Source organism: Anopheles nili, chromosome 2 (assembly GCF_943737925.1).
Source record: "Anopheles nili chromosome 2, idAnoNiliSN_F5_01, whole genome shotgun sequence".
Taxonomy (NCBI): domain Eukaryota; kingdom Metazoa; phylum Arthropoda; class Insecta; order Diptera; family Culicidae; genus Anopheles; species Anopheles nili.
Genome location: NC_071291.1, coordinates 19,869,059 through 19,990,564, shown reverse-complemented (window position 1 = coordinate 19,990,564; position 121,506 = coordinate 19,869,059). Strand labels below are relative to the sequence as shown.

General features: G+C 45.3%; 4 protein-coding genes across 4 annotated transcripts; 3 read left to right on the top strand and 1 right to left on the bottom strand.

The window, feature by feature from the left end:
• The first annotated feature begins 4,580 nt into the window (after positions 1–4,580).
• On the top strand, positions 4,581–6,908 carry LOC128731524 (uncharacterized). The gene is made up of 4 exons (XM_053824653.1): positions 4,581–4,647; positions 5,671–6,452; positions 6,498–6,680; positions 6,753–6,908. Exons 1-4 carry the CDS (start codon positions 4,581–4,583, stop codon positions 6,906–6,908), a joined length of 1,188 nt encoding a protein of 395 aa, XP_053680628.1.
• Positions 6,909–9,390: 2,482 nt separating this feature from the next.
• On the bottom strand, positions 9,391–21,076 carry LOC128731514 (uncharacterized). The gene is given in 6 exon segments (XM_053824642.1): positions 9,391–10,111; positions 10,666–11,814; positions 11,875–12,102; positions 12,697–12,952; positions 12,985–13,609; positions 21,020–21,076. Coding segments are annotated over 6 exon segments (3,036 nt in total).
• Positions 21,077–21,923: 847 nt separating this feature from the next.
• LOC128720401 (uncharacterized) lies at positions 21,924–68,034 on the top strand. Its single transcript, XM_053814069.1, has 5 exons — positions 21,924–22,803; positions 48,071–48,174; positions 64,938–65,694; positions 65,734–66,234; positions 67,877–68,034. The coding sequence occupies exons 1-5, from the start codon at positions 21,924–21,926 to the stop codon at positions 68,032–68,034; spliced, it is 2,400 nt and encodes a 799-aa protein (XP_053670044.1).
• A 7,105-nt stretch (positions 68,035–75,139) lies between these two features.
• On the top strand, positions 75,140–117,424 carry LOC128730316 (calcium uptake protein 2, mitochondrial). Its single transcript, XM_053823356.1, has 11 exons — positions 75,140–75,352; positions 110,779–110,917; positions 111,285–111,395; positions 112,623–112,670; positions 112,734–112,816; positions 113,675–113,737; positions 114,556–114,738; positions 116,084–116,161; positions 116,242–116,478; positions 116,560–116,728; positions 116,791–117,424. The coding sequence occupies exons 1-11, from the start codon at positions 75,140–75,142 to the stop codon at positions 117,135–117,137; spliced, it is 1,671 nt and encodes a 556-aa protein (XP_053679331.1). The 3' UTR covers positions 117,138–117,424.
• The last annotated feature ends 4,082 nt before the right edge of the window (positions 117,425–121,506 follow it).

Below are 121,506 nucleotides of genomic sequence, written 5' to 3'. Positions count from 1 at the left end.
GTTCACCGTCCTTCGACGCGTGTCTCACATGTTTGTTTCTTCATTGCCATCACATCCTGCTTGCGCGTAAAATGTCGCACCTTTTGTATCAACGAAACGCCTACACGCCAGTTCGCCTACGGTAGTTGAATCCTGTAGTAGCGTGAGTCCCGTTTTGTGTGAATGTATCGGCCCTTTCAGCGTGTCGATCGAGTAGATAGAATAGATTCCGTAGGATGAATGGCAGCGGTCGCAAGGGATGGCTTATTCTTAGAATGGACGCACTCGTGCTTGAGCTGGAAGGATTAAGGAATCAAGGATCGTGTAAATAGGATAGGAAATAATTAGAGTGATTGCACCGGGCAAGACTGCTGTGAAGTGGCCGGATGTTACTGATGGTGGGCATCGTGAGTCAGTATATCAGATCGAGTGTGAGAGTGGAGCACGGAAAGGACACATTTTTTTTCATGCTGGAGCATATTTTTTGCACTGAAAGTACACGGAAAGCTTCGCGTGTGTATGTGAAAACAGACACCAGAAGTATATTCCGTTTGTCGCTGTTATTAGTTGTTTGACGGAGGGAACATTTCAAAAATTCATTCGCTGCTGGTTTGAGAAGGAAAGAGGAAGAAATAGAGAGAAACAGAGTGAGAGAAAGAAAGAAAAAGAATAGCCCCAAGACGGATAAGACAACAATAACGTATTTGATCGCAAAAAGAAGCTCTTAAGTTATTTAACTAGTGCCAAAGGATGCATAAACCAACCGTTTTTAGGGTACTTTGAATATCATTTGTATTGATTTATACTGTCACGTGATAGATGCTTTTATTTTTTTTATTACATTTACATCGTTCCTGTGAACGTGTGGGCCTTTTTGCTGCTCTGTTTTATTATATTCTCGTAAGATGTGCACACGTATACACCTGATATTTAGTAGATAAGCCTTGTTAAATTGCACCAAAGATGCTCTATCCCAAATACATGTCTTTTGGCAAAGAAACAGAGAGAGAGAAAGAGGATGGAAAAGAAAAGAAAAGAAATGAAAGAATTGTCAGAAAAGAGAGTACTAGATTAAAGGAAAACTGCATCCATCAACGCACTTGCACGAGCTTTCCCGTCCGAAATGAGACTGGGTTAAAACTAAATAGAAACAAATCACAAATGTCTTCGTTTAATTTGTTTGTTTTTTCTTTCTACCGTATTTAGCTATGTTGAAAGTGGCTAGGATTTGTGTTTGTTATGCTTACGTTTAGCACTTGCCTTTACGGGAACGAGTGTGGGTCAGTGTTTGCAACGATAGTGAATGGAAAGGGCGAAAATGCGAATTTCCGTCGAGGTGCAGGAAGTAAAATAAGTGCTGAAGCAACCCCTCCCCCAAGAGCCGACTCGTGCATCCACGAAATGCATCCGGCAGCAGGAATTAATTAGATAAGATGTTTGTATCACGCACAAGCAAACAAGCGGTAGAACAACTTACAAAAGAAGAAATAAACATCTAAAACTGAATAAAAACGCTGACTTGGATGCACAATATCCATGAGTGGGCAGCATAGCAGACACTAGAGCAGCATTAGGCGAAATAGAAGTAGAGCAAACAGACCTAGTTGAGCAGCGCATAAAGAAAGTAGCAGTAGTGAGTGTAGTGGAGAGATTTTTTTCATTTGTCTAGCCACAACATGTCTGGTCTGAAGCAGAATAGGAGTTGTAGAAATTAACAAAATCACATACACACACACTAAAGGAAGGGAAAAGAGAAAAATAATAGCTTTAGTTCCGAAGGTTAGTAATAAATAATAGATGAGTTTTTAAGGCTCAACAATAAGAGAGGCGAAGAATACGCGAGATGGCTCAAACAATAGAACGGGTCGGATGTAACCAAACTTTGCGATTGTGTGTGTGTGTCGTGAACACGAAGAACAACAAGCAGAAACCAGAAAATAGAACAACAAAAACATGCTAGGCGTAAAACCAAAAAAACCACATTAAAACAATGAAACCAATGCTGATCGAAGCGCAAAACAATTAAACATCTTACCCAAGGAATATATGCATGCAAAACATACAAGAGCAAATGAAAAACATAACATACATAAACCCAAGTATATATGGAAGAATATATATACAAAAAATTATATATATATACATATATTTAGAGTATTGCATTCACGACGAATGGGTATCAGTTGTAATTGAAATGGAGTTTAATTGAAAGGGGAAACGAAATTGCTCACAGGCAAGGTTAAACAAAGATGAAAATGCAAACACGAGGGCAAACACGGGCAGGCGGCAGAAATTAATAAAATTAATTAATAAGTACGGCCTCATGGATAGAAAACACAATGAATAGGGGATAGAGAAAGCAACAAAAGAACAGACAAGACAAAAGACAACAACCAGTTCGATGCGGAAAACTATCTTTCGAAGTTGGCACTGGGTTTTCAAGGTGGTCAAGAGAAATGTTAGTAGCAAAATGGAGCAGCTTAGGCAGATGTTTTGGATTCTAAATTCGAATGGAATTATGCGCCGGCATTAAAAAGAAGGGAAAACGGTTGACGAAGGCAACATACATTCCCGTTGATTGTTACAGCAAAAAAAGTGGTTTAAAATGTACGTGATTGTGAGTTTGTGGTTGATGTTACGCCCTGCCACGCAGATGCTACCGAACCAACCCCGAGAACAGGGACACGTTACAACAGAATGGAACTCCTACAGGGACAGAGGGCAAGAAGTTGCAGGTGATGCGGGAGTAACAGAAAGTTTCGAAAGTGGATTGGGTTTTGTTTTCCAAAAGCTATCACGCCCCTGACGAACTGGGAATAGAACGTACCGAGAGAACCTTCGGGAGGCGAGCGATATTCGGCATGAACGAAGGTCAACACCTGTACGAGTGAATGTAAACGCGTTCCGGTTTCGATCAGGTGAGCGGATGTTCCCGCCACAGGAGCACGCAATGGGTGTTGGTAAAACGCAAGGCAGGCAAAACCACGACATCAAATAAAGATGGTTTACCTTCGGTTGAACTAATTGTCACAAAACAGTAAACATTTTCTTGTCGTCCTTTATTTTTGCTTTCCTCCCTAAAACAGTATCTGAAAATGGCGCAACATTTTGAGGTCAAGGCGACGATCAAATGCGATCCGGTTCGCGTTACGATTTTCGAACTCGTTGGGCAATTTTTTGTTTTCGGCGGTTGTTGAGTAGCAGACCCACCTACAATCAACCGGAGATTGTGTGGGCCAACAACGAGACGTCCGCTATTTGGTCAGAGATCGTCAACTCGGAGATCGCGTCATCGTACCGAAACCATTCGACGTCGAGGTGCTTGTGGTGTGATGAAGTGATGAAGATGTTAATTTTCCGCTCGAGCGAGAGAGAGACCACACCAGTCGAAAGTGATTACAGATGAACCAAACACCAAAGCGCATCGGATGCGCTAAGTGCTTCCGTCCACAGGCGGTACAATGTTTGCAACAAGTTAATTTGAGAAAACTCGCAGTGGAACTCCTGTGCCCAAAGGAGCTTTAAGTTGGGTCCCCCACGAGTTACAGCAATTATTGGAATTAAATTGAGAGAAAACACAAACCGACGAAATTTATGTTTGCGCACACAACTTATTGATTGCGTTCTGCGCAAGGATATACATTTAATTCCTCAATAAGATGGCTCAATTTCAGGTCATGGCTGTAGTTTAAAGCAACACTATAACCTTCGTCTTTCCATTTATCCATCGAAAGAAATGAAGCAATCCTACAGGTAATTAAAAAATAAAACCTTAGTTCATTTCTTAAACTACCCATTAAGTGATATCATTGATCGTAATTGGAATGGAAAATTAGATTTGTTTCAAATGTACCAAATCCAATTCCAATGCTTGGTTTTCTTCGTCTCAAATTAAACCAATTCCTTCGCACTTGCAGTGGGTGCGCACACTTTTACCAGCTGACCCATTTCCCGACGACCTTCCCACTGCTGATCGGACTCGCCAAAGAAGACAGACACCACCACGACTTGGTACTGCGTGGGAGGACGCATCGACGTTGATAATGACGTCACGGTTTGGTCCTGGTGGGGCGCCATTTGCCGCACAAAAACCGGTGTGTGAGAAAACAACCACCCCAACTAACGGGTTCGTGAGTAAGCAGGGGTTGAACCTTCGGGCGCCATACGCCTCCGCACATCTGCCTTTCTCTCGCGCGCGAGTTGGCGGCGTTTTGGCAAAGGCGAGGTTACGAAATACGCACTTTCGCGATGGCGGGAACACACTGTTACCTCACCGTGTCTCATCGGGTCTGGCTTTCTAGGGAAGCTTGCTCCGTTGCCTGTGTTGCCGCCGTTGGATGATGACTGACGGAATCACACCAAGAGAGGTCAGCAGCAGAGGCTTTCTTCGTTTTCTTCATCCGCATGGGCTGGTTTCGTACCGTTGCATGAGATTTTTTGTAGTCTTTGATTTTTGGTTTGTTGTCCCACCACCCGTTTGTGGGCACGGAGTGTAAACAATCGCTCCGGTTTGCACGGGGTTATGAATGGGAATCTCCCGGACTCTTGCTTCCAACCTGGCTCGTGAAGGTCTGCGAGGTTGGTTTTTTCATGGGGCCACGATGTCGGATCTGGGGGTGGACCTGGACCACCCCACGATCTTGGTTGGGCATCTTTCGTCGGGCATTGGTGGGATGTGGGGCCGTTTAAGCCTCGGACGCGATCTGTTGGGGACAGTTTTGCACCAAACGTGTACCTGATCGCATTCGAACGCAGCTCCAGCGAGTTTGAGTGTTCTTGACGTGTGCTTTTAACGTCCTTTAACGGTCCTTCAGCGGTCACTGATGGCATTGTGAGTGAAGAATGGTAGCTGCATTCAACGTGGCAGGATCTTAAGAAGGATAACATAAGAACGATGCAGCTTCGGCGTTCCAGAACGGTTAGTGAAAGATGGTTAAATGTGATGGAAAGTGGGATCAAAGAAAGTGTTTGGCTCGACGTGGATCGGATGGAGATGATCTCCAGTGGCGATGTTCGCTGACAAAGCGTTGCGTAAGCTAACAGACGTGATCGCGTGCGTTTTGGGTGTGGATTTGAATCGCGTAAATTTCGCTGATTAATGTGGGGAAAGTTTACAGGGTATATCGGCAAAAAAGTGTTCGTTTCGTTGTGAGACAGGCTCTGAAAAATGGATGCTGAGCATTTATGTTGTGACTCCATGGACTTTGCAAGACTTTAGGTTGATGATGCTGTGTGCATGAGAGTTGGAAGGCTTTGAAGTAAATTTCGGACTCTAACCAGTGCAAAACCGTGTTTGTTTTAGTTAGTACTAGTAGTGTAGGTTGCTTGCTATATCGGGCTTCAAAAAAAATTGTTGAAAATAGACAAACAATTAAGTTAAAATTGAAAGTCGGAAATTGAAGGCGATCATTTGATCGCGAGGATACAAGCTTCGCGTCGCAGGAGGCCATATTTTTTTCATCTTAATGAAAAAAAACTAAATTTAGAGAGGATATATTTAGTGAACTTCATATTCATTCCTCGTAGTAGGCTAGAATCCTCTAATCTAAGCAAAAAAGAAGAGAAAAAGAAGCAGCTCCAATTCGTTGACAAAATTTCATGCCACTTTTCACTGATTGTGTATCAATTTCCTCCGTCCACTACAGCTCTGGTTTGTCCTTGCGGGCTGCTGCGTACTCCCACTATCCGCAGCTCTTCCATTCTCCTTTCCCGACGGCTCTCCCCGTGGAAAATCAACCGAATCCCAACCCAAAAGCCGACAGGAGGCCTTCGAAGGACGCAGCATTCGAACGGGCCCCAACCGAGCCCAGTTTCCGGACATCTACAGTCGCTACCAGGTTCACGAAAATGACCCCGATCCACCGGGTGTGCCCTTCCTCAGTCGACCCTCCGTCTCGATCACTCCACCCCCGCCAGCCCGCCACACAACGCGATCGGATCGTCCCAATGCGTCTTTTAATCGCTTGCCACCATCTAAGAACGACGAACCGATCCAAGCTGAACCGGCGGATGACTACGTAGATGGGGAGGATGTCAGTGAGGAGGAGACCCCCGACAAGCCAGTGCCCCCTCAACACCGACCACCACTCGCTGGTGGGGGTGGTGTAATTTCCCATGGCTCCAACCAAGTCAACAATCTGTTCTTCGACCTAAACGACAAGTTTGGCGGACTGACGGGACTGTTTGGTGACACAAGCTCACGGCACAAGTTCAAGTACAAGCGCCGGAAACCGGGTCAACCTTGCATCCCGTACAGCCTATTCCACAAGCTGAAGTATGGGCGCGACCTGCAGGGCAACCCGGTCGATCCGAAAACGCTTCTGCCACATCTGAACCTGGTGTTGGCCGATGTTAACTATTACGCGCCGAACAACTACGGTGCTGGTGGCGGTGGAGCTGATGGAACTAGCCACGATGGGACGGTGTTTAACAACCACTTTTACGACGCCGTCGGGGGCTACCCCTGCCATGGGGTGTCCTTTGGTGGGGGTGGTTCTGGTGGGGGGTTTCCCTTTAAGCCACACAAACCCCATCGTCCTCACGGAGGGCCACTGGGGTTCTTCGGACAGGGTGGTTTGTTCGATTGGGTGTCATCGGCCGATCAGGTTCAGGGTGATGAGGGGGTTGGTGGTGAGCAGGGTGGTGGAAGTGGTAACCGACCGGCGGTGGTGTTCAATCTGAACGACGCCATCGACACGGTGGTAAGTCCGGTGTTCCTTCACAGACAGGATGATTCGAGCTGATAATTGTGCCTTCATTTTTTGTCGTTTTAGGCGAGTAACTGGAAACCCGGTGAAGGCTTTCAGATGATGATGAGTGTGATAGCGAACTTTATCACGCAGGTTGCTGGTGGTGCGGCCGCTCCGGTTGCAGATGTAGCGTCGGATGTGCGCAATATCAATCGAGAGTTTTTCAGCCTGTTCGGTTGAGTGGTTCGAGTGGCTAGGTTAATTTAGGTAGAGCACCATGACAAGGTTTAACCTGCGGGATTGCGTTGAGATGACTCCATCGAACGGCCAGCGGCTTCAAGCGATATTTGAGAAGCTGGGGATGAAAAGAATCGCACTAGGAGCAGGCTGGTGAAATTGCTAACAAACGTAGTGGTAAATTTTCCGAGCGATTAATAATGAGCTGTATTTATGACACTGTGCAAAGTGATTTTATTTTGTGCACGTGTCTCGTTTGCGTTAGCCGTTAGAATTGTACGACGGAAGGAAAATAAAGTATATTGAATGTTGCCAATTAATAAAAAAGAAATAAACTTGCTGGGGATCGCCTCATTTGGTTATTTTAATTTCTACCCTTGTATTTTTTCAAAGAACTTCAAAAATCGTTGAAAATTGAAGCCATTAAAACTTTCGCACGGAATGAACTCGTTGCAGCGCCATCTATGAGTGAAAGTATCAACTCATTTAAGCGTTTCACTCTAAAAAAGTGCACCATGAGTCGTGCTGCAATATTGGATTGTGCACGTTGTTATAGTGCATTAATATTCTTTATAATGCCAGATTTCGATGGCAATGTTTTGAGTGATAATAAGACACACTAAAACTCCCTTGTTCCATAGAAAAAAGCTCACTACCCGAACGTTGGAATGCAAGCGTAAGAGGAAGCGTTTCCGCTGTTTCGTGTCGCTGCCCCATTTTGAAGGCTGTGGGACGTGGTACCGTAAATACAAAAAACTACACCCGCCCAGTGCACCCGCTAGACGCGCAACAGTGTCAATAAAACGTGCCAGTCTGCGGTAAACCAAAACGCGCGACCCGGTTCAAGGGCAATGTCCAGCCGAACCCAGCGAAGGGTCGCGTTCATGAGCCGCAACGCTTCCGATTCCGCAGTGCGCGTTTGTCGTATCGTCGGAAGAGTTCGCGGAAATAGTTCATCCAGACGGAAGCGGTTGAAGTAGCCGCTGAAATCCACAGACGGCAGAGATGGCACTCGGACCCATGCCAGGAGCGAGTCCTTCCAGGCAACCAACGAGGGACCTGCCATTTTTGCTGCTGCTGCTCGTAGGAATGCTGTCATTAAAAGGCTTCCAGCCAGCCGAAACCACCGTTCTGCCCTGTGCTCGATGGCCCGCACTCGATTTCAAGTCTGATCGTGCGTTCTACCCACTGATGGTGTCCTTTTCGCGTTATCCTTTCCACGACGTGTACGAACCGATGGTTGGTGGCGCTTATTCAGCTCGTGTGGCGGTCCCACCAGCGTCAACGGTTCCCGCGAACGGAAGTGGCCGTCCAAAGCTGTTTCTGAAGGCTCGTAAGAACTTCTTTCCAGGAAGCGCAAGGGATTGGGCCTGGAACCAGGGCCAGGTGCGAGTGCCGTCAAAAGGTGTATGCCAAGGGTTGATCTATTTGCCACAGCAGTTGGAAGCGTCAGGGCGGAGAATGTTGCCACCGAAGATGCGTAAATTGTTGAAGTATTGCGGATTGATCTAGTCGCCAGTGTCAGAGGACGAGTTTATGTCGATAACTATCTTTAATTGGTGGGAGTAATTTTGTAAATATTTTGTTTGTAAAATACACATCAAGGGTTAACCGAGCCAGCCCGGGATAAGGCTCTCAGCGGCTGTTGGGAGGAAATGCCTTTCAGCTCACAAATAAATAATCAAATCTAAATACGGCCAGGCCGTCCTCAAATAAATAACAATAACAACACATCAAGGATCATGAGTCGTATGATCGCGAATCGCGTTTGAAGTGTGCTGTTACTATACCTGCTACAACTTTCGCGGGGCTTAACATTTTGTAGTATCAGAAAACAAACAATAATTTTCTGCTGCAATCATCATTCATCCTGTCTGATTGGCTTTTTTCTAAATGTTTTTAATAATAGGTCCTTTACATGGGTAAAGTACGATAGGGTTGAATAGAGTTATTATTTGTATGATGCTTCTATTTATTGATATTGACCAAATCATACCATAAGGGACATGAAACTATCTGTAATAAATAAAAAGTCCATTTAAAGCCTTGAGTTTGCTTTACGTGTATTATTTATTTTATATTAAATTTTGGTTTCAGCAAACAATGTACCAACATCAACTTTATTTCATAATGAACTTTTCGACGCCCGATTAAAAACAAATTAGTCTATAGGAATTCAAAAACTGACAACATTTCAGCTTCTATCCAAATTCATTACCCAGCTTGCAATGAAGGTTTAATAATAATTCACTCATTTACAAAATTATAAAAAAAAGCCTTGCCCAAGAGTAGAATGATGAAATGGCATGATAATAAAGGATCGATAAGATATAAACCAAAGCTTAAGCTGAGCGAACGCGATTTCGGAACAATTATTCAACGCCTTAGGAAGTAAATCAAAACCACCAAATCAATTATATCGTAAACGCATAACAACTGCAACTTTATTCAACGCATCCCATTCCCCGGCATTGCCCTTTCCTCGCTACATAACGTCCTCACAGAACGGCAACGGATCCTCCTGTGGCGGACTCCTTCGTGCTGCCCCCACCTGGTACTCGTTCTCCTCCGGCGGCAACCCAAACACACTGCTCACGATGTCCAGAAAGGACGAGTCACCGTTCTGAATCGTGGACACCATCTCATCGGCCGGGAACCAATCAAACCACGCTCCCAACAATCCACCACCATTGCCTTCACTCGTCTCACCAGGACCCGCACTTGCTACCGTCTCCTCGGCGGCTCCACCCGCACTAGCACCCTCTCGTCGTCGACTTGCCAAAGGACGCGCTCTCGGACGTCCCCAAGCGCTACACAACCGCCGACATTCGGCACAATCAACCGCTGGTGGTGCCGGTGCAGGTGCCGGTGGTGGTGGAGGAGGTGGGGGAGGTGCCGCAGCCGCTACTATAGGGCCAGCCTTGTTGCGGCGTGCCTTCTGCCGCCGACCAGCAGCCGGTGGAGGTGGCGCTGGTGTCGTAGTCGTTGTCACAACTCGCTCCCGAATGGCCGTGATCGCGTTCCGGATGGCGTCAAGCGGGCGTGTACGGGGTGACTGGTGTTGCTGACGACGCAGGTCCTGACGTTGCTTGCGCCGTTGGGTCGAATCACCACCCGGTGGTTTTCCACCGAACGGTTCGACCATACGCGGATCGTACGGGTTGAAGATCAGGTTGCGAACGGCGCGCACGATCGCGGCACTCGGACTGAGCGGTAAAGGCGGAGAGGCAGGAATGAGAGGGGGGGGGGGTGCCAAGAACCGAGAGAGATAAAGAAAGAAAGAAAGAAAAAAAAACAGATCAGATTAGTTTTCGTGGTGCTACAATCGGGCCAGTTTATTCTAACAGTAACAAAGGCGAACAAGTGGCACGCGGCAACTTCCGGGACGCGATTCAATTTCCGATGGGGAAAAAAGGAGGGAAGCTCTTATTCTAACACGCAGCTGGGCTCATGAGGGGGGGCGGAGAGGCAAGAGGCGACGGCAGCGGGGGCAGTGGTGATGGTGGTGGAGTCCTAAGGCCAAGGCCGGAACGGAGTCATCATCCGGTGCAGCAACGAACCGAAGCCGGGTTTTCTCACTGAAAGAACGGGCGTGGGTCAGGAATGGAACGGTGGGAAACGGGGGTGGGTGGATGGGTAATGGGTAGTTAAGGAGGAGCAGCAGGAAGGTGTGGTTAGCTAGTTGCCAGGGAGGACAGGACGAGCACTTTTCCGCCTCACGGCGGATGGCGCACGTGGCATACTTCGTCTGAGCGCGAACGACACGAGCGGGTTGGCGGGATCCTTCGAGGGGTCGGGGGTAGCATCGGCAGGAGCACCCTTAGCGGTGCGTTTGCCCGCCATCGACCTCGGGATGCACTTGACGATTTTGGGTGCACAGGAACCGGGCGCAACCGTTGAAGAACCGGGTGCAGTTTCGATCGTATGAGCTGGCTGAACGATGAGCGGTTTTGCGCTGCCTACGATCGCGTCAGGGTTGTGAGGTGAGGCAGGAGCGGCAGGAGGCGGTGGTGGTGGGTACGCCACGGCAAATGTCTTCTGTTCTGGGACGAGCAATACCGGTGCGGGTTTACCACAGGACGAACCACAATACTCGCGCACCTTCTGCATGATGTAGTTGTCCATGTCTGCTGAAGGCATAACGGCTACGGCACGAGCTGATCCGGTCAGTTCGTGAGTCAGTTCAGTTCCGGTTCCGGTGGCGATGGCTGCCGGGGCTGGAGCACCCACGATTTGTTGATCCGGGAACCGGAACGTACCAATGTTGACAAGAGACATAGGCTCAGGTTTGGACTCGGGTGGATTCACGACAGAAGGTTTCAGCTGCTTGCGACTCTTTCGAGCGGCCAAACGATCAAGCCGACGTTGTCTCCACGAGTCAGCCGGATCTTCAGCAGGACTACGACGCATGTGGAATCGTTGTGGTTCTTCGATCAACCGTCCGTTAGCTAGTCGGTATAAGACACGACCTACGTCCTGCTGGAAGTACTCAACGATCTCGTTCGAATCGTTCTCGTACTCGCTGGCGTTTGGCTCAGGTGTTGTGGTCGTAGTAGGTGCCTCTGTTGAACGACTCCTTCGACTGAACTGCCGCTCGCGGAACGCATTCAATCGCTTCGAAAGGCCACGCCAAGCCGTAGATGTGGGTTTTGAACCTGACGCCTTGCGGTCGACTGCCGACTCTTCGCTTTCGGAGGTCTCAAGTCCGTTCCCCGAGGATCTGGGAAGTGACATGAGTTCCTCCTCGAGCAGGTGTTCGACCTCCGTTCGTGGAGTCGTGCTTCTGGCAGCCATTTTACGCTCGTCTACGTAGAAGCTCGAGCAGATCTCGTCCTCGCACACGTCCGACTTATTGTCGACCGGTTCGTCCGTCACTGGTTCTTCGGTGTCCTGTGGAGGTGCCACCGTGCTTGACCGATCGTGGCGTTCGTCCTCCTTCTCGATCTCCGTCAGTTCACCGCTCTCCGACTCAGTTCGCTCTTGTTTCGGTGCACGCCGTTCGAGTGTCTTCTCAGGAACAATTTTGCGACGTCGACCAGCGGCCAGTTCAGCTCTTCGTCGCCAGTCTGCTTTGGTTCGACGTCTGTACGGCCACCGGGCGGATCCTTCCTCACCTGCCGCAACCGCCACCGTCTCCTGCTCGACTCGCTCCCCACCCTCGAGACCCTCGATCATGCGCTTCGCCATCGACCGCAACCTGTCACGTTCGGGAGCGGAACCGTTCCCGTTCGAAGGAACGCAATGGAAGTAGAAAAAGTTATAATTCAGTGGAATAACGCGGTGGTGTTCGGTTGTGGAGCAGTTCGCGGACACGCCACATCCTAGCTGCCGTGAAGTCAGCTCGAACGGAAGCGTCCTTTCTCGACCCGATTCGTCCACGAATCGGACGCTCACGATCGTTCCCAGCTCAGGAAGGAACGCTCCCGGGACTTGTTCTTCGTGCCCGTCTAAGGTCTGTGGACCTCCCACCAGCGGTTGGGCACCTTTCGAAGCGAGGTGTTCCTTCATCCCACCCCCTACGGGTGTCCCAGTGCCCTTCCCAACCGAACTCGCTATTTCGTCCCGCAGGGCGTGAGTTTCGGGCCCTGATTTTGGTGGCTTTGGATCACCAGGAGGCTCTGCTGCCGTTTTAGGACGCTGGAACAACCTCCCAAACAAATGCGCCAGCGGTCGAAATGGACGTTTGTCCGACGTCACGATCGGATCTGATCCCCCACTGGCACCCACCATTGGTCCCTCCCCATCCCCATCGTCAAGGACGAGCCCTGGTGGGCAAGGATCCCCATCGTACCTGTTCGCACGAAGCGCCCGATCTCGACCGTTCTGAGCTAATCGCTCGTTTTTGCTGCGCACAAGCTGCCGCCTGCTGACAGACGCCCGGTAGCCACCAGATTCGCCACCCTCTAGCTGCTGTCCTTCAAAGGCCACGTCCTGGTCCGGGTTCGGGGATGAATGCGTTGGAGTTGCGGTGCGTGCTAAAGCCTAAAAACCGGCGGCCTGTTTATTGAGAAGTTGGCCATGAGCTACAGGGCGCCATCTTGACGGCTCTGACGCTAACTCACCTCGTCCTGAAGGTCACGCCGGTGTCGCCCGTGGTAACCGTACGTTGGCTGGTAACCTCCGTGCCCTCCGTGGCCATGTCCGTATCCATGAGCATGCCCATGAGCATGATCGTACCCATGTCCATGACCATACCCATGACCATGCCCATATCCATGGCCATACTCGTGATCATCCTTCTTGTGATGATAGTGATGGTGCGTGTGGACCACGTGCTTATGTTTCTTGTGCTTCTTGAAGTGTCGGAACTGAGCGTCACCTTCCTCGTTCTCACCTTCCTCTTCTCCGGCCGCTCGTCCGAAGTTACCATCAACCTGATCGGGTTCGAATCCCATCACACGTGCCTGCATATCCGCGCCCATATCGATCTCGACCGGGTGCGCACTTTCGTGGATCATTTCACGCATTTCCGTCGGTTCTTCGGCCGCCATTTCACGCTGTTGCGAGGGCTCATCCATCGCACCGTCCGCGTTAGGGTTGGCGGCTCGTACGAATCCAAAATGGCGCATTCCGGCGGGTCGTAATGGCACGCGGGCGAATTTGTGTGGACCAACGCGCTTGAACAGGCCGTAGCCCTGTACGCCGCAGAAGTGCAGACCCAATAGGGCCACTGTTAGGCACACGATCCATCGGCTGGCGGTCCACTGGAGGGTGCAAGTGAGTCACAGAAGTCCGTAAGTATTCGAGGATCGAGGTTGATCAAAAGCTTTTGCTTACCATCGTGTGCGTGTGTGTTGCTGATGACCGTTTGTGGGAGGTTTTTTGCTGGCTCCACACCACAACTTGATGTCGACGACTGATGTCCCGAGTCTGGCCGGGTGTACCTTTTAAGCGGAGCTGGCCAGGGCTCCCGATGCAGTGGTTCGCTGAGTAAGGCAAGGGCTCAGTCTGTGCCTTCCTGAGGGCGTTTTGTTGTGATAAACATGCCCGTCCGGTCGAGGTCGTGGGCCGTTGTTTGTTGCGTCCCTTGCCGACATTGAGGGTGGGCGCATACGTTAGGCTGTTTTGCTTATCCTTCTTCGTGTGGGAAGGTCGACACCTGCGGTTAGGTGCTTCTGCCGAATTTCGGCTCCGGCAGCCCAGTGACACGCATGCCAGCGGCCATCGAGTGAGGTTTTTCGCGAGGTAAAGAGGAATGGTAGGATTGATTTTGGGGATGTTGACTGCAGGGTGTTGATCGTGAGGAAAGGTCGTCGAACCTGTGCACATAAAGCTCTTCCTGTAAACTATGAAGCTATGTACTTGATCGTGAACGATCTCTTCGTATGGCGAGCCATTTGTGTGCCATTTGGTTAGTAGTATGTTGGTTTCGTGATTCATGATTCGTTTTCACATGCTATGTGATTATTCTGTGAATGGAGGTTTATTTTAATTGCTTCATTTCTTGTATCACTTTTGTTTAAAGGCACTACTTATAAGTGCTTCATGTACTTCATGTATATGTATCGATTAACTTACATTGAATGTGCATTGAACAACTCTGCTAAAACAACATAGCATGATATTAATCATGAATTCGTCACTAAACGAAAGAACAAAACCACAACCAAATGTATACTTAAAATAAAATATTAAATACATATCACATTTGTTTGAAGATTTCATGTTGCAGAACATTTCTTCTCCTGTTGATGGAAATGTAAAATTAAATCTACCTGGAAGAGTACCATCAATGATAGAGCACAGCCTCAGAAGCACTCATGAGTGCTGTTGTAGGGTGCTTCTTGAGTGCTCTCATTCAACCCCCTTCCGCTGCAGCTATCGCTAATCGTGGTCCTTCTGAAGCACTGAATTTATGTTTGCACAATTTGAAATTTTAAAATTTGAAAAGTAACATTCGTTAAGGATGATAAGGCATTTCGCTAAGGATGCGATGTACGGAAGAGAATGTGTTTGAAATGATAGCCACAATCTAGCGCAGTCACAGATATTTCACTTAGATATTTATTCTAATTAAATGTTTGAATTGTTTGAAAAAAAAAATCAATATACTATAAAATTATCATACTGTTTTTAGTTATAAATCAATTTTGTTGAATAGGGTTGCTGATTTATAAGCCAGCAATACCCTGTAACATTTTACAGCTACTATGTTTAAAGGAACTGTAACAGTCACTAGATATTTTGTTAGGTTTTCTGTAGTTTCTTAGGATGTTTCGTATATTCGTAATACGAGCAATGTAACGTATCATTGTTATCTAATCAGCTGTTCTATTTCAATTTCTCGCTAAACCATGATATTGTATTTCATATCCTAGCATGTCCTGTGATACTTTCCCCTCCATAAAATTTTGCAGCATCCCTGGTGAAGAGATGCAAACATAAATGAGATTGTGTTGGTATTGTGTTATGCATAACAACAATGAGTGCATTTTAGAACAAGTATTCTATTCCTACAAACGTGAGTTCATTTATGAATATTTTAAGGAAATGTTATGCAAACTAAAGCCATTGCAAATTAATTGTAAACCATAATTGGTAGCTTATTGTACTTTATTTCGAAATAGCTACATCATCTGGAGAAAAATGTTGGAATAGAGCTATTCGAATATTTAAATGTTGGAATAGAGCTTTAAAATGTATTAATCTTTAAAAATTCAAATTTTGCAAAATATATAACAACAAATTTAATTTTAAGCTTCAGCTTTAAATTATTAGCTTCAATAATATAGATGAAATCGTACGCAAAATTGAGAAAAGATAGATTCAATGTCGACAAAAATCCTTCGTCCATCTATAATTATTATTCGTCCTGAAATGTTTCTAATTTATCCGTCCATTAAGTCCGAAGGAGTGCGCTCACGAATGTCCTCACGGTGAAGCATAGTCATTTCTCGGTAGTGTGTGTGTAACGCCTGTACCAACAGGGGTGGCCACAGCAGCGCTCGAACCGCTTCCACCGCGGTGGCTCGGTCGCGATCGGCACTCTCGGTTCGGCAGTGTCCGCGGCTGACAGTTGCAATCATCCTTTCGTCCCGGGAACCGGCTCGAGTCGGTACGTTCTCTTTCTCCGCGGCAACCAGCCTCGACTCGCCGGAGGTTTGATCTGCAATTTCAACTCAGTTGTGTGATAACCCAACGGGCGGCTTCAACAAGTGGATCATTTTAAAAGATTTCATCTTGTGTTGAGTAATTGTGCGTTGATTAGAACTCTTGCTCGAGGAAACACCCGTGGGTGTTATCGCAGTGATTAGGAAAGTGGGGAAAATTGTGATAAGTAGTGAGAAGAAGCAGCAAGTACACTAACCGGTGGTGTGATTTTAACTCGTGCTGAAGCCCGGAAAAAAGTAACGAAAAACAAAATCACTTAATTACATGTGACCCGATCGTGTACGGAAGGGAAATTTGCTGTTCGTGAATCGATCCAATGTTGTTGGCGAATCCGTTTTTTTCCTTTTTGGGATGCCCAGTGAATGAGTGTCGTCCGTTTTAGTCAACAAAGGCACAATCCGCCAAAAACATCCCGGATTGGGGTCAAACTATTCGCCCGGTGGCTTCCGACGACGGATCATCTTCTCACCGAGCGGATGTGTGATGTGAAGCCTACTTTCTTACGAATCCGCAATCCGTTCCGGTTTAGGCTCCAAGCCGAGTGAAAGAGAGCGTGCTCGCGAAAGCTAAAACGTTAGACACAAAAAAAACTAGAAAAAAAAACATCGGAACTTTGACCTAATCGTCTGCGTTGAAGGGTTTTTTTTTGTGTGCGAAAATTCCACTCGCCAGTTTGTTATGTAAAACAGATGATTCCGCTGGCTGTGCTGGGGCCCGATCGACACCGGTTCGCACACGCAAACACCGACACCGGTTCGCACCACCCAACCGAGCAACGGGTGTAGGGGGTGGCGGTGCGCGCGGGAAAACTCGGGAAAAGCCAACGAAACGCGGCACAGCAAAAATAGAGGGCTTACTTTTCGCGCAAAATTCACCTTTTCGCGATCGACCGCGCGGTGCGGTCGGGACGAGATCGACAGACAGACCCACCCCTCGCCCTTCACGCCCACCACCTGCACCCTTTTCCTTCTCCCCCTCCCCCCCCCCCCTTCCTGACTGGCTCATTAAAAACCGATTGGATATATTTTCGAAACGTCGCGTCCCAGAACCGCGTGCGCGAGTTTCACTGAAGTGGTTTCGCGTGAAGGGTGGGAGAGATGTGGGTTTTCCCGGCGAGGGTGGTGGGAGTCCTTCTCCCTCCGCGACTCGGTGGTGCAAATTGCAAACAATGTTGATAGCTCTTGGCGAGGGTGAACTTAAATTCTGCATCGAAATTGACCGTTTCACGGATACGGTGATGCGAAGGGGGGTTTGAGGCGCCGGGGGTAGGTGCATCTTATCACTTATCATTTGCTCGATTTTGGGGGACGTGCGGTTTGGCTTTCAACCCCCGCTCTTGGTTTGTGTTTGCTCATGCTCGGGAATACCTAGCAGTTTCGCTGAGGCAAAAAATCGCACCGTCAAATTCGGCACAGAAAGCCCCAGTGAAAAGCTCACGTGATAAAGGGTGTGCTGAGGCGAATTGCGGCATCACTAGAGGTTAAACTAACATTGAAAGGGTTTCTGAAACACATTCCATCCCTGAGACAAGCGATTAAGATCATGATTTTTGGGTGTTGCGCGTGGGAACGGAAAGTTTAGACGTCATCAATTTACGCCATCAAATTACGCCATCAAATCGCGTCATCGTTTTCATTCATTAACACGTAAATGTGCAAAACCAAAGGAGAACAAAACCAAAGAAGGATGCTTTTTATTGTGTGTGTGCACGCTATAAGATAGTGTCTTTGATGCTGTGATAAGAACACCAATTTGGTCCTTTTTTCATTTAGCGAGTGCGGAAGAAAACATCACGCTGCAGAGGAAACGACAAGTTAACCAAACAAAATAGTGCAAAGTGTTCTAATACGTTCTAATAATACGAGTGTTTGTGCTAAAGTGCGGTGACTAACCGGTTATCGAAAAAGTGTGCCAAAATTATGTAAACCTCCGAGTGATAGCTATTTCGCAAACACAAACACACCGAGGCGAGAAAATTGCGAAGAAAAAAACGGCAAAAAGCCTGCCTGCAGAAGAAGAAAAAGACATCCCCCTAGGTGTCCGATTGCCTCGTGCAATCAGTGTTATCAGCGAACGAGTCAAAGGTAAAGTGTGACTAAAACGTGAACGGGCATTTTTATTGTTCCGAATCGCACATAGAATCAAGCAAGTGACAGAAACCCAAGTGCGTTCGCAATTTTGGAGCAACTTCGAACGATCGCAAGGGCGTAGGGAATGTTCTCGAACGACTCACGGAACACGGCGTGCACGTGTAGGCCTGACGATCACGCGATCCTTTCGCGCACGCTAGAAGGCGTGAAATGTGCCAACAAGTTCGCCTGATGACTCGTGCGACTAATTTCCGCACGCACTGATCTGTCTGGAAACGGCACGCCCTCAGCCCGAATGACCCTCATGTCGTACCTTTCACTGAGGGGTGGAAATAAAAAGTGCAAGCAAAAGAAAGACAAAAAAACGCGCTGAGATTATTAAGCCTTACGCAGAACAGGTCCCGTGCGCGTGACATGCGCTGCCTTTTACGTTGTCCCTCGAAACCACCCCCGGGGAGGGTTTGGATTCCTGTACCCTTTTTTTGTTGTTGTTGCTACCCTTGATCTTGAACATCAGTTCCGTTGTGCAAATGCAAGACTGAACCGCCAAGCTCTTGCATCTGGCCTCCTCTTTTTCGTGGTGTTGTTACACATTTTCTTTTTTTTTCTTGGTTTTGCACTGCGGTCGTGTGGTAATTTTCTTCCGAGACTTTCTCGAGCCCGCCGAGGCTGTTGGGGTGACTTTTGTTGGGTGAGCCCGTTGGTTTGTGTGTCCGTTGTGACTCTCCACCCTTCATCCACCTCATCCCCAGTGCCTGATTCCTGCCGTGATGTCATGATGAATTTTTTTTGTGCTCTTAACTCCTGAGCACACAGTTTTCCCAGGTCGAACGAAGATGGACGAAATTTCGGCTGCTCCTGGCGGCACCCTGGGAGGGTAAAGTGCCCTTTGGGGAAGGACCTGGACCTCACCCTGCTTGCTGGACATGCTGGACACATTTTACGTTTCACTATGTGGCATGTTTTCCGCATCTTCATCTTAACGCACGTTTCCGCTGCATGTCCGCGATCGGTGCTCGGAATCCCGACGTGAGGCAGGATGTTACTTTTTTCTTTCTCCTTCGAATGTTTCCATTCTCCGTCACCCGGTGGTGTTCCGATCGTCGGAAAAGACGGGACAGTTGAACACAGGGAACAAGGAAACAATTGGCGAACACCGATTCGACGTGTTTGCTGTAAGCAATCGTTTCGTTCGTTGTTTTTGGCGTTATCGGAGAAACGTTAGATATTCGGACCTATTCGAAGGAATGTGAAAGTTGCGCTCCGGCTCGATGAACTTGAACGCAGAAGTAGAACTAAATGTTCTTCGGTTAGCAGCCACAGCATGGCGCGGTATTGATAAGCGATCCTGCCAATACAGCTGGAGCAACAGCAAAACAAAAATAAAATAAACCCCCTTTGCCGCAACGCGTACACAAGGCGTATCATTAATTAAGCAAACCCCCAAAAGGCACAAATTCGACACGCCACAGTCCGGTTTGCGTTTCGAACGCAAGCATTTTGACGCCACGCGTAATCCGGTTTTGAAGCCAGTGGAAGAAAACGTGAATTTGATCGTAAAACAGTTCATGGTTCGCTTTTTCGGCCATATTTTTACGTCCGTCATTTGACGTTCGGGTGCTTTGGGATTCGATCTTTCATTTCATTGCATCCGGTGGAAATCGATGTCATCTCTCTCGCGTCACGGCACGTCAGTGACATCTTACATTCGCTCGATTCTGTCTGGTAGCTCATTTTCGGCTATCTAGTAGCCTGCGAGCGCGTGCCGAAAACGCACACACGTTGCGGTGGGTTCGATCGCGACAATTATGCAACCGAACAAACGAGAGAAAAAGAGAGAGCTGCTTCACTGCGCTCAGCAACAAATGCACCATCAGCGGTGACAAGAATTTAAATGCCACGCACGAACGCGCACCCAATTCGCATCCGGTGAAAGGTGAACGAAAGCGAGATGAAAGATCTGTGATCGTGATCGTGCTTGAACGGGCGCATTCGGGTGTATCCTTTCAGGCGTTCAGGTGGCGATAGCGCTTGTGATCATAAACATAAACAGCCTCATTTCAATCGCACTCAGGTTCCGTTTCCACGAATAATTCACGCGAGTGTGTGCGCGAACGTCAAACAAAAGGTGAAGAAAAAAAAAACAAAAAAAACTCGCGCGTCCCAATTTAGTGGCACAGTGTTTGCTCAATTAGCGATGCGTTTTTTTGCGTTGTCGTTTTGCCAAATTGTTTTCTTTCCCCTTTTCCTTCCTATTGTCTCTCGCTCATTTCCAAGCTCTCGATCCGATTCTCGAGGAGAGAACCGCAAACACGCCATCAGACAGCTGTGTAACGGGCGTGTGTGGGTGGTACGATCTGATGCAAACCAGCGTGCAGTTGACCCACCCATAATCACCCAGGTGCCGGCGTCTGATAACGATGCGCGCGATGCGTCAGTGTGTGCGCGACAAGTGCACGCGCGAGGTGACGGCTCGTGTGCGGAACCGTGTGCGTTCACGCGGTTTGCGGTGATAAATTGAAAATGTATATTTATGTGCCAATGACCTCTCAACGAACGCTCGCACAGGGTGCGCGTGCGTTTTCGGTTGACGATCGGCCGATTGACGATGCGTCCGCGACACGATGGCGTGCTAAATTTTGCGACCCCCGCTACAAACCCACACACACGCGCGCGCCACTTGCGTCATGCACTAAATTATCGGTCGCGACAGCGCCACCATTACCACCGATGGTAATGAAAATGGCTACTTATCTGCAGCGGTTGGCTCGCGGATCGTTCACGAGCGCAGACAGGTAGCTTTACCGCTTGAGGGATGTGATTAATTTAAATTGTGGCCCTTTTGCGCTGTGGTTGATTTCCACGAATTGCTTCGGCGTGTGCGTGCGTGTGTGGTGAGACAGTTTGACCTACGTCCTGCGGGTGGTGATCGGACGCGTGAAGCGCAGCATCGATCGTCCCTAAGCTCATGCCGGTATTTTAATTCACTAACGGTGGTTTTATTTAAAATCGAATTCAATTCAAGCACGCGTAGGAGCTAAATTTAGCCACTGATTAGCATTTGAATTGCGGCTTGTAGCTTGGCGCTACGCGTGCGATCATTATCGATCGAACTCGATCCGATATGCCGATTTTCTCCAGATAAATTCGTGGAATTCCACACCCGGGGGAGGGATTTTTGCCGAATGTAGGTTGCCGAACCGGGCGTGTGCCGATGACCGACGCACATTAGCATAGATTTTTATGATTTCTAACCTCTCTCTCTCTTTCTCTCTCGTCCTTCCATTTCAGCGTATCTCCCGGTTGCACGTGTTTCGATTTCTTATTTCGCGATTTCGACAGTTTTCGATCCACCCAGTGCGTCATCGTGTGCGTGTGTGCGTGTGCGAGTGTGTGTGTTGATGTGATACGAGCGCGACAGGATCACACGATTTTCCCGCCATCGTACCCGGTGGGTGGTGGGTGTTGGGCGGGCGTGTTCGCGGGTTCGCGGTTCGACAACATTCCGCGCATTCCCGCTGAAGGCCGCGCCAAAGGATGGTCGCGCCCGGGACGGCTCTAGTGTGCTGCAGGAAGTGCACCTCCCCGGGCCACCCACCAACTGGCCGCGTCCCTTCGACCCACTCGAAACGTCTGATCGTTCCTCCACCGGAGTGAGTGCCGCGAGGCTCCCTTTCCCAAAAAGTGATCCCTTTTCTCCCGGAAATCGCGTGTGCGCGTGTGTGTGCGTGTGTGTGTGGCCACGGCGGGGCATCCATCTATGCGAGTGCGTGTGCGTGCCCGTGGACGTGGCTCCACGCGAGGCCGGTGAAGGTTCATGCTCAGCGGCAGGATTCGTCGGAGGGCCCTGGCCCTGCTGGGCGCCCTCCTGCTGGTGATCCTGGTCTGGCCTCCCTGCTGTGCCTCCATGCCGAAACCACCACCGTCCGCTGGACCCGCCATGGGTCCGTGGGATGTTGTACCTCACCCGGCCGCGGCCGTCCTTCCCCTGATGCCGGCTCAACCTGGGTGGGTGGAAAGTTCCCGCCCACGGCACCCGGCCCCGATTGGTGGAGGGCAACAACGGCAGCAGGGCCACCAGGACCCACCCGCGGAATCGGACAGCCGGAAAAGCCGGCGTGTGAGTGAGTTCTATCGTATCCTGCGCGCCCTCGGGCCAGCCCCCGAACCGTACGAACGAAGGTGGCGTGGTGGAAGTGGTGACGCGGTGGTAGGGCAGTTAAATTTACCACCCCACGAGCGATCGAGTGCAGTGCGAAACGCGCGTGATTATCTAGCAGAACCGATCGATAAAAATAAATCCCAATCGGCCAGGTTCGATGACACGCAATCGACTCAGGAGGTGTCGAGGAGAAAGCGTGAGGTTCCGGCTCCCTTTGGCAATCCTCACCGGCATCAGCATCAGCTTGCTGGGGCCACCGTGGTCGGGAACGGGACGAACCATGGGTGGCATGGGCGACGTGGTGCCACCCGACAAGGGCCACTTCAGAAGCAGAAGCAACTGCTGCTGCAGCAACAGCAACAGCAACAGCAGCAACGAGGCAACGAATCGAATCTCGAGCGCAACGAGCGTTCTGCCAACTTGTCGCGTATTTCCGGCGCGACACGCAAGATCCAGGTGTTCATCAAAAATCGCTATGTCCAGCTGCTGCCCGACGGAACCGTTAACGGGACGAACGACGATCTCAGCGACTACAGTGAGTATCCTAATCTGTTGCGATCGCGATCCTTCCACCCCGCGAATGTAGGGCACGTTGAGTTGAGGGCGCTTTTGCGTACCGTTTCACGATCGCGATCATGTGGGATGATGTGATCAAGCGAACAGAGAGGCGTGTTTTCTAATGCGTGAGCTACGGTTCTTCATAAGACGATCGTTTTTTTGCCGACGAAATGTTGATTTAGCAGGCAAATCCCAAAATCATGCTAGAAACCGGAGATGCCAAACGGGTTCCTGCCATCGATCGATCTTCCAGAAGCGTGCGCGTGTGATAGAGAAAGATAGAGAAAAAGAGCGAAAGACGGAGACGTTTAAGATCCTCGAAGCTGATGCGCTAGGGGCTATTAGCTTGCTGGTGAAATATTTTCATGTTTTGTTTCTAAATTCGCTTATTAATGCGAATGACTTTTAATCGCGGATGACGTATCGCAGGACGTGGATGTTTTATGCTACCTCTTCTGCTTGTGGAAGAAGAGAAAGTTCAACGAACAGAGGAAGAAGCAACATTCTGGGCCTGACGATCGCTTAATTGAGCCGGCCGTTTTGCTAAACTGCACCAGTTAGCGAGATGCTAGCGATAATTGTCACCCGGTTTCGATGGCTGAGCTACTTTTTGGGAAGTCTGCAAACGAAGAAGATCATAAGAGATGCGTATCTACCGAAAACAACCTTAAAAACCAAACAGACACGAGCTACTAGTCAGAATACGATCGTGCTATTATGATATATTCTGGTGTCATGGAAACTGCCACCTAGCAGCGGATCTTTGAACGATCATGCATTGAAATCTCAGAACCTGCTCCTGTTGAGGTAAAGGTAGTTGTGGTCTACAACGACTCACCCTCGGAAGGAACAAACACGCACGGAAACCATTGAACTCGAGACACGAGCCGGCGTGCAGTGGCGGGAGTTGTTAATTTCTACACCCTTGCTAACTGTGCCTCATTTTCACCTGCCTGTGAAATCGGGGAGGCTCTGGACGCTCGTTGCTGTTTTGTCCCAAAACCAGGAGCCCAACATCGCGGTGAGAACAAACTCCGCTGGACTGAAGCAAAAAGAGTTTGACCGGTTCGCGGAAACGCATTTCCAAACGTGCTGAAAATTAGCCACCTCCCGGCAAATGTGCGATAAACTCGGGACGATCCTTGCCGCGATCACGCGATGCGTCTAATAACGAAAATAGCCAATGCAGGTGTGCGAATTAAAGCACCCCAAATTTCGTCGTCTAACCGATGATTGACATGTACCGTTTGCGCACAAATTAGAGCCAAATCATGAGCTGGTGGTGCACCGAATTAGACTGGACGTACAGGATGATCGCAAGATCGCTTGTTAGCAAGTGAATTCGTACGTCTTTCTTCGTCAAACCGGCGTAAACTCGACAAACGAGCAGGTTCTATTCTTCGTGGGTTTGTTTGCTCGATTCTGAATCGGAGGTTTTTCCTGGAGTCGTGAAACCTACCCCATGCTCTCTCAAGGCTCGGTCGGTGTGATTTATGGTCCCCTTTTGGACGTTATCAATTAGATGCCAGCCGGGTTGCAGCGCACCCAGCGAGATCGACACGATGTTGGCGGGCTTTTATGACGTGTTGTTTTTCACCCTTCATATTTATGCCCCATCGAAATGGTACAAATTCCTCTCGATTTGAGCCACACAGCGCTGATGCTCCGGTGTGGTTGTAAAACTGTTCGGCCTTGACGAGAAACCGGCGTCCGGTTCGGAACCGTTTTGATTTATTGGATTCCGAAGGGGATGGATGCCTTTCGGCCTGGTGGCGTTCTCGCGTTCTTGAGCACCCTTTTCCGGGAAACTTTCACTAAACCACACGCGTTGCACACGCCGGGACCTTGAGCGTTGCACCACACCCCAAAAACTGTGGCCCTTTCGAGATGTTTGGCCCCATTTGGCAGCCGTATGTTTGCGTTGCAGTTATCGCCGAGCTCGCCCTTCTAATTCGATCTCCTGCAGTCGATCGTAGAGCATTTCCCGGGCGTGCCAGCGTTTACCGTTTCAGGCTCGGGAAACCCCGTGGTGCATCCGAAGGGCCAGGTACTCCACCGACACATCGAACACCTTTAGGGCTTGGGTTGTTTGGTGAGAAAATGCACCGACCATTTCACACCCCCAACGGTCGAAAGGGGTTGAGATTTGTCCCGTTGCGATAAGACCAACCACCCTGAGGGTGGTGAGAAAAGGGCCTTTCGCCCGGTGACTTCCAGGGTGGATTATTGCATCCCGCTGTCAACCGGGATCGCGATGGCGGAACGACGTCGAACGCTTGACGCGATAATTGATCGACGCCGGAAAGGTGAGAATTCGGGGTGTGGAGCAAAAATTGCCCCTCCACCGTTATGAAGGGTGTCCCTTTGCGGGACACGGATGGTGTGATGGAACCGCCATGCTGTCGGTTTGTCAAATTGGAACCGACTTCGATTGGAGCGTCCCGCTGGGCTCGAGAAACTCTATCTCTCTGGGGCTGTTGGCGAGATGGGTGCCTTCATTTTGAGGTGACGAATCGACATTAGAGAGGGTGAGCCTACATTCCGTTCACCTGTAACGATAAAAAAACAGGTTCGAGCTCATCTGAGAGTCGAAACGCTTATTTAAATCCTAACCCACGCGCAACCGAAACGAGCACGATGTGCTAAAATTATCGAATACAAATTAAATAAATCCCGTTGGGCGCAGGACACAAGCAGAAGCAGATCCTCCTCGTTTGCTGGAGAAAGTCATCGACCTTTTAGTCATAGAGCACAACCGAACGCAAAATGCGTCGGTTTTACAAAGCCACCAGCAAACGATCTTTTGTGTTTTTTTTTTTGCGAAGAAAATGCTCGAAAACAAAAATTAACCGTTGTCCCCGCGGCCGCTAAGCAATGTTAATTGGGCGGCTCAAAAGATAGCTGCTTTTTGCGAAATTCTTCTTGAGCCGCTTTCCACGGTTGCGGGTCGGTGTTTTGGCGAACTTCTCCCATTAGTCTGCCGGAATGTATGCAGATTTTATGCACACTGAAGGGGATTTTTTTTGCACACTGCCAGCTCATGCTGTCAGTTTGACTCATCGTCGGGAATTGAAACCCTTGCGATATAACGCATGCTCAGCATGTTTTCAGTAGCAAAAAGTGGTGTTGAACTCCCTCAGTAGCAGTCCTCTGAAGACAGCTCTCCAGGCTTAATGGAAATCCGAATGCCTGCGACGGGATGCATTTTCCTGCGTTCTTGAACAGTCCCACGAAGATCCTAGCTGAAGATCTCGTTCCAAGATCCTGAAGTTCGAGCCGGAACACCATCCGTCGGGAAGTGACAATCGGTAACTTCCCAACGGTAGAGAGGTGTCCGATGGCATTGCAAAATGTGCACGCGAAAAAATGTTGCGGTAGGTCAGTTGCATCGCCGACGTTATTGCAACCGAGCCCGATGCAAACAGAAGTCTTCCTTCTCGCTCCACACAACGCGTGTCTGTGTGTTTGTTTTTCACACCTCCCATTCACACCACCCCCGTTCCATTCCGAACCCTCACCACCCTACGTGTCCTCTCGCTCGTTACAGGAGCTTCCGTTTTTCACGCGTTGCACTTTTTCCTTGCGTATGCTACCACCCTTACAGCCGGCTGCACATTTGCACCACAGTGGGGTGGGTTTTGTTTGGGTTTGCCAGTTTCACCATGCGCATCCACCGCTTGTTTGCTCCACAAATATGCATCCAGACGCATGTGCGAGTCTCGTCAGGGGTGGGTTTTTTTTGCCACCTCTACCCTGGCGAAGGGTCGCGATTCGTTCGTTGGTTTAGTCGTCATGGGGTTTTGCGGGATGTGACGCACTCGTTGATGAGGCGTGAAGCGGATCTTTTGGGATTCCGGAACGATCGAGATGCATAGGATGACACCGGGGTGTTGCATCATGTTGCATGCGCGATGCAATTGAGAGGGCTAGGAGATAAATGAAAAAGATCTGTTTGATGATCGTGACGAAGGATCATAGTAGCCGTTGTGACGCCAATTCAATGCCTTCTTCGATCAAAGCAGCTTTTTGAGGGTTGGTGGCATATTGAGAGATTGTTTTTGATAGGTTAAAAATAGATATCCTGGAGGATGTAAACTGATTATTCTTTAAATTACGAAATTCATGCTTCTTTTGGTAGAAAAAAGGATTCTTCCACTGACAGATAGAGCACTCGAATTAAATGTCTATCTAAATAATCTTGTTGCCATGCAAATAAACCTGATTGTTCACCCTATATTAAGAGTTTCCCGACATTAAAGGCCATCTTCCACGGTATCTCTTGAATTTCTCCCGCCATTGATTACAGCCACCCCATTCGGGAGCTAAATTTGCTCCACCGCTATGATACGCTCATCTGGCGTCTCTTCTAGTCTGATTTCGATGGCGTACGTTTTTTTTGTTGATACTGTTGATACTGTTGCTATGTTTTGCTGCACCCACCCACCTGCTGGCCCTTCCGGTTATGGCCACCCTGCCCCAGACGGTGCTGATTTATGACTTCCGTATAATTTACCAATCGAGCGAACGCGAACGCGGCTCACGGAACAGAAGAACCTAGAGCCGCCCTGCGCACCACCACCAGTGACCCACATTCCCAAAGGGATATGGGGTGGTTCATTCGACCCCTGATCACTTCGGTCAAGCACCGGCGTAAGTGCGCCAGCGGTCAATGGCCTCTCCGTACGCAAACCAAAGCCTGATTGGCGACATTCGTGTGCGTCCGAGGGGTGGTCTTATTAGCATTTTGGGTGTGTTTTTTTTTTGGCTTTCCTTTCGACTCTTATTTAGACGTGCCCCCTAGACGCACCGAATGGCTGGGTCAGATGTCACTAGGCTGGCAAGTGATCGCCTCCACCAGCTCGTTTCGCATAATGCCCGGTTTGTCTGGTTCACGGTAGACGAAACATGCTCCGTGGTTTATTTGCACCATTAAGTTTAATGTTCGTTTTATGACGTTGCGTTTTGAGACCTTAAAACCGTGAAATAGTCACCCACTCAATGGCTGATAAATGCACCTGCAGTCGACGAGTTGCAGTGGCGCTTTGGGGAGGGTTTTTGTGATTTTATTTTATGCAGTTAGTAACTGAAACCATCCACGATTTGGGGCAGTATTTTAGCCTCAATTAAGCCACGCGTAACGCTTAAATGTTCCGCTGGGGAATGAATAATGGATGCATAATTCATTCCTCGAAAACAGACACGTTGTCTCCCGCCCAAATGGACATAATTTTAGTGTCGAAATTTCCCATCTCTTTCACCTATGCACGTCCCTATGCAGCATCCCCAAAGCAATGGGGGCTTACGAGCGCTCAAAAGTAGTACACTGGGGGCTTGAAAAATGCCACACGGATACGGTATCGATTTTTAATGTCTCGCTCCCCCAGCGAGCCAGATGGAAGGGCTGATGTTAATGGGAAATCAAACCATCTTTCCTCAGTAGTAGGGTGGCAGCACGCCCTGTTCGTGAGGTTGGCTTTCTCATGGTGCTCCTAATTATGCGAATTGCCCTGCAGGTGGTAAAACTCTCCAGGTCTGCTGGGTGGAATGCACGCCCAAAGGGCTTTTATAGGACCAGCCAGCTGCCTGACGAAATGCACAGGATCCGGGTTTCGATCGATCGAGGGCTCAAGAGGGGGTTAATTTTCGAAAACCCCCCTTATTCGGGAGAGATGTGCACGAACAGGTCAATAGATTTCGATTGATTTACGATCGTGTCTCGCAAAAGCTGGGCCCTGGGGACTCCTTGCAGCTCGTAAAGTTGTTTTTTGGACGTTTTGGGGGGGCGATGGAAAATCGTCTTAATCGCCACCGGTTGACCGCATGCTATAGTTGTCTTATTATCGTGAGGTTTTCGTTTCAAGCGAACGATTAAGATGCTGACAGGGTCGATAGTAGAATGCTGCTTCGTGTGGCACGATTAGATGTAATGGATAGTGCTGCTAACGGCTGCCAGCAGCAATATACAGGCGGTCCAATGGTCGTGTGTTAGGTGATAATAGTTCTTGGGTGAAATTTGTTGTTTTCTGTGTTCGAAGAAACCCGAGAATATTCCGATGCAACCCATGGAAAACCTAAGAGATGACGCAGATGATACGGTCAAAGAATCGAGGGTGTGCGTGCCCGTGTGTGAGTAAGGAAACAAAACCACTCTCAAGAAGGGCGCGTAAGGTGACACTTTCAACGCTAGAAGTGTCAATGAAGTGAAGGGTTTTGCTTGATTCTCAAACAAAGCGCTCCGTCAACGCCATGGAAAGGGCTCGTAGTGAAATGCGCACTCCCTTTTGAGGGCAAGGGAGTGGATTGGGTCTCGTTTTTCGGCGAGGCTAAATGGGATTCGATCTCTGGAAGACCTTTTTTTTCGGTGTGTGGTCTACTGGCTGGATGCATCTGCATAATGTGTGAACTCTTGTGAGGGACCCATGAGGTCATACTTCTTTAGGAGGGCGAGCAACTTCGCCTTGAGTGCGTCTCGTAGTCACGACATAAGCCTGTTGCCTTTCGCTCGTTGGAGAAAGTGTTCTTTTTCTGGTGATTGTGTTTTGCAAGATCCAACTGGGTTGAATAACGAGCGCGAGAGATAAAAAAGCGAGTTCTCGACGGTGGTTGGATTATGACGCGACCTAATCCGATAACAAATGCCACCCCATTAGCGATCCATCGGGCAGAGTGATCCTAAACTAAGCGCCGGTGGTGCCCGAATGCATGAGAAAAATGATATACACCTCGGTGGCGGTGGTGGTGATGGAAAACATTTGCGCAAAGCCCCTTCGGGCCTGTTGGGAAAGGGAGTTTGAAGCTTAAAGACAAAGACGAAGAGGAAAAATGCACGCACACACGGGCGCACTGGCACGCAACGAAACAAAAAAAGGGTTTGGAACCGGCAAAACTATTTTCAAAACGCGCAACCGACAGCTGAAACCTGATGGTTTCGGAACCTGTCGTCTTGGCTGGCGGCGAGTTCCTCAGGACTGGAGACAGCCTTGGGAGTTGAAAGGGTGATAGGGATGACGAAGAGAAGAAGGAGAAAAAAAAACCCTACATAAATAAACACACGACGGCTGCATCTCGGCAACGGAATCGAGCCAAAGACTCGCGTGCTTTCGTTCTGAGCGTTTGGGTGCATTCATTCACAAGTCGATCGAGGCGAAGATCGAGTTCCACTGGCCAGCTGACCGGAGATGCCCTGTTGGATAGTGGGGAGGAAAGTGAAATGCCCGTCCGATGAAGGGGGCTTTGTAATTTATAAAATCATAACCATCGACGAGTCTCGGTGGACGTCCGTGTTCGGGGAATCATTCGGGGGATCGATTTAAATTCCATCGCAAAAACCGGCTCGATCGGAAGTCGGAGTGCGATCGAGGACGGGAACGGGATTGAATCAGGATCAGCAGTGAGGAGGTTTGAGAAAAGCCGACTGCAATGGAGTCAGACAATGGACACAGGCGACTGGGAAGTCACATTTGCATGGGCTTTCTTCGATGGACTTCGTCAGAGCTCATTCTCTGAAGGCTGCAGAACCAGTCCCGCATTCAGAAAACTCGTCCATCGTTCTGTTAAACGAGTAGTCGTTAAACATCATGCTACCGAGTTCGCAAGAAGTGACCGTAATGAAGTCATTCGGATAACGCAGCGACATGGCTCGTGTAATCGTGCGCATCGATGCAAAAGGCGGCTCTCGAACGGACTGTAATGTCTCAATCCAAAGCAGAAAATCGATGCAGAGAAGATCGAGTCAACAGGGAGGCTATGTCTTCTGGAGGAGCAACGCAAAGCGAATATTTACGAGACAAACGAATTGCCCTCTGTCGGGGCTCATGTTGGTCAAACGTTCGCTTTCCGAAGGCGATCCATGGGAAATCGCAAACACACGCGAAGCACTTTCCGGAAGCGATCAAGACCCGGTGGCAACTTTGTTGCTGAAAGTGATATTGGTTCTTTCTTGCCAACAGCTTCATGACCTTTAGCAGGTGCAGTTAAAAGGCACGCTTGCACCATTAGCGCTCATTAGTCCGGTGAAACAGCACACCTGCATTAGCCATGGCCTGATTGCATTCTAAAGTGATCCGAACGGGCCGGAAAAATGGGAACCTCGTTCATTTTTCATTCATCCACACCGTGCGATTGATCAGCGATCGCTCGAATGGTTATTAATTGATCGAAACAGTTAATTTCCTGTGGTGCCATATTTGGGGATCCTCAGCGACTGGTGTGGCGGTTCATTTAGACCTGATTTCAAGCCCGCGCTTTTCAAATGCATCCGGTCCCGGTAGAGGACGTACAGTTTTAATTACTCCCGTCGTAAAACCCGATTGTCCCACGTAAAATCAGTAACTAATTTGACAGTTATTGATCGCTTGAAGCGTGCCGGACGTCTCGGTGAATCTGGTTCGCTACCGCGTGGTGGGCTAAAAGCCCTTCCCAAGCAGGTGATCGAAGGGAGGCACATTTATTCGCACGTCCAACCGGTCGTAGAGTTCTTCGCACGATCACCCGTAGGGAGCTTCAGAGCCCGAGTTCATCTGCATAAAGTTACACTTCGTGAGACCAAACTTGACACCTCCGGACGCCTTAGTGTATTCTGAGGATGGCTCCGGAAGGTGTTTGTCGAACGTCTCAAAGGCTTGGATGCTCCCAAATCACACCTCGCAAGCACCTGGCACTAGTTGGACTTCTCTTCGGATCATGTAGCCGCCCAAGACTGCCCAGAAAATGGGCCCACAAGCTCGCCCCTTCGGGTTACAATGTTGCAAATGGAGTCGTCGCCATTGGACGCGTTACCAACGGCAACTGCAGGCGTACACACGGAGGTTTTCCTCCCAGTAACGGTCGGATTGCTATCATATTCTTTATGAAATATTATTATCCAACTCGTCGGCCGTCGCCAGCATGGGGTGAGCGTTGCTTTCGTTCACGCTTTCGAACAGCCGGTCCACATCTCGGCCAGTCCCGACACATGCTGACGGAGAAGAGCCAGACGAGCACGACGCCTGAACCAAGCACTGGATGCACTTTTGCGCCCTACTGGGGTGAAAAAGGAAAATAATCACTGTCGCACATTAACCCACAAATAACCGAGCACGTGGTTTCGTTAAATGGGTACGTTTGCTTTTTCTGTGCAGTTTGTTTGCGTTAAGTGTTTTCGCAAAGTTTGGACGAGTCTTTGAATGCTTCTTTCGTGTGTTGTTTCGTGGTCTAATCGGACACCTTTTCGATGGCATGGGTGTTGAAAAAACTCACATTAACGGTCCCGAACACGTGAACGATCGATACGTGCTGAAACAAGGCGATTGATTTAAACATATAAATCACAATTCGCCTACTCACGGTCACGGTTTGGATTTTGACGGCCCGTACAGCCCATAGGAATGGATGATATGGCGTTTATCTGCGATCGCAATTCCAATGAGCCATTAAGCGATTCATCACTCATCAGGTTAAATATTCGCGACTCGCCGCCTTCGGAGGGAAAAAATAATAACCCCCAGCCCCGCAGCTATAATTCACTTTCATCGCGTTCCTCATCAATCGCACCCACGGTGGCCAGTGGCAGCGATCAAGCTTAAGAACGCGATCCATCCGGACCACGATGAGGTGCGATCAAAATCGCGACCGGTTTTTCCGCGATTGACAGCGCGCTCGTTGCGTTCCTGCGCTCGTGACGTAATCGAGCGAAAGGATCTGGCCGATTTTGCGTACGTCTTTGGCCGCGGGATTCGGGAAGATAAGCCAAGCGAGTCGTTCACCCCGGGTGCCCGGTGACGATCAGTTTTATGATCGTTTCGGGAAAATATTTCAAGAGAATCCCACGACGGGAGAATCCCGCCTTTTCGTTAACGGGATTCTACGGTTGGTATTCGAATGCGCCACTGATCTTAGCCTCCATCGAGCGCTTTAATGATGGGTTGACGGAGTTTAAGAAAAAAGATATGTTTATTTGTTCCCGCGCAGCGAAACAATCGGCTGAAGGACGCGCTCTGTATTTCATTCGATTTTATTTCGCCCTCCTCGCGCAGACCACCTACGAGGAGGAAAGTCAATAGGTTCCTTTCTATTTTTCTCCTGCAAAATGGTAGCCATTTACGGGTGCTTTATAATTAAGCAGGTTAGGCAAAAAGGGTGTAATTTGGACCACGCTAATACCGCACCTAAACTGCACATTAGAGCGAAAGGAGTTTGAGCCTTCGCGCGAAACCGAAACGGTGATCGTCATTTTCACCGATCGATTGATCGAGCGCATTGGACGCGTATCGCACCCCATAAAACACACTCTGCAGCCTGGTTTGCACCCTCTTCGTTGGCCTTTTGGGCTAGCTTGCAGCATTTCACAGTAGATCAAAGTGAAATTTAATCATACGCTCCACTAACTTGCACGGATGCATGGAACAGCCCTAATAACGATGATGATGATGCTGATGATGGTGGTCCAGCGCGAAGATGACGGCTTCCGAGAAGCGCATCTCCAGCATTGGTCACACCTTGCGGAATGAGAAAGGTGATCGCGATGCTCTAAAGCCAAAGCACCCAGAGTGGTCAAATGAAAAACCACCTCGAGCTACAAATGTGCCCAGAAGAGAAATGGAGCGGGTCCAAAACGGTCGTTTTGGGCCGATCGAAAAGAGAATACTCTCAGATTACAGCTACAAAACCGATGCGGGACTCGCAAATCGAATCGAAACAGCAAAGGTGCATCATATCGGCGTTACGCGCGAGGGCAAATTAACAAAAGAACATCGACCGCGGTGTGGTCTCACGGGGCGTAAGGTAACTTTAGACAAACATTTACGGAAATGTGATGGCTGCGAGGAGGCCACAAAAAAAACCATCCCGGTGTCCGTTTACCATCGCGAGGCGAGACTCCAAAATCGCAACATCCCAGATGCAGCCGAGAAATGCATCCTGCAACTGCACCCGAGCGCATCTGGCCAGCTGGTCTGGTGCGGGTCGTTTTTGGGCGACGGAGAGATTTTGACGTCCGATTAGCGATGAAGCATGGGAAAGCGGAAACAAAAAGTCGAGCGCATGAAAAGCGGCGGCGTCAGTTAGCGAATATTAGCTAAAAACCACACGCTAGAGGGGAGAAGATAAAAATAGAGAAACAACAACACAGGGGAAATGCAAACCGAAAATCTGGTTTTGATTTTTGGGATCATTTGCCACATTCGATATCTGCCGTCAGTCGTCAGGGAGTTTTAAGGTATTTTTCCCTGATAACGCCCCATTTTCCCTGCTCGATGAAAAATGAGATTGTTTGTTCGCTTTATTGCAGCCGGCAACGGAAAGAGGGTGAATTTTGGTTGTTTTCTGGTAAAAGTCTATTCGATTTTTATCTCATCGAAACCCAAATCTCTTTGTAGCACGAATAGTTTGAAGAACCAGTGCGTGTTGTCGTCGTGGTGCAGTTTTTGCTTAAATTTTTCCCTCAGTAGCGCACTCTTCAACGTACATTCCCATGCAATTCGTCTTCGCTCGTACGCGTCCCGTCATCTGCACGCCTGTTCCACGTTCCACCCACGAACGTATCCACTTTGCAGGGCCATATTTGTACTGCTAGTCATATTTATACCCGTCTGGCAAATTTGTCATTCTCCCCGGCGGCACAAATAGCGGCCACCGACGGAACCATGCCTGTCAACGGGCCGTCAATCATGTGCGACCGTGCGTTTGGTGGCGCTGGCCTCACCAGGAGGTTTGGTCACGCGGCCACACTTCCGTTCACCGTTTTTCCTCTTTTCCCTGTACCGTACAAAAGGCACGATGGTGAGCACGCAGCACGAAATTCCACCGGCATGCGTGAATGCTCGTCTGGTCATCGAAGAAAACGACGCATTTCAACGCATTTTCCACCCACCGAAGCTGGTCACGCGTTTCCCGGTGGTCATCGAACTTTATCCGACGGTTCGTGGACACGTTGATAGTACGCAGAAGAAAAACCTGACCGAATCTGGACCGACGGTTCACGCGGCGAACGGAAGGAAACGGTCTCGGCCGGCGGGTGGTCGGTTTTTCGTGGAAAACCCACACACAACAAAAAAAAAGATGAAAAACAATTGACCATCGAACCGATGGCCCTTTCCGGTGCGTTCGCACGCAAGCACACGCGTTTCCTGTGACGTGACGGGCAAGGATGCGCATTACGCAACGCGTAAGTGCATCGTTCTTATCGTGCCGAAATCGAGACCGCCCGAAAGCGATCCTGAAGCAGGATGGCCAACCGAGCCGAACGAATGGTAATCGGAAATCTCGATGGGCTTCCCGGGGCCCTTTAGGGATGCGAAATTGCGAATCAATTTGCGGTTTTGGTCGTGCGTAAAACTGGTCAGCGATTTGCCGCCACCGGTCTTGGGTGGTAGCAGGGACTTTTCCGCTTCTTTGAAGGGTGAGTTTTTCAAGGGTGGAATGTCCCTCGAACTCTCCTGGGAGCTCTCCTACAGTGGGTGGTACAGGGAAGAAAAAGAACCTTCTCAATGTATGTACATTTCGTCCTATTGCGCAGAAGAGTCATCTTCGCTGGAATAGCGCAGTGCATTTAATGGACTTTCAATTTGCTACGGTCAATTTTGATAATAACTCAGCGCATTATCGTCCATCGCTATTCCCTTTGCTAATCAGCTACATGGTGTTTATTGCATCTGACAAACAGATTTATTGCTACCATATCGATCGATCACCAGGGTGGTTCTATTTGGCGCCTCATTTTTATGAACTGTTTTAATGCTGTCAGGACGAGATAAACATTATCACACGGTGGTTGGTCGGTGATTGGCGTGAACACATGGTTAATGGGCGTTTTAAAACCCAGCAGGAAGGCTATGACTCAGACCATTACAAGTTCAAAAGTCCCCCAACGATTCTTATCATGCGTAATATGACGATAACGTCTCCAGAACGCGGACGTTAAATTTGGGATTGATTATCTGCCGAACTTCTCGCGTTGCTTAAGGCCCATCGCGCAGTGTTCTAATCCCAACCGCCTCCAGAAACGATTTCCTTGACGATTGTTTGCTCAAGCTGCTTCTCGGCTTGGGGTGAATTTGCATACGAATTTCCTTTCTCGATCGAGACCACTTCTCACGATGGAGCTCTCATTCAAGCCGTCCAGCCCGTTGCTCGGGTTACTCGGTTCTCCCTTTGAGTAGCTGATTCAACCCCACGCTTTAGACCAGCGATCAGTTTGATTTGATGCCCGCCCCAAAATATCATTCATTATCACCTAAACGATCCGCCCCATTACGGGAAGGGTTTTCGTTTCTGATTGCACCGCGGGAAGCCGTGTGATTCTCACATTTCCAGAACGCCAAACCAACGCGGCCTCGGACGGTCCGGGCGCCTCCGACTGGCATCCGCTTTACGAATACGAAAAGCCATCATAATGCGGTCGCTTAAAATTCATCGTCCTATTGATTGCGGGATGTTGCGCGGCCAGTCTCGGCATCCCCACGTGGCTTTCTTCTTTGAGCGCTTCTGGTGACTTCTGCGCTTGATCGCTCGAACGACGAACCCGTGGAAAGTGCATGTTTAACGGGCATCCGTCCGTTTCCGATGGAGTGACCCGTGGCTTCGGATTTATCGTACGAGTTAATTACCAATGTAAATTGGCCGATTAGCCGTTCGAAAACCGTTACTGAACCATGCGGGGCATCTTGGCAGCGTATCTGGAGCAGTCCCGTTTTGCTTTCATCCGTCCGATGGGGGCGCCTGGGTCTTAAATAATATTCAACCCTCCAGGGCGGATATCTAACGCCCTACGGCGTGGTGTGCGACATCGGAAACCCCCTTGACCGATGCGTCAACGTTTGCTCGGGACAGAATCCTTGATTTTATGTGTGTCTCGCTCCGTCGTGCTGTTATCGGCTATCTTTACGAGCTTTCTTCTTTTCGGAGAGGTGAATGCGAAGCGTTTGGAAGCGTTTCCTGTGGTGTCATTAAAAGTCGCTATCAATAGTGGCTGCCCTTCGACATGTGTTGGGTGATATGCTTTGCACATTGGCAGGCAGCTATCGAAAGTGGTTGGTTTTTAGGCACCGATAAAATCATGCGCCTATCAATTGACTAATAAAAACCACTGCATGGACGGGGCTTTGGAGGTGGGTTTTATGAATTGTTTTCGAATTTCAAATCAAATTCAAGAATAATCTTTAATCTTTATTGTGTTTATAAGCACAAGAAGTCTGTCTTTCTAAACCTATGATAAGTTTTTGTTCTTTGATCGTAAAACAATCTGTCAAGGTAAAACAGAAGCTCTTCAGAGACATGTTTGCTAACTTTCGAAGCAAAACCGAACCATAGACTATTCTCATGCTCCGAAGCATCCTTTCTCTAAGTCACCACTGCTTTCCATCTATGTGAAAGTTTTAAATGAAGGCCATTTGTAAGCTTGAGAAGCGAAAAAAAATTCGCGATCTTTCGTCGATTCGCGAGCTCATAGTTCGGCCCCGAGGTTTATGTGGCGAAAACAAGTTTCTTGGAAGAAATTTGACCCAACACAGGCATGTGTTTGAATCTCCTGCCACTCGCAGATGAATCACGTCCCATCAAGTACTGCAAGTTCTCCGAAGAATCGTTCCTCTCGAGCAGGCTGGCGGTACATATTAGCCGCTGGCAAACACTCAATGTTGTGACACACATTTTAATGCTTTATGGTCGTAATTTGAGCATTGTTTGTCTGGGTTGTAATTATTGCCGTCTGGTGTGGTGTCCCTTTTAGATTTGTAACGTTGCTAGAGCGCGTGCCCTGGGCACGCAACCCTTCACTTGCAACCCCTTTTTTTCGACCCTTTGCCGGGCCGCGTGGGATGGTAATTGCGATCCGCGGTGGATTATCTCGTCTCGGTCAATATTTAGCGGCATAATCTGGCGATAAGCGGTGCAGCGGTTTGCGTAAGCGCATTGTTTCGGTATCATGTAATAAGCGTTTGTATGTCCCACTGTCACATGTAATGTGTGGTTTTTCCTGCCCTCTTGGGCTCTGCGAATCATTTCAACCAGTCATTTGGTGGGCGGAGAAGTCTAGATGCATCTTTCGGATTAGTGTCTGTTGGTGAAACATTCGATTCGTCGGAAACTGGCCTCGATTGTACTTTCACCGTTGGCTGTAAACGACAGAGTAAGATAAAACCCTAAATCAAGCCAGAACACGTGAAAGAGCGGCCACATTTTATTTGATGCAAAAGAAGTTAGAAGACTTGGGCCACGGCAGGCTGGTAGTTTAATGACTCTTGACTCGTTCGCTAATTGCATGATTTTTTTCTCCTGTCTCAACGGTATTTATACTAGCTACAAACGGTTTACAAAAAAATCGCAAGCAGTAAAATGAGAATGTTGTCTATTTAACAGCAGTGAAAAATATACAATTTGTTTAATTTAGAGTAAGATAGATTTTATCATAATAAATTAATTAACGAAGTAAACCGAAGAAATTAGTCGAAAAAGGCGTAAAATTTTAAAAGGTCGTGCTCTTTTCTTACGCACCAATTCAAGCATAATTGATCCATTTTCCAAAGTGTTTTAAAAAACAATATACATGTGTCGGAGCGGTTCACTTATGATCTTCTTCGATGTTTCCTTTCCCTCGAATGATGCTTAACACAGCCGAATCAGCTGACGGCGGGCTTTTCGAAGAGAATGCGCGATACGACGCCTAGCGAAACCACGAAAGCCACTTTGGTGCAAGCTTTCGGGCACTTTGGTGGTGCGTAACGGTATTTTCTGTTAAAATTTCAATTTCGCAGCCCACCACCATCCTTAAACCAGTTCCCGATGGCCTCAACATCGCAGTACGGTTCGGGCCACGGAAAGTGTTCTTAAACTGGTGTTTGTAGCCTTTTTTTATGTTCACCGCTTTCGGCTGCATTAACGCTGACCGAGCTCTTTGATTAATCTTGCTTTATGTTTTGTTTTATGTTTTTTGCACGATGTATTGATATCTACACACTTCAGCTCTTCATCTTTGAGCAACCCAATTGGCAGTAAGCCTTGGCTTTTCCATGCCAACGTTGCGAGGGGTTGGTTACGACGGTATCTTTATTTGCATGAGAGCCGTTTTCGAACAATTTTTTTCGTTTTGATGCTTATATTTTTTAAATAACGAGGATTATCGCACAAAGTCTGATTAGCAAAGTTTTATTCAAACAAAGCTTATTTTTGTAATGTTGAATTATTTCATTTTCACTAAATACATCAGAGAAGAATCATAATTTTACAATTTATAATCATAATCCGCATGAACAGGGTTTTCTTGAGTAATGAAAAAAGAGCAAACCCATTTTTTGATATTCCATTAATTGCCAATACGTATCATATCCGCCTGATTTCGGTGACCAGACGTGCCGAATGTAAAATCGAAAATAAACCCAACCCACAGTGGGGAAGCCAGGAACAAATCGCGGTCATAAGTATTTTTTGTCAGAATTTCTTGGTTTTTTCTTACAAAATGTGTTGAATGTTGACCAATTACTCATTTAAGACGATTATTGGAAGTGGACATCCAGAGGGTGCCACTGTATCTACATATACTATGTTGATAGATTGTAGTTCAAACACCTTGCGTGCCAAGCGTTTTTTAGGAAATTCCACAGAACGCCATGATTCAAGCATTTCATGTACATATGTCATAGCCACGGTTGCATCGGCACTAATTCTTCACGTTCTACGTTTATGGTGAATTTTTGACTTTATTCACGTTTATTTTTATTGCTCTTGGCAATTTTTCATCACCCATTTTTTGGGTGACGCGGCACGCAAGGTCTTATAGATTCTTAACGTTTTAGCAAATAATTTGAATTTAGTATGTTTTATTTTAAAAAAAATCTTCTGTTACTTCTGTTGTTCAAAATTTAGCTTTATTACATCTTCTACTGTTTTTGTTCATCTCCTTCATCAATTTCTGCATTCTCGACTTCATTTAAAATCATGTCTACAGGATTTTCATCATCTGTTGCCCATAGCTCAGGATCTGTCATACAAGATTCATCGTCATTCAAAAAGAATTTTTTAACTACTTCTGGGAACGATGACGGTTTTTTTCGACGCATTCTCAATTCAAGTGAAATAGAGCTGATTTTTGGATCGCTGGTATGTATTGCACGCATGAATGTGTCTTCTAAATTATACACTCGTGATGATTTTCTTGCGTGAGTGGCTCTGTCCCGTCTGAAGCATTTGTGACGTGATTCTAATGCTTCTTCTCCTAGACATCCTATGGGTACAGGAGAATTCAATATGATGTCTCCTGCATGAGCCAAAATTTTGTGAACAGTTGCTGGAATTTTATACCAATTATACAACTCCAAAAACTTTCTATAGGTAGCATTACAATATTTTCCAAATGCTACAGCATCTATAGACTTCTGGCAGCTGATGACTATAAGAATGTTTCTGAACCTATCGATAAGATCTTCATCAACATCCATAGATGAACTTGCTAAGCTTGGATTTGAAAAAATACGTCGACAAACATTTCCTACTGTACTGTTTCCCGAAGATCCTGGTCGTGGTTGATCCACTTTCACTCCAAAAGCATTATACAATTGCTGGCGAACAATTTTTTTCCGGTTTTCGACCTCTATGGTATCCTCTTTAGTAATCCTCCATTTTTTTACAGTGATACGATAAGAAATGTTCAAAATACATTGAAAAAACCGTAGCCAGCAATGAAGGGGTGAAATACCGTAGCTCAATGCACATGGAATTGGATTAAAGCCGTTTTCCAGCATTGCTAGATCATTCATCTGTATAGGAGAAGCACTACAAACTGGACAGCACATAGTTGGATTTTCAGTAATTATTGATAACACTTTTCCATCTATCATGGTTAGCAAAAATTGGAACTTCAACTCTATACTTTTCCCTCCGCTTAAGCGCACTGTCCTTGTTTCCAAATTTGTAAGTTCACTCTCTATTTCACTTTTCGTTTGAAGTACTAATTCCCTAGTCTCATTTGCAAAAACCATTGAAATTGGTCTACAAAATCTGTTACTTTGCGCTTTGGTATTGAACCAAAAGATTTTTTTCTCAACGGTATCGTCAATAATGAATAGCTGGACTGGACACATAGCGGTTATAAAAATATTTCTATCATCTTGTTCACTGTTAACATGTTGGTGATACTGTGAATGTCCGGTAGAACCATCCATACCCCAATTGCACAACAATACCAAATTTGCCGAATTTAGCTTCTTTTGTTCCAAATATTCTTCAATAACCTCACTTCGCATCTCTATTATCCGCTCTGCTGTTACATTTGCTAAAGATTGAACTCTCACTTTCACACTATTTTCGCTCACTTGTATACCTGAAGGAACACATAACTTTTTCGCTTTTTGCACTTCTTTATACGTTGGAAATCGTGAAGGATCTGTCCGGTGACTTCCTTCGTATTGATCTTTCGATAAATTATAATCAATTAAAAATCCAAACGCCTCCTCTCCGTTCATCAGCTGTGTTTGACTCGGATTTTCACTTAAGTTGAATGATCGATTCAATAATCTTCCTAACAGATATACCACTTCGAACTTATTTTCTTTACGAGCTATTTTTCTTGCAAATTCTAGCACTTCTTCCAAACTATATTTTTCACCCAAATCACTTTCTATTTCACTGATTCTGCGCCGTCTTTGTCGTTTGCCAATAATTTCGAAAGATTTACGAGGTCTTCCAAATCTGCTATCATTCTCCTTTTGTCTGCTTTCACTTCGACATACAATATCAAAATTTGAATTTAGCCACTTTTGATTATATTTTTCAAATCGCATTTGGTGTCGATTGGATCTATCGTACAATTGTTTTGCTTTCACTAAGAGCAATTTTATTCTTTGTCGAACAGACTTTACTAGCAAATTTCTTGTTTTAACCACTTCCAGAATATAATTGAAAATAATTTCCGTATTTTCTTTTACTGAATTTGAAATATTGATTTGCTTTAAAATATCTTTAATGATGAAATAAGCCATGTTGTCTATATACGTTTTATGTTTGGAATGAACTTAAATGTGAACTAGTAGAACTAATTATACAAGATATGGGTAGCTTAATGTCATCCTATATGCCATTACGTTATATGGGAATCCCATATATCATTCAATAAAATTATGTTGTATATAGTACAGGTAGCTGCTAAGTTTTTATGCTAGCACAATATGTAGCAGCTACCTGTACTATATACAGCATAATTTTATTGAACTAAAACACAGGTGTAAAATTTTACAAACAGGTGGCAAGGGTAGTGAGTATTATTGAGGCGGTGATGTTTATAAGTTAACATATCTAGCGTCAGGTACCATGCGGCTCCATATGTAAAAAAAGTTTACCTACAAGATTTGATTTTACAAACGAGTGCGCAAGTATGCGCAGCTGGAAATGACTTTAAAAGTTTGTTTAAATATTAAACTAACGTTACTGAAAATTTGGCGATGGTACTTTTTGATACTTTTTTTTTATTCATTACCAAAGTTGAAAAACATGTTTTTTTCCTATTTTTATTTTCAAAAAACAATATTTTTTTTTCTTTTTATTATAAATAAATTTATTTAAATAACTTTAAAACAATGAAAACTTTATAATCTTTCGAACTATATGCAATTTGCATATGATATTGTGGAAAAACAGAGCAAAACATCCCATTAAACAAGAACGCTCAATGTCCAGAAATTTCATCGTTTTTTTGCACTTTTTCAACTTTGGCATCGTATATCTCAAAAACTAATAAAAATAGAACCCTGTAATTTTGGCTTTTTCTTAGTCAACTATTTCTTAATTCATCACCATGTTCAAAAATACCCTACCATATATGTAAAAAATTGGACTTATGACCGCCTTTTCCCCAACGTGCAACCGCAACTCGACTGCGCACGCTGAAAACGAGTCATAAAATTTCACCGTTCTTCGAGGGTCTACCATCTGAAGGGCGTTTCGGATGTGCAGGCTAAAGGACGGCGACTTCAATTACATCGCCCGTAATGCGTGCACTGACAGTTGCACAATTTATTGCAGCACGCTCGCAAACCGCATTGGCCAGTGCAAAAAATGGGTTTGCATGCAGCGAATCGTGATTTGCTCGGTTTTTACTGTTCTTTTTCCTGTTGTGCACAGGAAAAGAATGACAATGAAGGAAAAAAAAGTACAACAGCTTCTCTTCTTCTCATGCTGAGTAACTAATTGCACTAGACAAACAAATATAACCGACCATACGTTCTCCAGCATAAATGGGCGCGGACCTAACCATAGTAAAAAAAACATCTGCCAAATTCTTTCCCAATTCCCCATCGATGCAGTCGACTTTTGACAACTGGTTTGCAGTAAAAAAAAAACGGTAACATGCGCAACACGTGCAGGCTCGGATTCCACCACAACGCAGCAGGATGCCTCAGGTTCGAGGATCGTTGCGCCATGCCGCTTGGCCCGTGAGCGGCAAATTCCATCGGCGCGCCAATTTCACTTATCTCGATCATGAAATCATGCTTTCAAGGGTAATCACGACCAATTACGCATCCTGCCGTGAGGGCGCTTCCGCGGTGTATACCGTGGCATTCTTTCTGCCTGCAGCGCCACGCCAGGGCGCCGTATAAAAAGTGAAATGATTTCGTTGTTGCAGTTGCTTCGTTTGACATTTCGCAACATGTAAGTGCGCCGGCGAATCGTTCGCTCGATCGGGCTTTTGCGTGCGGTTGCCGGCTTCGTTGATCCCGTTGGCGACAAAATCTCGCTCCGATCAGACGCTGATCAGCTGCATTTCGACACGGGGAAGGTTAAGGTTGCGTTTTGGGGAGAGTAGTCACTCGAAGGCACAGCAACATGATCGGAGCGATTACTTTGGGTCTTCTTGGAGGCATCTGAAAGGACTCAAAAACTGGTTCTACATTTGAGCGGAAAATTGGGTAAATTTCATGAAGTGCTTCTTCTGCTGGAAGGCATCTCGTCATCGTTTATAGCCCGAGATTCGTTCCTTTGCGATTTACTCTTATCGTATTGCATCAGCCCTCGAGGAAGCGCTTCACTTTCGGCGGAATTTGATGGCATTTTCGGATACATGCGTGTTGCAGATGGGCACGATGGGCTTTCCATTTTCTGACTTTACACCTGCAAAGCGGTGCAGTGGGATGTTTCCTTTGTCGCCTCTGGGAAAACTCGATCGCATCTTGCCCTTTTTATCCGTGCGTACATCATCGCGAATGCTTTACACATCATCAACGATCGCAGATAGCCTCGTAAAGATCGCCAAAAAACAGGCAAATCACCTATGCGTATCACATCACCCAACATGATCGCATCTTCGCGGAAACCGTATGGAACCTGGATCGATCGATTACCTTGCTCTCGCGATAGCCGATCGTGCGGCACGTAATAAGCGCTTACAAGGAAGCTCTGTTTATTCTGCGAGCATAATGTGTACGTGCTCACACGAACAATTATGCCGTGAAAAATACACAACGATCGGGAACCAGCGGCGAGCTGCTCTCTCGTGGAATGATATATAATTTAGAAAATCGCTCCATGGCCACTTCTTCGCGCGCGAGATCAATCGGGCAAGCGGGCGCTGGGCAAGCCGAAAATTTAAAACAAACGCAAACTCAATCTTCACCTCACGCAATATTCCGTTAGCGGGCACGCCGCGATTAAATGCCTGCCAAAAAAGGCGGCTTCTACCGAAAGAGGAAAATGAAAACGAAACAGACCGAGTGAAAATGATGCCACTGATGGTTTTCTTTTGTGCATGCGTCGGTCACATTTCTTTTCTCTCACAGCCGGCGAGCAATTCACGTCAAAATTGGCGTTAAATAATTATCATTTACTTTCCTTTCTGAGGAGGAACACCGTGCGCCAGTCCCCAACAAAATTCCTGAACACCGTACTGGCGCTAATTGGCGATCCAACGGCCCGAAGAATGAAGGATGGATTGAGTCCTTAAAACGCTCCACATGGCCTCCAAAAATTGCATGGCTGCTCGAGGCAATGGCATAATGCTGTTGCTCGAAATAATTTTTGTCACCAGGCGGTTTCGCTCATTACATCGCCTGGGGCGCCACCGACGATCACGACGGCGATGATTTATGGCACGAGATTCTACGCAACGAACTCGCGACATCCCTTAGAACACAGCTCGGACGAGGGATTCACGTTTGCTGTGGGTTTATATCGCTCGTGGCTCTATAATTACTCACCACAAGCGCACCAACCATGAGCTCTGGTCCGATGCTACGTCGATCTCGCGAGGTCAGGTGCTGAAGCGGACGTCCATTGCAACAATGTTGCCTATACGCACGCGGAATGGTGTGCGATAACGGCCAAAGAAAGGTTCAGTGAAATGTTAAACGCTGATAGTACACCACCGACCTACATGAGACCCACAGGAAATGATTCTATTTTGAATTCGACACACATTTCACACCGCTCGAACTGACTTTCAATCGGTTCTAAAGGGCTCCAAGTGTGCTGACTTCCTCGTCAAAGGACCAAAGCGCCGCCATTAAGCGTGCCACCTCGATGACCGAGAATGACCGGTTCCGTTGAGCTGCGCGTGAAGTAAGACATTGGCCCATAATTGCATAATTTCGATACGCTTCGTTACCACGCCACTCCATCGCCCTTGATTCCGACAACCGGCCGTTTGGTAAACGATGCTGTTTAAATACTTAACCGGCACCTTTAATCTGGCCAAGGGCCTCAATTTGCGCTCCCTTTCCCCGTTGTCTCCATCACTGCAGAATGCAATGGGATGCACTGCTCAGAAGAGGTCTTTTTGCTTGCTTTTTTTCCGCATAACCATCATCATCATTATCATCATCAGTGCCCTTGGCAGATGGGTTCTGGACTTGGTTCACCGGTGGAAAGTGGCAAATCAATCGATCTCGAGATTATCCACGCACCTGAAGGGCAAAAGCAAAGGGTGCAGCTTCGTCACTTTATCCTTGGTGTGAAATAAAACGCCATTGCAGCACCATTTTCACACACTTCACGCAAGAAAACGCCCCCAAATTTAAGGATCAAGAAGCGATCTTCGGCACAGTGCATTCGGGCGCATTTTTTTTTCAAAACCTTCCCGAAACGGTAACTGGCGTTGGTTTGGAGATTTTCCGCGAATTGAAGCCCAACGGCAATTGAGACAGGTTCGGCAATCTGATCGCTTGTGTGTCAGATTCGTTTCCCAGCTTCATATGAGAGGTGATCAGTTTCACTTCACTCCACTGTTAAAAGGAGAACGATGCTGCGGATTCCGTCGATTAACGCCCTAATTATGACGTTTCATCTGTTGATCGGAAACTGCCATGGGCTGGAATTTGGGACCAAATTAATGAGCTGAGGCGCGCGCGATTCAGCGAACAGCAAGCGATCGGAATGCATTAATCGCGCGAAGGATGGTTGCCATTTTTTTGTTTGCTACGTAAAAACGAAACTCAATGCCCCTCGGCAGCGTACTGATTAATCGGTGGTAGGGGGCTTTAAAAGAGCGAAAATGGAGCAGAGACTCCACGAGAGTAGTGCTGAAGGGAATCGAAAAGCAAGCGGGAAAGAAAAACACGACGCGATCGCGAATTATTCAACAAAAGCAAAATCGATCACCAGGCGACAAGGTAGCCGGATATTGCGGGACGAAAGCGCACACGGACGGAATGACCATGCAATTTAGTAATTTATCAATTTGCGGACATTTTAAACGACGTTCGTGCATGCGGCAGCATGTGAGTGTTGCACGTATCGGATGGAGCAGGAGCAGAAAAGAAACAAAAACGCGCAAATTGCCCGTAATGATGCAAAAATCAGCTCTCATGTTTGCATGCCTTAAAAGCGGGCGCAAGTTTCGTGGCCAAATAAACGTCGAAAGCAAATCAAGCTGGAACATCAAAACATGGCATGTCCATCATAAACGAAGGCGAATAGATTAACGAGTGTAAAATTGTGTCCGTGACATAATGGTGTGAGTTCACCGGGAGCAAAAGCGCATGGCGTTTGTTTAGTTTCGCATTCCTGGCGTAGATTTTTTGCGGTTTCGATCGGTCGCATTTCGTGCACCAATCAATTAAAGACAATTAATATCTCCGACGCCATCAATCAGCTCGTTTCGTTGAGAATTATGTGCTCATAGTGCGTTGAGATGTCGCTAGCCGCAGAGCGCATCCTAGACAAGGACTTCTGCTGTCTTTTTTTAAGCAATTGCGAGCCCATCGCAGCGAAATATGTGCCACATAAGCGAATCAACCGTCTGCTGAATTGATTGATTTGTGCTTTCAGGCCTCCTAAAGCGCTCCTATACGTCCGAGAATGAGTGGTCATTTAAGGCCGTACGATTAACATCATGAAAGACCAACGATTGTGTTTTAAACGGCAAAAAAAACATGAGCGATGACATGAATTAAGGCTGGGTCGCTAAATTCGATTGTAAATCATTTACAATCGAATTAACACACGCCTTCCACTCTCCAGTTGATCGCAATCCATCAATCATTCTGGCTTGAGGGTTTCCGAAACGCGAACGCAGACGAATTACGCAACAACCCGCCAAATCGACAGTCGCGTATGCATGCGCATGCGCCTCGAGTTGCAGTTTGCGTTGCCTTTTTTTTTTGCTGCTGCTCTTTCGCGCGATAAGACCGCCTGGCAGGAACAAATGTCACTGACACTGCATTGTACCGGCCCCCACAGATAGGGAGAAGTTTCTGAAACGGCGTCAAAATTCGTCCATTGACACCGACGCTGAACTTGACCTACCTCAAAGTGGCGCTGACTGACATCAAGTGCAAGGATGGGAGGATTTTGGGTTGCCCCAGCACCGTGGGGCGCATATCTTATTGGAGCGATATTTTTTCTTCATTTTTGCCACGCTCCATTTGACCGACGTCATCGCGGGGCTCACGTACACGCCAGCGTGGTTGCATCGAGTGGTTTCGCGTATATGCGCGCGTAAAGACGCAACGTGCTACCGCGCAGGTAGACCATTTGGATGACGTTGCCGTTGACGGTGCGAATGGTCAGCGTTTTTGATTAGCTCAGTGCAACGTGGGGCTGATAAGACACCACTTACGGCGTGTGTACCGAGATGAGACCCTGTGCTTTAGCAGACACGGCAGTCCGGTATCAGTTGAGGCGCCATTTGTGGCACAAAGTAGGTGATTTAGATTCATCATGAGATGCTGCGATATTCGATACGCCACGGGGTATTCGCGCCTGTTAGACGAAACGGAGATGAGATTGAGCATCGCTTCTTACTAATGTTTTTCTGGTTTTCTTCTCTTCGCTTGCTTCCTTCATTACAGCGATCCTCCAGCGGACAACCGTCGGGATAGGACAGATCAAAATACAGGCCGTCGCGACGTGCCTGTTCCTCTGCATGGACACTTGTGGCAGCGTCTATGGTTCGGTAAGTACGCCCCGGGTGAGAAAACCGGCTTCGATATCGTACCGGTCCTGGCATCGATTGGAAGTTCATTAAGCAAAGTGTGACGGTGGGGCGCCCTTCTGTCGGCACTTTTACGTTTTCCCGCTCTACCACGTCGGCCCTTTATCCGGGTGTCGGGTGGAAAAGGCTGCGTTGTTAAAAAAAAAACGCTGTGCAAAATCCCTACCATGGCTCAAGGATGCTTCAAGTGTGTCCCATTCCTCGAACGCATTCCTTTCCCAAAAATTAATTCCACCCGCGCGGCAATCAAGCGAGCCCCGAAGGGCCGAAGCCCTTTCCTGCGGCAAACGAACGCCACCTGCGGCCCTTCTAAGTGCTCTCGAATGCGTCCCGATTGTCCCCGCCCGGGGATCAATCGGAGCCTTATCTTCGATCTACATTTTCGATCAAACCTTTTTTTTTCGTTTGCTTCGGAAAGCCCTTTCACCTCTCAGTAGGCAATTCAATATTGTTCGGCATCCACGGCCCGGGGCGCCTATTTTGGGGAGGACAAAAAAAAAGGATTTAATTTATGTGCCTCACCACTCGCTTCATCCCGAGCCGAGTGAGGTGGCTATTAGAAATCAATAAACCCTGGCGACGCCTCGCTTTCGCGGGCTCCAGACGTCGTCTGAAGACGCCACCGATGTGCTGTGGAGTCCTGGCACTAGGAGCCACGCTGAGAGCTGTGTTTTGGGCTCTTCCACGGACACACGAGCGTTGGGTCCTTTCGAGGTAAAAACAAAACCACGAACCTGAGAAACAACGTGGCAACAACGTGGCAACAAGCTTCCTGTCGGCGTGCCGCCCGACTTAACGCCATCGAAGGGATCTTTGTGAAGCGCGTTTTAATTTCGGATAATGGCCCAAAAGGGCCATTCCGGCTCGGGCGCACATTGTACAGGATCAGAACCGGTCGGTTCCCTCTTTTGCGCTCAGCTGCGTCACCTTATCTCGCTAGCCGAGGTTTTCCCATCCAGGCTGTCCTTCTTCGGTGAGGACAAAAGCCGACCGGCCGGCTGGCAAACGGGCCGGTTTTGGTTCACTTCACGCTCCGCTGCACGACGGTTTTTCCCGTGGTTCGTTTCCGTCTCACGACTTTTCACGCCACCTCCCCTGGGGCTGGCTACGATGCTTGACCTATCGAAAGGTCAGTAACCTTCAGTGCTGGGAAATTTACACCAAGCAATCGTGCGCACGGGCGAGCAATCACATTTCCCTGACGTCCTTTAAATTTGCTTTTTTTCGGCTTTCTTCCCACCCACTATCCTTGGAGGCTGTGTTTCAGGAACGCGTAAGAAAAACAAAGCAGCGAAAAAAAAGGAGGAAAGAAAGTTCGTCCAGTTTTAGCGGATTGGATTTTTAATTTGTAAACTTTGTCGCAGCCTACTGGGACCGTTTCTTTGAAGGATTTTGCGATTGCTTTACGGTGAAAATCAGCAAGTTTTGGAAAACAGGGCGTTCAAAAAAAAAGGGCGCAAAGTTCGTTGCAAGTGGAATGTTTTTTAAAAAGTATTTCATTAAGCCGCCGCCCCCCTGAAACGGCTGACCAGCAACTTAAATTCCCTCGACCATTACGAGTGTCTTGCGTAAGTGGGCTCAAAGGCGTTTTGAAGGAGAAGCATGTTTTTGAATGGGAAAAAATAATCTTTAATAATTGACCATCGGTTTCGAGGCGATAGAAAGCGATATGAATCTCTGTAAGCGGCGCTGTTAGCTTGCGTTACGCATTCCACCGATGTTGGACCGACAATCTTAGCTTCCGTGTGGCTTCGTTGTTGGTCAATTTTCACACAACGCTCAGCTCAGCTGTAGCTAATGCCCGAAAATGGGACATTGATAGGTTCGGTGGTTGAGGTCAGGCTTGAGCCCTCGCTGGAAACGGCTGCAGGAAAGTGAAAGTTGCCACTTGAGCAGCGCTCTGGCCCTATTCAAGCGATAATCCACACATCATCAATCGCGATGAGACGCGTGGCTGACAAATTGCCACAATTTCTGGGCCATGACTGCTTCTCGAGCGATGCGCGCGTACGATGGTTCCATCCATCTTCATAACACACGCGCACAAAATGTCCCGTGTTTTGTTGTCACTTTGAAGAAGTCCGATCTCACCTTCAGCTTCCCCTGAAGGAAGCGAAAAAATGTAAACAAATTAGAGAAAAAATCACTATCGCTGGGAGGAAAACTAGTTTGTCTTCCGCTCGTCACCCAGCACCCGTTCCCGCATCTCGATCGAAGCTGTCACGCAAATTTATTCGGGAAAAACCCTCGTCAAACGCGCGCTAATTGCGTTTGGGTTGGGAAGTCGGCATAAATTACCGACGAAGACCAGCGCGAGCCGAACCGAGGGTCTTGAACGAAACTACAACTTAATTTGCGTGCCCTACGATGGATGGGCGTTTTTATTGATTCAATTAAGAAGACACAAACTCTACCCACTCTTCTCGTTGAGGTTTTTGTTCCTCCGTCGCCGTTCGGGAGAATGTTCGGAGCTCATAAACATAAGCTTCCCGGCATGTTTCGCATTTTTGTGCGCCCGCTAATGGGAATGCAATGTATTTTAGAGTGTCGTTTGTGTCGGTTTTTTTTCCTACTTCATCGGACTCTTCTCAGCACACGCGAAAAGTGACCTCCCAGAATACGAACGATCTCACCGAATAGGGAGACCTTCCCATGCGGAAGGGTGCTTATTTTTGTTTCGTAATTTTTATTGCACAACTAATTAATCGAACGGCAGTTTTATTCTCTGTCTCTCTCTCTCTCTCCTGCTCTATTCACTGTCGATGCGCCTGCAGATGCCGGGCATGGTAGAGCATCAATTTGTTTCGCTCGATTTGGTCCGAACGGTACCGCGTTATACCGAAACGGGGCGCTTAATTTGGGTGGTTCATCGCTGGCGAGTGAGGACGCTTATGCTGGCCAGTTTCCACACGCCAAAGGGTGCATTCCGGTGGAACGAATGTGCGACTGGTTGGGCCCGGAACTGTCGCGCGACACTGTCACTCTGAATTAGTGTTTCGATTGGTTCACCCGGCATTCGACCAAGACTCGGTTCGTCAGCCGGCTTCCTTGACTTTCTCCACAAACTTTCGCTTTCCGTTCGTCCCGGAGCAGTGAGTCCATGCCCTTCGACGCACCCACTGGTGGGTTTGTGTTTTAGACGATTAGAATATTAATCGCTTCTCGGATCGGGTGGTCCTGAAGTCTCCGGTGGATGCATCCCGGGAGTTCGTTACGATTGTTTTGCTGCCGACCGACGGGTGACAATTTTCTGATTCGGTGCGCTCGCTTCCCGCCCAAATGATGATTGACAACTAGGGCTAGGGCTTGGTATAGTCTCGTGGTCTAGGAACAGGACCTGTAGGGTCCAACTCGAGAGTTCATTCGCATCGGTCGCTTCCAAGCAAGTGCAATAACCGAGCCCAGTGTTCTAGGGCTGGCGAGTTTCCGTGCCGCAGAAGCGTTTGATTGAAATTGATATGTTTATGAGGCGACGCATTATGCCGCCAAAAAGATCGGGAATCATGCACTTTCCTGGGAATCTTGGCCGGTTCTTACGGTTCATTCATTCTTTTTCCACCAGGGCTAGAATTGCTGCTGGAACTAGAGGCAATTAAAAGCGTGCACCGTTTAATGGAATTGACTTTAAGCTCGCACTTGATTAGCGTGACTAATTCCATGACTAAGCCCGGTGTAGAGGGATGTTCCGTCGTGTGTCGCGTGGCCTGTGTCTTCCCGCAAGCAGGTTGGGTTTCGACAACGAAAGCGTTCAAACCGATCAACATTACGTCAGATGGCTCCAGCTTAAAGACTTGCCGCTCTGAGCGCTCTGAGAGACTTGTTCGAAAATGCCCATTTAGTTTTGTCCTCGAACGTCTCCATCAAAAAAGGTCGTCAGGTCGGAAAACCCCACTCCTGAGAATTAATCGCCAGAATACGATCGCGGCATCTTTGGTTCCATTTGTACCGTTATGATGAGATGAGAGAAGCGTTTTATGATCAGTAAATACGTTTCACTCCGCCACTGTCCAAAGAAAGCTCGTGTGGAAGCGAAACGGATGAGGCAGCTGCCGGTGGAAAGTGAAGACTTTTCCCATCAATGCGGAACGCTCGTGAAAGGAGCCTCGAAGCACGAGCATATTAAGCCGTATCGCGGTGGCTTTGAAGGTAAAATTTGCGATCGGGATTTTGCGGGCGTGATCGTAAATCTCCGTAGTCGAAAGGAGTTGCAGAATGACGTTGGCTCAATGTTTCGAACAGGATTAGCATTTTGCGTAAAATATAATTTATCGTCTCAAAATGTTTCTCACGAGCATTTATGAAAGTCATAACATTTCAGGCAATCTACCGTTAATGTCAGCTGAAATGAAGCTCTGGTGAGAGGTAGTGAGCTTAACATTTAAAAAAAAACCATGGGTAGATGATGCATATCATCGGAAGCATATCCCTTGACCCTATTAGAGTTCTAGAGCCGCATTTTAGTGACTCATGAAATGCCTCATAAAATCGCCAATGTATCGGGCAGACTGATCAAAGCCACTAATCAAATTGTTGCACTTGGATGGAAAATATTTACATTGAAACCGCGTGGCGTGCACGGAAATAGAGGTCCTCGAGGCGTGAATGCAGGTCGTCGTGGCACTTTCGATTTGACCGCGCGACCGTGCATGCCAATTGAACCGCTTATGTGAAACGAAACGATCAGACAATGCGGCACAGGCTTGCTAGCACCGGTTCGCTTCCGCTTGCACTGGAACAAGTGTTAATAATATTGATTAACATCATTACCCCTGATAAAGCTGAGCTGCAGTCGGTGCATTCTAGCACTTTCGAGTGCCGCACGGCCAACGGCTGTCGCGCTGTCACGGCCGTTAGTTCTGTCACTTTCTTCTGTGCCATCGTTTCTTCGCCTTTCAGGCGCGATCGTCTCGATGACACTGGCGTGATAGTGTGACGGGATGGGCACAAAATAAAAAGCCTCACATCCGAACCCTTCGCGTGCAGGACGAACGCAACAACAAGGCGGCAGCTCGAGAGTAACCCTTCGAATCCAAGGTTCCACGCCGCCCGGTCGGTACCGTTTTCTCTTTCTTCAAAATATTTGACAAAGCTGTTAACGGTCGCGTGAAAGGAGTGAAAAGGGATCCCGCGAGCCGCCGGCACCGGGACACTGCGCACTGTAATCGATATCAATTATGACAATCGAACCAGTTCCCCACTGGAGGACCACACCCGCCGAGAAAGAGAACCCTTGAACGGGGCCTGATAAATGACAAGCCGCTGCCAAGATAACGAACCTCCCGAGGACCGGTTCAGTGAGGCCTCTCGATCGTCGAACTTCTTGTCTGAAGACGGCAGTTCTGAAACGTGCGAGCGTTGCCGATCAAGTGAAAAATAAGTTTTGTGAAAAACCCGTCGATATTTGGTTGAAAGTTGACTTCTCACTTGAAAAGTTAAATGCAACCACGTATACGCTGATCATTGATCGGAATAACTGTACCGAGATGGGAAAGAACCCTTCGCGAGGGAAAGCAAAAGAACCAGCCCATCACGTGTGGGTTCTGAAAAACTAACCACCAAATGGATGGTTATTAATCTTGTCAACTGGTAACTGGTTTGCTTACGCTCTATCTACCCCCGTGGAGATTTTCTGGGAAGGAACCGAAGACGATCGCCACCAGCACGAAATTAATGTGAAATCGAACCAAATGAACTCCATTACGTTCATTAGGGAAAGCATTACATTTTTCAGCTCCAGTGTGTGAGGAACGCTCTAGAGGTTCTATAGAGGTTCTAAAGGGAAGACCGCTCAGTACGATCAGAGCCGAGGTCTGCTCCGTTGCGATTGATGAGATGCTTTTCGAAGCCCACTGGACTGTGAACATGTCAATCGATTGGAATCCTCACCGCGACAGCGAACACGAATTTAATTAAGCAGAAGATTGAGATAAACCTATCGCGTGTTGACGCCTTCGCACGGGTGCTACTTCCCCGCGTCAGGACGTTCGACGCGCGTGATTTTGGACAGCTGCTAAATTAAGTTTCGAATGCGTGCTGCTGCTGCTGCTGGTGCTCGTTCTCGTGTCTCGGGACATTCCGGAACGATCGTCGGATGCAGAGAAAATTTGTCACCGTGGGCGTCAGTGTCTCGCAGGGTCAACCTGTACTTGGACTTGAAATCGACTCTCATTCCCGCGTGTCTGTGGAATTCCGACTCCCGGGGACCCCAGGAAGGGACAAAAATGCATCCACCGGCGCTCGGGCCACAAATCTGCATCAATTAATCATGCCGTTTGATCAAACCCGATCCCGGATACGAATCGAGGCGTCAAAATGCCAAACGTTCACGAGCATCTAGAAGAAACCCGGTGCCAGTGAGGGCACATTAATCTTCACCCAATTAAGCGACCATGTGGACACGCAAAAAGGTCCTCTCTCTCTCGGCGGCTTGATGCACTCGGCGGCTATGTTCCAGGAAGCGATGACAGATTTCGTCTAGACTGGTTCACGTGACCATCAACCGGAGCGCGCCCTTTGTTGGGTGTAACCGAATTCGGTGTTGCTGCGTCAGCAAAGGTGCACTTCGTATGCACGGTACGATCGTGAGACACGCGCGTAAATCATTCACCCGCCGGACATCCCAAAGTTAGACAACCTCGGCGACAGGCCAATTAATTTGAGACAATCGAATCTCAGGCGTGGCCTCATTCGACCTGACAGTTGATGTCTTAACCAACCGTCGGCATGCAAATCTCGGCCCGGTTTGTACGATTCACGCACCACAGATGTCGGTCCGCTGAAATCACTCAATCATTTATCACCACCGAGCTTGTTCGTCCTCTGCCGAATGCCACACACACGCGCGCGTGTGGCGTATCATGTTGCCATCCTTTGGTGTCCCCACGCACGAGAGACGCATCTGGTTTTTTTGATAAATTAACCACGAGGCGAATTTTGAGACGCCACGGTTTATGGGACCCGTAAATCTCAACCACCGCGTTGTGGTCAAAACACCTTCTGCTCGCGTGTTAGTGGTAGTGTGTGGTTTTAAGGACCTCGCACCGCGGAGTGTTACCAGCCACGGGTGACGATCGGGCTTCACGATGGCGCTTGTTTGTTGTTCTCCGTCACAGCTTCACCCTCCCAGAGGTCTCTGATCGTTGATTTCGTTGCCTCTTAAAACTCAAGCTATCACTGCGTTAAATGAAAAATGTGTTGATCTTACCAGCGCGCGATCGCCTGGCAGTGGTGATGGTGGATTATTTGTTGTTTTTTCGGGTGGAAACAGAAACGATCCCAGCACGCGGAAAACCCCCATACGATCGCGGGCAGCAGACGGGCGTTTGGTAGCGGAGAAAATCCTCCACACAAAGTCAACTTCCCCATTGTCGACACGATGCACGCACCGAACATGTGTTTGACATTGGTTTGAACCGCAAGGCGCACGCTTGAAGGGTCCTAGGGCGCGTAATTGAAATTCTGACGGGGACTCGAGTGCCATGACCCGCGGGAAAAGCGGCGTGGAAAAGTGGAAAAGTTGATATGTTAATTCTGTTTGCCCCTCCGAGGTCGGGGCCATCCACGACCCGACCGGTTGGGTGAATCTTTTGCTTATTTTGTTTCACTTTTTTCACTCTCAATGTATGCGTGCGTGTGCGTGTATGTGTGTTTTTATATGTTATACGTCTGCGGTGGTACTTAGCGGCCTTAGGGAGAGACCCTTCGTCATTTTCCTCCCGGCGGTCAGACAACCCCGGTAAAGGCGCAGGGAAAATGCAATGCCCCTATCGCTGTGTTGATGGATTTATTTCGGTTTAAATACGTGTAATCCTATTTTAATCCACTTTTAATGATGCGCTTCAAGTGCGCCTGTGATGCTAGCAGGGGTTTCGCCTCTCACCCCAAACATCGCATTGCATATTTCTCTCTTTTCCTGCAGCTCCGGCATTTTATCATCTCGTTGTTTTGTCCCGCTCTTGCCGCTTTAGCTTACAACTTTCTTCCGTGCGCTTGCTGGCTTTTCCCCTTGCGATATGCTTTTCCGTTGGTAGATGGCGCCTTCGCCTTGCCAGGCGTATTACCGCATCACGCCTCGATGTGAATGCGTTTTGTGAGGCTTTTTAATCAATTTTCTTCCACCGGTGCGAGATGGGTTTTCCCTCCCGGCGAGGGTGCACCGAAATCGATCGATTTTTCATTTTCGCAGCTCCCGATCGTCACCCAAAATCATCACACTTAATTTAGCGCTTCGAACAACGCACACTCGTACTCATTAGTACGCACAACGCCCAATTCGTTATGCTGCGCGTCGGTTGCGGGACTCTGTTTGTTTTCCACGCCCCACGAGAAGGTCACCAGCGAGAGGCGCGCTTCTTTAAGGATCATTAAAATTCAATTTCATTTTATTCTCTTCATTTGTAACTCGGTTCTCGAGCCACGGCGCCATCGGTGGCCGAACGAATTCGTTCGCCGTGGTGCAACAACCGCACGAAAAGGGCCTGCCGGAGAAGCCACAATCAATAAATCATTCGGCAGGACTTTTTTTTTGTTCATTCCACGCGAGCGCATCATACGATTGGCCTCGGTTAGCCTCAAAAAACCATTGGGGCCCGAGGCATTGGCGGGATGCAAATGAAAACGATAGAGATTTGTCGGGCCTACGGGGCGTGCGATTGAAAAACGGGGTTAACGGGAGGGTTAAGGAGATGAGAGAAAAAAAAACGCATATAAAAAGGCATCCCATCGAAGCGCCTAGCATAATTAACAACGAATGTCCTCCCGATGGACCCATGCCGTGCGCGTGGAACAAATTCTGGCCGAACTTTTGGGCTTTCTCCGTGCATTCTCTCTCTCACGCCGCGACAAATAGCGCATTGCAACCGAGTCGAGTCCAGCACCAGAAGCCATAAATTATATCGTAGCATCCGAGGTATTTAGATACATTTTTTTTTGTTTGTTCGTTTGGCCACGATCGTTTCCCATGTGAGAGATGCCACCGTTGCGATACGTTCGTGGAATGTCCCCGAGGCGATCGTTCTGAACGGTAGTAAAAACAGAACGTCTTCATTTGGGACGTAAAAGGTTAAATGATTCATTCGATGTGGTAGAAAATGTTAGAACAAAAAAATCACCATACAAATCGGCAATAACTCTTTATTTGCACTTTCTTTGACGGTTGCCGCGAGCGTGTGTGTGTGTGTATATTTAAATCAGCTAAATTTTGCAATCAATTATCACGTCCGCGTAATGAAACTCCAACTGGCCAGGGAACCTGTTTGTGTTATCGCACTCGGTAGGAATTTGCTGCCGTAAATTGGCCACTATTCGAGGTCCCGGAAACCCCTTACATACACACGCTTCCACCCCACAGAGTAGGGGCAAGATCATTGACCTTCCCGATATGTTCGCAACCCCTAATTGTACCGGGCGAGTCCAGAATTCTCATCGCACCTTGCGATTTCGCGGGACGGGGTTGAGAAAATGCGCAAATTTTCCCACCCCGTTTTTCGCGAATTTCACCGACTCGGTTGGTACGCTCGGTTGGTAGCCGCGTGGAGCACGCACAAAGTAAACATGCGTTGCGTAAGTTGCATGAATTGCTACAAGTTGCGATTGCTACAAGAAATAGCACCACCGTCTACCATTCCGGGTGGGTTTTGGTGGCTGACTTGAGGCAGGAGGACGGAATATATGTACTTTCTTCTTCGAAGTGATCGTTTGGGGATTTGCATTTTTAGCCAGAGACAACATTCCTTGCCCGGTCTCGGAGGTACTTTCTTCGCAAGCGGCGTGCGCGTGATTGTCGTACGCACCAGACATTGAACTTGAATCTGCGTTTGGTTCTGGCGTTAGTTTTAGCGGTTCGTTTCGCTTTCGACAGCCACTAACCGGGAGGACACCATCTGATGTGTCATGTTGATTGTTTTTTCTTTCTTCTGCTCCACTGTCAAGTTACTTACATGCTCGAGAGAAGCGGTCACAAATGGGCGACACGCGCAATGTGCTACATAATTCTTCTCGCGCAGACCACCCCAAAATGGTCGGGCAGTCTCTCAGAACCGAAAGGAATGTATTTTTAACCCCACCAAAAATCATGCCCCTTGCTCTCTCGGTCCACTGCTGCTCGATAACGTGTGACATTTTTGGGTTCGAGGAAAACCTCACCCGCGCGTGAGGAAAATTACCCCCAGTTAGCGCACGGGAGCTCGCAATAAAACTGACTGTTTCTGATTCGCTAATAGTCTCTCGTCGTGGGTGGTGAAAGCATGCTGTTCGTATCATTTCCAAGCAGCTCGCTACAAGACAGCGGTATGAGATAAACAATTGTCTTAATTTTTTACTCCACCCCGCCAACGGTCGGCCATTCGAGTCCAAATAAACTGTCAATCGGAAAAGACGATTTCAAATTCTTCCACCCTCGTGGGGCCGTGGATTTTGGGGAGGAAGCCGTTGGATTAGGTGCTTTACGTCCTTACGTCGCTTGTCGCTTGGTTTGACAGGGAAGCAAATAAACAAACACCGCATGAGAGCGACACCTTGCATGGTTTATTTATATGTTCACGTTGGCATACAAACGTATTCGACGGTTCGATTACAATCAGAAATTGTGCCTTGTCTGTTCGACCAAACGCACGAATAAATCCAGTTCTTCAGCAAACGTCTGTTTTGTGGGATCTTCCTCAAATTGATTCTTTAGTTCAAGCTAAGTTTTCCCACACGCATGTGTGCCTCTCGCTAGGCAAGGTGAAAATAGCCCCACAGCGGTTTGTATGAATGAATCCCATTCACTCGGTTGACCTTTCCGGATCGCCACACCGTCCGAGTGTGGCAACTGGCGGAAAGGTTCGAATTTATGATTTTCACTCCGCAGCTTTATGATCGCCGGGCGGATTTGAGTTTTCACTTTGCAGTCTTGATTGCCGAAAGCCGACGGATTGTGGGTCGTAAAAGAAATCGAAGCGAAGATGGGAAAGGACAAACCCAACGCACGCACAGCTCAAACCTGCGACATACGCACCCGGGCGCTGAGAATGGTTCACGTTTTGCATAAGTAGCCTCTTCACGCACGCTGGTTCCTTGTTCGGTCAACGACCTGCGAGGGTTTGTAGTCAACGACTGCTCACGCACGAATTGGCGAGTTTTGAGCTGATGCTGTAAATTTTTGATTTGGTTGTAAATCTAGATTAAATCTGGCAAGCACGTTGTCGCAAACTATGGGCCTTGGCAGCCACGATAATGTAAATAAATCAATCTTTTGTTACACTAGTTTACTATTTTGGTGATGGGAACCATAATAGGAAGGTTGATTTATTTTTAGAATTCCCCAATTCGTTGAAAGATAGCTATGATCTTGAAATGATTGTTTTGGTAGATGAGCAGCTCATTTTAGCAAAATGTGTCGAAATAATACACGGACCAGGATTGGTGTATAACTGTCGGCTCTGTTTGTATGATTAGAATATTTTCCAAATAATGTGCATTTAGTTGCACTAGGATCGTGGATTATCTGATCGTATCCGTATATGTGTACAGTACAGTACAATCGCTTTAATCGTACCGCGATTTGTTGATATAATAAATTTTGCACCATCTGGTTATTTTTCAATTGGAATGTTTCGGTATAGTGCAGAAAATACCTTTTGTTTGCAGTGCCAATAATTGTTATAGCCAATTCATGTATATGAACGCACCCGCTTCTCAGCTGACGTCCAGAAATAGTCTTAGAAAACGTTCCTTCTCGGGATGCGATATCCAAACGACTTTATGCAGACGCACGCGGTAAAACATAACCGCAAAATATGTCTTTCCGGCAACATTGTATGTGACCGCATATTTTTGCGCATCTTCAACCAATACTACGCGGTAACCTAAGCCACGTTAGTCGTCTGTCATTGACGGATCGGTTTGCTAATGGTGTGTCATCTATTGGGAACCTTACAGATCTCTAACGTCACCGAATGCACGGATGCAACTTCCAAGCGCTTAAGCAGTTCAGCCACCATGTCTGGGTCCTATTTCGTGACTGCACGTTGTCAGTTGTCACGACGATGGACACTGCCACAAATAATGCCATATTTCCATTAGTTCGTTTGGCTTTATTCGGCACATCCTCAACCAAAGCCGGCTGCATATATTTATTGGGCCTAGATTCGTTCGTCCGGTGAATAGTGAAATAGTTGCAGTTTTATGTTTTCCAAAGGATGTAGGAGTTTTATGAGATCTTCTGAAAGCGGTTTAAAAATAGAAGCTAGCCCGATAAACAGAGCCACAGAGGTAGTGACACATTTGTATATGACTAGACGTTGCTCTAGCTGTTATCTCCGGTTTGCTTTGAGCACAAAGTTAAACGCTCGTAAATTAGCATCGTAAGCTATTCCACGAGCCGTTTTTCCAGTTTCGCGTCGGCATTTTCGGTGGTCATCCTGAAACCGTCCGGCAAAAGATCGATACCATTTCGCGGGCCATTTACATGTTTTTTTAGTAAGTTATTGAGCTGTGATCGGCTAACCGTTAGTGGTATTTGTTATTCAAATATCTCTCTCCTGTCTAGTGTTCCCCTCGTGAAAATAAAACTTCGTTCCACGCGCTTCCATTACTAGTCAGCTTGTTAGCCAAGCCTGTCCTGTTGTCGTTGGTATCTTTCAATAAACGAGAAATTCGATACATCGCTGTACAATTTAACTTGTATCTTAAATCAATAATAACACGTCTTTAAAACTTTGTTCAAGCCGATAGCATAAACTTGAAAGAGTGAATTGGCAGAAGCCCTTCATAATACAACGCCCCTAGAGATCATCGAAAAACTGGTTGTTTTGTAATGAATTCAAATCGGATTAAAGCACGGAAAACTCGAACGTTTTCAAGCGATGGTAGTTTTCCAGTAGATCGCACGTCATAACAAACTTTGATCCGATTCACTTTCACCCGTTGCAGCGTCCTGTGACCGAGCCCTAAAATGCACCGTCAACGAATCGTTTTCGGTGAAATATTCGTGCTATTCGATATCTCCGATCGGCGTAACATCGTTGCGTAATATCGCCTAATTGGTTGCTCAACTTCACGCACCTACATTGATAAGCTGCTGAGTTGATTTCAGCGGCGTAAATTTCGTTGGAACATGAAATAATATCACCAGTCTGTGTGAGAAAACGCCATCAAATAGATTTGACAGATCACCCCTTATCTCAGAGATCAACCCATAATAGAATAGCGTTGATCAACTCGTTTGTTTGCGCAGTGAAATTAAGCCCCTTGCTTTCAACTCTCAACGTTACTTAAGGTTTATGATGCGCTTTTTGATGACCTTATCATAAGTGACATAAAAAAACCTTAGACGCCGACTGGAGATCGCTTTCTCTGATGAACAAACTAAACGAAATCTTCTGCGCACGATACATAGGTTTTTATACGGTTTTAATAATTCATTGTTTCTCTTCACATGCTGGTTTGCTGTTTCTATAGTCCATACAAAAAACTGCATCGCTTAATCAAGAGGGCGATCGATCATATGCGGCTTCCTATGAATGCAAAACTATCTGAAAGAAACCGTAATCTTCCCTTTCCTACTGCATCTTGATTGTGGCATCGTTGCCTCTCGATCTTACTTGATTTTTTTTATACTTTCTTCGCTTGGTACCTATACGACTCAGTTTTGATTTAGTGCCCTGATTCGGAAACACTAATCGTTTTCTTTTTCACCCTCTGAAGCGCAAGCGGAAGTCCCACTTTGTTATCTCTCGCCTTCCGAGAGAAAGGTGCGAGGAATCGTTCCCTTCGAGGACCGTTCGCATCCAGTGTGACCTGATTGCTTAATTAAAGCAGTTCCCAGCCGTGTTGAAGGGATGAATTAAAAGCGACACGATTCCCTGATGAGCTGGATGCAGTGAAGCAGCGCGCAAAAAGAAAACCCATGACGTAAGGCTTTTGAACAGAGAAATGAAACAAAATTAAATGGAAAAAATTTAAAGCCATTTTCACCGAATCGATCACAGTACGAGATCACAAAAGTGAATGGACTACGCTGTTGAATCGTTTCGAGAACGGGTTTATCGGTCCGATACTGTTCTGCTTGATCGCAGTAAAATGGCGTAATAACGCTTCCTTCTAGTGCGTCTGTTGCTGCATCTAATGCAATGCTAAACAACCTTCCCCGGCGGCCCGTTCTACTCGCAATGCAGTTAAGCCACTTAGCAGCGAGAAAAAGCGAAGTAATAAATAATCATAAACGGGTGTAATTTATTCCCATGCCAACTGGTTCCTGCTCGCTTAAGCTTATGTCTTCATTATGCTGCCCACCGAGGACGCGTGGAAAGGTTTGCTAAGCTGCATTCTTCCACAGTCGGTCAAGCTTCTCTTTCTCTATTTTCTCCCTCATGAAGGGCTTCCTCAAGGCGAAACACGGTGGCTTTAGCACACTCCCATCGAACGCTGTGGTCAGTTGACCGACTGGGTGGTCATATGGGAAGGAATGCGACCGTTTGACAGACCCGATACCATCTGTCAATCGACCCATCAGCCGCCCGACCGTTTCTTGTTAGCAATATTGTGCTGTCTTAATCATTTCGCGCCCGATTGAGTCCCGTTCGATTAACACCGCCCAGCCAACCCGGTGGTTAGCGGCAGCTCCGGTTTTCTCCTTGGGAAAGGACCATGTCCACCCGATGCAGCCGGTCATCAATCACGTCGTGCGTGCGATGGATGCGGATGCTCCGACGGACGGGCATTCAACAGACACTGACGTCCAATAAACGTCGGGTGAGTCGGCTGCGGCAACAGGCAACCCAATTTGCAGTCCACAACCACTTGCGCTGTGTTGCTGGGTGTTGGCTTCTGCACCGCGCGTCGAGTCATATCAAACAGGCGCAATTAAATTAAGCAATAAAACCCCTCTCTGTTGGCGGGGTTTCGAGTGAATCTCGGCACAGAAAAGGTGTACGAGCGTGGCAGGAACGTATCGTAGAATTGCCTCTGCAGTGGTTGCCTGTTTGCCTACTTGATCGCGGCAAGTACTTCCGACGAAAGTGAAAATGGACACCCTAGTATGGTAGACACGAGGTGGCACCCTCGAAGTGTGCAAGGTGCACGTCCGGGCTGAGTTACGTTGACCTCCGTTCGTTGTCTGAGAACGGTCTGGGAACGTGTACTATCGTGGGCAATACCGGCCAGAAGCACACTCAGCTTGGTGATCTACGGCACGGTTGATTGATGCTTACGTCCGAACCACAAATCAAACGACATTCTTGCGAATTACCTGACCGCGATCATGAGCGATCGCACACCTGAAGTGGCATACGGAATTGCAGGGAGTTTCCCGACTTAATAAGGACGTCAGCTACGGCGTGTGCGGTATTTGAGGTGACTTTTAATGTGTGAAGAACACGCCAAAGCATCGATCCCGTAGCTCCAATCAGAGATCTTGACACTTGACACTCCTATCAGAGTGCCGTGAACAACGGCCGTTGGGAATCTTCGTTACGCGTTGTGCAGTTTGTGAGCCATGTTATCTTGATCAGGGCGCTAACCGGTCGTCCCAACACCACAATCGCACACCATCCTTGAGAATGGATACGCTGTAGATCCTTTCACCGCAGGTACCACCCCATGGGAACGACGGGGAACGTGTCCAGCAACTCGTTTCAACCCGTCGATGCCGTATGCCGTAGGTATCTTCGCTTCCGAAGGACGCCTCCAAGAAGGCAGTGTTGAGTAGGAGACACAGAAAGAAACACACAACGCAATCCCTTTTCAAGGTGCACCGCAGGACGACTGCTTGTTGGCGTTAACGATGGTCCATGTCCCAATATTGATTGTTAATAATACTTTCCTTTGATCGCCTCGTTAGCATCGATCGTTGGAGGATCGTTTGCTTTCCCCCACGTTTATCGGGCTGTCCAATAAACAATCAAATTTTATTGCTTTTCCGGCGGTCCTGTGTGTGCACGCCGCCATCCACGGTCAGGATTCTCGGTCCCATTTGAGCGTAGCCCTTTTCGGCAGCGTTCTCGCTCACACAGCCACAGACAGCCATGTGCGATGATCCTGACGATACCTGTGCGCTACGGGGCGCTGATGGGACGATGATTTGTACTTTTTGTGGTTTCTCAAAGGCTCCAAGGGTCCTCCACGATAGGACACACGAGCCAGCGTGCAACACCGATCGTCTTGTCTGCAGCGTGGCGTCGAGTTCTTGGAAGGTTACAGCGATATAACGCCACGAGAGAAGTCCCATGGTTCGTCCATCTAAGCGTGAGGCGATCATAACGAGCTCTTTCCGGAAAGCATGCGCTCATCATATCACACGCGCATCGCTCCGTTTCGCTCACGCTAGCCACCCCAAAAGAAAGGGGGTTTAGATTAAATTTCACCGCCAGTGGAAACATCCCGGAAGAATATCGTTTAACGGCGACACTCGCTCGCATTCGGCGCCAGTGTTAGCGTGACCTCGGTATGAAGGCTTCCCAGTGCTACCGGACCGAATGCAATTATGTGTTCTAATTAATTCGTGTCCACGCGAAATGACGCGAGTGATTAAAACGCACCCGACGGACCGTCCATATTAAGACATCAAGCCGATGGTGACAGCTCGAGCGCAAAGTTCTTTAAATGGGCGTGCTAGTGGGTCTATTTCCCCATGCCATAGACGCCGCTTGGCGCCACACTTAAAACCAACTCAACCGTACAAATCCGCCGGCACATCCTACAGATCTAACGGCGCTTGTCCTGTTTTTTTTTCAACCTTTTTGCAGAAGGAGTTCACCAACGACTGCATCTTCAACGAGCAGATGGAGCAGCATCACTACAACACCTATTCCTCTACGCATCACTCGAACGCGCGCCGGACGCTTTATCTGGCGCTGAACAAGACGGGTCAACCGCGCAAGATCCAGATTCCCGTCAACAGGACACTCGGCAAGCTGGCCACCTACACGAAGGCGCTCACGCAAACGGTGGCGCATGATCGCGTGGAGCAACTCATCTCGCGGCTTTTCGGACCGGATCACGTGCGTCACGGGTTGAACCAGTTGTGCGAATCCGGTCAACCTCTGGTCGAGTTGACGGCAAAGGATATGCGTCCGAGACCGACCTGTGGAAGCTCAAGAGGACCTCTAGCGGTGGGACCTGCCGCTGGTGGCGGCGGTGCTGGTGGTGGTGGTAAGAAGCAAGTCCAACAAAACACCACCGGCAAGGACGAGAAGGATGGGCTGCGGCAGAAGAAGAAGAAAAAGCGACGAAAATGTCGCGAGGACGAGGTGCCGGGTGAGCAGTGCTTCCGGCCGGGTGCAGGCGTAGGTGGTACAAATAGTGGTAAGCGACGAGCGGGCCAAGGTGGGCCGGCTCGGGGCGGTAGTAGTATTAGTAGTGGTAGCGGCAGTGTCAGCCCTAGCAGTAGTAGCAGCAGTAGTTCCGTAGGTAGCATTAGCACAGGCACCAACCAGTCAGCCAGTCTCAGCAACACGACCTTCAGCAGCAACAGCAGCAACAGCAGCAGCAGTAGTAGTGCAAGTAGTATTAGCAACCGTAGTAGCAACAGCAGCAGTACAGACAGTCTAGTAGCAAGTATTAGCAACGGAGGCCCCAACCGGCAGGGACAACCGTACGCCCAACTCACAGCGACACCAAATACGCGGAAGCCGAAATCGACGAAGAAACCGTTGCCACTCCCGGCCGGTGGTACTCGAAAGCCTAAAAAGCCACCTCAGCAGCAGCAGCAGCAACAGCAGTTGCAGCAACCGGCTGGAAAGCGAACAGGACCTCCTGGCAACCAAACAAGACCTCTATCAGCGAAGGCTAAGCTGGTTGGTGCGAGTTTGGTCACGACGAAGCTGAGCAATCCTAAGCCTGCCTCACTGGTGGTTGCTCGAACGATGAGACCCACCATCAGGACGACGGTTCCGTCAACAACACCATCAACAACCGCGATGACAACGACGACGACGGTGAGCAACGAGCTGCAGGACACGTCGGAGGACTCCGAGCTCGAACTGGACGACCTTCAATCGTCCTCTGAGCTCGTAGATGACGAGCTGGACGAGCTCGACGAAGGTAATCTAACGCTCGCTGGTCACGCCGGCAACTTCGTCGAAGACGACGATCTAGATGATATGGAGTTTTGAGTACATATTAGTGTCTTGCATTAGTATCTCGGGCACCGCAGCCGCAGTGGGCTCGCGTAGTAGACCGATGGTGGCAGGGAACGTACTGCAACCAAGTCCGGAACGCATCATAAATTAAACAAACAAAAAATACACCGGCGTAAAGTAATCATACCACGGCGAACGGCTGCTCGATGGCAGTTGTTTCGGCGGTTTTTTTTTGTGCGGGCATTCGTACGGTGACTGTAGGGTCGGTAGTAGCAGTAGCGTTTGAAAGTAGAAGACAAAATCCACAACCATCCACTGATACGCATCGTGCCACAGGACCGCGGTTAAACTCGCGAGCAAACTAAACCAAACGCGTAACACAACAAGGACGATTCGAAACGGAATCAAAACCAGCCCTAACGAAAACCTGCCCTTAACAAGTTTGACGCACTGTCGCGGCACTTGGCACGGACTGTGGAAGCTCGTGTTGCATTTTTGTTTTGCGTCCTTTGTTGTCCTTTTCGACTCATCTGTTCGGAACTCGCTCACTTGAGATGCGCATTTTTCTTCTTCTTCTGTCCTGCCATACACATTTCCTGATACACCTCTGCAAAATCCTTTCGATCCATGGCCAGGACGATTCGCTTGAAGCTTCCACCTATCCGACCCATCCTGCTGCTGCCGCATGTCCTAGAGCGGCGAGCCGGTTCTTCTCACTCGTCCTTTTCCGCTAGACCCGAAGCTTTTTGTCCGGCAAGTGCAACTTCCAACTAACGCTGCATGCACTCGATTGCCGCATGTACGAGTACTGAGCATTTTCGCGCCATTTCACCGTTCATTTCGTGAGAATTTACTGTTTCAAAGCACACAGTTTAAAGGGAGACACGAGAGATTAGCTTTTGCACGCGAACGCCTGATTTCCCGTGAAATTGGTTTGCGAATCTACGCCCATATCGCCCGGTGCGAAAGCGCATCATTTTTGTTCTGTATCTCAGCATGTTGTGCTCTCCTCTGTTACTTCTTAATAGCATGTGATCTTAAAGTACTCCGCATGATATTTTTCTTCGGATTTGTTCTAACAACGTTCTACATCCTTTCAAGACAATGATATCCTGTAGACCCGAAAGTTTGCTCTGCATATGTGTGTGTATTTTTGGGTTTATGTTCTGTAACGTAATGTAATAGTCTCTTCCCGAGGTGACAGCGCAGGCTCAAGCATCCAACGGCACGTGGCCCGGTGTCCTGCACGAACGGTCCTCTCGGAGCATGTGGAATCGCACCATCGGAAGGAATGCAAACCCATCAGCATGCCCGAAAACAGCAGTTGATCCTTAACTGACTTCCGGCCGTGGTTTACACCTCTTTCTCCAAGGATTGGTTTGTGCATGAGCTCTGATCGCACGCAGCGATCCCCAGCGAGCTGATCGTAGTGCATGGGTGTGTTTTGGTGTGATTATGCATGTGTGTGTGTGTGTATTCGTCTGTGTGTGTTTGTATGTTTGTGCATCGTAATCGTAATCATCACCGTGTTCATCTGTGCGTGGGAAATGAGCGTCGCGCGCTAATTCGAAACCTTCCCGTTCTGTTCCGCTGTTCTCTTTCAATTCCAGGATCTCCCACTGCTTCCTCCTGGCACGAACTGCTCCCTGCCAGCTCGGTATCTGCGCGGCGTGGCCGCTACCGTGCGCTATCCTGTTGTAGTTTCCTAAGCCTAAGCACGCTCGTGGTGTACGGTGCCACGGCACATTTGCTCTATCTCTGATCGGCCAGGACCGCTGGTGGGACGGTAGGACGAGTGAAAGGGCTGCAAGGTGGGAGGTGTGTGGTCGCAATAGGGCAAATCCTGGCGCCTGACCGTGAGATAGGGTTGCATAAGGTCAATGTTTCGTTCTATAGCTTCGAGGATACCACGAAAAGGACGACAGTAGAGACTGATCTAACGCTTCCTGGCGCAATGTTAATGTTCACCGTTCGTGAGGGGCACATGCTTCTTGTTTGCTTTATCCGCTTTGGCCATTTTTCATCACATCTCGGTTTTCCGCTACGAGCGCTTTTCTTCGTGCTGTTTTGCTTTCCAAAAAGTCATCGTTTTGATTTTCAACAAAAAAAACGTTTCATCTATTCATATATCGACTTACGAGTGTCGTAAAAACGTCGTGGCAAGGTACTACACACTCACACTATACGCAGCCACCACACACCATCGACTTACATCTTCATCTTAGCCCACCGTCACGATGCAACTATTTGGACAGCTTTTACGCTCAAAACCCCCAGCAGAGCCGAGTCACCGGACGTCTGTTTCCATGACGTTCTTAACCGTAGGTACTGTTTAAGCTTATGTGTAAATCGGTGGCGCACCAAAGGGAGCCAAGCGCTTACGAAGGCACCAGTTTGGTCGTAGTCCTTGTACATAGTAGGAGGATAAGTAAGACAAAAGTATTTGCTGTACGGACGATGGCGGAGCCCTTGCAGCGATATGACGGAGGTAATGAACCGTTTGATCGATTTGTGAGAGTTCGAACTGGAAGCGGTGTTTGTCGTGTATGCAGGCTTGCACGATGTACCTTGTTGTATTGCTGATGAGGATCGGTGTATTTTTCATGTTGCTTCCTAGCTACATAAGGCGGACGATCGTTCGACAAACTATTAAGAACTTGCGCTCAGAAACGGCATGTATAGGAAGCTACCCTTGCTTCTGGTACTGGTGCTTTTGGATAAGCTTTCGCTACACTTATTGTAGTTCAGGGTGTGTTCTTTGCAACGATGTGCTAAATCATCAATGGTTCAATTTATGGTGACGCATCTCGCGATCAATAGAATATCGTACCGTAAACAAATAAATACTCAACTGCCCGATACAACTCAGGAGTCTAGAATTCGAACAACGCTTGATGTAGGCACGTTTTATTAATCATTATCACCCAAGCAGGTGTCACCGAAAAAAAAAAACGAATAATTATTACAAACAATGTGCCGATAGGGAATGGTGGCGCGGTTAGGATTCGACAAGTCGAGCGCCCGTCGCGACTCTGTGTCTGAAACCCGTAAAAAAACCTCCCCAATCCGATGAAACAAGATACGAAACAAGATTGTCATACCAAATAGTGCAAGATCTAGTAGAGTTCTAGTGGTAATTCTTTTAACGATAGAAGATCGACCTGTTTCGCACTGACTCGCAGCGAATATTAATGCAACAATGCACATTTCCTTAGAAGCGGTGGATTAATGCCATAGAACCGATGTCTATGACAGAGTTCGCCAAAAGGTTACAACAATCCGGTGCGCTCATAAAAATTCATATAAAAAGAATGCTAAATCTTCTCGCTTAATCTTTGATTTTCTCCCATGCGTTTTCCCATTCTCCTTATCTGGGCAGGACATTGCTGCTACTGCCACTAAGAGCAAATCGGTAGAAAATTTATCTACTTTGCAAAACTTTGTCAAATTACTTTGACTACGTCCTTGCTTTTGTATTTTTTCCTCCCTCTTTAACGCATTATTATTAATTCTTCTAGTCATTAATAACTTATTTAGTTGTGTTAATGCTGCGAATTGCAATACGATTAGACCAACGGTACCGATCGTTCATTATTTTTAATCACTCTGAATGTTTGTGCAACAATTTACCAATTAGAAATCTCTCTCGAAATACCGTAAAATCGTCATTCTTTGATCATCCACCCACTCGCCTGATAACGCTGTAGCTGACAAGCACGCTGGGTGGGCGCATCGTCTCCCACATTCTTATCTAGCTTTGGTAGTAATATTGCACTAGATTTTCAATACTGCTCTGCTTGAAGCCTCCGAAGCCTCTCTGCTAAAGAAAATAAATTGAAACGAACGATTAAATGCCTAATAGTATCGATGAAATGAGTGCCATATATCATTAACGAATGAGGGATTTAAAGCAGGATGGCAAACGCGCATGTATATGGTGTTCGAAAAGTGGCAAAATTCACCATCACCAAACATTAATTTATCATCTTATAGTAAACATCCCGATTGAATGGGGCTTGTTTTCTTAATTCAATCAATATCTTCTCGTTTGCGAGGAAAACCTTGTCGTAGGATTAAACAATTCTCTAACGAATCGGATTCCGCTATGCCATTACGATATATACTGCATTTCTATGAAAAGCTGATAAAAAAGCGGTGCTTATGTTGAACAAGCTTATGTTGAACAACAGATCGAATGTGTTAACAAGCCGGTTTGTTTGGACTTTTGAAAAGCGTGGATCGTTTAGCGAGACATGCTTTGCTTTTGTCGACAGCAAAAAGTATGTGCAAAAACATGATCATTGTAAAGCACATGCGTCGAATCTACTTAAAAAGACAAAAACTAGGACGGCAGCATATTTAGATCCAAAGTAAGTGCTGCCACTTAGCTTTGCGCTCATATTTTTTAGTATAAAAATACAACAATAAAATCATATGGAACAGTCATAAAAGATGTTGACTACGACTAGAAACCACATTTGCATTGTGTATATGTATATAGTAGGAAGGCAAAAGTTACAAAAGAAAGGAAACACTAAAACAACGAACATTAATCCTATAATATATAAGCAGGGCGATAATAAAATCATGCAAAAAGATAACACAACATAAAAAACATAGCACTATCTAGTTACTATGCTTGTAAACCTTACGAAGAAAAGAGTAATGTTAACAAACAAATCAATTGTAAAAGATATGGATGAAAAAAAGTGAAGCAAACTAAACATAAGCATCTGAACACCTACATTATGCTGATATTGTAAAGTATATACATACAAAACGTTAGAAGAAAATGATAATACTACATAAAATATATCAAATCAACTAGAATTCATGTATTCTCTGTGAAGCATATTTGACTAGTAAAAAAAATTAAAACAATTTTGAAAGAAATTTTTCCAAAGAAATATCACAACTTAAGCAGCTTTTCTTTTTATTGCAACATCAATCTTTTCAATTGCCAACACAAGTGTGTTATCAGGAGCTAGATAAATTCACAAAGAAACCAAAATGTATTGTTATTAAATTTTGATTTCTCATTGGAAAATAAATTACAAATTCAAATCATAACAACATACAACGATAAGAACTGATAAACTGTTATCTATAAAACGATGAAGTATATGATTTCCCAGTTATGTTATATGCGGAGTACTGAGCAAATATGGCACACACAAAATATCCATGACGTCGCCGAATCACCGAAAGGCATTAAATGCAACAGTCACCCTTAACGTCCCCAACACGTCATAACGGTCGAAGTCACGTGCGCGTGCGCTTACGATGCGCTACGATATAGCGTGGCGAATGTGACGCTTCCATTTTTTTTCGGTTTCGCAAGCTTTCGATTCGCAACAGAAAAATGAAAAACACCAGTTGCAAAAAAAGGGGCAAACAGCGCGTGGAAACCGCCGCCATTGGCACGGGATCCATGGCGAAGCTGCCGTTTCGCACGTAGACCACTCAGCTGGTAACCGGCTGCTTCGAACGTGCGCACCCATACGAGAAACCGCGGACGCACACCACTCCCGGTGACCGAGATCGCGAAATGCTCCCGAAGGGGGAAACTCCATAGGGCAACCCTGCGTTCGCAAGGGATTAATGCGCTACGGTGGAGCCACCTCGCGATAGGGTTTTGGCAGTTGGGGAAAGCATGATTTTTTTTGCTGACACTATGGGGGATGAAAAAGAAAGAATGAAACGAGCATGGTACGGCTTAGAGAAACAAGCATGAGATGTTAAGTCACGACGAACGAAATAACACTAGCTAAACAATCAATGAGCACAGCAAATAGCATCCGAGGCATCACATTCGCGTCATATCTGCCGTCCGAACATGCTGCGCGATTGGGACAGTGCTGGTTCGATGACGATTCAAATCCACAAACTGTAGATCTCACGCAAGTTCACCTTCACAGCGAAAATTAGACCAAAAACCTACCAAATTATCGCTTTTGCGGCGTCGTGTAATTTCGATAGGCACGTTTTCGTGCCAGTGATACTGCGAACAACTTGTAGGCTATTGTCCCTGCCCGATATCTCGCCGACAACCGCCCAAGAGCGAGACAAACCGGGTGGGTTAGAGAGCGAGAGCGATCGGATGTTTAGAATTTCACGCCACTATGACGTTGGCCGATTATCACGCGTTCGACGATCCGCGGCAACTTGCGTGTCGTTCGCGTAACTAACCTACTACCGCACGGAGGGTGGCTTACCTTCACATAAGCAACCACACAGGCACCTAACATGCGCCACAAAATCGCACGAAAGGCGTCAGACTGGCGCATAGAACGCATGCGCATGTGGGCGTTATCAGGATGTTAGCGAAAAGCACATGGCGCGTTAAGAGGTTCGCGCCAGGGTGAGCTGATGGAGGCGCGACTTCGCTCAGGTACTGCGTTGAAGGCCGTAATGGGGGTGCAGAGTGTTTCACTGAGGTGTACCGGTGAAATGGGCCTTGGGAAGAGTTCTCTTTCATAAAGCCGCCATGCGTGTCACCGACCGACTAAATGATCGCCAGGAACACCCTGGCATCTGGTGAGATGAGTTTTCTTTTCTGTGTGCTTTTGTTTTCATCTGTCGTCGCAGAATTCGCAACATTTATCAACCTGTCCCGTTATGTTGATGAGGGTTGCAATCAAAAATTCGTATGAGCCGCAGTTCGGGTGTTACGAGACGCGGTTTCATGTTAAAAGTGGCCTCGAGCTTAGCTAGTTGGGGCGCAGTTGGCGATGGTGGTGTAGCACTAACGTTCGCGATTAGGGGTGATTTATGCTCTGGGCATGATTTCATCTAGGCGTGTGCGTGGTTGGTTTGTAAATAATCTCGAACGGCTTGCGCGGGACGGTTCACTGTTCATGGTGAGCAATTGATACGAATTGATTAGATAATCGATGTTTTGTGTTTTGATTCCAATTTAATTAGCCAATCAGCTTACAATTAAACCGTTTTCATGCGGATTAAGCAAACTTCTCGTTTCCTACGGCTTTATAACGTTCCCTACATCTTGCTAATCGATTCGATGACCTTTTCCGTAATTCCAGCATAACCGAATGTTCTGTCAAGCGTGAGATCTATGAGAGGGTTAGGAATTGAAAGTTTATCTAAGCTGCTTCCCCAGCCATGCTCATTGCAAACGAAGCATTCACGGGGTCCCACGGTGAGAAATAATTTATCTCTCCACGATCAATTAGTACGATCGAAGAATCATGTCGCTATTTCCTTTTACACCTTCCACCGCTTATCGCCACCCTCGGGAGTGTAGTGTGGAGGATGAAAAAAAAATGGCATGTTGGCCATGCTTATTGAATCAACGCGAAATTTATCGCCCCATCCTGATTCCGATTGCGATGTTCGATGACCGGCAAACTAATAATTTTATGTTTCAGGTCGTTAGGCATTCCCGGATGTCGCTGTGTCGGTGATAATATATTCCCGATCTCACCGCAATGCACTGTGTGAACCAGCGTACAAGCAATTCTTCGCGATCTGATACACGAAAGCTTAAACATTGAACAAACATAAGCGGGGAAATCATTTAACATAAGACACCGACCTGTTCTAACCCTTTCCTTAGATTCGCGAATGTGTTAGATGGGCCGATATCAAGATGCGAGAAAGAAGCGCTAATTTATATCTCACAAACTCTGCGATCTTCTGTGGATTAGCATCTTTCACGATAGCCGATCGGTGTTGCTGGAGTTGGGCTTTTGGTACCAGCCAGAGGAGACTACATGATCGACCTGATCCTGCAGTTTTATGGAACCTTCAGCTCAACCAACTAGAGCTGCTGACTAGAGCAATAAAACTCGCTTTTAACGCGATAAGCTAAGTAATAGTTAATTACTTATGCCGATTATGATAAACCGATACTGCGTCGAGCAATTAATACTAATTACATCGCCACCATGACAAGGCACCGGTCCGACGGTTCATCTGAACAGGTATGAGAGCGTCTTGTATCGGATCTGGGGACAAGTTTAGTGTTTTGTGGTTGGATCGGGCAGCAGATAAGTTAAACCGGATTAAATCTGACGAAGACCGCGCTTTGCTCCAGATTTCAGTACACATTCCGGTGAGACATTAAATAACCTCGCAGTATGCAAAGCGTCTGCACACATTAAGGCCATTTTCACCGTGGTTTTAAGGAAATGAAGAGCAAAATAATTTATTGAAGTTTGATAATGTCACTTGCCAATGGGAGGTCATTTTTCAAAGCGGTCGCGGCGCACAACCTGACGCCCTTCTATCCGGTAGAAAGCGTTACTTTGTAAGCCTGGCGAACGCCTCACGCTGCTGGCATCCATTTCAATGCGTGAACATACGCACATAAGCAGAAACGGAACTATTACGGCACTGCTACTGAATCGTACTTCGTTGAAGGGCTGCCCGTCGGGGTTATCACGTTCGATCATTTATTTGTTATTATTAAAAATGTACAGCGCTGGAAATAGATCGTTCAGGAATCGAGCTGGGCAATACAATTCAATAACACGCGTCTTTCAAAATATGATGGATCATATTTTCGGAAACATTGATGCCAAAGCATATCTTTGAAACAATAACAAAAAATAAAGAACCATTAGTTGAATCGTATTAAGCAATTAAATACCCTACATTTGAATACCAGTGGCATGTGCAATCTGTGCAAGACCGCAAGGAAGCATAGATTCACACACTCACAAATGTCCTTTTCAAAAATAAGGACATGTGGTTAAATTCGGTTGCTCTTCGGCATTTAGAGCTAGATAAAAAGTTGCCCTATTTCATTCTGACTCACTGAACCTTCCGGGTACGTACGCAGCCGCCACCCGAGCATGGGCTGCGTACTTTGACAGGTGCTTATTTTAGAACAAAACATAAGAAAGATGGCGATGTGCACAAATAGAATTGCACGGTGCTCGAAAACAAATCCGGTTTTTTCAGTGTTATCGCGCGGTTTCGGTCACAGTTCCAGTGCACGCAAATGGTTCCAGCACCCGACAGTCCGGTACATCTGTTTGGTGAGCGGTGGCTTGCTTGCTTTCACCGCAGCGACCTACCGAAACCGCCCTAAGGTCTACGCACTCCAGTTGCGAAAGGTAAGTGACTGCCGGATTGAGTGAATCCGGCAACCTCGCTCGTGGGCTGGTCAAGTTCAATAATCGGAGGCCGCTCAAGAAGGAGTAAACAAATTACTTCTTATCAAGACGCGTACAGCCTAACCTAGTTGTCGCACGGTGTAATCAAGAATGATAGTGAAAAATGATAGTGACGCTATAGTTGAGTGCTTGTGTTGTTCCGTAAAATAGGGTCCATTCGGACGACTCTTCTTTTGTTAGCTGAGTCAACGTGAGAAGCAATTACTCCAGCAAGTGCTGTATCTGTAAATGGATCCATAATGTGGTGCTACGGAGTGAAAATTGTGTCGATTTGATCTATTTTTGGCAGAAGCGCCATCATGAGAAAACAGCAGCATCCGCGGTGGTCAGCTGTGTGAGTGTGCAAAAGCGTAAAACATACGGTGTGCGTGATGGAACGTTGTGAAGAGCGAAACGTCAAATATTTAGTACAGCTGGCAAATGGTACTAAAACCATGTGTTTACTTTGGAGTTAAACTAGGTCAGGGTCAATTCTATTTGGGCAAGGAACTTACGCTTACCCTAATGCAGTTACATGAAGTTCGTTGACCTGCGAAGAATAACACAAGAAAGCATTTTCAATACATGCTCTTTTTTATTATGAAAAGTGATGGTTAGGAATATACTGTTCGTTGGAAATGTTCACTTAATCATAGATATTTGATATTTTCAAACCCATGTCTTCAACCATCTTATAATCCAATTTACTTCCAAATTAAAAATCGGTGCAAAAACAGCTATTAAAATCTTGGTATAATATTTTATTCATAAGCTTGTACAATTATGTTGATCAGATGATTATATACTCTCAAAATTACAGTATTGATTAAAAACCATTTTTCTAAATATTGTTTTTTTGGTATCGTCATAAAAATACGGAGTCATACATTGATTCAGCCATTTGCGTTCGGATTATTTACACTACAATCCAACTGCGTAAATTGTCTTATCTAATTTACAGAAATCAGATCCCTCTGCCTAATTGAGCTTGCGAATTCTTTTATTTGGTATTTTCCCCTTTTGCAATCGTTCCTATTTTACCAGTTGTAATAACAAACCAAAAAATATCTAAACACACGCATACTTATTCAAAGCAGTGTTTGGGAATACTCGCAAGATAACAAACTTGCTAATAAACCGAGCGCCATGGAACTGGCGCAAGCTTATCTGCCAATGAACCCAAATGAAAGGGTTTGGTGGAAAGAGGTACGTTTTGAGCAAACCAGACCCAACATCAAAATACACCGAGCTTACGCCACAGAAAGGAAAAGATACTATACAAACTAAAAACTACCGCTTCCTGGTGTTACTTTCAAATCTTCAGCGCGTGTTGATGAGGCTTTCGATTCCGCAAATTTGTACAACAGTATAATCATACGAAATATAATTCTAGGCTTAATTAACTAAGCCTAGTTTATAGAAGTTATAACGATAAGATTGTGTGCAAAACAGCACGATCAAGTGAAGTTAGATTAAAATCTGTAATGGTAATCTTTTAATTTCACCGTGGGATGTTTAATGTTTACCTGATTCAGAAGATACATTAAGCGAAACAAAATTGAATGCAAGTTGGCGACATGATATCGTTACTTACCGATACTACTGTCGAAACAGTACGATCTCTTATCGTATTATTTATCTTATTTATAATTACCTTAGGGTTCTCCTATCATGTCGCAAATTAACGGTATCATTTTGCTCAATAAGATTTAGAGATAACAGCTTAGTGCTACTTTTCATCCAGTTGTCTTCTATTGATTTTGATTTTTTTTCATCGTTTTATATCCAACTACTGTCAATGTAGCTGTCGAGTAGTTTGGTGAAACATATTATACTGACGTTAACATTGTGTGCCTCACGGCTTAGTTGAGACTGGAAAATCCTGTTTTTTTCTCGATCTTTTGGATCCTTCCCCTGAAGATATGCTTCAAGACCAAAGTGAAAAGGACTCACTGTGCGGTACCTTGAGGGATCGTATTCGTAAAGTCTATTCTAGAAGGGAGATGAGATGTGTAGAGCTGTTAACAAAGTACAACCGGTTAGTCGCTTGAGAAAAGGGCTTGAGGTGCTGTATCCGCAACACGACATTGCAACAACTGTGTGAGCGGAAAACGAGAACGAGAGTGACAAATTTCTGACATGCTCACATCCTACGTGGTTGCCTCGAGTATCCCTACGCACGACACGAAACGAAACCCCAAACCTAATGACTTAATCCACCTAATTAAACCGGTTGACAGCAGAGGATCAATCATGTTCGTTTTCTCACAGTTTCCATTCTGCCCCCTGCTTGTTGCCATTGGTTTACGCTCCCGCAGGCCGGCATATCACGAGAAGACCACTTTGAAGAACGCTCGCCGGATCCTGACGCGTATCCGTTCCGCTCACTCGATACGCACGACTAGCAGGCGTAACCTGCTACCACCAGTGGACTTGAAGACCGACGTCCCTTGCGACGATCGCTGATAGTTGCGATCCGTGCGATCACAACAATAACACCCGAAGAGGAGACCTAAGTAACAGGGTGCCGAGAAACTCTCAGATTCAAGAGTCAAGCGGTAGTGAGGCATGGGAGAAGAAACCGAAAACGCTGAAGTACGCAAATGCGACAACAAAATGTCGTTACGCCGGTAGGAGCGCTCTGGGATTTTTGACTAATTGTTCCGATTTTTCATCTGTCGTAACGAAACCACGGGGAGGAGCTGGTGTTATTGGAAGTGGTTAGCACTGTGCTTACCATCCACATGATGTATTTTGTGCTGTGAAGCAAAGTAGTGCAGGGGAGCCTTCATTCAACATCGTATGATTGGTTTATGCATCAAACAAGGATTGGAGTTGGATAGCGAAATTCTTATCATATTCATGAATAATGTTCTGATAATAACGTTTTGAAAATTGGTTTTTTATGTCTCTTCATGTACATGATAAATAAAATAATCACTCAAATCAAAGAACTTTTTTTGTTGAAATTAATGTCATCCACCGTGCTATTACCCGAAGAAACTTATTGACATTCTCCTTCTAACTAATACCGTATTCCAGACAAGCGATATCTGGATGCTATATTTTAGTTGGGATTTTCCAGCTTTTATGACGCGTTCGGGACGATGAGTTGAACCCCAACTATTGTATGAATAAATATATTATTCCATCGCCAAATGTCGAACCTTAACGCAAACGTGAATTGAATGAGGCATTTAATTTTTCCAAGTTCTATGATTCATATATTCAAGCTATTTCGCTTCAAGATTGTACACGGATGTTCCCTCAAGTTTTTGTAAGTGATTTTGTTTTAGTATACACTGTTATTTTTATGGTATTAATCTTGTTGATTTGATGAATAGAATAAAAAACTAATTCTTTTTAATTGTGAAAATTACATAAAATTGCGAGAAAAATCAAACCAGTTTGTCTAGATTTATCGAAGCGCAACATAAAAAAAAACGCCCTCTGTTCTGTCACTCAGTTGCGCCGTTTGTTGCGTGATAAAAAATATTTATCTCGTAACGTTCAACCAGCAAGACAGTTCATGGTTTTGATTTAGCATTCCGCTGGAAGCAGAATTTGTGCGGGAACTACTGGCTTGTCCTGTTCCCCATGATCGTTGCCAGGTATGGTCCATTATGATTGAATGATAGAAATCTTATTTCTAACGGCAACCGCTAATTACGCCAACCTTTGGGTTGGATCAAGCATCTGAGTCTAAAAGCAACGAACTCATTTCTATTTTCAAGTTCCAACCTGTGCCATGGTACGTGGGGAATATACGCAACAAATAGTTGTGCTGTGCAATTCCAGTGCTCGTGTTTCCAAGCCTGCATGTGCAAAAGTTAGTGTGATTTGTATGATTGGTCCACGCTTTGAGCATGGGCATGGATTTCCCTCTATCCACGTTATTTCCTAGTTCAGGTTTGGTTCACTTTAGATTTCTTCATTAACTCCTTTTTCCCAACGTGGGTGTTCCCCATTTATAACCATATTTGTTTCGAGCATGAAGGATTGTAAATTGTCTGTTTTTAAAGGGCTTATCTGCGGTTCTGTTAAGCTTGGCTCATCAAATCAACGTTGGTGTTGAAATCATGCGCAAACTTGGGCTGGTAATGGACAGGATCGGCAACGCCCTTCAACCCAACCATCCGTCCACCAACACATCGGTTCACCTTAATGGTAGAGAAAGGTTTGTTTCTTTTCTCAACGTCATTTGGCGTGGAAGCAACAGGCAATCAAAATGTTGTGCTAAATAATCATCTTGAAGCAATACATGTCGAGCTTGTCTTCGGAGGATATCCTTTAAAGTTACTCTGACAGTTAATTAAAACTTAATAGGAGGTCTAGCCTTTCGTATTTTAGGAGGATTAATTGATTAGAAGCATTGGTTGTTTAAAAACTTTAACAAAACGCTGTTGCTGTGCTGCAAATATATTACCTTCATACAAACGGATGTTTTTACTACGTTTAAAAGGTCGCTTTCGTGGTTGCTTGGCATGTTGCTACCCCTGCACTCTGATTCTATGTGATTTCAATTCCGTAAACTATACTACCGACGGATTTAAATAAAGCAATGAAGCACGCACGTTGATGCTTCGGAATGACTATTATTTACTCCTAATGATTCAATCAACACCTTCATATTTTATCCGCCACTGGAAAATTGCCAACTTCGATAAAAAATCTCTCACTGCAGGAACCTGTCCATTTTGCTTTCCTCATTTCAACTTTGCCGCTAAATGAAACGATTACGTGCCGTGCGTGCTCCGAGCAGTATGTGTTTTTTTTTCCTTTTTTACATTCGAAGCGATCGTTTGGAGTTGGTGCCCATTGAAAGTCTCATGAAATACGACATCTCCAGTGGTATTCGTGGAAAGTGGGAGGTGCACCCGCCGGCGTCCGGGAAATTGCTAGGTTTGGAAAATAAACCACCCCTACAACGCAACTCAGAGTGCACGATCGTTATCGCTAGCGCGCTTTGATCGCTGCGATCGTGGCGCGATGGTTTGCCTGGAGTGAAATTTCTCAACCCCTCGTTCCGCAAACACACGATGGAAGAGATTTATGTTGATTTGAAGGATGGAAATGGCGCGGAAAATTGCAGTGCTTGCTTGAATCGGGGCGTCTCCATTTGACACTTTTCACTGGGGAGCGCATTTCAAACCGATTTCTGTCTGCTGATTTAAGGGCGGCTGTATTTCCTTGCCTTCGCCTCGTTGATTTTGGCCTTTGGCGTTTCGGCTAACTCCACTAGGTGCTATGTTGATGCGACAAAAATCGTTGGCGCTCTGAAGTGCAAGGCGTGTGCCACCTTCTTATCGGAGATGACATTTGAGTCTATTCAATTAGAGCCTATTCAGCCCACGGTGGTACTACCTACTCAATTAATCTCACCATAAAGGCAAGCGATGCAAAAATGAGATATAAATGCGATTGTTTCAATGTTTAAAGTGATTAGGAACGCCTGTGTTAGGCTAATCCATACGAAGTGGTTCAGTTGAAAATCAAGACGATTAGTACAAACTCGAAACGGTTAATTTTTATCACAATCACTAGGGTTCGTTGAACTGGTACGAAACATGTTACACTGGAGCGGAATACCGTTGCATAGTTTAATTGCAGTATCTAGAACATTGCCTTCTTCCTCTCATCTTACCGGCTTCTCGGCGTTAGCATTGCAGTATGCACAGTACTATCCTTTCAGAGCTGGCCGCTATCAGCTCAGGAACAACTGCCTTGCACAGCTGACGATTGCTTTCATCAACTGGGTTATTTATGGGCGCCGTTGCTGGTGCCGCCGAACCACCGGCCTAAAGGAGACCGGCAAGAAAAGATCGAAATCGCGCTGGGCAATTTATTGATCGCTCTCAATCACTTTCAATTGGGCCTGGCTTGTGGGTGACCGGCCGCGAGAATGGTGACCGGTGAGTGCGGTTTCGAGCACGCTTCAGTGAAGGGCTCGCGAGAGTAACGATATGAAGATATTGTAAAAGTACTTGACGATGATTTACGCTCGAGACAGCCCTGCACGAGATGTGCATATTTGGGATTCCGTTCGAAAGCAACAGGAGTATGACGGCATGCAATATCTAGAGCATATTGGTTTCCACAATCAATGATCGTCATTACGCTGTGCATCGCGATTATTTTGCTAATAGTGACGATCGGAATTACCGATTGATGCCCCTAAAACACCTCGTAAATTATGAGCTTCTCCAAGCGTATAACACTATAACTCCCTGGTCCATGATGGACAATTTAATCATCCGATCAACTCGTTCTTGTGGTGCTTTGTCTATGGTGGATCTTTTTATTCAAGACCTGCTCCACATCCCATTGATGATGGATAAATTGTTGCAATCAAACATAAGTCTTATTCCTGTTTTTCAAGAATTATTAAAGAGAATTTCAGAGGGAATTGTTTTGTTAAGTATGTTCAGAAAACTGATTAATCAAATATTTGTTGAATCCATAGCTTAAGCAAATACTCACATGAAATGAGGACAAATAAAAAAATATTTATTTTTCTTTATTTTAAATCTCATAATCTTTTCTCTTAACTCTCGACGCGTTCAATGACGGGTGCGTGGCTCTGGCGCCATAAATTAAACAATAAATGACCAAACTCGAATCTCATTCCGTGCTGCTCATACCCTTGCTCACTGCGGACAAACAGGACAATTTGTTCCTTAATAAATCCACAACCAAAGGGACATAGAGAGTGGTGAATTGATTCAAGGCAAACGGAACAGAAAAAAAACAATCAAAGTAGGCTCCCCCTTTTGGGTAATTCGTGCGGGATTACGGTGAAGCCATGGAGCTCATGGTGCGAGTACAAGAGTATCTCCGAAGGGTGCGCGCAATCCCCACGCAACACGAAACCGTTCGCGAAAGGTCGGGTGAAGATTTCTCCCTTCCAAACGGCCCATTGCAGTGCCTCCAACTCTGCCGCTGGTCAGTACGATCGCCACTCAACCTTCCTTCCTGTCAGATGATAAATCATATCAGTGCGTTCGCGGATCGCAACGCAAAACGCAACCAACCAGTCGCATATTATAAAATTGCCCCCTCGGCAGCTACGTTCGCTCGTGGGTACTACTTTTTTCTCGCGAATTACGGCAGGAGGAGTCAGCTGCTGCCGGACGCCATGTTTTCGTTCACCCGCACCTAGGAATGGTGGTGCCTACGTGCAAAATTGCTCGTAGCTCCACTCGATCGTGCCAGGGAAGTTTGTACAATAAAAAAAAACCAATGGACTAGTGTTTCCACTTGCGAATGTTGACAGAGATCCGGTGTGATGGCACGTGGGCAATGGGCGTTTTTGCTTGGGGCTGCTTGCATGTAGCAACGAAGATTGAATGTAATTGAAGTTAACATGAGACTGCTTAAATTCCGTGGATATCATTAGATATATTTTTTTTCTAACTTGCTAAATTTGCTTTTACTTGATTGTTCAAAATGTTGATATTACTTACTGTGTAGAAATTGTTGTCAGAATATTGTTTAGAAACATTGATCGGAATTTGCATCCGTTCGAACCTAACATGGTTCAGGGTCACGGTCAAGGCACACTCACGTTACACCGACGCAGTCTCGTGTGTCCGGTCCTTATTTGGAAACAGGATTTTTTTCCTGATTGGCAAAAAAACGCGAATAGGCATCATGTTTCGCACGCGCGAAACACTTTCCTTTGGTGTCGTGCCGCCAATTCGAGAACCCGATTGGCGTGAAGGAGGTAGTGTGCTCTAAATAAAATGCAGAATGAAATGAAATAAAAACCGTCGACGGAAAGCTCCACATTTACAGTACGGCTTGTCTTGGGCGAATGAGAGAATCGCAGACTCGCTTACAAAGCTGATCCATAAAATTGTATCACCAACGTCCAAATCGGTCAATAAAAGTGCAAGTTCTTGCGAATTCCTCTCCACGATTCGTTGACGGCTTTGGTGAAGTGTTAAAAAAATGAAGAAAAAAAATGGTTTTACATTTGAGCATATGGGCCTGCTTCGCGATCAGAATCAATGGTCTGATTGTGAGCATGTTAGCAGTGAAAGGTGAAGCACGATGCAGCATGAGAGGAATGTGTCTCGAGGTTCGCTAAAAGCATTCGTAAGGGTAAAAAAAGAATCGTAAAGTGATAAAATTGTATAATCTGTGGCCACGAAATGGAACCTTCCACTAGCATGCGTTTTTGGATGGTTGTCTCGTTCGTGCTAATCATTTTTTTGCTTTGGCAAATAATTTAAAGCCAATCGTTCACCGGCAGGAATCGTTTCTGCGATCGTTGTGGTCTTTAAATGAAAATATACGGGATGAAACGCAACTTAAACTCGTTCTTTGGTGCGCTGTCCGTTCTGCATAGAATGAGCAATCTTAGTACGTTGCACTGGTGCAACTTCGATCAGAAACTGATATGACGGTCGATATTTATGGACCCAACAGAACTTTATTGCTCATCGATTTGCTTGCTTGATGAGGCTTTCTCAGCATTAAGCATAAACGTACGCGCCGAAAATGGTCCCAAGTTGCGCTACGCTTCTGAACTGCCTTCTGGCAAGTCGAGCAGGTCACGATTTTCGTCAATCTATCGCTGAAGATCGGATGTCATTGACACAACACCGGCTCAACGTGTACCTCATCGTGCCGTCTGAATTCTAACCGCAAAAGGATTATTATTGGCTGATCAATCTTTCTGGAAAGTCCCCAAGCGTCCGGAAGGACGGGGGAGAGTGCATAACCTTGAACCAGGGACAAGTTCTCGGGACGCGGACATCTAACAAGATCTAGATCTACGTGCACTGTGCAGGTTTGGGGACCCCTTGGGCACACGAATGGGTGCACGAATGTGCTGGAAATGGAGATACATTTCAATGATTCATGGACCTCAGACACGCACCATGGCGATAGGGACATTCCAAAGATGCACCGTATGCAACCCGCGCACCAAAGAAAGGATCGGACACTGTGCGCTGGGAATTATCAATTAGATCTAGTTCTTGTAAGGCACTCTTTATGAAGTAGATCCGCGCATTGATGCTGGTTGAGGATTAAAGGTTCAAAAGAAAGAATTTCTATTGCCTCCAAAGAGCTCGTGCCCACATTTCTAAAATACTTTCTAACCGTCATCATGCTAAACATTCCTCTTATGAAAAATGGTTTTAAAATTACAAATTCTTTTTTGTTTGAAGATATATCAGTAAATTGTAAGAGAAAATTCGTAGATGATAAAAAAAATTCGAAAACGATTACAAATGAGACCATATGTAATTAGTTCTCAGATCTGTTCTCAAATATGTTTCCCAACTCATGTAGATTGGTTTGTATCATTTTAAATGTGCTAAATCAATGAAATTAACAAGCAAATCTCGTCGCAGATATTTGACCATGAAAATCTGGGGCTTATGAACGATATTTAAAAAGTCATTTGAGATTGATGCTAATTTACTATCACAAAATGGGCGCCTCTCACTTAGCAAAGATTCGTAAGGTTTATGTCAACATAACACTTAGTGCCTACCCCATCCATAGCACGGCGGTAATGCCTATAATCATAAAAACCGTTGGTCGGCTCATTTCACTTCTCTCCTGCGCGCTATCTAAATTGTCAGATTCAATCCAAATTTCCTATAAAATAAAACACGCATCAAATGGCTCAATCTTGCCCCGTCCACAGTCCTAACCCAAAACTCTCATGGGGTCGAGTTTCCGTCACCTTCGCACTAGGGAAATGTTTTGCGCGTGGGCCTCGTCGAATGTGCGTGAGGGTTGCTTGGTAGGTAGCCTGCTTTGGTGGAATGATCGTTATTTTATTCAAACGAAGATACCAACCGAAAAGCAAACTTTCTCACTCAATGTGTCCATCTTCTTCGTTCGTGAGCCATTGAACTGTCGGCTGACCGAGACGCCAATTTGACCGGCTCTGAGGTCAGTTGCTGAATCGAAAGAATCTTTGGCGGTACGCTGATGCCAGTAAGTGGTTTTTGATGGAGGCAAATTTCTTTCGTGGCAAAACAGCACCATCAACCTCCATCAGACGTCAAACGATAGTAGGCTGTATTTCGAGTGTGATGTGTGTTTTTTTATTATTTTTCTGCAGCAGCTCATGAGCTCATGAGAAACTGCATGTGCATTCGAAACGTTTGTGACCGCTCTGCAACATTCAAGATAATTCTGGAAATGAAAAACGTCGTTCTTGCGATTAGGTCTCTTTTTGGAAGCTACATTTGGCGATCGATGCTGACGCACAACAACGTGCCGGCCGTTTCATAATTAAAGTAATAAAATAAAGCATTCACGAAATGGGATATTTATTGGACCGTAGTGTGTTACTTGCTGTGTGCTACGAAATATTCATTTGACACGATTTGGTTCGGGCATGTCTGCATAATGCAAGCTGTCAACGAGCGCCACGGGAAGTTACTGTCGGCGAGATTTGACAAACGGGTTCGAGATCGATTTTGAATCGAATGAACGAGTGAGCGTGATCTTTTGTGCGTAGTTTTGGGACGCTTTGATCAACTCTTTGATCTTTTTGATGTGACCTAATGTTCCGCGATCAGTGCCGCCGTTCGCGTGAAATAGTTGTCGCGTTCTGTCAAAAGTTAACGATGGCAAGTAAAACACTGTTAAATTTAACGACTCTAGATGGTGAAACATCGAACGCAATCCAAAGAAAAGATGGTGGCACTTCGAAGGGTAATGACCTTTCTGCTCTCCGGTAGGATTCATTGGTTGACATTGATATGCGATTTACATATTAAAATATAACGTAAATTTAGTGACAAAAATCCTTGGTCTTGGTAATACTGCATTTAAAAAAAACAAATTCCTACTCTATATGTAAGTGACCATTGTTACTCGACTGTAATTCTATCAATTGAAAGCTGAGAGAAATATGTTGAAATACTTTCCTCGCGCTATTTACGGTCATTATGGATGGCGCTGAAACAAAATTATGAAAACAACGCCACGGGATGTCATAACATTTAAATGAAACAAATCGATTCATATCGAACTGGTTTTGGCGGTTTGTTTCACTTATGAATACCTCGACCCTTGCTGAGTCGTCGATGATCCTGGGCTGCTTCACTTCTTCTGAACCATGAACGTAGGTTCTTCTTAGTGCCAGTTGGAGATGGCGTTTAGAACATTATTACTTCTTAAAAGGAACCTCGACGCGACCCGTGGCTTAAAATTTATGGCTATCAGGGATTTGGGAATGAAACGTATGTCGTTCGTTTATTCGAGCTCGTGTGGTATCGACCCTTTGTAGAGCTGACCGCCTGTATTTTTCAGGCGCACGTTCATCGTAGGAGGAAGAATTTGAACCTGATTAGAACCGAACCGGGGGAACCAAATATTTATTTATATGCATGCTCGTGGAATGGTGTCCCACTAGCGCCTCCACTGTTGATCGTGATGGGAGCGTTTTAACCGGTAACGCTTTGTGTATTATTTGACGATGAACTAATTAGAATAAGAAATTTCAAACATATAAACGAACCACTTATTCTTGTTATGCTAAAAATCTCTAAAAGAACTTGAATTAAGTCTGATTCTATTTGAACATTATACAACCAATTGTATTTATTTAACATTTAGAGAATATTTCAAACAAATCTAGTACTTTGAAATATATAAAACACAATCATCATCGGACTGTCACGACTTAGTTCAAGAAATCTTAAACGATGGTCTTAACGACGATCAGATGTGTGTCGTTGTGCTTGAGCTGTCCTTATTCATGGTTTGATATTTGGTGGCTATTTAACGGCTTGTTGAACCGTCCGATCGAATTTTAGTCCTAAACGGGAGCATCATTGAACTGCTGAGAGTGGAATGGACCTATGGTCGCTTGGTTCTTTACACTAGTGTCGGCATTCAATGCCGATCGAGCGAGATCCGTTGGTCGCTTATCTTAATCCACTTCACCAGACAACACCATCCAACATGCACTTCGTGAGCTTCTATCGCCAGCTCCCATTCACACTCGAGGCAAGTATCTGACTGGTGGAGAACTTCCTCTTCACCATCCAAGGCGTATTTCTGGGTGCATCGTTGTTCTCTTGGGGCTGGGAACGAAGAAGCACAGAGATACGTATGAGAAAAGCCCTATCCTCAGGCTACGGCACACGATCACGGCCGCCTGGAACTGATACAGAAATCAATAAAAATTGAACTTTTAGCGGGCTTGTTATTTTTCCTCTCTTATTCTTTGTTTTATTCATATGCATGAACACTCGGGTAGATTTCCCGCAGGACAACTCTCGCGTCGGCATGATCACCTTTGAAACGCATGTGCCCTATAGAAACGATTGGGTTTATAACACGGAAATGAAAGTCATCGTTGTAAAGGGATACACACCCGACGGTTGCGAATGAAGGCTTGCGGTACGGGTGTTATTGTTTATGTGCACCTTTCTTTTGATTCCGCTTGTGGGAGATCTTTGGGTGTGTTCAAATTTATGCTCTCGCTAGTGATGAATTTCCCTAAGAACCTATTCCCACCTCAAGGCTATAATTAAAAATAAATATTAAAGGTTATCTTGAGAGAATAGTGCGAAAAAAGTGACACCATCATTTTGTTGATTATATGATTCAATCAATATACAACAAAGCAAGTTTTAAGAAAGTACTTATCCTCATGGTCAGACAAACATGAACTTTTTTCATTATTCGATTCGCTTAAATTTATTGGTTGGGTTCAATTGCATCCAACCCAGTAGCAGCTGATCGGAAGCAAAATAATTTACTGCAACAAAAACAGCCTGATGTTGAAAAGGTTTAACGCCACGGCGGACACGATAAAAAAAACTCAAAAACCACCCACGGATTGTGGTCGTTTGGGAATGAGCTTGATCATCTGCTCCTCCCTTGATCGTACTCGCAATCAACTGATGCCTATATTCGAATCCAGTTAAATGATGTACATTGCGGACGAAAAAAATCGCGTGGATTGAATGGAGAATTTGGGTGCTCGGTGTAATTAATCAATTGCTCACGCGATTGCCGCTCCATTGTCATTTCATATGCGAATACAACACAGTCGACCTCCTGTGATCTTTGTGAACTTGGCACGTCGAGCGATAGAAGGCAGATTTTCTGATTTTTTATAAGCTTCCAACCTTTTCGATTGCCTTGGGTGGAATCGGTTTGATCAGTCGCGTAACAAATCAACCTTCTTGAATGGAAAAGAAGAAAATTAAACCAATCCGATACGCGCACTGCTCACCAGAATCGTCTTCTGCGTCCGGTATGCGTGGATTATTAGTGGCAATAAATTTTCTGCTAACCGAATTCAACCTCGTTTCGCCGTACTAAACCTAAAGTAAAGGTTCCGTCTACGATGGGAAGGCATTCGGCCACGTGGGGCATCGAAGAAAAGCTCGCTCAGTTTTTTTTATAGGGAGTGAACAGCAGAGAAAGAGCAACGCTACAAATCACCAGCGAGACCTAATGCATTATAATGTATGTCTTCCGAAAACGCTGAAGACCGCTGAAGTCCAGTTTTGGGGATGGTACCGGATCTCCGGTGGAACAGGATGCTTCTACCTCTACCAAGGAATGGGAACCTTTAAGGCTGTGGGAGACCTAATGACGGCATAGCAAACCAGAAATGCTTCGACAAGGAATGGTGGTTCGCGTCTGAAGCCCCATTTGCAGTATAATTTGTTATGATCTTTCGATGCCGATCGCCGACGGATCTGGGCGATGATCTTGCGCCGGCGAACGATCGAATCAATTGAGCTGTTCGAGGTGTAAAGTAGGTGGAACGAGAGCGACCGACCGAGGGTACGATTTATTTTAATCTACTTTATTGTTTTTCGGCCATTCTACGGTCAAGATCAGACAATTTGGGGCAACATCGCCGATGTTCGACCCCCCCGAAAAAGATGCAGTGGATAAATCGCTCGCGCGGGGATCAATAATAATCGATTTGGGAAAATGATATCTCAATTAATTAAAGAAAATTAAAGGGTCGGCAAGGGTTGCTGTTAAGGTGTGAGATTCTAAAACGGTATTATGTTCGCTAGTTCTATCTATTTTTTAGCTACGACCTTTGCGAAAAAGGAATAGTTTACAAAGGGTGGATCATTCGTCGTTCAAATAAACTTAAACGAAGCTTGAATGAGTTGTTATGATGGTAAAACATTGTAATTGGTCTAGCATAAGAAAAGGGGAAAATAGTAACACAACTTTGAGGCATTGATTTATGGCAAAACCTAATGATGATTTACTAGGAAATATAGAATTATATAGGAAGCTTTTGGAACTATACGTGGTACACTTCATACTCATTTAAAATAAAAAATTCACTTGCATTATGTAAAATGTTTCAAATTTAATTAAAAAAAATGTATTCAAGAAGGGTATGCCACCTCGATATATTATGTTCCTATTTATAAGACCAGCTTTTGATATCGTATTATTACACCCAGTAATCAAATTAGACAGAATGTCTAATGCCATGCCCGCCGTCAGCACCAACGCCATTGGTCGTCAGACTACAAGATATCGCATAGCGTCGAGATCTTTCCTTGGGGCGGTTTAATATGGGAAAAGTTTGAAAGAACTGATAGCCGGCACTGTCTAGGCGGCAAATTGAAAGGATCACCGACACATTCAACAGCTGAAGGGTAGCTAGATACGCTATACTACTAAAACACGCCAGTCCTGCTCCTTGAGTACGGATTTGCATGCCAAATGCGCGAGGCCATCGATTAAATCTCGCAACAAGTGCACCCAGCCGTCCAAGCCACAACTCGCCGTGAGCAAAAAGGTTTAACGCAGAACCCTATCGGTCTAATGGGCTTAAAAAGACGTAAATTTATTAGTGCTTAGGCAGCGCTCGCTGTGCTGCTAGTTCGCAGAGCCGCGGGCCATAACGCAAGCATGAGCCAGCTACGATCCTTTCGGGCAGATGTGAAATAATAATAACTTGGTGTCCATTACCAGCGGGTGGAGCCTGAAATGGAAAGCGTTGTCGCATGAGTAAGGCATATGGTTTTTATCGGTCGATTGATTCAAAGTGATCTCATGGACACGCGATTGGGTTTCTTTGAGCATTGATTCAATTATACGCTTTTTCCTGCTGACGGTAAATCACCCAGCCTGCTTCCTATTGCCTATTGCTTTAATAAGCCTCAAAGCATCCCGTACACTTTTTTCTCCTGAACTTGTTGCCGAATCGTTTAGGATTGGCGCCGAAAAGGGTTGCGCGAACGTATTTGGAATATCATAAGCCCTGCCTCATAAAAACAGATCAAGCGTCGGTATCGCACCTGTGGGCCACCGAAAGTTTCTCCTTGAGACGATTAAACGCTAGCCGAGTTCATAGACCACCGAAAACGCTTGAAGCGTTTGGTTGAACAACGTCGATACCCGAGCTACGCTATCGTGTGGGTTTAGCATTATTTAGAGAAAATCCAATCTCCACCTTTTACAGCGAAACACAGTCTGGTCGTTTACAGTGAACCGGATCGAACACGAACCACTATGGTCCGGCATCGGCTGCGCGTAAAGCCTGATGTTCTGCGTCGTTGTGGATGTGTTTGTGTTGGTCAATAATTTACGCTAATTTATGCTGTCATAATTGTTACGATCCGCATAAATACGACGATCGGGCACACGGCTGCTGAACATACTGAGGGTCCTACGCATTTGGACATTGCTCGACGAAGCCATCGTCAAGCGTTTCGGTTCCTATGGGATGAGCTATGACCGTAGCTACCGCTCCTACTCGTAGGAGCGTAAGGGATGGTGGTGTAAATGGAATGTGTTTTACATCGTTAAGGTGGCACATTTGTGTAAAATACACCTAATATGTGTTAATGTCTGACTAAATTATAGTAAGGATTATATTTTATTTTTCGAAAGTTTTGAATGATGGAGTTTGACAAAATTTTAAATGTCTTTAAATTAGGCGTGCATTGATGTATGTATGAACTCAATTTATTATGTTTTGGCAACTTTGATTCTCTAAAAAAGATTCCAGAGTTAAACTGCAATGCCCACTAATGTGTCTTGTAATGGTACACTCGGATAAACTTCCAGTTTTGTTAATGAGACCTGCTGTTACTTTCGTTCTCGTTACCAGCATGTAATTAGTTCACATTAAACGCTCACCAGGTATGTTCTTATTTATGCAAACATCTTGCCTACCATCAGACTCAATCGATGCCGAGTCATTAGAGTGCACCTCGGCATCAAGCGACGAACCGATCAAACGTAGCCGGTTTGCGCTCCGCGTTGCAACCTGAGCAGAATAAATATACCATTCCAGTAAGCCACCCCGAAGTGACCGATAATTAGATGCCGTGCTGGGTTTCCTTTCTGGACACCGCCCAACTTCGAAACGCACCGTACGCGTGGCTTAAAGGCGGTAATGCAACATAAGGAAGAGAAGAAGGATAGTTCTCGCCAAAAGGGATCGAATTTCTCTCATGTTTCCACATCCGCGCGACACCCGCTATAACTTATGTCGCTTCTGCGCCGTGCCGTTACCACAGGCGGTGGCCGGTACAGTTCCATTCGTAGTGTTTTTGTTTTCGGAATCATCCCGATATGTTTATCCGTGTAGTAAGAGGATTCTTTTTGGAAGAGCGCGTGGAAAGCCAACGGTTCTCACACCCACCTCTGCCTCATTCGAGAGACCCAGCCGCAAACTCTGCATTAGTCTGATTAATAAACAAAATCAGAGATTTATTAGCTGAGGCTATCCGATTCGTGTCTTGCAGGGCATCGTAGCAGAAAATCACGTTGTCTGCAACGAAACGATGCTCTGAATAGTGAGAATGAATCTTCTTTTCACTTCCAGTTTCCCTTGCACATGTTCCGAGGAACGATAGCCAAACATCGATCGTAAGATCGCGTTCCGGTCGATATCTAAGCAACGACATCAGTGGGTTTCGGGTTGATTCGCTTATTCACACCCTGATGCAAAATAAAAGAGAGAAAAAAACATGTATTTTAGAAGCAGTGTCGCAGATTTGCCATGTAGGGTAGGGTTCATATTAGTTCAGTTAAGCAGAAAATCGATTGATTTTGGCAACCGAAAGTAAACGACAGGTTCATTGGGTTAGAGCAACTTGATTTTCGAAGGCTGTCAGTTTGATATGGTTGTTGTTAGGTGTCTGTTTTGTTTTTTTTTTACATTGACAACAAACCAATGGCATTTCACGATTCACAAATAACGATTGTCAATCCTTGTGTTTCTGGTGTTAATTTGGATGTAAATGTAGCGATACGAATCTGGCGAAAGGAATTGGCAAAATAAGTGATGCTTATCATGCTTAATGATCGCTAACGTGGATCATGTTTCAACGAACGTAATTGTATACCTCATCAAACAGTGGTGGCTGGAAATGCTAGTTTTTCAAATTCCATTTGCATTTCAAAAAGCAATATAGAAACCCAACACACTGTGAAGTGTTTTTAAAAATCCTTACACGTTTATAGTTGAATAGAAGGAATTTGCCGGATAAAATGCGTCCATTCTGAATCGTGTCATTTTTCGTTGCATTTAAATGCAAAATACTACCATGCGAGAGCACCTGCTTCACAGCTTGAAGAGTAATTGCTGGTTTTCAAGCATTCATAACTGATGATGAATATCTGCCGGTGCCATGTATAAATTATTCCAACCCCAACGAAGTTAAAAGTTTCTCCTTGAAATACGGAAGCTAATTCAACAGCAATCTTTAGTGCAAATCTTTAGTGCAATCACGGGATCTTGATTCATTTGACTTGAACAATAATTATTCGCTGTATTAGCCTATTATAAAACCAATAATTATGTTTTTGAATGCGTTTTTAACGACAGCGGCTTATGAAACGGTCATGCAGTAATCGAATGGCAAAATGACATTGCTCAACTCTGACGTATTATCGGTGATTTAAATTTTCTTATTTCTAGGTCAAAACATTGACCTTTCGTTGCGTACACCAGAAAAGACGAAGCGATTCGCGGTACACAGTATACTACTCAAGGTGTGATAAAATTTGAGTGTACGGTCGCAAGCAACCACTCTTGAATCGTTCAGACCGCAAAATGTACCAGTCGATCGCGTGTCTAATTTGAATATCTCAATCTCAAGCAACACTTCTCACTTTTCAGCACGCGTGGCGATCGGTTGTTGCATTCGATTGTGCGCGGTATTGCGATAATGTGATAATTGCTGTTTGTTAAGAAGTGTTCAATTAAAGCGACGAACGCAATTGAGCCCTGTACGGGGTGTTCGCTTGGCGTTATAATTACGGTATAGTTAGATCGCTACTACCTATCAGCGACACGTTGGCTACGCGCAGAAAGGAGGCCAATTGAAACGGACAAGAAAGGGGTGGCTTCCGGTGACCGGTTCTATCGACCGCGTCGTATCTCGTCCCTGGGCACCACACCATTTCATACTCGCGCTATCAAGATATCAGCAGTCACATGTGTTGAAAAGTTTGAAAAATATGTTCCTTTCACACCACCTCCACGTCCCTCTTCTAGGGCTCTTGTCACCTGTCATCGGAAGGAAATGGGAGCAAATTTAAACCAAAGACAAATGTCCAGCAACCGCAGGACCGATCGATCGCCTTTATGAAAAGCGAACGTGTACTACATGTTTGGCTAATTTAAAAGTCAATTAAGAATGATCCGATTATGTCGTACAAGCGAGAAACGAGCCGGATTCATGCGTGCTGAAATTCCTTTTGCCGACAATTATGCTGTTTGGCTAAGAAACGTGACATGTACGGTAGTTGACGGATTTTTTGCTGTTTCAATAAGCCTTCGAATATTTAAAAAAAATCAAGCAACATTTTAGGGATAAACGTCAGTTTGTGATATCTCTGACAAACGAATCGCTGCCGCGTGTGCCATAAGCCATTCTGTTAGCTCTAGTATCCGATGCACGAATTGTTACATTTGGTCGGTCCCAAGCTATCCCGAAGTATTGATCACTTCGCGGGCTAGCCTAAATAACTAAGATTCAAACTCAACCAATCGCACGGAAACGTGAACTAACGAGGAATAAAGGTGCCCCAATAAACCAGTTTCAACTTTTGGAGCTTCCACCGCGGGTGCGGACATTCATCAATTCATCACCGACCGAATCTTGGCGGCGTATGGCGTGTGTCCGTGAACTTGCATCAAACTAGCACCACATTATTCAGTCAGGTAAGGCAAAGGGTGCAACGTGCAACGTTAGAAACCTGCCGATATGCTAAAAAGGGAAGCAGCACTGCTCCACTGCAAACGAAAAGATAAATGAAGTCTAGACTGCTCTGATCGAGCGATATCGAGATAAATCACTTCATGCATGCATCAAATGTTCCGGGAACAGACAAAAAAGCACACACGCACAATCGTGTCAAACCTGAGCGGTGGGTTGAGACTCCTTTCCGGCCGTTGGTTGACGGTGCCGCGTGTATGTATGCCAGTGCTTCGCGAAGCGTCAAAATTTGTCTGACCACTTGAGAGTGGAAAGATTTGGAAACGTTTCAAAAATCCATTCCAAACTTTATTTTTACCTCGTGCCCTCGTGAAACCACCCCAACGGGCACCGGCGATGTGCGTTGTAACAGATTTATGATATCGCTGGAGATATGTTAGGCCAAACAGGAAAGTAACGAAAAAAGAGAAAAGCCAACACATAAAACACGCGCAACGAAGGTGAGGATCGCGTCCATCGATCGGGTTCGGTTCAGGTACGGATGAGAATCGATAACCATCCCGCCTCATTGAGTTGTTTACGATGGTCCATATTTTAATTGGCCAAAGAAATCACCATTAGTCGCGGGTCGGCTGGCTCCACTTTGCGCGTTTTTCTTTCGTACGCGTTCGCAAGGGCCCATTTCGAGAGGGCGCACGCTCGTGTGGACAGAGATACTTTGTCGAAGAATTGACGACTTGATCGCACAAACGGGTCCACCTGCGTCTGTCAACTGCCCGAGATGGCGTCTGTAGCTGCCACGAAACGGATCTGCCGCCGGACGGTGGTCTGTCATTTGGCGGGTCGTCGGGTAATTTCTGAACTTGACCACCGTGGAAGCGGGCTATTTTTATGTTTTTTAATGCCGATAACAGTCGCTTAGAAGCTACGGAGATTTGCCTCTGCAGGAGGTTAATATAATTTGAGAAATTTTGCATCCAGATTGGTCTTAATGTTTTACAACGGAACAACCAAAGCAGGAGGTTGGGTAAAATAAAATAGAAGACCGCCCTTATTGCGGTCGATGCACTGAAGCTGTGTCAGATTCGTAGAAACGCGTGCAATCCAGCGCTTCTTTCATGCCGAATAAATGTGCAATTTGTATTCTTATACGCTTCCATAAATTAACCACCTTTATTGGTGGATAGGCCGGACCTCATGATTACCCTCAATGTATCTCCTTCGGAGTAGCTCAGGAACGCGCCTCCCAGGCGCGAGCTCCTGTTGGAGTTTTTTTTTACTAATTTTTGTGCCTTGGGTGATGCTCAAAAACTCACCGAATGACGATCCTTAACGCCACTGGATCGCCCTTCCCTGATCACTTCACTGTGTTTGCTGAAATTTATTCATGCCCTTGAGGAGATATCTCTGCAGGAAAAATGGGCGTTAAAATATATTCACACATCGTTAGCCGAAACATACGCATGCCGCTCGAAAGGTGCGAACATTTGCCCTGCATGCACTGCGCATGTATTTCGCGTAAGGTGTACTATTCCGCTTCGTTCCATACGTTGTTTGCAGCATAAAAACGTCTCAGTTTTAAACTGCTCCTTTGCTCATGCTTCACACCGGAATGGTTGTTGGAGCGAACAGGCAGAGGCGCACCAATCGCTTCTGATGTCTTAATCAGATGAGTTAGATCGAGATAAGGTAGAATGGGCGTCAAAGGTTTCGCACCGACGTGGAGCACGTCTTCTTCTAATACGGTGGAAGCATGCGCTTAGTAAATGACGATGGCCATCGTTCGTTTTTCTTTCCTCTCGGTTGCGCGTGCTGCTAACGCACTGCAGAGCTCCTGCCTTCTTCGAACTGTCCCACGACCTCACTTAAGCAACGCTCAGCTACCCTAGCGGTACGAACGATGAACGAAGTCGTTCATAAAACGCTTATGCATCGATAGCACGAAAGGATGCATACGATTGACTCATTTAAACGTCGGCCTGCGGCGAGATGCGGTTCGGCATAAAAGTCGGAAAGCCCAGAAAACAAGAACACGAACTTGGGCTCATACCGGCAAAGTTAACGTCCGTGTGGAGCTGATGTTTTACGATATGCCGCCAACGGCGTATCGTCAACATCGTGCAGCTTTTGCAGAACAAACAGGCAAACGCCATTTCCTTGGGTGGAAAGGAAATCGCACAACCCATCGTGCCCCATCTCTCGCGGGATCTATACCCGCTGGGCAGAAAAATATGACGAGATAAAACTCTCAACTAACGCATTATCAGATGTAGGGATTTTCTGCATGCTGCATGGACGGCGAGTGGCTGCAATGTTTTTGGCCGATTGTGGCGGAATGAGATCAATAAAATAAATATTTTGATAATAACACATATTTGGGTTGTTGTGGATGAAAAATTGCTCGTAAAATGGATACTGATTTGATTTCGTTTCACTTTTGGTTCACTTTTGGTGTCTCGAGGATGTTTATCTCTTCTTTATTACGGATAGAAACTGGATGAAGATTAGCCGGCAGGTTCGTCCTCCAAATAACGCGACTGTAATCAATTGATTGTAAAAGTCATATATCAAATATCAGCTCGGTATATGTAAGACTTCATACGCATTTTGGATTTTTATATTTTTTTTCATTCAGTAGACTTTTTTTAATTTAATGGTTGTTGATAAAATATCTTTATTAAACCATTTTGATAAGCGCCATATCAATGTCGACATCCCTGATGGATATTTTTCACCTACATCATATTTCGTAAGATCTACTTTTAGGGTACTTTTCACTTTTAACAGTTAGTTCTTAGTTAAGTTATTTAACAGTTAGTTCGAAAGTGGTTGAAACATCAAAGAAATCGTCTTCCTGGGGAGTGAACGTGTAATCCCTTTCGATGTCGTCTTTGCACCCAATGTTTGTTTACAAAGCCTCAGAACAAAGCTCTCCTTACACACGACGAGACACACTTTCTCATGCATTATTTACGCTAAATGTATCGAGAAATGGGACATTCTACGCAATACCCTCGGCTCTTTTTCATCTCACCACCCTAGTACGTGAGGTTCCCCTTTGCATTGGAATGCATTACCAAACACTCGTACGTTCGATGCTCATAATTATCTTCCCTTGATAGCCATCCTCGGAGGGTGTAACATTAACAAGAAAGTGCGTTAATTTGAAACAGGAAGCACGGGGGAACAGAAACACGCACGAACAGTTGCTGCCGCAATACTTTACCCGAACTATCGTGAGGAGGTATATTGTATCCTTATGGGGAACTGGAAAGGAGCTAGTGTTGTTGCAGAGTGTAAATGAGTTTAAAATCGAATAATTACCAACAACACCAAGGCGCGCGTTTGTTGTCGAAAAAGAGGGAGTGTGTTTTCTTTTAAGTTTTTCAATAATGCGTCTCTGGCACGGTAGGATATAGCCTACCACTTGCTGTAGCTCTCCAGTGAGCCTGTCAATCATTTTCCATCTGCTTCCGTAACAGCCATGCTTCTATTCTTGTTTCCACGGGGAAGCCATGTGACGGAGTTCTCAAATCATCAGACATGGCAGACGATGGTTGTGGGGTCAAGTTCAGGTCTCCTGAAGCTGAACTGCACCTTCTCTTGGGGGCTCGCAACGAATACCCAAGTGTTAAACAGCGGCAAACGGAGAAGAAATGAACAACGCGTCCCGCGAGGCGTCAATGTGGAACCGTTGCATTTAAATAGCACGAAGACGCACGCATTCCCGGGTTCCGATAAAGGCGCGGCCAACATACAATGCGTGACATACATTGCTCCACGCGGAACGCACATTTACAGGTTCTCTCGTTCGTCTTCACTCGATATGTGTCAGCAGAGCGAAGGGTCGCGTTCGGCCAGACCCTTCAAGCCTTCGTATGGAGGGATCCCTCCTACCGGCTTGGTGTTGCTGTACACACGACAAAAAGGTCACAATTCCCACACCATGACCGACAATAAGTGCACCGCGTTTGACCTACACGACGCAGTGGAATTTGCGTAATCCCGCTGGCCACTTGAGCCCTTGAACGGAAGCAGCTCATTTGTCTGTGGCCACCTCATTCTGGGCTCGTTCAACCCGGGGTTCTATCAAGGACCTTTCCTCGATCCACGGGAAAATAGTGCACAGAGGAAAGCAAGAGCGAAAGAGAAACGAACCGACAAATTTTCTAAACCTGGTTTTTGTGGCCGACCCCCTGTACTTTGACATTTGACATACGAGAAACGGAAAACCTCAAATGAGGCATTCGAAGGGTCGATGCGGCATCGAACATCGAAACGATAGCGTCATGGGAATCGCATGCGATCACGATGGCGATCATGAGCGCCCTGGTAGAGCCATCTTTCAGGCGTGGCATCAGATCGGGCCGATGGCGTTGATACGGAGATGATAGATTTATGGTGAATAGCGTGATAAATTGGGAGCCACCGGAGATTTATTCGTGTCGGGCTCGTACCAACCGATTAAACTGCTGCTCATCTCGTCTCAGCCAAATGACATAAAAAAACATATCAAAAAAGGAGCTGGAAGCGGAAAACGAACGCCTACTGAAACAAAACGACAGGTTGCACACGGAATTGAGCAATAAATTCTAAGCACGGTTTGTGTGGGAGACCGTTTTTTTTTTGTATGTCATTTTTCTTTGTCTCCTTGAAAGACGTTCTATAATGTAAACGATGTACATCTAACGGCGTTCAAAATAGTAAAAACAATTGACACGTATATGTTATTTATTTTCAAAGAAACTCGCAAATGCACTCACTGAAGTTAAAATAATATAAATTGGTAAAGTGAAAAGAAAAACCAATCAAAAAGCCCTTCATTGCCAGTAGAAACCCCATTTTCTTCAGTCACTTGACCCGAAGTGCGCTGTTCAGATTAAATGTAACGAAGTATTTGATAAATGCTGCTTCAACTAACACCTGGCAGAAACCGGGTAACAAACGATGGGGATCGTTACCGAACCGCACCAATTTTGCCCACAGTTCCAACCAATCAACTTGGAGATTCGCGATACCGCCAAAGGCAACCTACCACGCATCCGACGTCGTGCTCAGCCACGCGTACTGCTAACGACTCGCTGGCAGGCTGCTTAATAGGATTAAAATACATTGTGTTCTGCCGCTAAGGATCCACCCTCCTCGGAAACACGTAATGAAGCATCCCAATTGTCTTTAACCCTTTTTCACTCGTCACGCTGAGCAGAACACTTTGTTCGGAAGGATGGTGCGCTTGTAAATGACCTCGGGAGAAATGGCAAAACAAGGGCAACATACACAGGAAAGCAAGTTCATCTCCGGTGCTAGATACGAAGATGCCTCGGGGATGTGCGGTTGTTTAATTTCGTGATCATAACTCATAGCTCCTTGTTACCACGCCGGCTGATCATCGGTCATAACGTGCCGGACGCAGTAGGGCAAGGAAAGCGATGTAAGTGCACGAATTCACACGTTACGGAAACGATTCGTAAAAAGAACGACGCCCATTTGTTCGTTTTGGAAGCCTTTGGTGAGCGCCCGTTTTCTTTGACCACGTGACCGAGGGCTGGGCTAATTAAGCAGCGCAACGTAATTGAGTTGTCAAAATATTTCAACCCCAAAACGGCGCGCGTCCGAGCGCGCTATACTTCCGTCAGATGTTGCGAAAAAGTCGAATATCTTCTTCCGAACTTACTGCATCGAGGTGTGAAGACAAACGCATTTCAGAGACAGTGAGCCATTGCGTCCTGAGAAGGGAAACGAAGAACTTGTAAAATCTCAAACTTGAATGCAGAATGCATTGGACTGGCAAGGCAAGAAAAATGGTAGCAACCGCAAGCTGCTATAACCTGTCTCCGGGCTGCTTCTGCCTTATGCATAATGCAGGAAATGTTCGAAAACTGTTTCGTTAAAAAATGTAATGAAGACGGTAAAAATATCGGGACAGTATCCGAGTTTCCAAACCTCGCAACCGATTGATGGTGGAGCTTCAGTAACATTGCAAACAAAATAAAAAGCGAACCCGTGCCGGCGGCTTGTTGTTAGTAGGCAAAAAGTGTGGTGGCGAAAAAAGGGCGCTCGCACGGATGAATAAAAATAAACCCTTTTTTGATTAATTCCACTCATTATTCGATTCACAACACTTGTCCCGACCGTACCGCATCCCGGTACACTGACAAGTTGATGTATGAGCTCATAACGAATGTTAATTTCCTCTTACCATGTCCGCGAGCGGGTGTTTCCCAGACGGTCAGGTCGACGGTTTTGCGATCTTCGCGGACACGATCCGCGGGATCGATGGAAAGGCGTTCCGTGGCAGCAACATGCCTAGAAGACGTCAGTGAGGCAAGTTGCTTCGGATGGGAAAGTTACATCGATGAAGAACCACGATTCGGTTCAAGAACTGACTTTGAGCGATGCCTACCGTGGCACTTTAATACTAGATCATCTCTGTAGTTCCTGCTACGGGTCTGCTGGCATGAAGTTGATTTTACTTTCAATCATACTTCAAGCCACGTTAAGGGCACGAATGGCGTAAGGCGTGGCTAGCGATCGTAAAGAATGCACCCGCTGGAAGCAAGCTTCATTACTTTAGCCTTCCAACCATGATTGCTACCGTCTTTGGCTAATCTAGAAGCATACCACAGCGAGGTGGTCCCAACAAATTTGCGATTAATCGCTCCAGTACGACCATCAGTGCGACGGTAGATTAAATTTATCGTCCGCCTGTCGCCAATGTGAATGTGTCAAGAAATTTGAATGGAATGTGCTGTAGCATAATTGAAAATTCTTTAAAAAGCGTGCACTTCTGCGCGATATCAGCTGAAAAGGCAGTATATAAGAATTTCCCTTCGATCGTTCCGATTTGGGTGGCTTTCTAGAATACACCCCAAAGGGACCTTCGCTTGCATAAATCAAAGATAAATGTTTATCAACTCAAAGATTTGGAAACGACCGTAAATGCAATAATATCGCTCTTGTTTCGTTCATGTCCTTGGAGCCAACAGATGAGGCTGCCGTAATTTGATTATACAAATGCAAGAGAAATGTCTGTACATGTGAAACAGGTAATTTTTACTGCATTTCCTTCATCTTTTTCGAGAAGAGTAGCATTGAGTTCATACAAGCATGGTAACCTAAACCCTTAGTAATGGAATAATAAAGTTAAATAAAATAAATAAATTTGCGGTATAGATTGAGTATTGCCCAGAAATGGCTTTTTTTTTGTAGTGTTATTGTATTTTTGCAAAATTGTCCCATAATTAAAATTTTGCAACACTCCTCCATAATTTAATATTTGCTAGAGGGTTGAAAATAGAAGGGTTAATCCTAACAAACTTACACCATACGAAAATAAAAAACGTATTTCGATCTATATGAAACCGGTTATGCGACATTTTCTCTGCATCGACGATTCAAGCCATACAGCGTAGTTTATCATATTTGATTTCATTATACGAATGGAAATGCGTTTGGTAACTAATTTTAATTGCATTCGTTATGAGAAATGCGTAACAATCTCTTGTTTTCTTCTTGCTTCCAGTCTTCTTTAAAGTAATGTCATCGCCAAACTATGGCAAAGGACGTCAGTGTGATTTATTGCGTTCCGGTGCATTTGTAATTTTACTTCGACTGGTTTCCTTTTTGTACGGGTTTATTTCCACCGTATCAAAATCGAGTTATGTGAGATGCTTGAAAATTATAAAGTATTTACAAGGAAATACTTTAGTCTCCGAAGAACTTACTTTTGACACTTTACAACGTTATCTTGGTTGCTGCTTTAGTTTCCCTCATCATTTGAACAGTAAAAATGTGGCTATAATTTACGCTCGTACTCTTACCCAGACTGCCCTCATTATTTGCAGAAGTATCTCTCAAAGCCTAACGCTTTTACAGGAAGGCTGTGGTGTAGCATTTCCGAAAACAAATAAACATCATCTTTCGCCGGATGATTAGAGCGGGCATCGGCAGATGAACAACCACCACCCGCTGGGTCAGTTTATGGCATTTGAACCGAGTTTACGAGATCCGATCGTCAGCGTCCAGAAAATGCAATACCAATGGCCGGCCGGTCGTAAAAAGAAGTCTTGTGGCCACTTTGTTCATCATTTCGTTTCGTTCGGGCCTATTTTCAAGGTCTCAACAGCAACGGCTAGGTTCAAATCCTTACAATCAAGCGACACATCTGGTCACCCTGCCATTGGCATTGAACGGAAACTTCGCTTCGAACTTGAACTTGAGAAAGGCGTGTACGAAACTCGTCCAACCTTCTCGCATACATTCATCGAACAGGAGATAAGTTCCCTGAATGTGTTCTGCACACAGTGGCATTATGGTTTTCTGTCTAATTTCGCAAATAAATTTTATCTGTCTGCTTAAGTTGAAGTTCCTGGGAAAAGCTTTTTTCTTTGTTTGTTGCATGTCATAAACCATTCATGGTTTGGCGAAATATTTACTTGCGTTAATGGATCAACGACATAATTCATTGAGCAGTGTTCTGTTTTTGTGCATCGTTTCAGACATAGCTAGATAGGATGCTATACAATTTATTGTGCGAATGTACAAATTGACGACAAAAATATCATCCTTCGCTGTCAACTACTGATCTTTTAGCGGTCACGCACTCCTCATTTGGTGACAATTTCAATGTCAAGCGGAATGAAATATATATGTTAAAGCGAAATAGTTTACCACTGAATCTAGTGAGAGCAACATTTGCTCTTCTGTCCACTTCCCATCCCAACTATGTCCGCACATGCATTGTCTGCTTCCTCTTTTAGCGTATATTTTTTTATTGCAGCATAATCCTTCTCCAAATTCCACTTGATTGATGGCTTGTTAAGCATATTAGTTGCTATGTTGAGCAAATCGGCCAGATGGGCAACAATAAAAAATAAAATTTGCGCACATTTGCAAATTGGATGGATAACACATGCAAAAAATTCGCATCAGTCTAGGGAAGACTTGTCTAGCTATAGAATTTTAGATTATCTGTGGTTTATTGCGCTCAGTTTCAGTTTAAGCGCTCGTTCAGTGACGTTTATGTATACTGTTCGGGATTATCTTTCAGGGTCATTCTTTCATAGAATCAATATAAATATAATTTGTTCATGTTGTGTACGCAGAAATGAAAAAAATTAATTTTCATTAAACATTATACTAACTTATAATTCATTCGCTTTGTATTTCAATAATGCTATTTTAAAACGCAATGTTTGAAAATGTACATCCCCCACCCACGACTTAGCGTTCACAAGTTGTCAAAATCATTACAACCTTTTGCCCCCCATGGTGTTTCTTAACGCCATTTAGAAAAGACGATGCCATCTCATTATGAAAAGGAGATCAATTCGCTCAATCGATCTTATCGGGCTTATTCTTGGAAAGCTGCAGGATCCCAAAAAAAGCACGTAGCGAACGATTCTAAACACCATCGGAACTTAACGATGCACAAATTGATCTGTCTTTCCTATTGGTCTATTGATGGCTCGCAATGTTAATGAACCGTATTTCCCAATCCTTCCATTCCGGCCGAACCGTTTCATGTGGCAGACGGGACAAAATGATAGATTACACATGAACAGCCGCGACCAAACCGCTACCAGAAGTGAAACAAAGGTGATCTTAAGCGTGACGGGGCTTCGCATGTCCCGAAAGAGCAAAAGGCTCATCCCGAAACGATATCATTAATGCCACCCAGCGAAGCGACGTTTCCCGTTGACCCGGGCCATTCCGAGCGCCCAAAGGATTTATGCGAAATGTATGCTGGTTTTTCTTCCAGCTAAACCGAGGGCAGCAATTTTGAATGATGGATGACCGAGCGTAACCATCCGGGAGGTAGTTCCAAAATTGGCTCTTGGGTCCTCAAAAAATCGTTTCAAAACCCTTGTGTGCCACCCGTACACTGCTACCTGGAAAGGGATACCGATCCTTCCGACCGAAGGATCACGCGATCTCGATGCGATATGCTGGAACCGAAAGCATTAAAGCAAACGGATAGATCCCCAGTGTTTGTGCGGACGAAAACGGCGCCTGGCACATAAATCAGCATATCGCAACGGCGTTCTCGAAAGCACTTGGTACGTCGCTGCAACGACTTGAGGCATGCGGATGTGCTATCCCCATAAATAATCGATACCCTTGGTTCTAGTTATCGCGCGTTACCTACCTCCCACGAGCCGCCAGCGAACGTGCAATGGTAACTTAATACGCCAAGTACCAGAGGAGAGCCCATTAACGCAAGATCCATTAAAACCTTCGAACGAAACAATCGAAGGTCACGAAAAGTGAATAAAAATCCTATTTCCGTGTGGCAGCGAAGTGCAGCATGCTGCGCGATCCTGCCGGACTGCTTTCGAGTATCGATCATGTTCGTGGGGTGTGAAAAAAGGTCCTGGTTGTAGCACTGGGGGCGCTATCTAATCGCGAGCTGCAGGAACACTGTCCTCATCTCCCGTTTTGAAAGTCTCCCTCCTTCAGGACGCGTAGTGAAGCCCATTAATTATGAATCGTTGCTCTCTGTTCCTGCGTTTCGGCGAGAATTAAGAGATCCTGTGTGAAGTGCACGCGCGCGGAGCTATGGGATGCGGATTTTCAAAACAAATAATGTTACGCTGTCATAACACGCAACTTAAGTTGCGAGCCCATTTGGCCGATATTTATGACGTGCTGGGCGACGATCGTGCACGCCCTAAGCCACGCACGAGAAACCGTGCATCGAGCGAAGCGTACAGGAAACGATTCCTTTTCGGCAATCTGATGTTTCGGACGATTTAGCGGCGCGTTGGCATGCAGCAAGGATCAACAAATGGGCCGTTTCAAATGAGTTAATTTGTGAACTCTCTTAACGACTCTTAGCGCCGATTGGTTCATAAATAAAAATTTCCTCACACCGGATGTCGCTTCCTGTAGCACTTCAGCGAAAGCCGATACCGCACAGCACCGTACATCCGCAGATAATGATGGAGTGCGCTAATGACTGCAATTAATTGAACCTCTGGTCGGTCGCACGCAGCTGAATCAAAACCATTCGGTGGGTCAAACGATTGGTGTGGAAAATTATGGTGCGAGCGAGAAAACGGCAAGAACAGGAAGAGGGCTATTAGTGCATCAATGGGACACGTTAGTGTGTTCAATTTATTTTTTATTATCATTTTGTCGCCAATCAAATTATACCATCTTGCAGTATTTAAGGGTTATTATACAAAACCCAAATACAATGCACAAAGCGGAATTGTGAAAGGAAATCTAAATTGCTGTGATTAAACTTTGTGAGGAGCCTTTTTTGCTTGCTTCCAAGAATGTCGAGTGACTCGTGGATAAAAACAAATACTCTATGTATCGTTTCGCGGATTACTTTACGCTGAGAGCAAACATCAAACGCGTGGGCAGATCAAACGCACCGCAACTTGAATGCATGCAAAAAAGGAGCCAAAAAACTCTTTTCGTTCCGCTCTTGAACTTGTGGAAGGTCTGAAAGATAGCACTTGGTACGGTACCCATACGCTTGTTTTTTTTTTGCTCATAAGACAAAATGGCACCAACGATCGTAAAATCATTGTTATGTTTCCAGTGATCTTAAGCATCAAAAACCTGTTGAGATCGATTCAAAACGATGCACGGAGCCAGAGTAACATTAAGAAATCCAATCAATGCGATACCATTTTACGATCGTGTTTGATATGATTCAATGTACAAACTACCATAGGTTTCGAATATCTAGCTTCCATCAGGCGCCCAAGTACTTCCGCAGGCGTTTGGATTGCCATGCCTCGTTTTTTATATTTTTAGTGGTATCGAATTATGATAGACCAACCAATTCATCTCTCAGCAGGAGTATTTTTTGCCACATTGAAGTATTAATTAATTACTATAGCTATAAATTCGCGGCATCAATTAGTTCACAGTAATTTTATGGCGTTGGGCTGCCAAATTATTTATGGTGAGATAAGTAATCTTCTGCAAATGCTGAGATTATGACGAAATTGTCTGAATTCGTTTTTAGAATCATGAGTCCTATTTTCTTAGTTTATATCCGATGTTTCTGACATGGTGAAAATGTTACATTGAATAAAAACCGTGTTGAGATAGTCCTATCAATATTATCTTTACATTTTAGAAAAACTAATACAGCACACGAACACGGCAGGAAAAAAAATGAGTTTAGCGAAATGAGTTCTGATCAACGGCATATGGAAAGTTTTATTTACAGCAAACCAATAAAATACATGCCTGCAAAATTGATCATTTGCTCGAGTCTACAGGATTCTACAGTCTCAGGGCACAGGTCTGTCATGATCGGTTAAAAAGTGAAAATGACACATGCAATTCCAGTCGATGGGCATCTCGAGCGAGAATGCTGAACATGGCATGTTTTTTTTGTTCTTCTTTAAATCACTTTCCATTCCAAAAACGATTGCATTGGCGTGAGAGGGAAAGTTCTGACGAGAGGAACCTGCACGAAGGGTAAACATGACACGCCATGCGAGGAACGATGGAGGCTTGCAAGTTTACGTCTCTATTCAAGGTTTTCCTGTATGGATATACTTAAATGTATCCCAAGAATCTACACAAACACAACCCTCGCCCACCTTGTGCTGATCAAAACGATCAACCCGGCAGATCGAATGCTTGCCACAAATGGTGCGCCCAGAAGCAGAATGCAAGGGCTCTTGGGTTTATTTTCCATTTCTATGCAACCCCCTAGCAAGAGAGAGGTTTTTTTTATTTACAACATTTTCCTCCCAGCCGATCGAGGTTTATAATTTAATAACCGCTTAAGCAACATTAATTATTTTTACGCCACACCGTGCAACCACACGGTGGACAAGGTCTCATCCTCCCAGCACGCAATCCATACTGTTCTGTGCAATCCAGCTCGAGGTGCTTGAGATGGATTATTTATCGACAATGTTATACTTTTAATGGGGGTAAGAAAGTGTAATGTAAACCGTAGATTTTGTTGGCAAACTGGTTGAAACGAGCGTGCAGCCCTTGTGAAGGGTTCTTTATCTGGGCCTCAACAAGGACCTATAAATTTGAATCATGACAAGGAACTATCTCGTTGGCGAGCATCGTTTTCCTGGACGCACAGCGCTCAATAAACAAGTGCAGGACGATACGCCTAGCTTTGCAGTGTTTGGCTTTGATCGTCTGAAAAAAGTGAAGAGAAATTAATCAATTTTCAAGCACAGACTAAACAATTCAGAAGGCATCCGATAAATGGCAATATATTTTGCATTCCACATGTAGATGAATCATTTATTTCGACCGCTCCATAAACAGTGCTTCTCCAGATCGAAGCTTAATGGCATTATTTGATCATTGCCCATAGCAGTCCTTTTGGTAGAATGGAGGATTTGTTCATCAATTTAAAAATAACGTAATAAAATCGGCATAAATCTGTCTCCGTACGCACAGCTTTTGCGGATGTTCGTCTTCAAAAATGGGAAATCCGTAGGTTTTTTTCTGCTCCTTCCGCACAACGGCGCTCTGCACTGGCACTCATCAGCTCGTCGTTTTCGGACAGAACATATCTATTTCCCTCCCACAGCTTTATTCCGATGGAGTTCTCCACTCCAAAGAGTAAATGAATCGTTTGTTTTTTTTTGTGGGAGCAGAAAGCAGACACATAAATTTCGCTATGTTAATTAGCAAGCCATGAAAACAGCTCGTAAGATCAATTCTATCTTGACCATTCATTATGCACCGAGTCGTGATGGCACATCCAAAAGCTGGGACCCTACCGTGTATTTTTCTTTTTTTCCATCCAGAACAGATCCTACATGGGGCGATGTCTAAGACTGGCGTAATTCCAATTTCGTTCAACGACTAAACGCTGTAAATTCCTCGAGAAATCGTAATAAAATTTTATTCTGAATCAGTCCACAAATCTGTTTCTCAGCGTTCCCACTGTTTTTAGCTTTGAGAGTTAAATTTACTTGTTGCTTTCTTTTTAAACACGTTTTACGCGACGTTTCCTGAATAGAATAGAACATTTCTATGGCTTGCTAGTTCATAGAGGATTTACGAAGAGGATAATAATCGCAATGCGTGAAGGCGTTCAACGTACAAGTAGCGCACTACAATAAACATATCGCTCTGATTAAATCTACATCGAAACGAATAGACTGAACAAAGGTATGGTATTTGCTGCTGGAAAAGTGTGAATGAAATTGCACATGAGGGAACCGCAAACACGAACGTCGCAGGACCTTCGTTACCTTCACATTCCAATGACACCTACCCAAATTTGCATCCTACGAACGGGCACTATCTGTTACGGATAATTTCTCAGATTTGAACACGTCGGCCATCGCTGATTACATGTCGTGATTGGGAACGAATCTGACTTTCCGCCTCAATGTTGTCCTGTGGGTCTACTGTGGGTGTTGACAAGAATAGGATTTCTGTGCTACACACAACCTGGCTCGTTCGAGATAGCGCCAGAACAGTTGCGGCACAATGAAATGTACATTACGGCAATTGGACGACACGTCTAGTGTCATCAACTGCTCGTGAGCTACGCTTCCTAGCAGCGCAGAATATCATTAATGTTGGTTCTGCTTTAGCTTTACTCCTTTCCCTTTGGTTCGGTTCATTAACAATACCTAACCGTGAAGTCAATTGAATCAGCTACGATGTTCCCGAGAGGAAAATAATTCTTCTCCACCAGTGAATATGAATCGTTTAATGTCGTTTCATTAAAATCATGCCACTTTTTGAGGTGGGTTGAAGCAAGATTAATTACCAACTAGTGGAACTAATTAAACTACATAATTTGGCAACCAGTCTGTAAATATGTTCTGCCACCACAGTTTCTGGTTCGTACATGAGCATGAATCATGTGGCTAGCAAATTTATAATGAAATTTATCACCCTTTCAGAATTACAAATAAAAACTACTCCGGCACCATTTCATGTTCACGTGATGATATTTACATCCGCATCAGTCACTTGGTTTCCGAATGTCCGTGATATAGTCACATGGTCACTTTATGACGTGAAAAATAAGATCGGCTCACCAAACCCCGTGACACTCCTGCAAGTGGGTACTAAACGTGTGCAAAAACGCACGTAAGCCACTTGCTCGTCTTACTGCGGATGATGCATAACTGCCGTTGTGCAGTTTCGCGATGGGGAAATGCATCGATCGACAAGCGGTAGACAAGGCAGAGGTGCATCCCATTCCTATCATATGACCGATGACGCATCCATGTGCATCACATGCTGATAGTTGGCCAACACGAAGCAACGTAATGCAATAAACATAAGCTGGGTAAGGGATTGTGGGAATTTTTCCCATCGTTTTTAACGTCCCAGAACGAAGGGTTGTGGAAGGGAAGGGTTACCTTGTCAAGAGCAAATAGTGCTTAGATGTGAGGTGTTCTGTACAGTTTGCTGAATGACAGGAGTCACGTAGCCCACCGAAACTATATGTTACCGTAACGAACTAATCAATTCATTAAGCTACTTATGGTCTTGCAGGACTATCACGCATCACTTTGCTACTGGATTTTCCATGTCTGACTAATCGATGGGTAAAACATGATCAATAGAAAAATACTGATCAATAGTGATACTAACACTAATAATAATACCAATCAAGTGTAAAGCATGAGTGTTTCTCATCTGGAGATCACACATTTTTGCGCACAAGTTGACTTTAAAAATTTTCTATGTAAAATAAACCAGTTGGATGTTAAGCTTTCAATTTCACTTTTTACGCCACGGTACTAAAATTAGACGCGTTGTAGCGCATTCGGACAGTCTCATTGACACAGTTAGGTATTTTTGCCTCTCGCCCCAGAATGTCAGTTCCCTGCCCAGCCATTTGATTCATGTAGCACACATGAACTAACTTCATGTCCTCCTCATATATCCTCCTGGGCAGGGCAATTGATCTCCCGCCTTGGGGCCACCGATCGGCGGCTTATTTGGTCATCGTCCACCGGCACCGGGTGCGTTCATGCGACACCATTTCACACGTCTTCCAGATGGGTGAGATTTATTGGCAACCTTGACCACCGAACAAGGTGCTTCAAAGTTGTCGTAAACTCATCGGTACATCGAATGGCGCCAAGTGGAAACATAGAAAAAGCAACGCCGCTTTCCCGGCGCTTGATCGTTGATCATTCGTTGGTGGTGCAATAAAAATTAAGCAAACTATTTTCCATCTTTGACCTCTTTGACCTGAGATCTGTGACTAATGTACTATATCACTTTCTCTATATATCGCGCTTGCTCTCTCTCTCTCCTTTCCAGGATGAAATCGCGGACAAGGCCATTAAACTGACGGCCCGCGAGCGGCGCTTCATCAAGTTCGCTTCGGTTGAGTTCGATGGGCAGATCTACATGACACCACAAGACTTTCTGGAGTCGGTCGTCGAACAAGAACCTCGACGTAAGTACACATCTACCAGCAGTGTCGCTGTGCTCGTTGCCTTTCTCCTTTTTTTTATCACCCGAGAGGTTTCTTTCGATTTACCGCCGAATGATTCTCGAACGGTGCCGAAAAAAGTCCACAAGAGTGGTTGAAAAGGTAGATTAGACAAGCAGGACCTTCGAAAAGGTCGAACAATTCACGCTACACTGGGGCTTTGATCGTTAGGATGGCTGGAAATCAGGACAGCCAGTGTGCGTGGGTTATTTGGCTATCGGAATGTCGGGATATCGTCGGCCTCCGCGCTACATACGGTCCTTTTAATTATGCCAACGCTCCGCGTACCTCAGTGCCTTCCCTTATGTGCTTCTTCTTCTAAACATTGCAGCACGCCTCAAGAGGAAGTCATTAACGCAAACCGAGATTCAGCAGCTGAAAGATTACACGCCACCGTTGAAGCACGGCTCGTCGCAGCTTTTCCGCAGCTTGCGCGACAAAGGTAAGTGTAGGAGCACAAATTGCGGCGTTATGTGGCCACTGGCTGAAGCCACAAAAAGGACTTACCGTGTTCCGATTAGCAAGCACACTCATGGGAGGATTTGATCATCTTACAAGTATCGAAACGCTTTAAGATAAGGCTTGTTCCCTGGAAGCGCCCATCGGCAGTGACAGGTTTATCCGTTCGAATATTATTAATTGGGCATTACAAAATATGCTGCCAATTTTTTTGTAACCTTTCGTTACCTTCCATTATTGTTTATCAGAGCTTCTTGGAAAAAAAAAACATTATGAATCTGAATTTTTTTAAACTAGTCGCATATTCTGCTAGTTTTTTCTCAAAGATCCTGTTCAAAGGCTTTCCTTGCATAAACCGCTGTAGGCAGAAGCGAGCGGTCGCAATTAATAAGTTCTTTAACCTCTTAGAAGCTAATGGCAAGTGAAGCGGCCATCGCGATCCGCCGGATCTGGCATTCACAGAAGCCATCCTGTGTCTCTTTGCGGCGTTGTTTTATCACGACGCATACGACGTCCTCGAAGCTACAGTCCCCATGATCCGAGGTGCAGCTTTTGAGAGTGGATTACCATACTAATCAGAACACTCCAAACACGCAGCCGACGATATCGGCGACCTACCCGACCGACGGGTTTAGTGAGAAAAGAAGGCCTGTTTCTGGGATGATGCGCTAACTCCAGTTCACGCCCGATAGTGTCACCGAAACGGGACTGGGACTCAGGAAAAGCCCTGGTCCACAAACAGCTCCAGACCTACAAAGACAAAGTCCGCCATACGGTTGTTGAGTTCTAATTTAGTTTTACAAAAAGCTTCGTCGCTTTATCGTAAACTTTTAAAATAAGTTATCGCAAGCAGGCATGCCGCCACGAAACCTGGCACCGACTGGGTTGGGTTGGATGGTCGTCGGTGTTCTTCTGCCCTTTTCTAAAGCTGCGATGCTGCTGCAGTCAACAGCTTTGGCAGCCCATGTTCAACAATCGGATTAGCGGTCTGTTGTTACAGTAGTATTTACCAAAATTGGAAACACACCATCGGGGAGCAGGGAGTGTGGTATTTACTCACGGGGATTATACAAGTGGTTTGAGGTGTTATGTGATCTTGGTAGCCATTAAGCACTATAAATCTGGCGCAAAATGAATCATGCAAGTGGCGATGAATTATTGTTCTGCACACTATTAATTCTACTATCGTGTGTTTTGATCTACTCTACAGGGATCATTTCGTACACCGAGTATCTATTTCTTCTATCTGTACTTACAAGTAAGTATAGCTCAGTTTCGTCGGCTAGTTGAACATTTGTACAGGGCATATTTTGTCTTGTAGAACCACACTCTGGGTTCCGCATTGCCTTCAATATGTTCGATACGGACGGAAATCAACGGGTTGACAAGGATGAATTTCTTGTGGTAAGTTTACCGTTTTCCGTTCAAACTCCTAATAAGTATTTCAGAAAACATCAAGGAACTTCACTACCAACGTCAAGCATAGGAACGGTCAGCCGAGATTCGATAATTGGGATCATGCTTGATCGAAGTGTTATGATTTTTCATGTTTTGTAAACAAAATATCTTAAAACTATATAATTAGGCAAGCATCCTGGAACTGAAATCATAACAATTTCTAAAATTCTGCTATGGACTTATTGGAATTTGTATATTTTAAGCAATTGGAACTACTTGGAATGGAAATCAATTTGGAATGCAATAATGTTATGTGTCGTTTGTGTTTTGCATAATTTACGAGCAAGGACACGACACAAAAGTGCATGCATTCGCATTCTTCAGAATACGAAGCGTTTTTATGACCATCTTCTTACAGCGCCATCTGTTGGAATTGTGTCGTAAAAGCAATGAATGGAACCATAGAGTTGGGATTATCTGCTGGAATTGCTGCTAGTCGTTCTCCGTAATTTAATGCTATGGCAGTTTTACATCATCATTTTCTGTTTTTTTTTTCATTTTTAAAATCTTTTCTTTTTCATTCTATTTATTTTTATTACTTTTTTTTCACTTTCCTACTATTATTTTGTTGGTATTCATCGTTTGGACGTTGTTTCGTTCTTGGTGACACCTACAAACCAATACGCACACCCACTTCTTTCGCACGTTATCTGTGCTTTCCTCTCCGGAAAACGGAAAATATCGCTCCATTTGTGTGATTCGCTCCAACCCACCACTTGGCCGTGCCAACCGCTCCAATACTGCTCTGTTACCCGTGTTACCCTACCAAACATGCACACACTCACCAAAATACACGGCGTACAGATTCGTCAGCTGCTCGGAGGATCGCTGAAGGATCGTGATCTAGACGAGGCCACACGTAAAGCTGTGAGAATTTATGTTTGTTTGTTATATCATAACGTCTAATGTGATGAACCTTCACTTCCTTTCCCTTATGATCCCTTCACTCTTTCTATTATGTTTTGCTAGATGTATTTTCCCTTCATTCTTATTTCCATGTTGTGCTTAATAATTTCATGTTAATGCTTATAGATAAATAATCTCTTTGTACTACAGCTCGTTATGCTGTCGCAACAACATGTTTGCCAATTTTTCTATGTTCATGCCAATGTTTCTTTCTTGCTTTCATTGGACAGTTCTTTTCTGCATAATTTTTTTTGTTTTTGAGCATATTTTCTTCATAAACATACATCGATGTTGTGTGAAATCTGTCTATTAAGCTATAAGCGTAAAAAATATAAATCCAATTGAATATCAACCAAGAACGTATGACTCTAACATATTTCTCCTTAACATATTGGAAACTATTCTTCTTTCTTTTGTAAATAACTTACTATTTTCTCCTTGACATCTAAATCAGGTGTTGTGAGTGTTAACAACTACTTGCGGTTGTGTTCCAGGTTGTTCCCGTTTTAATCGAATCTGTTTCTATTTCTTTATTTTTTCTTCTACAACCTTTTATCGCTCTGTCCAATGTTTATTCGCTGGATGAACCTGATGAAATCGTTCGAGGCAATCTTGCACTCGGGCGTGTCTAACAATTTATCGTTTTTTATCAAACTCGAATCACCAAAATGGCACGAATGTTATGCATCATCGCACCCAAAATGCACAACATGCATGTGTTAACTGCATCACATAACATACACGGTACTTGAACCACTCGCGACTACACAATATGGCAGCTGTTACATCTCGTATCGACCAGCGCACAAGCGAGATTTTTACTGAAAAATTATCACGAGCAAAAAACAAATCCTTCGGTCACTGAGCAGAGCAGCAAGCCGCCTGCCCATGATAGTAGCTCATCTGCCTCCGGCAAGGATGGGCAAACAAAACCGCCGGGCAAGGGTATAACGGCAAGAGTAGTAAGTTTTTCAACGTCCTATTGCTACGTTTTCCGTCTTGTATTGGTTTTGTTTTCCCTAATTTGGTTTTTCATTGTATATTTTCCCTTGTGGTATTAACCTCAGCTTTCATTTTTATTTTATGAATTCAGTGTGAATATTTCCATTATTCCAAGTCTTCCCTTGATTACATACAGGGACGGATTTATATGACATTCCTATTTCCTTGGGGATTGCAATCCATAACACAGCCCGTAATACGAAACCCAACTAAACTGTAAGATATCTGCCCTACTGTGCTCTTGGCGTGTGTTTGTGAATCTAATGTGTGGATTGTGAATATAACGAAAATGATTTTGTATGATAAATTAAACTCTTCGGCGGTATACTATCTTATTATAGCCTGATCGATAGCCTGAAAATGTAATGTCTAAACCTGTCACAAATGTTTTATTCAATTTGTCTCAGATTATCCACTGACCTGCAAGGTTTTGAAAAGGAATGATTTTGAAATCTAATAACCGCTGTAAAAGCTAATAAAACACAATGCATCTTAAGCATGCTGAATGTAGCATGCACGAATGATGCATGTATTAAGTAAGGTTAGGCTCCCCTGTATATATGCCTTCGGTCGTGTCAGAATGCAATTTTTAAATATCTTCCTATGTTATGGTATGAATTATGTTGTCCACAAAAACGTTTCATCCTTGGTCAATGTTCCCTCAAAACAAAATCGTCGGAGTCCTTTTATCTCCTATTTCATTTTTGTGTACCATTCAAAGTTATACGTTCTGTTCTAGATGATTTTGATTATTTTCCGGTACGTTTTTTCTGTTCGTTTTGCGGCATGTTCAAATCATTTTTGTGCCAATGTGATAGAGAGGGAACGCTACAAAAATCGTCGTGTTCGTCCGTCCGTACTATTGTGGTCTGTGAATGTCCGAACTTTGTCACTGTTCTGCTCGAATCCATCGGTGTTCCAACAGCCCTAGCTGGTGGGAGTAGGGTCCTAGAATGAATCTCCGCTATTTCGCTGGTATCCATTCGTAACCAACCTAGTAGGCGTCCGCCGTAGTCCGTGGGTGGAAGACGTACTGTACAAATATCCCTCATCGGTAACGTACTGGGTTGTGACCTGGCGGTCTCCGTCAATTTTTGTGCTGTAACCTGTGCGTGCACGTACTCATTTTCATCGACGTAATCCGTAGAAGCTCACAATGTGTATAATATTTGGAACTTAACCCGAAGCTCATGGATCTGCATTGAAAGGTTGCAGTTATGTCCTACTAACACAACGGTGTTCTTTTATATTTTTCTCCTATTGCGGGCTTTTCTCGCTCTCATCTGCGTCCGTTTGTCCGAGTAGATGGAAAAAATTTTCAGCTTTGCTTGGAAAGGAAAGCGTGGCATCGAAGCAACGGAAGGCGAGGAACCTGGAGAGCATGTAAGTAGGATGTTGCGTAGGAATCCTCTCTCGCGTTTTGCATCGAGATGTCCAACTTGTTGGTTGTTGCCGAATTTCAGGACGACTACGTGGATGACGAACAGGGTTTGCAGAGAAAGCACAAAGTCGATACGACGCTGCAGGTACACTTCTTTGGCAAGAAAGGCGATAAGGATCTGCAGTACGATGGGTTCTACAACTTCATGAAGAACCTCCAAACCGAAGTCCTGGAGCTGGAGTTCTGTGAGTTCTCTAAGGGTCATGAGCGCATCTCAGAGGTAGACTTTGCGAAGATCTTGCTGCGTTACACCTATCTGGTAAGTGTTCAGGTAAAGCTATGAAGTTTTTAACGGAAGGGCTATATTTAATCTGCTCCGCGACTGATGCGCGTTGCCTAGGACACCGACGAATACGACAACTACTTGGATCGTCTGCTGGACAGAGAAGCCAAGGAGAAGGGTGTATCGTTCGATGAATTTCGGCAGTTCTGCCAGTTTCTGAACAACCTGGATGATTTTTCGATCGCGATGCGCATGTACACGCTCGCTGATCAACCGATTTCGAAAGGTAAGTTGGTCCATCTTAAGTTATTACACAGGAAACATTAGTAACACGTCCTTCGCTCGTAGATGAGTTTTCCCGAGCGGTAAAAATTTGTACCGGTTCTGAGCTGAACTCGCACCTCATCGACACCGTGTTTGCCATTTTCGACGAGGATGGTGATGGGTTGCTCTCTTATAAGGAGTTTATCGCAATTATGAAGGATCGCGTGCACCGCGGATTCAAAGTAAGTCACTACGAGCACGTCGTCGAAGACTATCTAGATGATATCGAAAAGGGAACGGTATATGCGGACAACTTTCGGCAGCTCCTCAAGATGCGCTCGCGTGCTTGCCGACGGTTGCGCCGTTATCTTCTCTATTTCTATTATCATCCAGACCACGGTCACACCGATAGCAGTCGACACTATCGCTAGTTTTGTTGTTGAGGGCTTCCAGATATTAGTTTTTTTTAACATAGCTTATGCTTATTCCTCTCTACAACAACAAAAGCAGATATTTTGCTATAGTTTCCTTATACGGTGAGTTTTATGTGTACAATTCATAACCGAGAAGGCATTAGTTTTGTAAAATTCAATATTCACATTCACTTATTACCCATTACTACTGTTATGCTTAATATTTTACGATTTATCTACGAATAATTTTAAAATCCAAAGTAGTACTCACTGCAATATTGCTTTAACAGTTCAATTATCTATATGTGCCTTATAAATATGAGTAAAATGTTATGTTAATAAATTGTGATTATCATCATAGTTACATGTCTATCACCCATTATCGTGTGTAATGTCTCTTTAATGTATAGCTTATATGTTGGCGTGCTTGTTTCTTTCCATTGGTTTTGCACTAATCAATTCGTGTTTAAAATCCAGCCATTATATTTCCAAGCCATGGAACGTTTGTGTTTGTGCGACAAATTCTATAATCGAATGCTAACATTGTACAAAGTTATATGTTCTTGGGATCACATCTATATCACAATGTTGTGTATTGTTCGTTTGTATAAAGTAGCTAAGAAGCTCTTGGTACTAAATCCTTGCTCCTCATCAGCTTTAGGTAGGTTGAAGTAAGGTAAGTAATACAGTTGTTTAAATGAAAGTTTTTATTTTTTTAAATATTTAAGAGGCTAATTTATTTTACTTATGAATATGTTATGTAAATTTATACATAATACTTTTGTTAATATTATTCTTTATTGTTTATAAATGTTTTAACTTAAAATAATATAATTTGTACATAAATGTTGAAGACATCCATTTTTAAAGCTGTATTAGTTTTGTTAAGAAATTAAATATGCAAAACGAATTGAATAATCTTTTTTTATCGTCATGTAGACTTATGTTCTTTTTTTATTTTCTTTTTAGTCCAACGTCAAATCCGAAGGATGGGAAGCATTCAAGCATTGCTTAAAGCAAGAAATGAAACAAAACGTTTAAATGTTCGTTTTACGCTAGTGGCCGGTTAGTACATCCAATGTTTTTAATCTGAGATTTAAATTATTCTAAACTGTCCCTACTAATAGTAGTTAAGTGTTTTAGTGGAAATGTTAAACAATTTAAAACTATTTATTTAATTTACAAAACATACGGATTTTCCATGTTTAACTATCGTTTACTTCATATTGCTTCTAAGAAGTGCCATAAGCACGACTGGCCGATCTCTTCGTGCTTTTGTAATGAAAAAAAAAATCAAACTATCATAATGAAGATAAACCAACCGGTATGTCGAGTCACATTTATGAAACGTGTTACTTAGTAGACAATGAATATCGTTTGTTATTGTTGCAGTTGTTTTTGTTAGTTAAACTACTACTGGTTACACATTTTATGAACTAAATGTAGGTAAATCATATAATCTACTACTTGTTTGTGGTTTTCTGCAAGATTGATTGAGTGTAATATTTATTTGTGAACAAGCTTCTAAAGCACACGTTGTCTGTTGCCTATAGACCCTTTATATGAGCGGCATACTATAATTTATTTAAGGAAAATTAATATGAACAAATGTTCTTTTTTATGGTTTACTATCTGCCTCATTAAAGCAAATGTTTTGTTGTAATCTTGTTGAAATTCAAAATCATCTCCTTCTACTGATACGTATGGGTGACCGGTTATATTATTGCCCAAAAATAAAGTCGCAACGCCGGTAAACTATTTCTTCCACGGCTCGAAGAGCGGCCATAATATGATGAAAATGAGTATTATAAAACCATCCAGCACCGTGCTGAAGAATTCAACGACGCTCAATTTGTATGATTCACAAAATAAGACCATTTTCCCCTACGATGGCACAAAATAGCTAACCTCTTAGCACGCTATGATTATCGATAAAGTTTTCCTCGACGTTGTGTATTGGAGAAGAATATTATATCGAAGAAAAAGCACGAACTCGAATCAAAAAGTGTCATTTGATTTTATTTATATCATGATGATAACCTTCCTATATATCCCCCAAAAAATGTGATATGGAAATAACCAACGGGAAACGGTATGTTAAGAAAAGCACAAATGTATTTTACGTTAGTTTTCTTTCATATTACTCTTTCTCGCTTCTTTTGTTCCACATTTCTTCACGTTACGATACAACGTACTGAGTACAATACACCATAATATTTAATAAGTATGTAAAATGTTCAAAATATCAATTCGTTTTGCGCTTTTTCTTCGTTTGCTTGCTTCGTGTTATCTATTACATTTCGCGTGCCTGCATGGTTGGAGAGTGCTTTATTTGCACCAATTCGATAGTGTTTCTTGATTTTCTCGACAGTTGTCATATACATCAAACTATTTTGTTAAGAATTTACCTTTTACACACAATTGTTAAAAGGCTCGGCTATCGACGACTCCTCGTTAACAGCTGAACGCTAGATGTTATATTCATACATTAAACAAACATCGAAACTCAAAGACTCTGTATGATTTTCACCAATTTTGGTTTTATTTGCTGATTTATTCATTTTGCGCTTCCGTTAAGATATCTCGCGTAGCGCGAGGAGCTTATTAAGATTAAAAATTTTACAATTTTATATTTCTCGAAGAATTTTGATATAGTTAATGCATAGGTTATAGATTGTATATCATTTTTTACGAGAAATTTTTATCGATTAGTTTGATTATTTCCAGTCCTATCTCCGGTGCTGTTCACGCGAAGCGTATTCAAGATCAAAAATAAATATCGCAAACTGTATCATACTCCTGTGCGACTAGAAACAATACGCAGTTCCGAGAAAAATCTCGCACAACGAAAAGTGTTTAAACATTCATTTTTGCTTCATTTTCTTATGAGTCGTATTTTTTCGCATACTTTTTTTAACAAGCCTCTACCAAAAAGTCGCACCGCTTGAATAATTGTAAAACGTGTTTCCTCGGTAGACGCCTATCAAAATATATTATTATGTATATTATTCATATTCATATTACCTTCATTAATATTATTGTATATGGTACGTGCATTCGCTTAGTTTGCCGATTGTTTCCTTCCAATGATGCTCGTAAAAACGTACTAATAAATAGGCATAAATACGCACCTTAGCTTCCTTCACTCTGTTATCTAGCTTATTCTTCGCGAAGGCGCTACGAAGCTTGGCCGATTGATTGATGTTTTAGTGTTTCATCCATTTATGAAGTCTTTTGATAAGTTATAGTTTATTTTTTGTGCTTCAGTAACAAGCACTCCACAGCTTTGCGGAAGAATTATTAGATAAAAATGATAGCAACATAAAAGCCAAATCACGTCACTAAAGGAACCATTTTAAAAACGAAGCTATGCTTGTGTACTGATCCGCTGTTGGCTAACTATAAAGCATCACAAAAACAATATCAACTAAGGGATCGTTTCTGATCTTTGGAATACGAGCTAAAGCCTAGCAAATAAAGTTGAATAACTACACACATTATTGCACTGAAATTGGTTGTTTGCTGTATGGCGGTATCGAGAGTTTATACATCACAATCGAACATGATTACCATTAACACTGTTAGGTACTACCACCAATGATTCGTCAGATTGGAAATTCTTCACTTCACTTCTGGTGGAAGATGTTCATAAAGACTCGAACGCATTCGAATCTACCCTTCTTAACCTATGTTCATAGTTATATATACTTACTCCTCTTTAGCATCGTATATACTGATGTTTTACGTTCTGCTTTAAAAATCATCTCCGCTCTGCACTTAGTATACTGTCATTAATTTCGAGCACTCTCTACAATTACGGGTTACCTCTCTGACTAGAAACTATTGCATCAACATTCAACACGAAACTATTCATACTCTTTTCCAGGGCCATCGTCTATCAATAAGTAGGTAGTCTGCCCTTTGTAAATCTATTGCATTCAACGGCCGCTACAGACCGACAACAGTTTATTAGCTTGTGTAGTTTAGGAAGTGCCATTTGCCATTAGGTTGCAAGATATCCTGCTTGCCTTACTACCTTCAACCGGACGAATCTGTGTGAGATTAGTTTTACTTTGTTCTTTTTGTTGCTCCTTTGTACTTTGGATTCACATTCATGCGACGTGTCTTTTCAGTTTGTAAAAGGGTGTTTCTTGCATTGGAGGATGCGTTTTGTTTATGTGTAACCTCGGACAGTTTTGATGCGTTGATTCAGGTTAGGTATAGTATATGCCTGTGTAACATAGATTGCTAATATTGGGGGTACTCCTACAGCGGTCCGCTTTTGTTCAGGTGCAGTTTGTTTTCCTCTAAGCTCCACAAAACGACAGGACAAGTAGATTAGAATTTCTTCCAAATCCACCAATAACTGCATTCATTGCATTCACTC

Coding starts and splice junctions, on each gene's coding strand:
- LOC128731524 (XM_053824653.1), top strand. CDS start 4,581: ATGTCGGATCTGGGGGTGGACCTGGACCACCCCACGATCTTGGTTGGG. Junction 4,648..5,670: donor GCATCTTTCGTCGGGCATTG/GTGGGATGTGGG, acceptor CACTATCCGCAG/CTCTTCCATTCTCCTTTCCC. Junction 6,681..6,752: donor ACGACGCCATCGACACGGTG/GTAAGTCCGGTG, acceptor TTGTCGTTTTAG/GCGAGTAACTGGAAACCCGG.
- LOC128720401 (XM_053814069.1), top strand. CDS start 21,924: ATGCTCAGCGGCAGGATTCGTCGGAGGGCCCTGGCCCTGCTGGGCGCC. Junction 22,804..48,070: donor CGACGATCTCAGCGACTACA/GTGAGTATCCTA, acceptor CCTTCATTACAG/CGATCCTCCAGCGGACAACC. Junction 48,175..64,937: donor GTGGCAGCGTCTATGGTTCG/GTAAGTACGCCC, acceptor ACCTTTTTGCAG/AAGGAGTTCACCAACGACTG.
- LOC128730316 (XM_053823356.1), top strand. CDS start 75,140: ATGGCGATGTGCACAAATAGAATTGCACGGTGCTCGAAAACAAATCCG. Junction 116,479..116,559: donor TGCTGCGTTACACCTATCTG/GTAAGTGTTCAG, acceptor CGCGTTGCCTAG/GACACCGACGAATACGACAA. Junction 116,729..116,790: donor TGATCAACCGATTTCGAAAG/GTAAGTTGGTCC, acceptor CTTCGCTCGTAG/ATGAGTTTTCCCGAGCGGTA.